At 39.2% G+C, this 116135-nt stretch overlaps 7 protein-coding genes across 8 annotated transcripts in view; 4 read left to right on the top strand and 3 right to left on the bottom strand.

Annotated features, from left to right (window-relative positions):
- The window catches only part of LOC140952499 (peroxisomal membrane protein PEX13-like), an 8514-nt gene extending 87 nt beyond the window's left edge, over positions 1 to 8427 (top strand). Inside the window, exons 1-5 of the mRNA XM_073401922.1 lie at positions 1 to 256; positions 1193 to 1249; positions 3497 to 4066; positions 4751 to 4938; positions 6186 to 8427. The exon at positions 1 to 256 is cut by the window's left edge and continues 87 nt beyond it. Coding sequence (XP_073258023.1) covers positions 13 to 256; positions 1193 to 1249; positions 3497 to 4066; positions 4751 to 4938; positions 6186 to 6455 — 1329 coding nt within the window. The 5' untranslated portion in view covers positions 1 to 12 and the 3' untranslated portion in view covers positions 6456 to 8427. The remainder of the gene's footprint in view (positions 257 to 1192; positions 1250 to 3496; positions 4067 to 4750; positions 4939 to 6185) is intronic.
- A 628-nt stretch (positions 8428 to 9055) lies between these two features.
- Positions 9056 to 17397, bottom strand: LOC140952501 (eukaryotic translation initiation factor 2 subunit 1-like). Its single transcript, XM_073401925.1, has 7 exons — positions 17092 to 17397; positions 15625 to 15704; positions 13915 to 14063; positions 11234 to 11438; positions 10594 to 10737; positions 9750 to 9874; positions 9056 to 9624 (listed from the first exon to the last, which is right to left on the bottom strand). Exons 1-7 carry the CDS (start codon positions 17327 to 17329, stop codon positions 9615 to 9617), a joined length of 951 nt encoding a protein of 316 aa, XP_073258026.1. The 5' UTR covers positions 17330 to 17397; the 3' UTR covers positions 9056 to 9614.
- Positions 17398 to 23447: 6050 nt separating this feature from the next.
- On the top strand, positions 23448 to 25222 carry LOC140951841 (melanopsin-like). The gene has a single exon (XM_073401198.1). It carries the CDS (start codon positions 23993 to 23995, stop codon positions 25085 to 25087), a length of 1095 nt encoding a protein of 364 aa, XP_073257299.1. The 5' UTR covers positions 23448 to 23992; the 3' UTR covers positions 25088 to 25222.
- A 452-nt stretch (positions 25223 to 25674) lies between these two features.
- Positions 25675 to 32124, bottom strand: LOC140951842 (uncharacterized). The gene is made up of 4 exons (XM_073401199.1): positions 31869 to 32124; positions 30225 to 30416; positions 28750 to 28990; positions 25675 to 26005 (listed from the first exon to the last, which is right to left on the bottom strand). Exons 1-4 carry the CDS (start codon positions 32025 to 32027, stop codon positions 25797 to 25799), a joined length of 801 nt encoding a protein of 266 aa, XP_073257300.1. The 5' UTR covers positions 32028 to 32124; the 3' UTR covers positions 25675 to 25796.
- Positions 32125 to 35229: 3105 nt separating this feature from the next.
- Positions 35230 to 85920, top strand: LOC140951575 (uncharacterized). 2 transcript variants are annotated; one of them, XM_073400855.1, is made up of 4 exons: positions 35230 to 35383; positions 37518 to 37803; positions 38637 to 38746; positions 85910 to 85920. In XM_073400855.1, exons 1-3 carry the CDS (start codon positions 35308 to 35310, stop codon positions 38722 to 38724), a joined length of 450 nt encoding a protein of 149 aa, XP_073256956.1. In that variant the 5' UTR covers positions 35230 to 35307; the 3' UTR covers positions 38725 to 38746; positions 85910 to 85920. The 2 variants fall into 2 exon arrangements, with proteins under 2 accessions (XP_073256956.1, XP_073256955.1); XM_073400854.1 differs by lacking the exon at positions 85910 to 85920 and having other exon boundaries at positions 38637 to 39748.
- Positions 41409 to 72297, bottom strand: LOC140951844 (jouberin-like). Its single transcript, XM_073401203.1, has 35 exons — positions 71935 to 72297; positions 70091 to 70155; positions 69238 to 69265; positions 68950 to 69043; positions 68286 to 68343; positions 68106 to 68193; positions 67139 to 67280; positions 66479 to 66617; positions 65477 to 65540; positions 64819 to 64996; positions 64384 to 64482; positions 63277 to 63379; positions 62623 to 62718; positions 61997 to 62095; positions 61213 to 61338; positions 60569 to 60633; positions 60226 to 60277; positions 58393 to 58478; positions 56513 to 56567; positions 55380 to 55495; positions 54442 to 54610; positions 53892 to 53952; positions 52896 to 52997; positions 51187 to 51239; positions 50169 to 50397; positions 49430 to 49570; positions 48654 to 48832; positions 47345 to 47632; positions 46649 to 46799; positions 45523 to 45587; positions 44923 to 45018; positions 44305 to 44467; positions 43942 to 44030; positions 43518 to 43606; positions 41409 to 42772 (listed from the first exon to the last, which is right to left on the bottom strand). The coding sequence occupies exons 1-35, from the start codon at positions 71942 to 71944 to the stop codon at positions 42673 to 42675; spliced, it is 3738 nt and encodes a 1245-aa protein (XP_073257304.1). The 5' UTR covers positions 71945 to 72297; the 3' UTR covers positions 41409 to 42672.
- On the top strand, positions 72401 to 91761 carry LOC140953330 (uncharacterized). The gene is made up of 9 exons (XM_073402822.1): positions 72401 to 72624; positions 74623 to 74770; positions 76097 to 76426; positions 77628 to 77987; positions 78513 to 78536; positions 84519 to 84703; positions 86483 to 86630; positions 90451 to 90786; positions 91336 to 91761. Exons 1-9 carry the CDS (start codon positions 72505 to 72507, stop codon positions 91695 to 91697), a joined length of 2013 nt encoding a protein of 670 aa, XP_073258923.1. The 5' UTR covers positions 72401 to 72504; the 3' UTR covers positions 91698 to 91761.
- The last annotated feature ends 24374 nt before the right edge of the window (positions 91762 to 116135 follow it).

Below are 116135 nucleotides of genomic sequence, written 5' to 3'. Positions count from 1 at the left end.
AGCGATTAGGGAATGTCTGCTCCTCGGAAACCATGGGAAGGAGCAGTAGTAAACACAAGGTCTAGTGTAGTGCCGTTTGATTTTCCATCTCGCCTTCCATTAGGAGCTGGACCCCCTAGATTGAATGCACTTCGCGATCGTGACTTGGGGAAAATGACGAGTTCAACTTCGGAGTCAAGAAAACCTCCACCGTTGCCTCCAAGACCTCAAACACAGAGATCAAATGGGGGATTAATGTATGGAGGGTCAAGATACGGTAAATATCTTCCACTTCAATGCAAACAATAATATCAAGAAGTTTCCATTACAATAGTTGCACAATAGTTGTACTTTGACATCTTAATCTTTGAGAAGCACACTTTAACTCCTAATATATAGTGGCCAATGAAGAATATTGTCAAAATACCAAGTACCTTTTTTTAAAAAAAATCATATTAAACCATAATCAGAAATATAAGGTGCTACACGTCCATGTGAATGCTGACATCATAGTATTTTTGTATAGGTAACAGCATGATTTGTAGCGATATTTGGCATAAATACCACGAGTGATATTTCAAAATTGTTATACGTAATTTAATTCGAGACGATTTTGAAATATCACAAGTGGTATTGATGCCAAATATCACATACAAATCATGCTATTATTTGTTTATACCACTACCCGCAAAAGGTTTTGTAATTTTCACATGTAGGTATTTCAAATTAAGCTGAAATACCACTGCTCTAAGCCAATCAAATTGCAGAAGTTTCTCCTGTAGTAGTATAATCAGTCAAACACCACTTTTTTCAACACCCGCTTAATATGGACACCTCATTATTACAGACAGTTTAGTTTGTCCTTGGGGAAAGAAAGCTGTTACATTTTCGCTTAATTCAACCCGCTTAATATGCTAATTTGGACACTTTCTATGGCCCCCTCAGTGTGCATATTAGTGAACTTACGCAACAGGGCGGGAGGGGAAGGAAGACAGCAAACCTTTTGTGACAAGTGGACAATAATTTTGTTTGTAACAACTTTTTCGCCAAACTTCACCTTGTTTTGCCGTCCTCTTCTTTCTGCTATCCTGTTGCGTAAACTCACTAATAATGGGGTATGACAGTATTAAAATGAATGTATCTTTTGGAAACAATTATTGACATTTTAATTTTAGAAAAGTAACTTATGTTAAATAAAAATTTGGAATTCCAGGTTATGGAAGTGGTATGTATGGAGGCTATAGCGGGATGTATGGTGGTGGATTTGGGGGTGAGTATAACTACCCGGTAGTATTGTTGGTAGTTCATCATAACCAGCTCTTGTTAACCAAGTAAATTGAAAGACATTTTACCCTTTAACCGGCAAAGTTCCTGACAGGAATTTTATTTCTGGGATAAATATGCTCGTATTTTGACTTCAACTTCTGTGTTTCAATTCCTAACCCCCATAACCTATGTAGCAAAATGTTCAGCACAAAACAGCCCATCAAGTGAACTAGCCTGTAAATAGACATGTTTTAATCCAACTCCTTTTGTGATTTTTTTCAATTTCAAACTTGAAGGTGACTACTGGAGAAAAATTGCTGCTTTCTTCATAGCAACTAGCCATTACAATGCAATAAACAGTCTCAATACCACTGCTAACCATACTGCTTCAGATTCCCAGCTTTTGTTTGCTTGTAATCCTTTTTTGGCCACAAAGAAAGTCTCATTTCTACAGTGGATTGAAAAAGATGAAACATTCAAGGGAATTTGTCTTGACAAAATTGAGTTACACATAGTTGAAATAGCCAAAACTACTATCTAAAATCATAGTAAGAGTTATTAGCAAAAATACCAGTCAACGGATGACAACTGAATAAGCTGGTTCCAAATATCATGGAGATGGGAACATTTTTATGTATGCAAATTACAGACAAATTATTTAAATTCTTAAACAATTCATTTGGATCAAAAGCTGTTTTTTAAGCTGATCTGAGGAAGTTTATTATTATGATGATTATCTTTATTACAATGAATTAGTAAAGCAAGTAATTACAAAACTAATGCTGTTATTGACTAATTAATAATGATTTACTGATTATTAATCCTGCTTGTTGAAAAATTTTTTTGGCTTAGTCAATAAAAGAGACTCTAAGGCTAGCATGTGCCAGCAGCAAAGCAACTTTCTTTGCATTTTCATTGGGGTGTAAATGTAAGATGATTGCATCTCACAGTACCCTGGGTTCCAGAGGATATATTTTTTTATCAATACTGATGGTTCACGGCGAATCCACGCCAATGAGGTGCAAAGTGCCGAGAAAAAAAAATAACTCCAGGTCACAGGAGTGATGAGTCTCATTTCCTTGCCATTTTTGGGATAATGTATCTCATCAAACCGGTTTGGAGCTGATGTGCATGTTTGTTCTCATTGACGCTGACAGCTGAGATTTGATCTTACGTGACTCTGAGTCTGATCTGCAATGCATGAAAAAAGAATTGCACAAAAGCTTATTTAGAAAGGAAAGTGCTATTAAAAATTGTCACAAATTGTTTTCCAAAAAAATACACTTCACGTTTTAAGTATATAAACAGGACAGGGGTCAGCTGAGAAGTACCCACTCTGTATGTTTTTAGAAGTGAACAGGATAAAAAGAATTTCTGGTCGGCGACTCTTGTATTACTGTACCAGGTCAAACTAAATATCGCCAGGCAAAACGGCCATGCCAAATAAAACATCATTCTGCTGCTTTTTTTAGCCAATAAACCGCACCGCAAACTATCAGGAATTAGGACAAAAGAAAAACCTTTTGCACCCAGGGTACTATCCGTGGAAATGCAGAACTGAGCCTAGCAATACAAAACATAGCCGGAAATCCAGGAAATCATCACATTCATTCAGAGTACGTCCTTTGGTAGGAAAAATTTAAACAACGCTTCTTCCACGAGGAATGTTGATTCAGTTGTTGGATGTTCTGTTAATTTATTTCGAATTTTAGCCAAGGATTGCTTAGCCACACTTTGAAAAGGAAACGTGAAAGCCGAGGTCTCTGAATAACAACCCGGGATTATATTGTTTGTTATGAACATTGCAATTGCGACTGGTTTTTAATCTCATGCAGTGAAGTTTTTCGATGCAGCCAATCAAGGTCACTGTTACAGTGTTAATTCCCTGCGGACATGGGGGTAACCAGTCGATGACCCAGTTCAGATTCTGAACAGATTTCTCGCATGGAAATGAGGTTGCTTGCTTGTGTGACCAGAGGTCCAACTTGGGAGCCTTATCAAACTGAAAGCACAGTTTATTTCTTATTAGGTATCTTGAGAATGGACCTCTGAAGCCAGGGTAATCTCACAGTAACATAACTAATAAACATTGATATTATTATACCTTATAAATAGTGCAGTACTGTAATAAGAAAAGATAATCCATACATTATCTATTTCTTTGAGCAGCTGTTTAACTTTGAGAACCATGTACAATAATAATAATATAAAAAAATTGAATAAACTTTGTTTTATTGCCTTTCCACTCCAGGCTATGGAATGTATGGAGGAGGCTATGGAAGTTATGGTAGTTATGGCAGTTATGGAATGGGTATTAATCGATTTGGAAGCTCATTGAGCCAATCAGGCTCAAGCTCATTTGTGGGACGTGCAGAGGAGAGCAGCAGGGCAGCATTTCAGTCCATAGAGTCAATAGTTCAGGCTTTTGGCTCGGTAGCCATGATGCTAGAATCAACTCACTTTGCCATGCATAATACATTTCTTGCTGTTTTGAGCATGGCAGACCATTTTAGTAGACTCCGCACTCATTTGGTTAGTGTACTTGGAGCGTTTACCTTATTTAAAGCCATTCGTTACATCTTTAGAAAGATCCGTACCTTATTAGGTTTTACGCAAAATCATGGATTGGAAGAAGAGTTGTGGGATAAAGCAAAAACAGCAGTTGTTCCATCCAGTGGTCAAGGTGGCAGTGATTCTAAAAAGGCATTATCATGGCCCATTTTGTTATTTTTTGGGGTTGTTCTTGGTACTCCTCTCATCATATGGAAGCTTTTACAGTCACTTATGAATGATGAATCTAACACAAAAGATTGGAAAACAGGTAATTATAAGCCTTTTATGGTATTATTAATTAATAACAAAATCTTTGTGAAATATCACTGCAATATTGAAACATCATGTGTTAGGTACACTTCAGATACGGCTGGATACAATGATATGTTGCCCCAATATACAATTGCGAACAAAGTTTCCAGGCAGCTGAGGCACAGCCTACAACCCCAGACAAAAGAAGTTTGGAAGGTTATACAACTCAATGTAGTTTATTTCAATTATGTTCAAAAAAATGGTCACCCCCCCCCCCCCCCCCCCCACTAATTCAATGGGATATAACAGAACAGTTTTGCACACAAACACTTATGTCTTTGTTCAACATTGGGTGGGGTAAGAAGGAAAGAAGAGGTAAAATGTAACATAAATGAACTCAAGTAAATGGTGAAAGAGTTCTTAACAAAATGTCATCTACTTTTTGAGGAATATCTGCAAAACAAATTCTGTTTATATAAATTTATGAAACCATGCTGAGAAACAGGAAAATGTTTCAAATAACTCCATGAGGAAGAAAGATGGTTAAGAAGGATAATAAAAACCTGTTGGATATGGTTTTTACAGATATGCAGACCTTGGACTGAGGCTGCTATCCTCAATCCATAATTCTTTACATCAGTTAATATTTTTAAATTCCTGATTGTCAAAATTAATTTTACCTGTTGTTACCATTCTGCAGGGGAAGGAGATCATGTGATTGCAAGAGCAGAGTATGACTTTGATGGTGAAGGAGAAGATGAATTATCTTTCCGTACTGGCAACATTCTGCGACTTGCTCCCAAGGGCAAACAGCCGCGTATCAGAGGATGGCTTCTTGGTACAGTTGATGGCGCCACTGAAGGCATTGTTCCTGCCAATTATGTCAAGGTTGTCTAAGCCTTTGCATTTTATCATAAATTATCTAAATTCTCTCTCTAGACCTTGTGTAACTTAAAAGTGTTTGTGAAATATCACAGGAATTTTTCTAAGGTCTTAACCTATTCCTTTGAATATGTGTTGATTTATGATTTTTTTCACAGCTTTTTGTACATAAAAAACCACATTCATTTCCAACTTTTAGTTTTCATGACAATTTAATTTATTGTATTTTGAGAAAGAAAAAGGAAAGGGATTTTTCTAAGGTCTTAACCTATTCCTTTGAATATGTGTTGATTTATGATTTTTTTCACAGCTTTTTGCACATAAAAAAACACATTCATTTCCAATTTTTATTTTTCATGACACTTTAATTTATTGTATTTTGAGAAAGAAAAAGGAAAGGAATACAGAAAAAGTTAAAACTGTGGAAAATTTCATGTATCATTACCTGTTCCCTAAGGACGACTTCTGTAAGACAGACACAACCTTGGTATGGACTCTACAGAGTCCATAGGACAAGATTAACTATAGCACAGGTAGCCCAAGCTCAAAATATGAACATCAGCATTGTTGTATAACTTTCAAAAAGTATAAGAATTTGTATAATGAGGAAAATGATTGTTTCTGTAACAATTAATTGAAAATCGGGTTAATCAACTTACCAAATGAAAGAAACAAAAACTTATAGTGAAGTTAGGTGATTTACATGTATATTTAAATCCCTTCATTCGTAGGTTACAGAAACAATCCTTTTTTCCTGACACACACCAATCACATCCCTCAAAACCAAGAAAGGAAATTTTTGAACTAAATGTCGGTGTAGCATGGTTTCATGACTTCATATGGAAACAAAAACTTTTAGAGGAGTGTTGTGTACACAAATGACCTGTCAAAATCAAATCAACTTGCTTGCAGTTTTTTCGATTTGGAAAGGTTATTTGCATATGATGAACACGTTTATTGGCCAATCAGAGATGGTTTTTTCAGATTCTTCCAGAGGTTAGTGATCCTTGGTGCTGTACCAAAAGGATCGCAGCCTCTTGGAACAAGATTGGATACACACCCATATATTTCAAAGGTTATGCAACAGTGCCCATGCTCTACATATTTTGAGCTAAGGCAACCTGTAACTATAGTGTCTGTCTTAGAGTTGATTGTTATTATAGGTATTTCTTTTGCCTTAGTATGACTGGGTTTTCTTTTGTTTCTAGAAGATGCTTATTTACACGCTTACTTTGGGCTTCTTGTTCTGGCAGATTTTAGGTCTTCGTCGTGGTAAAAAGAAACCAAAAGATAGCAAACAGGAAAGCAGAGAAGAACCATCATCAACATCAAAAAAAGACCAAACTAGGAGTTCTGAACCTAATATGGATCAGGAATTTGACACTATAACAGAGAAAACAGATAGAAACAGTTTGATACCTTCGCAGAACTTACTCACTGACGAGTCTTCAACTGAGAGAACTCTTGTAGATGATGATCTTTTAGATACTGACTTTTCAAGTTTTAATGAAGGACAAACCTAATCAACAGCTGAGTCAGATGCTGATAAAGAGTTGTTGTGTGTGGTATATGGAAGTCTCTGTGAAGCTTCAAAACATTGTGGAACAAATAATTAAGAATGAAACTATAGGGTGAAATTAATTTAACCGAAATTTTTGTTTTGAACTACAAAACATACCCTTAATACGGACACCGAAGAGGCCATAGAAAGACAGTGTCCATATTAATGGGTTGTCTGTATTAATTGGGTTATCATGTGGCACAAAATTTTTGCGTGTTCTTATTTTTGCAATTTTTCCAGCGATCCGCTAAAATAGGTTCCCACAAATAAAAATTACCGCAAACATGTTTCCCGCAAAAATTTACTCCAGAGTATAAATTATATTCTCTAACTTAAATTCATTACACAAAATTACAGTACTAAGAAATCGTGTCTGTTCAATTACAACTTTTCTCTTTCGTTCAGAAACGAAACGGTATACACTGAAATACTGGCTTTGCATAGGGTACACACACCGTAGTATATTGTTTGAAAATATGTATTTCTTAATCCTATTGCACGCACTTAACAAAAACAAAAATATTATCAAGGCAGGGCACTGGGTACTTTCTGAAAATCATAAAAGTTAATTCCCAGCAAGAAAAACCAATCTGTCCTAATCGCAAAAATTAGTTCGCACAAAGCACAAAAATTGCCCATCCACAAAAATAAACTCCCGCAAAAAAATTTGTGCCACAAAGTAAATTAAGAGAAAATGTGAGGCTTACTTTCCCCAGGGGCATGGACAACTGTCTGTAATAGTGAGGTGTCCATATTAAGCAGGTGTCATTAAAGCATTAGCCTGCCAGCAAGCTCTCCATTTGGGGGAGTTGTGAGAAGTCATGTGATAACTTGTCTTTGGTGGATGGTTCCCTGCTGGAAATTTGTCATCGCACAAATGTAAAGCTTGAAAGCACCTGTAAATGCTACACGAACCTTTCTTTACAGATACTGCAGACAGGGTTCCACTGAAAACAGTTCATCTGCTCTCAATGATGCCATCTTTATAAAACTTCTTCCTCTATAATATGAACACCTCTAAAACACAAACTCTTAATGGCTCTGTCTTCTTGGTGCCCATATTATGGAGGATTGACTGTGTTGAATACAGAGGGTATACTTTTTACTTTTCCTTTGATCATGTTAAGGATGGAGTTCTCACTCCATGTAAGGTAATCTGGATTCGGGAATTCAGAAAGTTTTGCTTTTGGAGTCTGCAATCTGGAAAAGTTTTGCCTGCGGAATCTGGCAACATGGCCTTTGGAATCCATAATTCAACTCAAGGAACCCTGAAACCCACAAACAATGGAATCTGGAATTCAAGTTCCACTGACAGGGAATCCAGAATCCTGCACCTGGAATTTGGAATTCAGCATGGAATTCAGAATCCAATCCTGTATTTGATTACCTTACATACATGCAGGGTGACAGTCCTGTTAACTCCTCCTAGTTCCTGGATATCCTTTGTACCAGTGTCTCTTAATTCCTTTGTTCAGGTGAAACACTTTTGAGAGATTTGAGGGACCTTAGCTTTTAAATGATCAAAAGTTCTGGAAGAACCGTGATAGAAACTCTTTTTAAATCTCCTTGGTGTTAGTGATTTCCCAACTTTTTTTTTCCACAAGAAGTGAATCAGGGCTGTCATTAAGAGGCAGGGGCAAGGGATTTCCTTTGACTACTAAGAGCGTGGCCCCCAGCTACTTTCATAGGAAAATAGAAGAAAAATAGAACCAAAAGAAATCCCTAGCTGGTTTGATTCCCAGCTAACTTGAAATCTTAGTGACAGCCCTGATGTATTATACATGATTAGTGAATAATATCATCGAATTCAAAGGTGCAAATAGTTAATCACTACAACGAAAATTAAAGCTGCTAGTACTTAGATTTCAGCAGCTATATATTTTGAATAGTGTTTATGGAAAATACGAATAAAAAATGCTTACATGTAAATTTCACACAGGTGTATCATGATCTTAAAAAAATGATAAACTTGCCCGAGATTAATAAACTTACCCAAAGAAAGAGACTTATAATGAAGTTTCATATGTACAAGTACATACATAATTTTATCTGTACTAGCGCAGTATTTCTGTGCTATACCTTTAAGAGTTAAGAAAAGAGAGATGATTTTTTAGTGATCACTATTCAGAAAGAAAAGAGGGGAAAGGGAGTTCAAAATTCACAAAAAGGTTATGGATTTTGCATAATTTTTTTGAGGGGGAAATCAGGTTGTCTGGGGGAAGGCTTTTGTTCCCTTTTGAATATTTTTGCCTTAATAAATTTTATCTGCTTGGCTATTAAAACCAACTTCAATATTTCACTTCTCCACAAAAGCAGAAGCACAGTTCCTCATTCACTGGGGAGCTCCCTTGCAAGCTGATAGACCTGGGGGAAGAGGGCAGTCAACAATGTCTTACGGTCAAGATTTGTCCAGTGCCATGTAAGGGTAGCCTGAATTGATGTTATTGATTAGTAACACCTGAATCAAATTTTCAAGCTTGCAAATGATTGCGTTTGGGGGAAAAACCAGTTTATGTTTTATGTGCTACTGTAAACAATGTAAAAATGCAAAGGAAGGTTAGATAAAGTTTTTCTTTTTTGCTTTTTAATAGCATTATTTCTTTAATCTGAAATATTAACAATTTTTGAAAAGATGGAGATCAGGGATCGGTTGGATATTAAATGCCTTTAAGGTCTTAATTCAGCATTCAAGGTTTAGCTCTACTTCTTGTTGACAAATAGAAACTTTTCAGTCTTTTTTGTGTAACTGCAACAAGAAACCGCAGGCAGATGAGTATGCCTCTCCAGACACATACATTCTACCTTTAGTTAGCACGTTGCAGTAAGCACTATTTCAATCATAATTTTTGTATGTTTGGCAATAAACTGGCGAAAATTTGAGCACAGAGAGATCTAAAATGCGAGTACACTATACAAGTCTGTCTACTTGCAGATGGTTATACGATACTCCACATCATACAATATGTCACACACTGTTCTACAACAATTTTGCCACATTGCAGAAACTTCTGTGATACGTAAGGAACACAAACATTTTCCCCAGTTTTTCAAGTATTTTTTTAATTTGAAGGTCAAATGCTTCTGTTTTGGAATCTCTTGGATACTTTATAGTATGTGTCATTTATGCAACATTTCAAAACAAATGATGGCTGAATTACAAAGGTGGTAGATGCATAGCTCAATACACCACACTATTATAAGAAGTCAGCCAATTACACACTGTATGGAGTTTTGTGGGAGAGGAGGGATGCATTAAATTTCTTCTGATATTTCCTCTTCATCAGGGTTGTCATCATCACCATCTACTTCAGCATTTTCCCTTTCAAGTCTTTCCATTTGTTTGGCAAGCTCAACTTCATCACTTTCTGTCACCACTTTAGGCTAAAACAGGAAAAAAAATGTTAAATTCATTACTACGGCAAAAGAAATAATTATGCCTAGTTTAATCATAAACTCATAACTGAAATCAAACATAACATAAAGACCCCAGTTGACAATCCTGCAGCTCACTCTTTATGAGGCATTAGCATATTAGCCATGTAGCTCAACTTACTATTACTAGGGTTGTCATGCCTAGCTCATAGCCAGAGAAGAAATCCGTGGTTGCATATTTTGCCTTCAGAGCTCTAAATACTGGGTTGTACTGCCTCCCCGATTGCACAAATGTCAAGCTGATGCAACTTGTGCATTTTGAAACTCAAGCAGGATTGCCATTGGTATGCTTCAGGACATCTACACACAGTAAGTCAAGTCAGCTGGTTTCAAAATACAGCAACACCCTAAAGTAAGTTGACAGTATTAACTCGATCGACCTGAAAACACGATTCTCATGTCTCAAAATCATTTGAGTTTCCACTAGATGCAAAATCAAGTCTTGATTCTCAAGTCTCAAAACTCAAGTTTTGTGTTTCGAGTTACAAGAAAGTAGCATTTTTTAATATTCATCACTTGAAGGGATATTGAGCACAAAGATACTCATGCCTCTACAGTAAAAAAGAGCCAAACTCTCTCATACACGTAACTCAGTAGCAGCTTGCCTTTCCACTACTTCCGGGCCAGTTGGTTTTGACTCAAAGATGCTATTGGGAGGAATTACTTACTGCGACTTTTTCATTGAAGTCTCCACCATATTTCTTGATGGTAGTTTTGATGGCTTCCACTGCTAAAGTCAAACCTTTGAGGCCATCATCTCTATCCAAGGTGGTCGTGGTTATTACATACAATGGAGCTGCTATCAAATTTATCTGAAGAGGAAAGGAAAATGATTTGGTACAATAAAATTTTAGCCTGCAGTGTGAATATACACTTATAAAACCTTTAGGTTTTGCGAGTTTAACTTTTTACTTTGGGCTTATGGCAAATCCCTCATTTGGCCTTTAAAAAATTTAACTAAAATTCCAACAAACTAAACTTAATTTTAAGTCAAGTCTACTTACTAGCTTGAAATTGACGCAAAATGACACAATTGTGAAGAATAACTACTTCACTGCTTTCACAACAAAAAAGGTATAAATTTGATACTTCAAGTTAAAAGTTCCGAGTTTCACTACTTGCACACAACAAGGAAGTAGATTTAAATTATTAATAAAAATCTGAAAAATGTGGAGGTGTGTGAAAGAAAACCGTGAATCAAGATAAAAAGAGGTGACACAACTATAGTCTTCAACAGAAACCAATTTGACATACTGTGAAAATACAATGAGGATACTATGAATTATTATAATATTGGTCATAACAAACCTTAATAGGAACATCTTCTGAGGAGCATTTCAGTCCCTCAAGTAAGGAATTCTTCACAGCATCGATACCATCATAAGCATAACATGACACTTCCACATCAGCACGGACCTTGACAGCTTGAGGAGTAAGCCTTCTCTTGATATTAGTTAACAGAGTTGATTTAGTTTTCTCATCCAGATCCAGCTCATCTAGCACTGTTGGATCGCTGAACAAAGAAAAGTCATGTATATTTATGTTTAAAACACGGCACAATTTACATGTAACTCAATACAGTTTATTCAAGGCATTATGTTTACATCAAAGGAGATTTTTCTGCAAAATATTTCTGGATTTATCACACTTAGGGTATTCCAATTTCCAGGCATTTATGTTACAGGTCAAAACTAAAATTCAGGTTAAAATCTTTTAGCCTAGGTTAATTCACTATTTCCTTTGTCTCCTAGCCCTAATTCATGAAAAGGAAGTAAAGAATAGGTTTAAAAATTTTAACCTCAATATAATTTTGACCTGTAACATTTACACACATCAATAAATCTGATAACACTGATTTGGAAACAAAGTATTATTTTACTTTAGATTCTAGATTCAAAACCTCTAGACATGCAACCAAATTAGGACATTTTAATGCCAGATTCATGCATCTGCAGGCATGCTGAGTTAATGGCAAAATGAATCCAAAAAAATCTCATCTACCATAAATGCAGCCTTAGTGCAGTGGAGCCCTACCTAGTAACCACTCCATTACTGTGAACAATGACCCTTTTTTTCTGGGCCCCGGACAAAAGTCAAAAAATGATTTTATTTATATTTGGCGTGCCAATAAATGGGTTGCAAGGAGGAGGAATAGATGATGAGTTTTATCTGACCACCTTCAAGGAATATGGAAATCAGATGAAACATTCTTGATTGTTTTGTTATGGTAATACCAAAAACTTAAGCTTATATAAGCCCTGGCCTTATGCAACATGTATTAGGGTTTTAGAAGCACTTATAAATAGGAGAACAGGGGGTAGGGGGTGAGGGCTTAAGCTTCAACATTTCCAAAAAATGAATTCATTTCAACACAAACTAGAGGAGGGCTTATACTTTGGTGTATTTTTGTTTGTTTACAGGTAGATGGGCCAATACTGCGGGGAGGGGATAGCCTCCAAAGCAGACATTCATAGGGTCGGCCACGCATTCCTGCCGTACTAATGGTAATGTCAGCTGAAATGAAGAGCCACTTCCATTGTTTGGCTGTTCGCTTTTGTTTGAAGAAACCAATCAGCATTGACTGATTGTGATGCATGAAGCCAACCACATGTTGTGAAGGAAGGGAAATCGACACATGTGGTTCGCCTCTGGAGTAATTTTCGCGACAGCAAAAATAACCAAATCAAAATATCCATCATATTCCATGTCCTCATTCAACTCTTAAGAATTAAGGTTATCAATTCAGAGCGATTTTTGATTCAGTGCTATCAACATTTCAAAAAGGCCTAATCAAAACCGCAATTTCATCTGCAAGGCGCGAGGTCTGCACATGTTTTCCACCGCTCAGTACAAACTGAACCAAGCCGATAGTTGCCCGCTAAAGAAAAAGATACAGCAAAGAACAAATAACCGTACATTTTATAAGTACAAAAAGTCTAAAACAGACTTTCTTGTTAGATAATATTTAAAACCAGTTAAAATCCCATACCGGCTTAGAAATGTGGCCTTTACCCCTTGCAGGTTTTACTTCAAACATTTCCTTGCTTGTACACCCCTTGCATTTTCTTCACTGATATGGCGAAGGGACAAGAATACCAAGATTTGCCAGCTTATTGACCTGGTCTTTCATACTATTTACAAGTGGCAAAACCACAACCACAACATGGCCAGAAGCTTCAATAACTTAGTCGAAACCAAATTAATGAACAGGTGACCTTGCACATCCAGTTAAAAGATTTAAAAACACATCAATCTTCTTCTGCAAAAATTGGACCATGGCTTTTGTTTGATACGGTTTTAACGCCCTAATACCAAACGTTTCAGACATCAACACCACACCTAACCTTTTTGGTCCACTATCTAGTCCCGGGTAAACAAGAGTTTACCCAAAGTTGGAAAACAGCCTTTGATTGGTCCATATCTAAGAACGGAAGTGGCTCTTCATTTCAGCAGATGTTAGTGGGGCAGAAACGAGTGACGAACCCCTAACAAAGTCTGCATGGGAGGTTAGGGAAGGGAGGGAAGCTTACAATTATTGAAGTTTACAGTATACAAGCATTACAATACAACTGTCACAGACTTCAAGAGAGTGTCTGTTAACCTTACAACTTTAAATTGGAATGTGGGGGAGGGGGCAATGGAAATGCCTGCATGTATCTAAAATGGAATTCTTGCAAGTTGTGAAAATAAAAGCACCTACATGTTTTATGCTTGGGAACTTAAACAAATTGGGTAAGGCCTATAAGTGATCTAACTTCTTGACAGTAAGCAAAATTTTGAACAGAACTAATTTTGAACAGTTTTAATCAGGGGGGAGTGCCTTCTCTTAGTAAACACTAAAACAATCTAATTTATTGTAAGATGTTTTCTACTGACTCAAAAACCAGAAGATTTTATTTTGGGGTCACAGTCCAAGTAAATTTATGATATACATTTACAGTAAAATAATGTAGTTATTTTCAAAATTCTTATTTAATTAAGATACTTACCCCACAGCTAATTTGAAAACCTCATAAGAACTTCCTGGAGACTTGTACTTTTCATCAAAATACCACGCACTTTTCTCATACAGTTCCTCCAGCTGTTTATCTGTTTCATATCCCAAAATCTCTGCACAGTGTCTCAAAATACTGTAAACCTGAACAAAACACATAACTGTCTTTTTTTACATAACAAGAATCAAATGAGATGCAGGTACCATAACATGGCTGTCACCAAGGTCTGTGGGGTAAGGATTTCCCTCTACCACTATAAGTATGACCCTAGCTACTTTCATAGGAAACAAAAGAAAATAGAACCAAAAGAACTCCCTTAGCCTGTGAAAACAGCTGACATTTGGCGACACTACCACTGGTTTTCCTGCCAAATGACGTCTGAGAAACGAGTGCAGAAATTCCATACTGATGATGCATCACTACCCAGATCTGGGTATAGACCAGTATGGAATTTTTGCGCTCGTTTCTCAGACGTCATTTGGCGAGGAAAACCAGTGGTAGTGTCGCCAAATGTCGGCTGTTTTCTCAGGCTAGAACTTCCTATAATTCAATTCTCTGTCTGGTACTTGTCTTACACACTCATAACTTGAGATCTTTATAGTACAGCCCTGTTATGAAGACTGCTTATAAGACACAAATAGGACATATCCAAGTATAATATCCCTCGCTTGCTTCCTTTTCAAAAATATGGGTAAGTGCAAAGTTTTAGATAAAAAATAAGTAAAAGTTTTTATTATCAAAAGGATGAAATAACCAGGTAAAGAGTTTCGCTGGAATGGATTGTTTTTGAGTGTTCAAGGTTGGTCTCTGTTCCAATTAGCAGAATCTCATAAATATTGCACTCAAAGAAGATAAGATCTAAAATAATATTATTGTTCCAGAAGATTAGTTGGCTCTCGTTAACATCTTTTTTTTCATGATGTTAAAAAAAACTTTTTTTGAGTCATGAAACCTTGGTTTTTTTTTTCAACTTAGAAAATAGCCTATGCTATCTGTCAAATATTTGAACAAAAAAAGTTAATGTACAGTGTTGTTTTTAAATCTAAAAATAAATTCAGATTAAGATACATGTGGTTTCAGCCTAGTGTTAGCTATTCAGCAATTTTCCTTTGGTTCCGACTCTATTTAATCACAATCATGAATAATTCTTTATTAGGGCTAGAAGACAAAAGGAAGAATCAAACTAAGATGGTTTAAGCCATTTAAAAATTAATTTCAGTAAAAGTTTCAATGTATGTATAATTCAATTCAGGGTCCGTAGACTTTTTCTGCCAAAAAATTCAAGGACTTTTCAAGGACTTTCAAGGACCACATTTTTAAATTTCAAGCACCTTGTTTACTTTTAACACAGGTTCCAAATAAACTATAAAAATATTCTGATAATAATGGGCCTTTTTTCTTAATGACAACCATTTTTATAAAAATTTGTTTGTGAGTACTTAACAAAGAATTACCTTCCGTAACAAACAAGACAAAAATAGTGAAGATGCTTCTTATCAAATGTTCTGCTATTAAAATTCAAGGACTTTCAAGGACCAAAATGAACAAAAGAGAATTTTAAGGACTTTCAAGGACTTGAAAAAGGACCCTTATAATTCAAGGGTTTTCAAGGATTTTCAAGACGCGTACAAACCCTGTTCACGTATTTATAAAAATAGATGAAATACAAATAATACAAGTAAATACATCAGTTGTATCACATACTGTTTTGGCTTTTGTAAACTTTTCCTCACATTTCTTGATTTCTTCGGGGGAAACTCTTCTCTTTGACAAGTCAATGTATCCTGCAAAGTAGTCCAGTCATAACCTAAAATTTTTCTCCACTTTAAATGTTCCAGGATCTTCTAATACTAGGTTGCCAAAAGTTGCCATTCTGACCACAAGCCAAATTTTTTCTCAGCAGTTCCAAGTTTCAAACTTTGGTGGTGCTTGTAAATAGCTAACTGGTTTGTTTCCTGCCAGATGGAATTCTTAACACCGTTATGTCGATTTTTAATTACCATATTTCTTCGAACAAGCACCCACGCTCTAATAAGCACCCTCTCCTAAATAAGCACCCATCTGCTAGGCTATAATATCAACCAAACACTCCCCTTGAATAAGCCCCCCCCCCCCCCTGTCCTCCCCATACTTTTCTTAAAATAATATTAGGGATAACAGAGAAATATGAATATCTGCATATTATTGACAAGGACTCAAGGATGATGAGATAAACAATGCATACTGATACATTTCTGTGTTAAGTGTTCAATGGGACTATGGTATGCTTGATTATGAATACTGTTATAACAAACATAAGACTGTTAAGATTTGGCAAAAACATTGTTACACTTCGTGCAAAGAAAAACTTAATAAATGCCCCACTTGATTACGAGTCCTCCTTCCAAAAAGCGCCCATCCTTTTAGTTGTCATTTTAAATAAGTGCCCAGGCGCTCACTCAAGCAAATACACTATTTGCTTCTTTCAAAATTTGCTCAGCCTCTCTGCTGTGAATGTTGAAGGTCAAATCAGTTCTCAGGTTAAACCAGTAATTAACCGACCAGGCTTAATTTAGTACAGTCCTAAAACTAGTAATCAGTAATGATATTTAGCAATTATTAAATGAGGCAGAGACAAGGTAGTCTTCCACCAAGGACATCTTTTTTGCTAGTTCTACCAAAACAATGCAATCTCATCCCCAAGGCTTCTCAGTTGCCATGCCTTTTTATGAAGGTCGTCCCACAACATTGACACAATTATCTGGAAAATTTGGTATCCAACCTAGCCTTCCAAATTGGGTCAATGCTGCCTGGTTATGAGGAATTAGGCAGGGGTTTGAGTCAGTCAGATAGGGAGAAATATTTCGAATGAATAATAATGATAATATTTAATATAAGCTTAGTACAATAAGTCTTATACTTTTTCTTACCGTCGCCTTATTCTGAAGTTTTTAAATGAAGGTCACCACTCTAACACAGTTAATGTGTTTCTCTTTCATTAAAAAGTGTATTATTGTTGTCTCCACCAGTTTTAGCGTCAATTAAAACTCTTTTTAATGTGAGCTTACAATAATATTTGTAGGCTAAGCTTAAAGACGTGCACCTGACTATTAGTGCTTACTATTATCTATAAGTGGAAATCAAGATGGCGAGAGCGTCGGCATAATTCTGACAATTATTTAAGCGACAAACCTTTGTCCTTGTCGACACGAATGACTACCACACATTCGTTTCTACCGACTCTGATAAGTTTGTTGATTGAACGAATTCGCCTCCTCGACAACTCACTCAAAAGAATCATCCCTTCGATGTTGTTGTATTCGAGCAAATTGACATAAGCTCCCATCTCCGCGATGCTTCGAACATTGACCATCACTACATCGTCAATCTCTGGGTACTTATGTTTGTAAAATCTACAGCTGAAAGGCATTTTGGTAAAGAAATAAAGTGAGAAAGGTAAAAAATTTTTGGATCACTGTTCCACATGGGCAACAAACTGATGCAATAGCGAAACCGCTGACCATTTAGATAGTTGCGGTACCGGCACAGGTAACCCAAGCTCGAAAACGATTCTCTTCGTAGCTTAGTTGTATTTTTTTTTTCCTTTTCTGTGTGGTTCCGGAGCCGATTTATGGCCATTTTGTGGGTTTGTTGTAACCGGCGCAAAGAGAACAAACCGATTCCAATAAAAGTTAAATGGCCATAATTCGAATCGGGAATAAGACGAAACAAGAACGCTCTTACAGTAACTTGATAGACCTTGTTACGGTTTTCGACGCCATCTTGACGAGTAGGCAAACGTGTGAGAAATTGCAGTGTTTGTAAGAGAATCTAATGTCGAATAATTTCCGTGAAACGGCTGTTCCGAAAAAAAATATCAATTGTAAACTAAAGCTACAAAGCAAAGGATTGTCCTAAAAAATTTTGGAGGCGTACCTGTGCTTAAATTTCTCCAGAGGCTTGCTTTAGATTTTCCATATGTTTGTCTGTAATTTTCCCCGGACTTTCCTACAGACAAATGTATAGCAAATTTAAAAAGTGGTTCTAGGTCTTCTAGTGCAAGTAACGCTCTCAATTTTTTCCAGTAAAATCCTTAGGAGTGAAGCTTTAGTTTACAAATCATAATTTTTTCAGAACAGCTGTTCTACGGCTCTTGACGGAAATTATTCGAAATTAGATTCTCACTGACAAACGCTGTAATTTCTCGCGCGTTTGCCCACTCGTCAAGCTGGCGTCGAAAACCGTGACAAGGTCTATTCTCAGACGTCCGAGGTCTTTCGCGGTCCCTTCGCTTCCCGGGGAGGGAAGTAAGGGACCGCGAACGACCGCAGACGTCTAAGAATCAGGCTAGCTCTTACAGCGGCGTTCAGTCTCGCTTGCTTGGAGATTAGATCGAGAGGTTAGGAGGCGATTAATTCTACACGAAACAGGATTTACTCGCTAAAGGTTTTTTACTTCCTGCTTTATCGACGTCGAGTATTCTTATTTACTTTTTATTTGTTATTTTGAATTGATGTAGTACGCGTGTTAGCGACGACCGGAAATACATCTGCGGTCGAAGGCTATACGCGTGTATAAATACACAAAAAATCAAGGGCCTCGATTCCAGAGAAAGTGCATCATTGCCAGAGACCAGACCAGAGACCAAAAAAGTGATTTAGATGGCACGTCATTTCAATCATCGCCGAAAATAAACCCCATGCTCCTCACAACATCATTTGCGTACAATGAAAATTTACAACACCCGACCATGGCAGTTTTACTAAAAAATGTCTTCTTTTTTTTTTACCACTCAGTAGTGTTCACTTTTTCTAAAGTGATCAACCCTTTTAAGCGATAGAATTCGTGGATCGACATGTTTCGGAAAAGCTCTAAATTTAATCTTTCTCAGTTTCTTCGCAAAACAGGCAAGTACTTCATGGCTGAATGCCATATACACGAAGGCATTGTGGGCTTGTCGTGTATATGGCATTCAGCCATGAAGTACGCGCCGCAAAACATGCGTGGCTTCGGTCACGCAACGATTCTTATTCCCAGTTTCCACGATCTCCGCTAGGAACGCCTGGCACAATGATCCCCCTTTTGTGTCATAAATACGAAGAAAAACGGGTCACAGATTATGAGTCTCGCTGCTTACGCAAGCGAGACTAATAAACAAAACTGACTGATTTTCGAAGCCATTTAAAAACCCTAGGGGGGAGGGTACTCCTCATAATGGCCTATACGGGGAGGCTCCGCCCGAAAGTAGTTATTTTTTGAGGCTTCAGGAGCATGAAAGGGTAAGGATTTCACTAGTCGAAATATATGAAAGGGCAGGGAATCTGTCATTTCGGTCTGTAACAGATGACTTAAAAGGGATTTTGTGGCTGTGAAAAGGTCATGATCACGTTCTGATTTTATGATTTTTCATTATTCGAAAGAAAGTGCCTTTACAGCAGTTAAAAGGGATGAAAAGCCCTAAACTAGGTATGTGAAAGGGGTAGCATTCGTCAGTAGAAGGTATCCGAAAGGGGTACCTTCAAAAGTGGTATATGAAAGGGTAAGGGTTGGATCTCGGAGCGGAGCCTCCCACTGTAAAACTTTGTTGAGCACCCCCCGGGAACACAAGTAAACCGCCGTAAATCCAAATAACACTCTAATTGCGGTTGAGACTATTGATTGAATATTTTTTTGGTTAAAAAAAAAATCGCTTGGTATAGCTCTGGCCCTGAGGAAGGCTAAGTTCTGAAATATTGGCTCATAATAAATCAGCCCTTTGCCGTACTGCCAGCCCTGCATTCATTTTTGTTTCATTTTACACATCAAGTGACGCCTGGCTACAGTATCTCTTTAAGCAAAAGGAACCAGTAAGTTTTATTTTCCAGTTGCGTGGACCTCTGTTTTCAAACAGTTTTTCCTAAAAGCCATAATGTAGTCTTAAAATCAGGCAATTTAGTTAAACATGGTTGCTAACATTATTTCATTCTCACTGGCTACGTTAACTAGTAACAGCATTATCTTTCGCGATCTCAAGCCTTTCTTTTTCAATTCTTATTTAATCATTTTCAATATATAGGTTATATGTTCAGTGCTGGCGCGACTTTGCTTTGTGCGTTGACAATCTCCCATAAAAAAGTAAATTTCAGTAATCAACTTTTCAATGAAAACAAACATTAAAACTAACGGAAAACAATTTAGATTTTCCTTGCTGTTTACAACTTTTTGTCTCCAGTTTTTAATTTTTATTTAATGTATTATTAAAATCTTAACAAAAGAAGTTTAATACTGCCTTGTAAGTTTTTAATTTGCAAGAGATATGATGACGATTTTGGCCTTGTTTGGACAACGTAGAAATAACTCTTGAAAGCCCTTTTATCTAATCCAAACAGATTCGGCCTGACTTCTTTTAATGTTATCTTGAATTCACTCAGTCCTCGACAAAATTTTCCTTTAATTAAAATCCCGGCCTTGATGTTTTTTTTGTTACTACCATTATTGCATCGGAATAAAACAGGTGTTTCAAAGTTCTGTATTTCCTTGATAAGAAAACCGAATTCTCCAAACGTCCGCTGTTACACTGTAAGAGAGAACGGCAAACTTCTCAGTGCTTCTCAACCGTGAACCTACCTGTAGTAATCACGTGAAGCTTTATAAGTGTAAAATTGTAGAATGAGAATTAACAAAAGTAAATGACTGCAGCGAAAACTCTGTTTCCTTTCTTCTTCCTATTCAGTTGGCGCTTCGTGACTCCGTTTGTGGGAGGGTGCTGTGAATGTCATTCGAATCAGCAAATCCATGGCCACGAGAGAGTTTGCAGCGAAAAGAGCCGTAAAATTCCTGGAAGGAATTAGAGGCTATCTGATCCAAAGAAACAGTTCGTCACTCCCAGTTCTGCTTTGTATAGCCATTAACTGATTTGGAGATTCCCTTCTTTTCGATATAGAACTTGGAATGTGGCCCTTCGTCTAGGGAGAATTAACGAATTTATAAATTGATTGTTTTTTAATGGACAACTGTGATAGGTCTCCACTGATCCCTTTTTTCAAACGCAGAAACTTTTCAACAGTTTTTAGAAAACGACATATTAATATCGAACCCTTGTCACGCCTTGTAATATCCGCGTTTTTAACACTCTAACGCAGTCGACTATTATCACTATTGCTCTAGACTTGCTGTACTGGCGGTAGAAGGTAGGTAATGCGTATCTTTTCCGGTTCAATCAAATAATCCTTTTTAGACTCAGTCAAAACTTATCATCTAAATTCTTAAAACTCGTTTCAAGTTCTTTCATAAAAAGTGCCGCGCGAAATTTAGCTAAATTTGATTCTTGTTCTTTTTTCTTGTTTGCGGAATCTTTGTTTAGCAGACACTGTGACGTGACGAAAGTTTAGAGCTAGATGAAAATCAAAAGAATGCGTTTGTGTCGAAGGAAATCTGTTAAGACCGCCACGGTATAGCTAACCGGCTCCGCAGTCGATAGAGCGCTGGATAAGGAAGGTCAAGGGTTTGACCCCTGGGCTTGGGCCGACGTTTATCAGGTGTTAGTTTGACTTCCTCCTGGCTCAAAACTGAGCAATGAATTTACTGCCTTTGCAAACAGCTTGACCGTGCTTCGAGTGTTTCGGATGTCTTCATTTATCTCGTTTCTTTGACGTCACAGCACAAAAACGTGAATTTTCCCAGGGGGAATTATGACTTTGTGAAGTACGTAAATTTACGAAGAAAACTCTTTCTAAACTTACATGCGGTCCCTTGGTTTTTAACTTTTTACTTTTGACAGAGTAAGCGGCGGGGTTAGATCGAATAATCTCATAATTATTCCTGAAAATAATATAGTCTTACTCGTAAAATTACTCCTAAAGAATAAGTTATGCCTAATTCGTATAAACGAACTCTGATTGACTGGAGAATAAATTTCGTTCAGTGTTGAAAATATTTTCCTAGTTCGACAAATTTACTTGTGCAAGACTAAACAATGCCATTTTTCCTCTGAAATTCACTAAGGTCTTGTAGCTCTCCAGGCAAAACAAGATTCGCAGCTAGAACAATGTATAAATTAATTGTTATCTCGTCACCAGATCCTTTGGATCTTATGGCTGCGCTCGTCCGTAGTTATGCGCAATAGAGAAGAGCTCCTGGGGTCCAGAATGCACTGCTCATCCCTGCTTATCTGATTTGCACACAGTAGAAGCCGGGGTCGGGGGTAGGTATTCCGGATTTCAAGTTGCGGGGATTATCAAAGGATATTTTGGGGTTTGAAATTTTTGATTCCGGGCTTTTTCAGGGTAAGAAAATTTGGCAAGTGCTTTTTTTGGTTGACCTGATTTATAGCAATCTGAAATTCGTTGCAGTGCCCGCAGATCCCGGGCTCAGAGCTCTGCGAATAAAAACCAACCAAGGTTGTTGAGGCTCGGAAATTCGGCATGCGTGCATGGGATTCTTGGGGGGTTAATTTATTGTCCAGGAATGGGTTGTGTTGGAAGCCCCAGGGCTTTTCTGGGGGTTTTGATTTTCACCCCCATTCGATAATCCCCGTCACTTGAAATCCAGGGTACCCCCTGGGAAACGAAGCAGTTGTCGTTTGCCTTGAGTTGGATAGGAAAACAATTCTTTTCTGCAAAATTAACCCACATGTTTTCACAGCTTTAAGGGACTGTGCAATATTTACCTGGAGTTAGGGGGGGGGGGGGTGGGAAATGGGTGAAATATGCCCCAAAACTAAGTCATATCCCCCCTCTCATTAAGCAAAAATTAATTTCAACCCCCTCTCACATAATGATAATATTAAGGCTAGCCCCCCTGAAAAAAGTCTCCTCCCACTGATTCCCTCATACCTAGTTTACTATTCAGGACTTTCTGTCTGATTGAGCATTTTTTTGAAGCTTAATTTAATCATACCGTGTCTTTAAATGATTAAATTTGTATTGCTATTAAAATTTCAACAGTTGGGTTTTTCATTCTGCTAAATTATGATGCCATGTGTGCTAACATTGGCATCTTTCTTTTTCATTGAATAATATTGTAGTGCTACTTTTGCAACTTTTAATTAAAGTTTCCTGTTTTATTAAATCCTAGTGCAATAAACTAGCACTGTTTTAACATATATGACAGAGGCATTCCTCTCCTACTGCATGACAGATAGGAAAACAACAGTTCGTAGATCAGAACTCCTTAGAGTGACAAATTTGTCAGTTTTATTCCAATGTTAGTATTTATATTTGAACTTTAATAACTCTTCCACTACTTTTCCAGTTTGCAAAAAGGAATGAAAAAGTAATGTTCCCCCTGTATGTATTAAATTTTACATCCAACCCCCCCTCTCTCTTGTTGTCATTTTCTCCTAAGCCCCCCTAATTTTCCAACCCCTCCCCCTCCAGGTAATTATTGCACAGTCTCTAATTTGAGGCTTGCAATCTACTAGCAAGAAATGTTAAGGCCGAAACCATCAAAGAAAAGATGTTTACATACCAACTTGTTTCAATATAATTTTATTTGATAACAGCAAAGTCTGAAACAAGCATTTGATCCGAAAACGCGTAAAGTTCAATCAAACAGTTAAAGAAGGGAAAGATCGTAGTGAAAAATAGGTGCCTTCAGCAAGAGACGACCAGTTTCCGATGGTTTAAAAAAGTTAGTAATGGTGGATATTTCTACGTGCCAATAACAAATTTATGGCCGAAAATGCACCGAATTTTTTCGGGCTTTCTTTTCGTAACTAGTTAACTACCATGATATTCTTTGCATTTATTACTTCATTCTGCGGTTCCAATATATGAAACAGAGGATATTACACGGCCGCTTGGAGATACAAAATTTCTCTTCGAGTGTTGAAAAATATTTCACTCGTTCGCAGCGCTCACTTGTGAAATTTTTTTCAACACTAGAAGATAAATTTCGTATCTCCAAGCGGCCATGTAGTGTTCTATTTATTATATAAACACCAATGAACAACCAAACCATTTCACTTTAATAGTTTTTTAGTGTGAAAGGCGCGATTTATTATGAAGCCATAGCAACGGTGTTATTTTCACATGTGAAGATATCAAGTTTTCGCGCGAAAGCTCGCCTAGTATTTCATTGGTGTTTATATAATTCATATATATTTCATTATCATATGCATTTCATGAGAATTATCTTTACCATTTTGACATCTCTCTTTTCTTCTTTTCTGTCATTCAGAATGGAATCGAACTTTGAACCTGATTCTCGAAATAGTAGTTTTAGTGACAAAGATCCTCTTGGAAGAACGCCACTGCAAGTTGGAATCGAAGTAACTATCGCAGTTTTGATATGTCTCGCTTGTATTGCTGGGAATGTAACAGTTGTGATCGCCATTCACAAAACTCCACGCCTTAAAACAGTCACCAACATGCTGGTCGAGAACCTCGCATGGACCGACATCTCCATGGCAACACTGCATCTGCCATTTTGGATTATGAGCATGAGCAGTGGTCGCTGGCTATTAAGTCACGTGGCTTGTAAGATTGTTGGGTTCTCCGAGCTGGTGTTTGGTGTAGCCTCGCTTCAAACGATGGCGGGAATCGCGTTAAACCGCTATTTCAGCATTGTCCGAAGAAACGTATTCATGAAGTATTTCTCGGATCGTAAAGCAACCCTTAAAATAATCATTGTTTCGTGGGTATTGCCTGTTGTTGTATGTAGCCCCCCTCTATATGGCTGGGGAACTATAGAGTTCAGCGACAAATTCACCGATTGCACAATGGGATGGAGTATCCCAGATATTTCCTATATCTCCTTTTTACTGTCAGTTTCGATTGTTATACCAATGATGGTTATTATTTGCTGTTACTTTGCGACTTTTCGGTTTGTGAAAAGAAGCTCTCGTCAGATTCAAAACCACTTACAGGAAGAAAGTCACAGACGACTGAAGAACAATGCGCCGTCAATCAAAAAAGAAACGAAAGTTATCAAGGTTTTTGTTGCCGTTGTTTTTGTGTACGTTTCCTGCTGGACACCAGTTTGCATTGTAGGTATTTGTGAGATAATAGAGTATTCAGCGCCACGTTGGGTTTATATTGTCGTGTATTACATGATGTTTTCTAGTAGTTTTTGTAATCCTTTAATCTATGGGTTGTTTAACCCGCAGTTTAGAAACGCGTTTAAGAAATTGTATAACAAAGATGCGTCTGGGAATGATAGTGGAGAGCTGCCCTTACAAAGGAGAACTGCCTTCTCACAGGAACAATAGCGTGTTAACATGAAAATATTAACTGCAGTTGTGAAAGCATTTTAAGAAATTATGAATTGAGAGAGAAGCCTGGGATTCAAGGCTTCAGGTTTTGTTCCTAGTTGCTAGTTGCATGTATTGTAAACACTCAGACCCATTTTGCGTACTGTAATAACTCTGAGAGCCTTAATTTAAAGTTCATTTTATTATTCCTTATAGATGATCTCAGTTTTGATCAAATTAAAACCATCTCAAACTGTTGTTTTGCTCTTTGTTCGATCTGGTTTCGGGGAGATTTTCTCGTCCCATCTACTTGTTCTTGGCACATTTCGCCGCCCTCCGCATTCGTCACTCTTGCACTGTCAGCGGTAAAAAGCTTTGATCGGAGAAATACCATCGACTTTTTTATTTTTAATTTTCACCCCATGTAAGGCAATCCGGTCTCCGGAATCCGGGAAATTTTTGCTTGTGAAATCCGGAATCTGGTAAATTTTGCCTTTGTGGAATCCGGAATTCCGGGTTTTGGAATCTGGACTACAGCTCAAGGAATCCGGAATCCCATTAAGGATTGGAATCCAGAATCCAAGTTACACTAAAAAAGACTGGAATACAGTGCCTGGAATCCGGATATCCACGGCGTGGAATTCCCTTCCATGGGGTGATGGATTCCCTTACATGCATGGGGAGATAATTAACTGCACTGAGCTGTTTAAAGAGAAGCTGCTATTGTTTAAGCATTATACATGACAAGTTGTTTAATCTTAGCTTTAGCCTCTTTATATTCTTCCTTCTTGAAGTATCGCTCAAGGAAAGGATCATCAAACGAATAATAATTATCCACAACTCTAAGAACTGTTAGCAGCGTTCTCATGTAAGAATCTGGCTTGGCTCCCTCAAGTGCAATTTTTCTTATCTCTCGCGATAACTCTCTCTTGGGTGCTGAAAAAAATACAAGAAAAGTGTTTTATAGCGTGAAGAACGGCTGGGAGTTACAGTGAAGGTAGAGATTTATGTTCAAGGTGATAACAAGGCGATGATAAGGATATCAATGGAGCCCTGAAACCCGCCATTTCTCCCGACCCGCCTGACCGCTCTTGGGTCTCCGAGGCTTGTGTGGCAACTTACGGAAACGTAATGAGGGAAATGTATTTCTCCAGTCGACCGACCTCTGTCTCGGCTGTCGAATGGACACAACTTGTCCAGTCGAACGAGTTGTTATTAAAAAAAAGTATTTTTTCACGCACTCGTGTCATGTCGACATTGAAAATGACTGATAAAAACTACGGCAAGAATTAACTCCACGGTCAAAATCCTATTGTTTGACAAAGATCGCTCGTGATGGCAACAAAAGTCATTTATCTCGCTTATTAGCAAGAATCAGAATAACTTCGATTAGAGCAATCGACACGAGCAGGTCGAGTAAGATTAATGACAGCTGAATTACTTCAACACTATCTTATTCTCGAACATCCTTTTGCCTGTATTTTGACTCTTAATTATTTGCACAAGACTCTAGAACGCCAATCTGCACCAAGCGCAAGAAATGGTTTTTCGCCCGAATACATAAAAATTGGCAAACCGCAAAATTAAACACAGCGAGCGCGCGAACCTGGGAGATCAATCTTCAAATTTGCGAGTAGTCACATGAATTATGGGTGGGTAGTACAGTAGAACGAAATGATGTCTAATAGGGTGGGCACGTAACTCCTACACTCCCGACCAATGACTTGTAGAATTCCAATCAAATTTCACCTTATTGTTGAATTCTACTTCGCCATTGGTCATTCGGATTCACGTGAGCACGCGTAAGAACAACAGCCAGTTAATTTCAATTGGCACAGCCCTCATTTTAGCTCTTTCCAACGCTTGTCAGTCCATACCACTTCTTATTATATTTTGTTATTACCATAATCTAGATTTTCCTTATTTCTTCGATTCCTTCTTTATTTTACCCCTCCCAAGTTTCACAGGTGATATCCTAACCTGCAAGCAGTGGTTTCTCCAGGGCTGGACGCTACGCTATGAGGGGAGATCTAGAAGCCGCTGTGAGCGACCGTTTACTTTTCCATCGAGCATGCGCGTCCACTTGACGCCTTCCTCAAGACGTCAAATGACTACACCTTCTCTTGTTTCGCAGGAAACATATCAGGCAATTTAAGATCCAACTACGCGAAGGCAACCGACCGGAGGGAAAGCTCTGAGATGCCCCCTCTATAACTTCAAAAACGCTCACGCTACGGCCACCAAAACCACACAGAATTATTTTCTCATCATTACCAACTTCTGGGCATGACTTGATTGACATAATGACGTAATCTGACGTCATTATGACATCGTATTGCTGAATTGATTGGCAGAATCCAAATTTCTCTCAAACAAGATATAAAGCGAAAACTGACTTAAATCCTACGGTTTTTGATAAATTCAAGAAGTTTGCTAACACAAAGATAATCTTTAACAATAGCAGGGATGTGATGATGATGTCATTTATTACTAAATAAAGAACTGCAAAGATTTGCCATCTTGAATCCGCCATATTGAATTAGTTGAATGTATCCCATTTTACTTAAAACCCGTATTAAATCAAGGTATTCTTAATGGGAAACTTGATCTGAGTGTAAAAAGAACCGTGGGAATATGAAATATGAAATTCCGAGAGATATGAACATGGCTAAAAATTAAACTCGGCATATTAAACTCATGTTTTTTCTCAAACTAGCCACTAAACAAAAAGCCTGGATTTCGTTAACAAATATAATAACTTGGATTTTTTAAAAAAATGCTAAATTAATTGTTATAGAATAGTGCAATAATTAAAAATAGAAATAAAACCTATTTTTTAGAAAAAATGCAAATTTTGAAAAACATGTCTGTCAAAACTCGGTTGCCATGGTAACGTCAATGTTGACGTACACGCCACGACGACTTTAAAATGTTCCAAAATAAATTTTAGTCGCTAAGTCAGGTGGTCATAGCTTGAGCGGTCTTGAAGTTATTCTACTCTTTGGCGAGGAAGGTCCTTCTCTAATAAGCAAAACAAAAACTTTCCACATGCATCACCCTTTTTGTACATTTCTTTGTCGTTTTTGCTCGACTACGAGGTAAAAATGCGTAATTTTGCGTTTTATGGAGAACGTAAACAAGCAAAATAACGCAAATTCACGGCAGGCTTGCGCTGAGTTAACAGTCATAAGCGTAAGCAAATGCACGAGAGGCTTGACTTGTTTAATACACAGCTATTTCGAGAAAGGTTGTCGCAAAAAGTGCACGCGACGATCCCGAAAGGTATGGTGGGTGGTTTTGTGTTCACTCAAGTTCTTCGAGGAAATTTGAAAGAATGGCCCGAGAGGCCATGGACGTATGTTTGCTAGTGCTAAAGGAAACAGCAAAAGTAGGTTCGACAGCTACAGTGTCGGGAACAGTGTATTGATCATATCCCATATTACCTTTCTCGATTTTCGGGTTCCCCTTTTTTCCGAAAACCTTTCTCGAAATAGCTGTATTCGTCCAAGGCGCTGGAGGGCAGCTCGATCAAAGAAACAAACGGTCGCCAGCAGTGGTTTCTCTCCAGCCCTTCATAGAGAAGTAGTGGTGTCTCAGCCACGACTACATCTTTTTGTTCCTAATATTAACTCACACAGGGCGTTCTCAAGGCATGTAAAATTCAGGTTCCCTTTCGTTACCTGCATTTTTCAATGGATAATCTGTGTACATTCCGGCCAGTTTTCGCTCCTTTCCCAGAATTCCATCATGCACTAGGCTGTCAAGGCAAACGGAAGCTACGTTATTCTCACAATTCCAAGTAGTGATGCAATCTCGGATCCAGTCCACCAGCTTTCGTTTGTAGCCCTCTTTATGCTTTGCTGCAATTTTAGCAAACAGTGCTCTGTCGAGGAATGTTCCGGTAGGTGCTGCGTCAATAACCTACGTTTTTAAACAATAGTTTTGTCCATCACTTAGATCATATAACGCTGACAATTTTAAAGATCTTTTAAGCTTAAGTGAACAAGAGAACTTTAAAATCTAGAACATGAAACTGAAATTAAGTTTATCTTACAACAGTAGCTCCTAACCGATGGACAAAACCCGTGGTTATCGGAAATCGAAACTCGAAAATCGTGGTTCTGTAAATCGAAACCTTTACGGTACCCAAAGTGAACAACACAAGCTATGGACGTTATTCTCTCAGTCTTATCAATGGAAGTAAACTGAAATGGAATTCCCTTCCTAACAATTAAATATTAGAATAATCCCAGAGTTAAGCAAATTCAAATTGGCCAATTTTGATGTTAAATTTGATAATATATCTGCTGCACCTTTTGCAGTTTATCTTATCAAATTTTATTTAAATTATTGAAGTTATATATTATCTACGTTTTCATTTTTTTATAGTTTAATATATGAATAAATAAATAATTTGCATTTCAGCTATTTATCTTCGAAGATATACTGGTAAGAATTTTATTAGTATATTCAATTTGAATAAAGTAATATAAATAAATAAATTATAAATAAAGAATTGTTGTATTGAAGAGAGTGTTGTATAATTGTTGTGAAATAAAACAAAACTGAAATGCAGGGTTAGCACTAAGGCAAAGGGCTGATTTATTATGGGCCAATATTTCGGCTAACAAAATTGGCCTTCCTCAGGTCCAGAACTATACCGAGAGAAAATATCTTTTAACGACCAACAAAATTAGCCTTCCTCAGGGCCAGAACTATACCGAGATATTTTCTCTCGGTATAGTTCTGGCCCTGAGGAAGGCTAATTTTGTTAGGCAAAATTTTGACCTGTAATAAATCAGCCCTTTGCCGTAGTGCCATCCCTGCATTTCAGTTTTGTTTTATTTCACACTTTAAGTGACGTCTAGCTACAGCATCTCTTTGATTAGAGATCCGGCAAGAGGAACCAGTCAGTTATATTTACGCATTGCGTGGACCTTTGCATTCAAACAGTTTTTCCTATTATTTTGTATTGGCTCTTCATATGAAATTCTACACTGAATTCATAAGCCGAGATCAGGCTCTATAAAACTTGCTCTTAAAATCGGATCTTAGGGATCCAAAAAGGCAAACTGAGTGAATGCAACAGAAATGGCATTTCAAGAAAAAGAAAGACAAAAAAAAAAGACAAGAGTATATACTCTATCCAGCTAACCTTAACCCAGATGTCAGTATATTTTACGAATAGAAATTTCTTCTCTTCAAACTCTATCTTTATTTTTCCCATGGCGATTAAATCCAGGAGAACAGCACATACGGACCCGCCTATTTTATTCTTTGATCCCTGGCGTCCATTGACATCACCTGTTGAGCTGTTCTGCCACAAGAGGACATACGCCTCTGATAGCTGTAAGGAAAACAGTCTGTGTCAGCGAAGAATAAAACCTCTAGATCTCAACTTATGATCAAGAATCATGAGAATATCTGTGTTACTTGAGAAATAATGTAATATGAGAAATAATTTGAACACACTCGTAAACTGCCATTAAAACTGTAACCTGTACAAACATAATTATCAGGGTTGATTTTCACACACTAATAAAAATAGCGGTGCTCTGCATCCAAGAAATATTTCCAGAAATATTGGTAGTGACTTGTAATCACGTGACCGTTTTTCCGACGGCCCGCCCGTCCGTCCGCACCACAGGCATACCATCAAAGTAAAATAACTCACTCAACGGTGTGGCAACCCAAATGCAACTCGAGATTCTTTTGGGGAAAATTGTATGGCCAGCCGCGTTTAATGAAGCAGAGACAATTTGAAAGCGGAAATTGTTTCTAAATCCGTGTGGGTTGTATGAAGTATTAAGCTAGATTAATTGTCAAGTCCACAATTCTGCCAATTTTGGAACATAGAGAAGAGAAAGACAGAGAAAACTACACTTAAACGAGAACAGCAACACAAGCAACGAAATTTTTAGTGAGCACAACGACATTTTCTCCATAAAACGTGTAACTAGCAAGTTTCACATTGCAACAACAACGGCGAAGAAATGTACAAAAAAACTGAATTGGTGTTTTTCGCTAATTAGACCTTTTGATTTTTTTGCCTTTCTCTTTACCGTCGCCTTCTAGCGTTACACGATTCTATTTTTTGTTTGAGTAAATTATAAGAATATTAACGAGAGCTTCGCTTTCAGCCCTGGCTAAATCTATATTTTAACCATGATAACAACGTATTAGAGATTCTTGACAGTAGGACGGAACTGCATACTCATAATAACTGTGCTAATAAAAAGAATGGCGAGAAGACACGGGGAAAATGAGGACACAATAAATATTTTAGGGAGCTAGGAACAAGGGTTCATTAAGTAAAAATTTCAGTACGAAATATCTTTTGACGAAATAATATTTTTGAACAGAAGGTTGTGTGACCAGCCAGAGGACCCATCAGATATTGGATATGACTCATCCTCTGATAAGTCCACCTCGACTTAGTGAAGGCCTTATTTTATAGATTTGCTCACTGGTCGAGCTCAGAATAGTTTTAGCTAGACGACTGCTCGAGGCGCGAGTGAAGGCCCAGGCCAGGGTAAACTCAAACAAGATGCAAAACGTATAGAGAACGTCTGAGGCTAAAAATACCAACAAATTCAGAAGTTGATTTTTAACACTGAAAGACTAATAAACATAACAGACGAAAAGGAGAGATTGAAAGGTCACCTTAGTTTACTATTGGGAAATTGAAATACGTGCATTTGGCATTGGATCAGAATAGGATATGATTCATCCATTTTTACAGCTCCAATTCTCACTGAGATTTTTCTCGTTTTTTGGAGGGACTATCTGGAAGCTTTACCTTAAGTGATCTTTGCAGAATAGCTTTCCGGTCGAAGTGAGGAGAAGCAATAATTCCACATATTGTGTACTTCATGTTATCAACGATTGTATCTTCATCAGTAGAGTCATTTGCAACGACACTGACCGCCGCTGCGTTAGCACCGGCACATTGTGCCATGTCTGAAGGCTTGGAGATGAAGTTTTGATTAAAACATTTTCGATCGCGAAGGTCTTTTATGTTTTCCTAGCTTGTTACACAATTACCTCATAAGCTATTTTAAAAAACGTCGACGACAAAGGGGTTTACTATTTCTCTTTTGTGAAATGCCATATCACGACGTCAGAGATCACTCAGTGGGTAGGCCTGGATCAGTTATCAGAGTGCTCTGCAGTATTTTTCATTCTTAAATGTTATCCAAATAGAGATAATGAAGACTAAAGCGACTCATTAAATGCGTCTTTAGTTTTGAGTGATACGGCTTTTGCACGGATTCTGCTCCTACCCTGTTGCCAAAATTATCGTTCACATCAGTGCCGTCAGATAATCACAAGATCACGAGACACTTTGAGGGCCGGGAAAGTGACCATCCGTCAGTCAACGTGGGCTCAAATATTGGCATTCAGTCTCTGATCCATGTATCGAGACAAAATATTCAAAATATGCAGTATCATTGTCGTGTTGCTTTCTGTGTAAACCTCAGCCTCGCTCCCAGTTTGGTTTTGACGTCACCCGTCAAGCGTGTCGACTCAATCGCATCTTAATTTCACGATGACATTTAATTACAATCACCAGATATCTATCTCGTTCTTGTTTTCTGATTGAAAATTTTCAATTCCGCTGAGCTTCGAAAAACAATTAACCTATTTAACTGGCAAAAGAAAAAAAACTTAAAGGATTGTAGTAAAATGACGTCATCATGCAAGTGTCTTATTTGTCTGGGAACGAGGCTGGTCATTCGCTACCTCGTCTGTATATTGCAACATTCTCTATCGAATGATAAAACCTAGTTTTTCGGAGACACAAGCAAAGCGTAAGAACGAGCATTATGATTGGTTTATCCTTCTGCTTGTGCTGCCGACAGTCTCGATTTGACTTAAATCGTAGGCGAAGGAGTCATAGTTGGAGTCAGAAGAAAATGGAAATGTTCTAGTTCGTCCGTCTCCGATTCCGTCGAACTTATGCGGTATATGTCTCTTGTGAAAACCAACCCTCACCGGCACTGCATGTGAAGTTTACTCCTGCAAACCTTAACCCTGAACAGGCTAACCGAAATGTTGTACAACGACTGAACTTGCGGATTAGCCTAACAGGCGCTTCATAAGCCAAGCGAGGCAAACGCGGCATTTTGCGCGCGCTCGTCTCGCGCTTCGCGCAAAATGGCTTGGCTCATAAAGCACCTGTTATGCAGGTAACTCGCGGATATGCTGTTGTGATTATCAGTTAAGGAGTATTTTTTTCGAGGTCGAATTTTGGACCACAGATAATCTTCGTCTCAAGCCTGCCTGTCTGCTCTTTGTCCTTCTTCCCAATATTTGAATCTCTGCCTCACAGCTGTTCTTTGTGTCGTCACGCAACGCTCTTCCCCAGCCGTTTGTGGGGAGGAACGTTGCTTTACGACACAAAGAACGGCTCTGGAGCAGACCATTAGAACCGGTGGCTATTTTAGATCACAGAGTAAAACACGAAAGAGGTAAAAAAAAACTAGTAAACTATAAAATGATTAAGGGATAAAAGATTATATTATTTAGGATGAGGAAGGTAACTACATGCGTGCAACCTCGTCCCCAGGCCCCAGGGAAAAGAGCCCTGGGGACGAAGTGACATGCATTGCCTGACTGGATGACACACGAAAACTGATTGAAAAGTAAAGCCTAGATGTTTCGAGATGAAAAATGTTGGGATAGCTCCTTTAAAAACGAAACAAAAAAAACTTAAATTGATCCATCAGTCACAATAGATAAAAACTTTTTCCTAATGTCTACCAACCTTGTCCGCCAACCTTGTTCGCTTTGAGCCAGCAAGCGAGTCAGCGACCCAGTTTCTACTTTCACAAAGTGACTAGACAACTTTTTTGGGCATATTTTTTTTATTATTTTTTTAAAATTAGGAATTAAGGGTTAGATTATTAACAGAAGCTTTTGCAGGCTGCTAGGCAATCTTCGTCTGCTTTAAAATTCAACCGAAGATTGCAAGTATGCTTTACAGTATACAGTTTTTATATCTATTTTGTAGGCCAAGTCAGGAACTGCTGGCCAAATTCAGTCTTTCTACTTCCTTTTAATGTGTTTAACGGAAGAAAATTCGTGCCACCACAACTGAAAGCTTTGGCTTTCACGCCACGACAATAATAGAGTCTGAACTGACGGAAGAACTTCAAACTTCTTATGTACAAATTCCTCGCTCTAAGCTACGTTGCAGCCAAGGTCCTGCAAGGTCATTATCGCAGAAGTCAATCGTGAGACTATAACTATAATGAAAGGTGTTTTCCAGTAAACGTAGTTTTCTTACTTCCGTTATGACGTATCTATTCAAAAGCAAAACAGGAAGTGTCTTGGCAAGTGTCTAAAGTAAGCCTAAGGCCAGGTTTGGACTCCGAACTTTTCATGAGCCGAACCTATAGATCGAATTAAGGCTGACCCAAATTATTTAGAACGGCTGAATTGACTCAGACGCCGATCTTAATTCCAGCTGAACTAAGATCGAAAGGCGAAAAATGCTAATTTCGGTCAAACTGGGTACAAAATACGTTATAATTACAATTTATACATTGGCTTCGGTACATGAAAAGTTCGGCGTCTAAATCAAAGCCGTTCGAAAGTCTCTCCAAAGGCGAAATTCCCGGCCGTGCTAGGCGAAAACAACGGCTGAGTCGTTCCAAATTGAAACAAGCGTTCCTAATTGATTCAGACGCCGAACTTTTCATGTACTTAATTCAATGTATATTAGGTTCGGCTCATGAAAAGTTCGGCGTCTGAAACGGGCCTAACAGGAACGTCACAATAACTGGCAGTTCCCTTAAACGTACTGTCTAATGTTTTTGTTGGTGACTATTTCTCTCGTGATTATAATCACGAAAATGTGACATAAAAAAGTGTATCTGAATAACCACCACTAAGCTAATATTAACAATCAAACGGAAAGATTCGCCAAAAGTGAATAAGATTTATTTTGTATATGTTTTTTCAAAATTTGAAAGTGAATCAGTACCAAACTAGGCCAATAAAGCCCGTGAAAATCAGGGCACGAAAATGCAACGAAGGATGTCAGGGCGTGCCAAAATCACCGGATGAAGGCATTTATGACGTCCTCTGAATCACTGAAGTTGAAACCAAATGGTGGATTGGCAAATAGTCTCACGTAATTTAGTTTCAGCTTCGTGACAGTTGGCAGTTGTCAGCATTATATAAACTGGTCTCTTCAAAAGAGTTTTGCTCCCGAAAGAAGTCGCTTGGCAGGCATGAAGGCGCCTCTCATTTGCAGTCTATTTGTTGTGAGTTTTCTCAGCGCAAGTGTGTCCAATTCTTCTAGGCAAGGTTAGTATTACAATGTATGAGAACCGAAAATACATAACTGACTGCCCTAACAGTTAAGAAAAAGGAACAATAATGTTTATTAGGCTTTCAGCGCAGCTGGATCGGAATAATGGCTACAGGCAAAAAGTCCTCAGAGAGCCGGGAGGCAAAATATTCGTTTCTCCAAATAGATGCGGAAACTAAACTAAACGTAATTCAGGTTTGGAACCATTTATTGCTTAACAGAAAATTTAGTTATGAACTTGAAAACTGAATCTTTCCATGCAGATTCAGACTATCGTTTTTGTTAAGAAAGCCTTAAAAACTAGTACGTGCTCCGCCATTTGTTGAAGGCTGAAACCTTTGACGAATGTTTTTGACAGTGTGTTTGAAGCAATGTGAAAGGTAAAGTTGAGCTGTATGATATGGTTATTGCCTTCTCCTAATAGAAAATGAAGTCTAAATTAGCGTCGGAAGATTTTGAGACCAGTGGGTTTTCTCTACGATAAGTAAAACTAAGAAGAAAATGCCGTTGAAAAGGTTGAAACCAAATGCTGAAATGAAATATCGGTAAATCTCTCATTCTGTTCAGTAAAAAATAAAAAAAGTAAATATTCAGAGGAACTCCTGGAGGGAAACTTAACTTTGATGAAAGAACTATCTTGATGAGGTAAATTCAAAAGGTATTTTTTTTCTTAGCATAACCGACTGAAAAGTATGCTCTTTGAAATGGTCATTCCACCTGTAGGCCTACAGATATAAAGTTCCTCAACGTGTGTTACAGCAAGGAGCTCAAAAGTGTGGCACTTTTGATTTGTTTACGTTCTTTCGTACAGATTTAATCCAATCAAAAGCCAGCTGTCCTCTTCCTGGAAACTGTCCTCCACTTCTGATTGGTTATTGTTTGCATGAAAGAATGTGAGTTTATAAAGGAAGTCAAACTTTTGGGCTCCTTGCTCGGTAAGGCTTGGACTTTCTAATGCAGAGGACCCCCAGCGGAGCCTTAAGAAATGATGCTTGCAGATCGTAAGAATAGGTTTGTTTCAGTCGTGAAACTGAGAGGAATTAACATTCGCCGTGTTTGATCGAATAAAAGTGTTATACACAGTCACGTCATTTCCTGCTCCTGATGACATCACAAAACGTGTTTCTTCAAATGGGGCACATTTGCAAATTAAAAATTCGAAACTTTTCGATGTCAAAGTGGCCTTAATACCGTTCTCAACACGGTCTCGCTTTTTAACGCAGAATTCATTCTATCCCTTATCAGTTTTTTGTGTATTTGTTAAGTAAAGTGACCTGTTTTACTCAATTGACGGTTTCCGATAACACATGGACATGACTAAAAGGCGGCTTTCTAAAGCCCTTACTAGTAGCCATATATGATAAGGCGAATACAGTACAGTTTGACTAAGTATTCCTCATTTTCAGTGAAACATTTTGATCGTTATAAGGCAAAGGTGAGTCACATGACTGAGACGTACAATAGAAAAGCTCATAAACATATACAACATATAAACATGAAAAAGGAACTTACTTTCCAAGTTTCACAAAGATGAGAGGAATGTTTCTCCTTGAATTCAAACCCACTGAATTCGTGGTTGAGTCAAGCCTTCGGCACATGAGTCAAAAAAATGGCCTTTTATGCGTTCAGAAATGTTTAAAAAACTTTATATATCTCGCCGTAAAATTTCCTCATTTTCTCGCAAAATTATCTCCATATATATGTCATGTTATTTTGGACTAAGGGACGGCTTAGGCGACTCAAATGGGCTCTATGTTGCGCCGCAAGCGGATGATTGTGTTTGACGCGGCATGATTCTCCATTATGTATAGCCTGCGCTTGCGTAGCAAGCGTTTGTTTGTCAAGAAAGTTCGGACGAGAGCAAAAAGGAGAAATGAAGAGGGAAGGGGAGGGGGAGACACTCGGCGCCCACGCAATAACTCGATTGGAAACGCTTGTTAGGCAGGCCACATTATCATAAGGGAACGGATCTGGCATCCAATGTAATTTCCAGGATGCCTAACACAGCTAACACAGTTTTTAATTCCGGGTTTACATGGATAATGGCAAAGTGCCAGAAAAGCTTAAAGTATGCGGCCTCCCGAAGAGTTCCAAATATCACAAACTTTAATATATGACTTTCCTTTTCAGGTTCCTCGCATCAGTCCTTAGAGTGTCACACTTGTTATTCCGATAAGTCCTGGGGTGACTGTCATCGCAATGCAAAGGTCCACAAGTGCCCGTCATTTCTGAACACCTGCATGAAAGTACACCGCACAACAAGGTACCCTGGAGGAAAAGCGGTCCATCAATTCGCCAAGTCGTGTTTTGCTAGAGATGTGTGTAAAATGTCTTTCTGTGAACAACGAGCCACAAATGAATCCCACGTGACCTGCCAAGACCTAAGCTGCTGCTCCACTCCTCTCTGTAATTATGGGTAAGTTGAATTCAATCGTCTTTTAATTCTTACCGTACCCACGTAAATGTTACGCGCCTAAGTAAAATAGAAGCAATGTGTGAAGTACGAAATTTTCCCTGTCGTGAACTTGAACTTGTTACAGGCATTGCCTCATCTATCTTTGTCAATGAATTAAGTTTAAATCTAAAATTTCCGTTGTAAAAAAAGTTTTGGGAGATACTTTGCACCAAAAAAATCTTTAAAAGTTTTGTTGTCATTACCTAAGATTTAAAAGATAAAACTCGGCTACTGCAAAGATCCTTTCAGGGGAACGTTTTGTTAGGTGGAAATTAAAGCACTGAAAAAAGCGTATAACGGATAGTTGTATAGTACTACAATGGAAGCTCTGGTAAGCAGACGCTCGGGACGGGTCATTAGAGTTAGTACGGGAGTTGCCTAATTACAAATAAACATTGAAAATGAAACAAACAAACAAACAAACACTGAGCTGATATAAATCATTGTGATGAGCAGCGATATGAAGTTGATATATAGTATATATCGACTGGGAAAAACAGTGGACCACTGAAGTATTCATTTGTTCAAAAGTAATCAACGCTTTCAAGCGATAGAATTCGTGGACCGACCTGTTCTCGTCTCGTCCCATAACTAATTCTTTATTTTAACGTAACATCGTGGTTTGCAATCGCGCTGGCTGAGATAAGAACTAGACGGATTTTAAGAGAAAAGGCGGACTGTAAGCAGTCTAAGTTTGTATGGGAGTTAAAACGTGGTTAAAGTTTGTGAAGGTGGCAGTAAGCAGAGCGTCCACTGTATAAATTATGTAATTTTTTGGTTTCATATCCTTTCAGAAATCCCGCCAAGGTGCGTCATTCGAAGTCTGTCGGAATCCTGAAATTGCTAAAAATGAAAGAAGTAATAAAACATGAATCAAAATGAGTTTGAACTGTTCAGCAACTAATAAAGATATCGAAAGATATATTCGCTGTAGCTACTATCAATGTTGAAAACATAACTTTTTACAAGACTCGATGAGTCAGATATGGTTAGAGACCATACCTCTTGTCCAATAAATTTATGTAGACTTTATTCATTTAACCCAAAGGATAAGACACAGTAAAACCTGCAATTAAGAACCTTCATTTTTCTTAAGTTAGCCTTAATAGGCGATGTAGGGTCTTGAGTAGGTTCTTATTTTCTGGAAAAAACACAGAAGCTTAGAGTAGTTAGTGGTATATTCAGCTTATTCCTTACATAAAATCTGTATTCCACATTACATTGCAGTTGGAGTGATAAGAAACCTTTGTCTCCAAAGAGTGTTCTGAATGTTGTCTTATCTTATGTGCCTAAGTGTACAGAATTTTTTTTATACAGATTTTAGAAAATAAGAACCTGTTTTAAATTTTAGGCTAAACAGGTTCTTGTTTAGAGGAGGCCTAACTGATAAATTTGAGCCCAACAGGTTCTTAAAATGTTAGACGCGGGTTTTTACTGTACCTTAAATTGTCAATTAGTAGTCAAATCTTCTCTTGGTATTTTGATGACCAATGTTCACACGGTCATCATATTACGCAAACTTGTCAAAGAGTTTTGCACATAGAAAATCAGCTCAAAAGTCAGTGATAAGGCCTACTTTGGAACCTTACTGATTTGCCATAAATTAAGGCGACTTATTAATGTCATTTTAGGCCACTTTAGGCGATTGCCGAGGGAAAAAACTAGTTTCCCCGTTGCGCTCTATCTAAACACCTGGAACTGGCCAGCGATTTTAGGAAAATTTTCTCAAAATGTTATGCGATTTAAGGTGACGTAAGGTCCCAGAGTAGGCCTATGAATACGATGGTTACTTAAGTATGTTAGACTATTTTTCTTCAGTAAATAAATGCATTTTTCTCTACCCTCTGCAAGGATCAGATTGCCACGACAATAAAAATAAAGATGATGTTGTCCTGTTGCCTTTTAATATGAGCTTTATCAACCAGGCTGGCTCACTTTGGAAAACCTTGCCTTATGTTCACCTCCTTTTCACAGACTGGAGTTTGTTTTATCAGAACGCGAGCGCTCGCTTGGTTATGAAGATCTTGGTCACCGCCGGGATGAAAATGTTTCTGCGAGCGGTTCCTTTCTAGAATCAGTTCTCAGAGATCTAGAGCCTGCAGATTAATCTCGTAACCAGATCTCTTGTTGACGAAGCGACGTCGACAAGAGATCTGGGTACGAAATTAAGCGCAACTATGGCTGATAAGGGCGTGATGTGGCAGTTGTTGCTATATGTTCGTGTGTTCTAACACCTGTAACAAGAGATCTTGCTTGAAATAGTCTCCCTCATTCTGTTAAGCATGCTACTAGTGCTCAACAGTTTTAAAAGACCAGGCTAAGTTGCTATCAGTTGCCATCATCACACCTGTAGAACACTCTTATTGTGTTAACTCAAAAAAAAAAAAAAACAAACAAACAAACAAAAAACTGGCATTGTTTTTCCCGCCCTCTGTTACGCCATTTTAACATGAGAAATTCATAATCGTTACCTGGATCCTTCAACAGTCATTCCCTTTGTTTCCTTTGCTATGATGCTACTAGTTACATGCATTCGAAAGGTGACCTAGGCTTTCTGGAACGGATTTCTCCCACCTATGTTTCCGCTGACAGTATGCTTGGTCGTAACTGTTTACTTCAGTCTATATCGTGGACTACTTTGAATGTAAAAAGGCGATGTTAATGCCACATATTGAGCAAATACCGTTTCAATCGCGAAAGCCAATATTGACCCTGTTAATTGATTTCTTTTGCCCCGGTCAACATTCACTGAATTCGGTTTGTGATGTAAATAACTTCCGCGTTTCAGACAAAAACTGTTTTTGTGGCCTTTTCACTTTGAAGCCAGTTAAATTTTTGTGAGCCCTATATTCTACGTCTACTTAAACCTCAGGTTTCCGAACACTCTATTAGAGATGCTGAACCCTTGGGAAACCTCACACAAATGTGAATATGCCCAAAAGAGACAATAGCGATGACGACAAGAGAAGGAAAATAACCTGAGAAAACAGCTGCCCTTTTGCAACGCCACCAATGGTTTCCCCACCAAATAACGTCTGAGAAAAGAGCGCCAGAAATTCCATGCTGATGACGTGTCAGTGCTTCTGGTTGGTTGTGCCATGTGGAAAATTTGCTTCAGCCTGTCAGAAGGGCCTAGATCTGGTAAGTGACGCGTCAACAGTATGGGATTCCTTCAGTCGTTGCTCAGACGTCATTTTGCATGGAAACCAGCGATGGCGTCACGAAATGTGGACTGTTTTCTCAGGGTATAGCGTAAACAAAGAACCGGGGTGCTACATGTTTCCGTTCACCCCCTCATGAGCTTAACGCCATTTGGCCAAAGACAACCGCATTAGTATCTTAACTATATAGGTGCAAATATCAACTCTCAGATTCGTTTTTTGAACACGACACGCTCCTACAATGTATATGGGATTGTGAACGGAAAGGATGACACTTTTACCTTGCAGCGACCAAGACCTTATTTTTCGATATTCAGAGATGGGAAATCATTGTGAATAAATAAAAAGTATATAAATACAAATTAAGAAAAGGACAGCTTAAAACTAGACATTGAATTCTCTCCCTGAAAGAACTTGAAGTAGTGTATTTTTTATTTCATTTTCTTTTACAAAAATGTCTTGCACTGAGCAGAAAATTCGTTTTACAAGTTTTACAAGAGAATGCTTAAAATTTTAGAGAAGAGCACCGATCCGATTTTATTATAAAATAGCATACAATTTTAACACGTAAATATAATTCCAAAATATTTGTATTCTGGTGATAGCGTTTACCCCAACTCTACACAGCTAACACTTCAGTTTACTTCATTGAATTTTTTGAACGGAGGACTGATATGTTACTAACTTTTAGGGAGTTGTTAAATTTCTAACCATTCACGCAGGCTTCTATGAAGTTCTCCTTATTAGCGCTACTTATCTCTCATTTTCTGAACTGTTAATTGAAATTTCGATGGGTCATTTACACGAAACGGTTACTTGGCAGGGACACCCAACGATGGTTTCCTCCTAAATGCATTGAAAACACTTTTTAGGCTATCCAGAGTACTTTTAGATCTGTAGAAATACATTTTAATCGTCGCTATAAAATTTATATCTGTTCGGCCATCCTAGGGGAACTTGAGTCTTTTCGAAATTACCAGGGCTTCAGTATTATTTTCCCGAAAATTTTAGATGCAATTTAAAGTCTTTTGAAAGTGAGAACTTTTCTGATTCCTCATTCCATCGCATTTTCGAATCCGAAAATGCTGGGTTTCCTTTTTCTGTGAAAAATAACTTAATCTGGGGTGTGAACTGCGAAAACTTAAACCTCAGAAAATCATAGGGAATTTTTAAAATAAGTTTCGAAAATTGCACATGAATGGAACGGTCATGTAGAAATTCTTAGCCTTCCTCAAAGTATAGAAAGTTTTAGGTAATTTATGCTTCTCCGAACAGATATTTTACAGAAAACTGTGTTGGGTGCCCCTGACTTGGTATAAAAACAGCTTACAGGAAAGCGAACAGAAACGCTGTGGGACCTCGACAAAGTAAGATACTGCCGAGCCTCCACTAACAGGCCACCTCTCCACAACGGCCACTTTTTTGGCGGACAGTTCATACACTGACTCTTGTTTAAATCTCTCCACAACCGCCACTTTCTACTGTCCTCAAGGCGGCCATTATGGAGAGATTCAACCGTATTAGCTTTTTGAATGATTTCATATCGGCTTTATGTTTGCCCCACTCTGTTGTAAGCCATCCAGGAAGGTGTTTTTGTTCCATGTGATCGTTTCGTGCAGAGGGCCAATTTGGGAACAAAGACGATTAGAAATTTATGGGCAAGTAAATGCTATCTCTTTTTGGCTCTCCTAGGCGACGCCTTTTTCACAGGGGTTTCTTCAGATCTTTGTTGTTTTTCTCTTTCCCGATGTCTTCGTCTGTGGCGCGCCCTACAACAAGGAGAAAGTAGTGAGAACAAATAAGACTTTTGTCAACTACAGTTCGAATACATTCTTTGCGAACAATCGCTTGATGATGCAGTAGTACAGACATTAAAGGACCATGTACTTATTATAATAGTCCCGTGTCCCGACGTTTTTGTGAGGAATAGGAAAGCCGTTTCCAGAGAGGACCAATTTCATTATACAACCTCATAAAAAGAACAAACACAAAGAGCAAATTTCATGCTTTTTACCTCGCGTGGTTAACATCACTGAATTTTTTCCCGCACGGGAAACATTTGAATTTGCCAAAGCCACGTGATTTCTTATCAGCCAATGATAGTTGGAGACATATGTCCGTAAGGGAGACATGCGTCATTCACCCCAACTAAAAATGTTTTTGTCCCTTAACAAAATTTTGTCCTAGCAGATTGCTAAACATTACAAATTGGTGTCAAGTCAAAAACTAAAAACCACTTGATGTTTCACTGCCATTACTTTCAGCAAACCTAATTAAGAAGTGTTTGTAAGCAAAATGATTTAAAACCATGCTGAACCAGACAGGTTTTAAGCATGTTCAATCGTTGGTGTGAACGGGCGCTTCTAACATGCTACCAGGAACATAGAAGTGACCAATAATTCATCCTTTAAATTGTTCCACGCAACTTCACATTATTACAAATGGAATGATATAATCATGACAAAATTTCCAAACAGATTTTGTATCGTTCAGTTCGAACGTTGTAATGCTTACGTTGAGTTAAGTTTACTTTCCGCGTCACTGCTGTCCTCAGGTCCTGATACGATCTTTAAATCACCAGACTTGCTAATTACCGCCGTCATCTGCGAAGAGAAAAGATATAAAGTAAAAATTAAACAATATACAGTGGAACCTCGATCTTAAGAGCCTTTATATAAAGACGTTCTCGGTACAACGAAGGAGTTTCTTTACATTCGTTACATGGAGGTTCCACTGTCAGTTAATTTTCCACTCCTTCCCCCACCAATCATTATAATACACCAATCCGAGTTCCAAAAACTCTCACTTTCAAAACGAGGCTAAGTGCAAAACCTTTCTTGTGAGAAAAATTTCATAAATCATTTCGCATTTAGCCTCGCTTTAAAACAGAGGCTTAGAGCAACTCGGAAATGACCTATTGCCTGTGATTCTTCCTGACCTGAGTGTTGGCTTTTGGTTCCCGTTTTGTATCGCTCATGGTATTCGGTACAGTTGTTTCCTTTAAATCACTTTCAGACTCTAAATCTTCTGCAAAAGACAGGAATACAACGTCAGAAATAAACAGCAATATACATTATACATGACGCCACATCGATTGCTTGGTTACTCTCAACTGGAATTGAACGTTATTTTCCCCCGCTTAAAAGCGGATCGTCCGTTTCTAACCAAGAAACCGGTTCCAGGAAAAGAAAGGCTACGTCTTTTCCCACATTTGACAACGTTTTCCTTTTTGGGTCAGTTTTGATTGGTTCCTTGTATTTTCTGTGAGTGGCCAAATGGCAGCAACAAATGCACGACTCACCTTGTTCCATCACATAATTTGATGGAAAATAACCCTGTCTCCCGTCAGCCAATTCGCCCATCCACCAGTTTTCATTATCGATGTAAAGCACGCTGATGACGTCACCAGGTTGAATGGTGAGCTCGTCCGCTCTGTTGGCGTCATATGGATACATAGCTATAACCTGTTATATGGAAAAGGTAAAGAACAAATACACCTTGTTTACCCGGTGTATAGCTGTCATTCCAAAACTCCTTACTAGCTTCCCAAGACATAAACAGCTTTTTAAACATATCGAAGAATGTAAAAGGCTTTGAAATATGTTGATTGGAGTTGTAAAACATCTGGCCGTACAGTTCAGCTGATACAATGCGGTTGAAGGTTAGGGACTACACTGATCCAAGACAATCTGCATGATGACGTCTTTTCACTACGTGTTCAGCGTTAAATATTTCAGAATACTAAGAAGCGGCAAGGTAAAGCCCCGCTGTGGCTACTGGCCATAATTATTTTAGTCTATCGAAGAGTGTTCTCTTCATCTTTGCATCATAACCTTAAGAGACAGTTTAAAAATCACTCTTTGTAACACTCAGCGGAAAACTAGTGAAGATCAATTTTGCTACAGCTGTAGTTCTGAACCTTTTTCCTGGGTTGTGGAGTTTGCTGCAGGAGATGACTCGCCGGAGAATCCGTGAATGTGAATTTCGGTTTAGCAGCGTTAAGCTGCGAGACACTCTGCAAAACAAACAACATCAACCATTTAGTCAAACCTCATCGAGTAGTAAGGGTACACTTGTTACGCAAGTTGCAAACACGTTGTCCGATTCTAGCGGAGCTCTCGCTTGGCGATAGAAAGCGCAGCCCCATCGTACCAAAGCTAATGACACGCGTTTAAACTTTTGTTGCTCAACAAACGACGAGCGACTGGTGTTTTTGTTTAACAAGTTGCACCCTAAATAAAAGAAGATCATCGCAATTATAGACGCAACTTTTTCAGTTACGAAAAGAATGCCTGAAAAAATCAGAATTGTAAGGGATTCTAACCTTTCACCTCTGCGATATACCTTTGACTGTTCAGTGCTATATAATTAAGCCATCAAGCAAACTGGGAGCAGGTCTTTGAGTTGGTTCGTTATAAACTCTTGAAAGGATGACGATGAAATAATGAATTTTTGAAAATCATATGTAAGAACTAATATTGAACGGAACAGCAGCAAAACAACAAAACAAGAAACAAACCAAGGGTCCAGGAGTTTCGCCCACGTTAAGACTCAACGAAGGTCTCTTCATCCACGACATTCCAACTAGGAAAAAAAAAGGAAAAAGTTACATGCAGCTGAAGTTTTCAATTCCTCAGAAGGCAGTCAGGCACACATAAGAGGCCACAGAAAAAGAAACTTGCACATTTTTAAAATAAAATGCTAGCAAATAAGGCGTAAGTGACATTAACTTTGCACTGAGTAAAGATAAGATACAAGTTTTCTCCTGTCACACGCTTATGCCGGTAAGCTGTCTCAGTAGGGATTTATAGGATCAAAGACTGGGCCGCTCACCAGCTACAATCGTTGAAATACCCCATTGCCCTGTTCAATGTTGGGATTTGATTTCACTTTTTAATGACTTAAACAACATGGAAAAGGGATGGGGACACCCTATGAACAAAACCACCTCGAGGAGAAGAAAAGGGGGCTCCTCCTAAATTGCGTTAAGCCTTTGAAGTCACCGTAGCCTGGACGTTTGGACTAGTCAATCAGTCAGTTTTAAGACCTACTACTCCATACACTTTTCGAGATTCTATAAATAAACTGACTATTACACAGCCAGGCATAAACTACCTTCGTGGTAGTGTTCGCTATAGTGGTGCAGCTCTTTGGAAAAGTCTTCCTCAAACTTTAAGGCAAGCAGAATCTTTGACTAATTTACGGCACGACATTAATAAAAAACAGGTTTTTAATATAGTTAAACAATTTCAATGTTGTAATTATGAATAGCAAAAATGTAGTTTAGAGTTTTAACTTTAAACAAATTTTTGTACCGGACGGAATTTTACCCCCTAAAAATGAATATTGCCTTTCATTACTTTTGGGTCGTACTTATTAGGGCCATTTATACGACGAAAAATAAGACGCGTCTTACATAAGACGCGAACTTTCTGTATAAACGGCACATTTCGTCTAAAATAAGACGCGGCTTAGCTAAGACGCGTCTTATTAGATAAGACATGCTCGTATAAATAGTATAGTTCGCGTCTTATTTTTCCTCGTATAAATGGCCCTATTGTCTCTCAAAACTGAGCAATTCTTTCATGCTCTTTGAAACAAGTTCATCATGACTAAAGACATTCAAATCATAATCAGCCTCTTACCAGGTGTTTGGTAAGGCAGCGGTCCATTTAAGTCTGGCTGCTGCGGACTGCCATATCTTCTGTTCTGAGAAAACAACTTTAACGACTCAAAACGACCAGACGCCCCCAGGTGCTGCTGCGCATGAGGAGACAGAGGAGGATCATAGGCAAGCTAAAATTCACAAGAAAAAAAAAGCAACTCAACTTCGACAGCTAAGTTGGTATCGCTCTAAACCGTAAAAGCACATTGGAATCACAGTAGAAATCCCAGGGCTGTCATTTGTAGTCAGCAGCCGGCTTAATATACCGCCACGCAGTAAAATCAACCGGCTACTCTAAGTTTGAAACATAACAAATATAGGAAACATAACAAATATAGGAGGATTTGGGAGATCAATGACCCACACTTTCCTTGAGAAAACAGCAACTCAAAATCTTAATGACAGCCCTGAAAATCAAAGATAATAGTTTTGTTTTGTTTACAATTACTCTACTACTTGGTCTTTTAAGTAAGAGTGCGTGTCTTTGGCTGTTGATAACCAGGATGAAAATGGATCGCAGCTTAAAAAAAACTAGGCATCAAAGGCTCCTCTTCGCTGTTAAGGGTGAGTCTGTTTTGTACTGAGAGAGAGAATGCTCGTCTCTTTCGACTTGTTTACTAATCAAACAATTTTCTCTTTAAGTTCTACACCGAATCGACCCTCTTCCGCGACTAACCTGTGCTGGCGTGGGGCCATGTGCTGTTGCCCCGTACGGGGTATACCCTGCCGGAGAGAAGTCTGAACCCCAGGTTGAAAGGCTCACGTTAGTGCCCATGCACTGACGGAATGTTCTGCCGGTGCTTTCTGGAAACTGGAAAGTAACGCTACCAGGCCTCTTTGAGGTCTGTGTGGAACCTGGGTATGCAGCACTATCGGGTCTCCCTGGGGTCTGGAACATCCGGCTATCGGCCCCTGGGGTTCTCATCATTGCCGTATCCATGTAGTTTGGTGATGATGGTGTTTCCTAGAGATACATTGTTAAACGGCATATGAAAGTACGAATAACAAGACATATGCAAATATGACGGAAGCAAAACATTGTCAAAAGCCTGTATTATTGTAAAATAACGAAGAAAGCCGTCTGGATGTTTCTCGACGAGTTAGGAAAGAGTCGGTTTCAAAAGAAAATGTGATGCTGCATCGATGGAAACAGTCAAACGTCCCTCTGACGAAGAGCTAGTGCTCGAAAAGTAAGATTTGAATCTTTCTACGGTGATGAGTTGACTTTAAGAACTCAATTGATGTGAGCCAATGTTTTTATTACAGGACTTAAAAGCTACAGGGACAGAAAGGGCCGCAACTAATAGCATTTCTCAAGCTTCTGAATGGACTACCGTCCCTGATGAAAATAAAGAAAGGTCTCTCTCTCTTAAACATAACATGTGCATGTCCATTTATTTATACAACCCCGCCATATTGACACCCGTATATAACGAACAGTTTCGTTTGTCCAAACGAAAAGCTCATTTCTTTTCTGTAAATTTAACCTGCTTAATACGGACACGGGTTAATACGGTCAATGAAGACTTTTCTGTGTCCCGAGTCACAGACTCTCGTACATCGCCAACCTTGCTTCACGAACACGGAGTATCTGCGCAATTTCATGATATTTGTCATTTTTGTACCCTGTTCAACTAATGACCGATTTCTTAGCGTTAATAGGATTTCATTACTCAAAAACAGTAGTAAAATAGCATGACATGTCTGATTTTGATTAGTCCGGTGTTTGCATTCACACTGTGGTTCTTTAATAACGTGTTCTACCTCCTATCACACCCACAAGTTTCACTGCCGTAGCTTTTCGCTTCAGTCACTGCTCCTTTGTGTCTTTCTTTCGATAAAAAATGTGTCCGTGACGTCGTTTTCTAAGAACCCACTTAATACGGACACCCGGATAAAACGGAGCACTATGATATGTCCCCTAAGTGTCTGTATCAACAGGGTTCCACTGTATATATAAGTAAAAACGGAACCTTCAAACTTACCAACACTGAGTCGAGTTTCTGCTTGACTTTGCGCATGCGTAGAACGTCACCGGCCACGTCAGCCATTTGCACGTGTCTGGTGACGTCATCTGGAGTAGCTGTGCTCTGCTGTGACGTAGTAGCTTGTTTAGATGGCGTCGCTGGAGGAGTCATGAATTTTTTAGCTTCTTCTTTAGCAGCTGGAAAAGGAATTTAATAAACTTAGGCGTTATCAAGAATGATTAAGGTGAAGAGAAATTTACATGATCCTGAAGAGGGTTTGCTCCTGACGGGTTTGCAGAAAACAATAACTACAAAACCAACAACAAAAACAACAACAACAGATAAAACACGCTATACTGCACAATATTACATTACCCCTTTTTTAATAGCCGCGCTCGGACTTGCTTATTAAGGTCATATTACCCAATCGCATATTACAATGAAACTGCTTCCAAAGTCGCTGAGCGGGCAAAACTGGAAAATCTATGACGTCAGAGGACAACAGGCACGTTACGACTGCCTTTGGTTGTAAATTTACTAATAGTAATGTCCTTGTTAAGCAATGGGAGAACCCGTAGAAAACGTTTTTTGATCCCCGAACATCTTAATAATTAGTGTGAATGTTTGCCATTACTACCTTTTCGAGGTAAAGTCCTTCGTTACCCACCCCCCCTCCATACCCCGTAGTTTCCCCTCTGTCTCTCCTTCTTATTCATCGGCCTTCCCACTCCACCCCCTGTTCTCAGCTGTTCTCAGTCACCTCACGCAAGCGACAACCAAAATACAATATTTACCTTTAGGATCGTAATGATAAACAAGAACAGGGTGTGAATCCCCAAAGGAACAAAAAGCTATGATGTGATCCAACGGGTGAAACTGTACATCGGAAACCGCGTGATGATATCCGAGTGAGGTATACACAGAAACTAGATCACCTGAAATAGCACGCAAAGTCACAATAGATCATTTTTGATATATTGAAATTCATACTTGGCTCCGAGGCTTGGGGGAATAAAACAAAAGAAAAATGCATTATTCATTGCTGAGCCTCAGAATGATTTCTTTGACCATACACTAAGAATATTGACTTAAGTGGAACCTCTAATGACGGCCACCTCTCCACAACTGCCACTTCCTTTTGTCCCAGCGGACTGTTTATACATTGACTCTTGTTTAAAACCTCTCTACAACGGCCAACTCATTGCAACGGTCTCTTTCTTCTGTCCCCTAAGTGGCCTTTGTGCAGACGTTCAACTGTACTTTGGTTTTACGAAACCCTCAAATAAAACCACTAAATTTTATTTGAATGGTAGATGCGGTACGTGTTTGCAAGTGGGGTTTTCATTTTTCGAATTAAAAAGCTTGGCGACGCACTCCTACAGACTTAGCCTCGACAAAAAGTATTTGTTAAAATATCCAATAGTCAGAGTGATAAACAAGTCATCTCGCTAAAGGCTAACCCTGTTAAAAAAGCGTCTTCAATTCTTTTATTCAGCGGTCTTAGCGAACACGAAACTGGACTATTCCACTGACCTGTTTCCGTATTCCACACGTATGCATAACCATCCTCAGAGCCCGCGATAACAAAGCAGCCGCATGCGGTGAGAGTGCTGCGGATGTGTTCTTTGAAGTTGGAAGCACCAAGATACCGTTGCATGACAGTGTAGCTTCTCAAGTCCAGCATGCACAGCACGCTGTTACGTACGTGAACCAACAGTTTACGTCCATTGGGATGAAGGGTGAGAGAGTTGATCACATTACCCTGTCGAGTGAAAGTCAAGTAAGTGGCTACATAAGGTAAGAGAACTTTCCACAGTTTTTTTTTCAACTTTTGACGTGGACAAGTTAGGGAAAATCCGTCGATACCACTGGAAAAAGAGCCTCAAAATTAGTAAAATTGCAAAGTTCGAAAGTGATTTGTTGAAAACTAACGACGAAATAGCTACTCAAAAACGCGAAATTTTAAACACTTTTTTTTGTAGTGGTGGTGGTGGTGGTGCCCCCCACCATTCAAACGTCTATAAATGTTCGCAACTTTCCGGAGCTATATCTCCGCTCGCTTAAGACGTATCACTTTCAAATTTGGCAATTTTACTAATTTTAGGACGCTCTTTCAACTGGTGTCGACGGATTTTCCATTTTGTTCATGGTAAAAGTTGAAACTAAACAAAACAAAAAAAAATCGTGGAAGGGTCTGTTGGACAACAGTTTCGGCGGCGTACAATGAATGAAGCATAACCATAGGCCTATAAATCATAAAGACAGGAATCAGTTATCAATCCTTTAAGAAGGGTTACTCAAAAGGCTGGAAGGCTAGTTACTCCCTCTGTACACTACACCTGGAAGTGACCGAGAGGCCGTTTTCGGATTCAAAATTCTAAACGCTATCAAAGCTTTGCGCAACTACATTCAAGGAATATTTCCTGTCGCGAAAAAAAACTGTTAATTTGTTCGGTACACGTTTTCTGGTAGCAAAGGTCAATTATAAATAAGAATTATCTTCTTTGGATTTATGTCATAGGTGAAAAAAAAAGATTGAAACGGAACACACCTGAAGCTCATCAATGGCTACTTTCTTAAACAACGTCCAATCATATACATAACCTGGAAAAACATCAAATAATGAACAGTTTACTACGGAAAGGGTAGCAGAAGTATTCCTCTTCACGGACGTCCTTAGTAAGCAACTACACTTCTAATAGCATTGTATACTATTACTGTAAATTGACACTGATTGTTCAAAGTTTACGGTACCATCCCAGCTAACTAGAGAGGTTTTTTAACCAACTGTTGCACAAGTAAATGAATCGACGTAACTGTTTATGCCCAATTTTTAAAGACAACAACACCAATAGAAAACGAACGAAAGAGAATTCTGAGTACCCTGACGATGTCAAGACATTCATGACATTCGGTGCTCCATAAATCATAGGGAGAGTGGGAAGAGGCTTTCGGCGCAGTGATTTCTGGGATGGTTAGGGTGGAATGGTTTAGGTCTAGGTCAAACGTCGAAATTTTCATGAGACGAACCAAACTCTAATTTGGGTCGACCGAAATTTAGTTCAGATGGTCTGCTGGGTCAGACGTCGAACTTAGGACGCGTCGAACCAATCAAATGAATCAGATCGGTAAAGATTTTCTCCCGAACGATTTTATATACATAATCAAACAAATTTTGCATGTGAAGATCGGCGTTTGTGCCGGAGACGATCTTCGGACGTTCTATCCGTCAGAAGCAGACGGACAGAACGTGTTCGACGATCCAAACTCACTCAGGCGAACTTAACTGAGCCAGACGTCGAACTTGTCATGAACTTAACTAAGTTTGGTTCGTCTCATGAAAAGTTCGACGATTGGCCCAGGCCTTAGCGACGAATGGTCGATGATATCCATCTATAATCAGAGTCATATATTTGCCACCCGTCGTACCGAAAGCTTTTACGACTACTCATGCTCCCCTTTATCAGAGATACAAATAATTTTTTTTTCTGGGAAGGACATATGACTGCCTCAAGTCACCACTTTGGTCGGTTAAAAAAAATGTTATCGGAATCTAACAAGGATGCATTACACATTTTTAACGAGACTTGACCATCATAGGCGCCGAGTGCCATAACGACAACTCACAGTCCTGCGCTCAAAGAAGGTTTCATTCATGTACAAAATGATGGTGTTAGTCATTTACTTTGTCCGAGCATCAAGACAGCTACAGTTTAAATTTCGTCGCCCACTGTCCGATGAGCGACTGTTATTTGTAGCTCTGGTTTATGGGGTGGCTAGAGCGGTTTTCATTTGAGTGTCGAAAAGTAATTGGTTTTGCACTTTCTACACGATGCGATTGGCTTAAAAGATTCGCGCCACCTTTTCATCCAATCAGAAGTAAAACCAAAGCCAATTGTGACGCGCTCGCATGCATTTTCCCGCGCTTTGCGTCAGCCACATGTAATTACTTCGAGTTTTGATTGGTTCAATGTATTGTCTGTGTCCTATGTGATTGGCCAGAGTAATTACTTTGGTTTTGGTTTTACGACACTCAAACGAAAACCACTCTAATTGGTTTGCGCCATCTCAAGGACGGCTGTTGCATGAAAAGGAAATAAGGACGTAAAAGGGATATCGTCGGCCAGTAAAGCACTCAACACGACCGAGCTCTTTTTTGTGCAGAAGCAGCATGAATGAATGGTTTATAGCGCAAAATAGGCCCTTGCGAAGACAAGGAGCCAGTTTAAGGGATGAAAAAAGGTGTTTTTTAAATTTTACCTCCAGTGCCTCTCCTTTTCCTCTTGGTATCCATCTGAGGATGAATGAATGAATTCCAAATAATCACAAGGCCGTTACTGTCCGCTGTGAACATCTTAGCACCTTCAAAGCAAGGCAAAGTATACGTATTTATGCATTAATGTTGAAAAATGTACGCAATGGCGAAAATGGCGAATCTGGCGAAAAATCGCCATGGGTTTGGCAAATATTCAAATTGGTTGTCAAAAGTGCTTATGACGATTATGACGAAAATAGCTAGTGAAAACCAGCCAGCTATGGCGAAAATGGCGAATCTGGCAAAAATTCGCCCGAGGGTTAGAGTAGGGATGATACTGGTGAATCAGCCCAAAATATGGCTGAACAGTAACTCTAAACGAAGATGCGTATAAACTTCAGCGAACCGATAGAAATAGCTGACAAAATGCTTGGGACAATTCTTGACTATAGTGACAACCAATAATCCTAAAATGTGACATCACCACACGTTGATTCATGTCGTAGGGAATGACGAATAAGACGGACTGACCAACTAGCTTAAAATAAAATCAATTTTTAAGTTGTATTACAGTCTTAGTAGTATAGGTAGCACCTAATTATCCGTTCTTTAGAGGAACCTCATTACTTTGTGGTAATATACATTAACGCCGATGAAGTCATAGCCTTTGTCTTTATGCCATGAATTAAATGCGAGGGGAATTTCAAATCAAAATCGGTGACTTTAAGTCTCAGGTGAGTTAGCGCTTATTCCTTCGACAACATGAATCAACCAATGAATACTTTTAAAGTTTGTAGTCAACCAATTAAAAAGTAAGACAGTCATCGACCTAAGAATAAGTAGAAAACCTGTAAAACTGGTTAGACCCCCTAAAAATAGCACATTATTTTACGTTCATGAGATTCCCCCGTATTTTATTTATAAGGTCAAGACAAAAGACAAAGTTAATGACAGTTGTCAGCAAAAAACAGATAATTCGGTGCGCCCTATACAACTCTTACCTTCTTCATCAAAACAGACGCTGTTGATGAAGCCACTGTGTCCTTCAATCTCTCTCAGAAGCTGCAAGGAATGGCATATTACTTTCAGGAAAGATAAAGGCTTCACTCTATTACAACGGCACTAAATTACAACCCCTTTGGGACCAGGCCTTCTCTAACAAGCATTTCTCATATTGGAAGCTGAATCCTAATCTCGTTATCAGATCTCTTGTGAACTGCGAACGAGATGATTTCAATCCCATTATGATTAAGACAAGAACACTTAAATACTACACTAATCAAGAGAAAATCAAGATTTGGCAGGGCCTTGCATGAAAACGTCCTTCAGCTTCCTGTCAGTGACCCATTCATGAACAATCTGTCGCGTCACTGTTGATGGTAATGTAGGAGCTGCTTGTAAGGTGTTTCCTCAGTGGTGGCAGAAAATAACAAGACATCATTGCTTATCATTATTTCCCATTGTTTCACGGTTAAGGTATCGCGGTTAAGGTACATGACTGCTGTTGATGGCTTTAAGAGTTATCACCAAGTTATCACTGCCGAAGCGTACCTTGCCATTCAGGCCTTCACTCAGTTTAGTCCAGACCCTCAAATAGTGGTCATAGCCCCCAGTTACTATGATATGAGGGGAGCCTGGATGATATTGCGCAGCGTACACAAAACAGGGGTGGGGGAAAAGCTTGATGGATGACGTCATCATCGTCTTCATGTCCCAGGATCTGTGGATTAATTTAAAACAATAAGGAAAACTAGACGTGATGCACACAATGTTTTACAAGGTTTCTTCAGCTATGCTTCCGTGACCAAGGTAACTGCTAACTCTCCAGTATGAGATCTCATCTCCAGCGTAACATACCTCGATGAAACGAAGAACCAGAGAACTAAGAAAAAATTTTTGAGCGACGCACTTCAACCGGAAGTGAGTACGTTTCCATTTTATGCCTTGATGCTACCAAACCTGCTCTGGCAAGTGGTTTTACTCTGATATAGACGATCTGCTAGAAAATTTGTTCAAACTCATGGCCTAAGAGTGCAAAATTTCCACTTCCGGTTGACTTGAGTTGCTCAAAAGCGTCGCTGCTTTAACTCCCTAAAATGTGGTCGCTATAACGGAAGGTTAAACCGCTAAACATCTGGAGTCTTGTTCTATACATTTTACTGTAACTCATTCGTTATACCGTGGTCTTCGCTTTAAAGGGCTCCGTTCGGAGAAACTATCCGAATATGGAATTGGTGATGCATCAGCCAAATTAAGCAATAAACAGGGGCTGCTGAGAACCGCACAGTAGATTTGATCGCCTGCCGCCCTATTTTCCCCTTGGAAATAATGGCGAACGCGCGCGAATGAATGTAAACAACTACAAAGCGTTAAATGATCAGAACTGAAACAAACAAATCAATGACACGAATAAGTTCTCTTCACCAACCTACACGCGGCAGTGATCTCTCTCTTAGTGTTGAAAGGAGAATGGTAAGAAGGATCCATACCTAACTGTTCCATCAGATGAAGCTGACAAGAGTTCTTCATCATCGGGAGACCAGCACAAGTCATAAATGATGCTGAAATGTCCTGGGAGATAGGCACGAGTCTCGTACGAAGGAACCTGCAAAGTGTGAACAAAGAAAGAATGCCAGTATTACAACATAACGTAAATGATCTAATAGACGCCCGGGGTGTTTATGTCAATTTTGGAGCTTTTAATAGAAAGGCGTTTATTGTCATTAATTTTTTGACAACAGCTACAAAACTAATATGCTTTCAGTTAAAATATCAAGGAATTTTATCTAAAGAGCAACACCCAGTCTATCAATTTCAAATCTCAGCTTCGATGTTGACATTAAACAAGATGCAATGCGCAAACCCTTGTTAAACAACCAAGGAACTCGACAAATTGAATGACTTTCCTCCTTTTGCTGATTCTTAGTATTTTGGAGTAACTTTCATGGGGGCATCTATTAGACAGGGGGCGGACGGAGAGACATCGTAAAGGGGGCGTTTATTATACAAGAGGCGTATATTTTAGAGGGGGAGGGGGGGGGGGGGGGGGCGTCAAGTAGATTATTTACGGTCCTTGAATGTTCCCCAAAACTGATTGTACTTTAGGAGAGGGGGCCTTCTCTTTTTGGAGTTGGCCAAAAACATGTTTTGTTGTCGTATACCACAACTCAGGGTGAGAATATTTCTGCCTATGATTTTATTTGGAGGTTATGACGGCGATATCGTTGCAAAGTTACATAAACAAACAAACAAACAAAAAACCCCCAGAAAGACACCGGAGATTTCAATCACTGGTTTCCGTGTTTCTGATTGACCATGAACTACTTCTGGTCGAGCAAATTCTGTAGCCGTGTTTCATACATACATACTTTATGATACTTCATCCCTTGACAGAGCTTTTGAGAGATACATTTTCAGAGACACGTACAGGGAAATATAAAAAAATTAATGACAAAAATGTAGCTTAATTTTTCATTAGAACATAAAAACCTACTGTGCGAATGTGCTCAATTTATCAGAATTGATGCGTTATAGACTTTTATGTCTCTCTCTTTGACATGTTTATCTGACATTTCCACACGAATATTACACCGTGTCAACCACTGAAAACGAAGTAGCCTACCTCATAAACAAGAATAGGGAAACTATCCAAATCCGCACAACCACAAGCTAGGTATCTAAAAAAGCAAGAGAAATCGTTTACGGACGTGTATCACTAAATTAGGTCCTTCACACGAACTCTTCCTCTGCATTCCCATTGATTCCTTGTTGCAAGTGTTCATAGGCATTTTCCGATTGTATTTAACCCCCTGTAGTGCAACTTCTGCTTCGTTGTAAAGGGAGATGAGTTCCTAAATAACCTCCTCCTCTCCCAGTAGTGTAGCCTCCAACGCAGGCGTTTTTAGGGGAGCTCGTATTTCGTCCCTCCCCACAAACGGCTGCTCAACCGAGGACAACATTCCTTTCCCACGGTTAGCCAATCACGTTGTACTTTCCAAATTCTGGAAAGTTTACCTTGACCGCAGGGTAACCCGATAATTACGCGATCTGCATGAAACGTTGAGAAACCTTCATGACCTCTAATAAATGTCAGTTTGACTTTAGAATTCTCCGTGCACTGCATAACCTTGGCGAAGTAAAGAAAAGAAGGAAAACGGTAACTGTAGGGTCACGTTTTTTCACTATCATGAGCTTATGAGTCATGTTTAGCCTGTTAACACTTCATTTAAAAACCGTTGATTGGTCACTTACCACGCGAATATAACAATGGGAAAGGAATGTTGTTCTGGGTTGAGCAGGCGTTTGTGGGGAGGGAAGAAATACGAGCTCCCCTAAAAACGCCTGAGTGGGAGGCTACCAGTAGTGCAGCTCTGAATGTAATGCTTATTTTGACATCCGAATAAATTGCTGAAGCATTTAGCGTCGTTTGGTTAGAAAGTAACTACCTTCACGACCATAAAGGTGGTGGGACTCTCTCTCTCAAAATCACTTAGGGCTGGGCCAAACGTCGAACTTTTCATGAGACGAACCAAACTTAGTGAGTTAAGTTAATGATAAGTTTGACGTGAGTTTGGATCGTCCAACACGTTCTATCCGCCTCCTTCAGAAGGATAGAACGTCTGAAGATCGAGTCCAGGACAAACGTCGATCTTCACATGCGACGAACTAAACTAATAAATTAAAAATTTGTATGATAATGTATATTTTTAGCCTTGTTCTATAGAGAAAATTTATTAAATTGCTTTGTGGTACGATTCAGTTTATTGGTACGACGTGTCCTAAGTTCGACGCAGGTCCCAACAGACGATCTTAACTTAACTTAGGTCGACCCAAACTCGAGTTTGGTTCGTCTTTTGAAAAGTTTGACGTTTGGCCTGGGCCCAGGAGTATCATTATTCTTTCACGTCTCACGGAAGATGTTAAGAAGGCATTTATAAGCATTATCTACCGTAAAGTAGATGTGGTCCATCTTGGCAATTAAATGAAAATCAAAACTGAAAACCGTAATTCTCTCTTCGCTCGTTTCTCCTTTCTCGCGCGTGTATTCATGAAGTCTGAGTCACAAAAAAAAGAACAACCCGGATGATCGGGAAGAGAAAAAAACCGAGACTAAGCTGCATTTCAACATATTTTACTTAGAACACCATATTATCCTTCTCACTAGCCTACGTAGCAAGCGTTTCCGCACGAGTTCGTCGAGGGAGCTGAGCTGCAACTTTCGTGCAATAACTCGATCGGAAAGGCTTGCTACGCAGGCTACCCTCTTACAGTCATTTATTTCTCCATAAATACTTCAGCATGCTATGGAAACAAAATTGCCTAGTCCCTTTACGGAGTCTTCCCAGCCCTTCTCGGTCAAATCATTTCGGTGACGTATCCGAGACAAACAGCCAAAAACTCGCTTGGTCAACGTCACCCGAAACGCAAAGGCCGCGCAGAAAAATGAGGCTTAGAAGCTAGGCAAGAAATATAACACTCTCTCGGTTCCGCCTGTGATTATACCTGCCATTGTGAGAGAACTTCAGAATGAAGCAGCCTCTTTTGCCTGATAAAAGGGACGCCTTTTGCTTGTTTGGAATGCGATTAACCTGTAAAAGATGAGTAATGAGGAGGTCAGTAGTTCTCCAGATATGGTCTGTGATTGAAGAACGAAACAAAAGATGAATCAACACAAACAATACCCCTTCCCCTAAAAACAAAAAAAGCGATTGCTTATTTAGGCCATGGAAACAGAGGTCTGGAAGAACCTCTGTACTTCACGCAATGAGAGAGAAAACAAGGTTCAGGAAGAATATATCAAGTAATTGTACAAAAACATCTCTGGTAATAAAAAGACAATCATCAAAGCAGTTTTGAATGGAATATCAAACGCGATTGCTTTGGGTTCAGTAGCCTATGCTACGTGATTGGCTGTCTTTTTTGTTAATTTTTCCCAAGTGAAACGTTCTGAGCAACGCACAATCAATTAACTTGGTTATGAGGTTCTACACGCGCTGCAGAGAGGGGTTTTGCCGCGCTCAAAGCTAAATGGTTCATTCAGGCTTGTCAGCGCTTACTAACGTCTGTGATTAGCTTTTATTCTGGTTATGTGTCTACACTATACTAGATAACTATTGCGCCCGCAAAAAAACAGGACTCTTTGCCGGTCTTCGTGTTGACCGACCAAAGAAATTTTAGCTCGGTCATGTCCCTCTTCTGACCGTTCCAATTGTTAAAAATAACACGACAGCAACTTGAATTTACTAGCTTAACGAGCAACAACATAAGTGAAAAAGGTTGCTCGTGCTCTTGAAATGTAATGGTCTGAAAAAGCATTATTTTTTCTGGTCACTTATTTACGTGTCCAGTCAAAACGACCGGCAAACCGAACGTTTGTACAGACAAATGGTCAACATCTTGACCGGCCGTTATTTTAAGCCTCTTTTCTTTTTATAAGAATCAATTTGCGAATTATTTTAAGAATAAACCCAAGGCTGAGATTTTGAAAGGGATATTATTTTGTCCGTTGAAAATCTGTAACTACAATACTTGTGTACAATCATCCGTTTTAAACTTAACCGTATAAAATTATTCCTTTCTCTGAACGGCAAAACTAGCAAACAAATTGGAAAAACCTGCACCAGCTTTAACCAAATGTTCAATGCTAATGATTGTTCGATGAACGGTACATGTAATACATCTGTACCGTAAATACAGCACAAAAGAAATGAAGAATAATACAAGAATATTTTCAGCCTAGAAACGGTAGAGGGCTTGTTGAGGGCCTGTGAAGCTCGCTTGGCTTTTTAACGAGAGGACCAAGACTCTGTTCGTTCTCTTTAAGATGGAAGTTTATTCTTCAACAGCTACTGACAACAACTCTCCTACTCAACTAATTCTACTAGGTTACACAGCGAATTAAATGACCAAATTTTAGACTTATTTTGAGTTAGTTGACCGGAAGAGTTTCTATTAAATACCTTATCGCCTATACCTCAACGGATTTGCTATAGTAAGATAAGCCTACACAGCCGCAACCGACAAGGACCAAAGAACCAGTTAAATGCTAACAGTGAAACTACCCAGAAGGACAAAACATACAAAACAGGAACCTGACTGTGGGTAAAACTCAAGGTCAGCTGTACTTCCCAAACAAGCCCACTTCAAACATTGAATCTTTAAGTTTCTAAGTCTATAAAAGACTATAAACTGTTTATCACGAAGCTAGCAAAATCTTAAAAATAGCAAAACTGAAAAACAAAACTAAAGGTAACTACCTCATAACAGAATAATAAGAATCTTCCGCCTGGGCCCGAAAGGCAACATTCTTATATAAAAAGAAAGCAGGTAGATTACCTGACCGGGAAGTCTGCTCCAGTTCGTAGGCTCCTTGTTGCTTTTTCCATCTCTAGAGAAGTTTAGAAGGAGGTATTTGAGAATAAAACACAACATAACAACATCGTTGCAGAAACCTCAGTAAAGCTGGATTATACTTAATGTAGTTCTCACAAATAAGCGCACAGAAATCCTCAAAAAGGAAAAAAAAAAAAAAGAAAAAAAGAAACGAAATGAAAAAGAGCATAAAGCAAAACAACTTAGCAAACGCATGTTTCCCCAAAAAGTTTGACAGTAACAGGGCAAGATTCTCTAACAAAACAAAACAGGTTTTGTATGAAGTTTATACGTCGCAGAAAACCACCTCATTCCGTGAGCTCGCCGTTCGGCATCTAAAGAGAACTCTTCAAAAGTAACTTTGCCTTTTTCCTGCAAAGAAGAGGAACGAAAAATAGGCAGGCTATCAGGCACAACATGAATATAGACAAAGGCGGAGGACAAGACTGACACTACTAGTAATACCAAGTAAAAAACTGAGGACCTTTTCATTAACGGCTTTATGACTGCGACGATTGTGATTAGTAAGAATACTTGAACCTGTCTATAAAGTGAGTGAATCAGTTGGGACACTTGTGAATTTCATATTTACTGAATCACTAGCTACGTTGATTTCTTAACTAAATGTAACCTTTCACTGTCCTTAATACACGCCGGTTGTTTTCAACACTCTTTTTCACGATACAAAGAAGATTTTTCCGAAACAGTTGTCTTTTAAAAGGATCTGTTTCTAGGTTCAAGGGATAAACGCCGCTCAGGAACTCGCGTGCTTACGAAAGGCGAGGCGTTCTTGTTGACTTGTATCCCCTGTCCCTTTTTCAAGAACGAAAGGTCTAGACTGATTAGTGTGCGTAGCATTTTGGTCTAGAATAGCTCTTACTTTGGGGCAGGAAACTGATTCCAATGAGACTAGTAAACAACGCTGTGTTATAAAATAAGCTAGAAACAGACCTGTTGGATGGCGAACATGGATCTGAGACTAGGGTCAATGGTCTTTGGAGGTTGAACTCCTTTTAGCGTCACATAGAGGGTAGAAGGATATGGTACACGCCTGGCTTGCTTCCACCATTGATACACCTATGTGCAAGCAAACAACACGCTACAGTAAACATAGAGTTTTTACTTGAAATCAAGTTTTAAAATATTAAAGTTTCTTTAGGAAAGCGAATAAAATAAACCAATATGTTTACACAAATACTGGCCAACGTACCAAGCGTTTCCGCGCGAGTTTGTCAATGAAGATGGAAAAGGAGCGAAAAAGAAGGATCCGCAGAATTCGCGCAATAACGCGATCAGAGACGCTTGTTACGCAGGCCACAGGCTGATACAACTCTCTTTGACTCGTAATAATTTGTACGTTATCTATTGACGTCACTAAGATGGCAAATGAGTATCTACTTTAAACCCAGTTGCGACAGGCACAGCACCATACAATGCTAGCCTTGTGATAGATTAAAAAATTCTTCCGCCATTTTATCAGCCAATCGAAATTAAAATCATGTCACTCTTGACTTGGCTCGTACATGTGTATGTGTTTTCCCGCGCTTTGCCGCGGGTTGCATAGGTTCACTTGAGTTCTTTGTTACGATCGGCAGCATCGGTTTTGATTGGTTCAATTGTTGCTTTTGACGTCGAGCTTCGACACTTAAGGAAAACCTTGCGAAACTATCTCAGCCAATCAGAATTAAAAACTTGCCACACATGACTTGTTTGTGTAACTGGTCATGCTACTTACTTCTACCGTGTTATTTGATCTGAACGAAGCCTTGGGAGGCTGAAAAAGCTGAAGACGAACTTTCTTCTCTGTGTTGGGTGCGCCATTTCCACCGATTACCTTAAACAGACATTTAAAATTACTTTATCAATAATCAACACACAGCCGACCCTCTCAGAAGCGACCGCCTCAAATGCAAAGATTTAGCGGTCGCTTACGCGAATCGAACCACAGGGGTCCCTCGATAAAAGAGATCCTAACAAATCTACATTTTACAAGAGAATTCTTCGAACACTCTGTGTAGTGGGTCATCAAGCCATGCCTGAAGTGGTCGCTTACAGGGGGGATAAAAATAATAGCAAATTGTTCAATCATCATTCAAATTCAGTGATTTCACTGTGAAACTTTTGGTATTTTTGATAGGTGGACGCTTATAGGGAGGTGATAGCCTACGAGCGGTGGCCGCGCATGAAGGTTTGATTGTACTCAGTTAAATTGGCTTTAAGAATTCAGATTAAATAAGGAGGTATAGTGAGAGAAAGAAATTTTTCACGCGATATTTTGATCGTTGATGCAGGCCCTAAGCACCTTAAGCCGCTCAAGTCACCAACGGTTTGCCGGGCTATACCTGGGACCATGAGACTTACTTTGAGAAAGGCCCACGCCACCTGATACCAGCCTTTATCCACTGTTGAGGGACCTTTTCTTCTATTGGCAGCTGTCATGCTCAGAAAGTCAACCACCTTCAGAAAATGACAAATTAAACAAGTTTAACAGCCAGCTACTTTATTTAAGGCTAATTTACTTTACAAGAGTGCCTTCTTTAAAAAAATACCCCAGGACATGTTTCCTATCTGACCTGCAAATTTTTACTGAAGCATATCTTACCCCCTCCTAAGCCACGACGAAATACTTCTTATGAACTTTTTTCTTGCAGTTATTTATTCGTCCGCGAAACTGTGAAATTTCTCTCAGGCAATTAGGAGTCCCACGCCCTATTTCATGAATTTAAAACTATGATCTTTAGCTTCGACAATGGCAAAGGAATCAAGTAAGTGTCTCAAATGTAGGTCTATAATGAGTAAAATATAATTTTGCGTGTACAATATTATTTGTATGTCCTAGTGATAGTGATCACATTAAAGCTGCTGTTAGCTTTGGTGCGTTCTATTGATCATACAAGTTTCTACCGTGATTTTTGGACCAAAAACCAACTGGGCGCAAACGAAGGAAGGGTTCCATTCTTCTGAGAAGCACACCAAAGTGATAAGAGGCACAATTAAAGCTTAAAGAATTTTTACCTCAAAAAACATGATGACCTTGGGGTCTGTTTCTTCACGACTAAGAAAGTACGAGAAAATCTCATTGAACAAAAGAACTTCTTCCCATGATGGCATCAAAGATCTGAACGAAATCGCAACATACATGTACATCAGTATACAGAAAATGCCGCTGGAAAGGCTCATTGATCAGAGCATTTGCAAATTTATTTGTAACTTAATTTCGTTAGAAAAAAGTTGTCCATCAAGTTGTATACATCGAAAAAGGGACAGGTCAACTCACGGGGCTTATGCAAGAATTTCGCTCTTTACTTATTCTGAGAAAACAGTCGAGGGGCAAGCGTAGAAATTCCATACTGATGACGCGTCACTACCCAGATCTGGGTAGTGCTTCTCATTGGTTCATGCAAATTTTCAACCAATCTGAAGCACTATCTAGATCAAGGTAGTGACTAGCCTGGGAAAACAGCCGACATTTCGCGACGCCACCACTGGTGTTCCCACGAAATGAAGTCTGAGAAACGAGCCCAGAAATTCCATACTGATGACGCATCAAAACCCGGATCTGAGGAGTGCTTCTGATTGGTCGCACAGTGTACCGCGTGAAAAATTTGCTTCAGCCAATCAGAAGCACTACTCAGAACTGGTTAGTGACGCCTCAACACTATAGAATTTCTGTTCTCGATCCTAAGACGTCATTTCGCGGGAAACCGACTGAGTGGTGGCAACGCGAAATGGGGGTGTTTTCTCAGGCTACTCTTTATTTTACTATTCTGGGCCCAGTTGTTCGAAGACCGATAGGCGCTACCCCGGAGTTAAATTTTAAACCGGGTTTCTTTTTCCCTTGTTCAAACGCATTTTCTCGAATAATTTGTAATTTTGTGGAGCATCCAATGAACAAATTGCGGATAAAAATTAGTAAACTGAATTTGCTTTTAAAGCTTTTATACCTGAACTTGAAATTTCGCACTAACCCTGGGTTATCTTAATCCAGCTTTGAACAACCCGGCCTTGGAGAACTTTATTTCTGGGTGCGAAATTAACCTTATCTTTAGCATTACCGATTCATGAGTCAGGATAACCCTACAAGTGGAATGCTAGAAAAATGATAATAATTACATTACTTACTTGTATTTCTTGAAATCATAAGGTTGAGTCATTAGAGGCATGATGTAATCAACAGGAGTTTCGATTTCATTTTCATAGTAAGATGTCACGCTACGAGCACTATAATGAACAGAACAACAAAGAATATTCAGTACATTAACAATCAAAATGTGGACATGCACTTAAGAACACAGTGTGCACTTAGGTGAGGTCACATGCCCAGCTGATAGGGAGCTTTAGCAAAGAAAAATACAACTTTGCACATGGATCACGCTTTTTGCACATTTCTTTGCCCTCACTGCACGACTGGGTTTTGCCCATTGAGCATGTGAGCTTGAAAGGTTATTGAAGGGAAGGGAATCTACTTGTCCTGATGGTTTACTGGACTTATTCAATCCTTGGGTTACTAGAGGATTTGCAGAGGGTCAATTTCAATCATATAACTCGCTTATTTACCTGTCGGATTTCTTCACATACTGCCCCGTGTCCATATCCACCAGGTGAACTCTCACCATCGGATGCGATATACAAAGATCTGGCTTAAGGTAGTCAGCACGATGCACAGTAACAGAGAGAATATAACCATCATCTGTTCTTTTCTTTACAACCTCTATTGGTCTGTCTGCATCAGGATCTAAGTGGAGAGTATGGATCATTAGTAGAATTGAATACAATGTATGTCAATACTCAATAGACCCTTGCACGGTTTTTTAAGCGAAAATCCGTCATAACGTCTGTAAAGAACGCCTTAAATTTAGTAACGTGACCAAGTTTGAATTAAGTGATTTGTTGAAAACTAATGAAGGTAGAGCTCCGCTAAGTCGCAGAATTTTAGAGACGTTTGTATGGTTCGTGCCCCCACCATAGAAACGTCCACAATATTTTGCGACTTCGAGGGGCGATATCTTCGCTTTCTTTGGACATAAATTGGACATAAATTTGGTACATTTAAGTTACCTTATATTTCAAAGCCCTCTTTCCAGAAGTGTCGATAGATATTCGTTTACTACTCTTTATCAAAAGTTAAAAAAAAGACAAAAAAAAACTGTGGAAGAGCCTATTTGAAATTTTTATTTAAGCTGAACTGAAGCAAGGTGTGACAAAAAAACTGTACCATGAAGTCTCCTTCTTGCTTTTCCACCCTTTTTCTTGGATGTAGTTGAAGATGGTTGAACAGGCTGAAAGAACAATACACAAAGCAAGGCATCAAAACTCTGCTGGTTACATTCTGAAGTAAGAGGGCAGTAGGATAAGAAGGGTTAAATTGTGATAGATTCACGGCAAAGGGTGGAAAGAAAAGAGAACGCAAAATAAAGTTGGTATCAAGAGGATAGAATAAGTAGGTGAAATGAAGATGACAAGGATAGAAGAACATGGGTGAAAAGTGAGACCTAGGGAGATGAGCAGGAAATAAAATTGGAAGGCTTAAGCGAGGAGAAGGTCAGCAGATGAGAGAGAGCAAAAGACGAAGAATGAAATAGGGTGATTGAAACACCAAGACCAAGCTGGTTACTTATAGGAAGTCCAAAGGTGGAAGGTATGCCTACAAAAGTACTGGGTCAAGTCACCTTAATAGATTGCAGACTTGGGAGATGGGAAGGGTAAACTTCCCTGCGGACAGAGGCCTCTTCTCCCTGGTATTAGTTCTTAAGGGCTTAGGCTTATAGGAACATTATGAAATTTAGAGTCTCAGAATTGGCATTTCTGGGGTTTTTTAAAAGGTATCTTCTACCACGGATGCTATGTTGTTTCGTCACAATACTCGCAACACTGGGAACAATGCCATCGAAATGTCACAGGCATTCCAGGACATTGCACGCTTTGAACGTTTCACAAATCTAAACGTGTTTAAATATGCGTTCAATGTTATTCAAAACCGGAACATGGATGCTTCACAATTTTATTCGATGGTGCTAATTTTTTGTCAGCAGTTATGGTAGAAGGAGATGAAAGTAGCTGGCTACCAGCCCTTATTGACAGCCCTGGACGGGAGTAAAAGGGACCTGCTGAATACCAGGGAAGAGAGGCCTCTGCTAGCAGGGAAAGGGTAAACAGGTGTAGAGACCAAACTGACAGATCTGTAGAGGAGACAAAAAAGAGGCTTGCATGTACTTACTCCATCACCTTCCATGGCTGCATCATCTTGAAATCCAAGATTCTCTCTTGCACTGTCCCCAACAACTTTTGGCTCTGGAGTTTTAGGTTTTTTCCTTCTCCTAGGCTTTTCCTGTGATCCACCTGGAGTTTCTTGCTCACTTGGAAAAAATAAAACTGGTGCTGATGATGTAAAATTAAATTGTGGGGCTGACTTTTCATGTACCAAGCATCAGAGTATACTTGTGAATTACATTATTTTATATAATGTACATATAAGTATATAGTTATTAATCATAAATTATATTCTACCACCCCTCTGTAGCACTGCTTACTTAGGTTAGAAGAATTTTCACAACATCAAATAAGTTGCTTTTCACTAAACTATAAGAGAATATTATTATAATTTAAATTATGTTCAAACAAACTTCACACCATTCTAATGGTGCAATGCACAATAAATATACCGTGTACTAATAATGCTAGAGTAATATGTCAACTCTTAGCCCTGCTCTGATCAAACAAAGTGTGAAACTGATGGTGCCAGCTGTAAAAAATAAGATTTTAGTTGCCTGAGGTCTAGATGAGTACAATTTGTCATGGGCCTATACCACTGGTGCTACTAGTCAGAACAGCACTGCTCAGGTCTTTGACTAATTACATGTTTGTTGTATTGTTTTACCTGGTTAAGGTTCTGGTCTTTTTGTGCTTGGATCTTTTAGGAGTTGCCTGCTCATTGTCAAGACCAGCTGGATCAGCTGAGGAACCTTCCAAAAGCTCTCTGTAAGATTTCTTGTTTTCTTTTCCCTCTTGTGCAGGATCATCTTTAAGTTAAAGTAAAGAGACCATTGATTAGCATCAATATCTTAGCTTCTGTGAGTACTTTCATGAACAAGCTGAGAATCTAGACTCTACATGTATTCCCAGTAGAAAATAAAAATTATGGTAGTCAGCCTTAAATCCCATACCAGAGCTGACTGTAAGAATACAGCCCGAATGGGCTCTGAGTCAATAGCTCATGAGGCTGAATTGACTCAGAGGCCATGAGGGTGAGAGGAATAATTGTTTTAGTAAAATCCAACTAGTTGGTCAAAAATATTGAGACAAAACAACTTTAGCTAGCAAAATTAAATGCGATTCAGCCGCCATCGTTTTGGTTTTCAAAGCCGGGACTTTTAGCTAGGAATCTATTGTTGTTGTTGTTTGTGGTTACTAGTGGGTTATAACATATAGCCTAGTAGCAGCTCAACCAATCAGAACGCAGCATTGATAATAGACCACTAGTTGGATTTCACTAAAAGGAAATAGCCTGCAGAACAGGCACCATTTTTTGTGTTTTTTGGGTGAGCAAAACACAAACTAGGTTGAGCACAAGCCGGCTGTTGTGCCATTGTCTTGCACCCTTGCTCGCTTTGAGCTTGCCTTCTCTTGCTTAAAAAAGGCGAAAAAATAATGCCGGTTATGCAGGCTAATGAGGAATTGGCTGACATGTAGATGATGAATATTGGTACGATATGGGAGCAGGATGGTGCAGAAGATGGTATACCAGGTTCAAACTATTAAATTCCATTACTTTAAAAATGTAATATCAGTAGCCCTGTCTCTTGATGTATTAGAAATCTTCACCTGAGATAAGTGCATGTACTCACCTCCTTTGTATAAGTTTGCTTGAAGAAGATTTTCTTCTGATTGTGATGTGGGCTTAGCTATTGGACTTCCAGACTTAATGGTTTCAAGCTAAAAAAAAAAAAAACACAATCCATATAATCAATTTGGTGTGCCCTGAATAAGGTCACATTCCAACTGTTACTCAAATTAAAGATGCTTACCACTGCATCACTTGTGTGGGTCCTCTTCTTTTTCTTTTTCCTTCTGGCTTCTTGCAAACTGCAAAATTGACATTTTGCAAAGTCAGTGTTCTCCCAAAATTTTAGCTCAGAAGGTAAGGGACCATTCATGGCCAGTGAGGCAAAAAATATGCTCAAGAGAAGCACTTTCCTGAGGAGCAGGGGGGTAGTAGAGGGAGGTGCATAGCCCCTCCCTAGAAGGAGCTAAGTCCTTTGAAACGTAATTTACGCAAATCGGCCGTTGTTATCTTTAGACACCAATTTAAAACGTCTGATACCAATAATTTTACTCTAGTTTTTTTTTTGTGTGTACTTTTAGTACTTTTCCATATATTCATTCATTTCCTCGATCGGACCGGATCACAACCTGCGTATTTTTTTAAACTACTTATTTGACTTTTCCAAATTTCACCTTTTTTACTAAACGTGTAAGTGTTGTAGCCAAAGGTTTATAAATTCTACCCATTCAATCTAGTAATAGCACCTACATTATATACACGGTGTGTATTACCATAGAGCATTTCTACTGAAATTGAGACTCAAATTATTACTGTATTTTGTACATCTGCACATTTTCATCCTAATAACTTTGTTATTGTTATTGGATTAAGAATATATGATTATTATAGAAGGTGTTCAATTGCACCTGTTATCAGCAACAGCATCCTGAAGAAATGACTCAAACCTGGCTTGAGTCTGTTGACGTGCCTTTAACACTCTAGAGCTCTCTGCTGATAACACTATAGAAAAGTAAAACATTTATCACTAATTCTTTTATAAACCAAAGTTAAATGTAAACTTTCTTTCAGATACAGTTATCAGGTTCAAGTTGTAAATTGGTCATAATTTATCTAAATCTTTACAAGGGGATTTAAATTGCACCGCAAAGAACACATTAGTAACTCATTCCAAATAACTAAGGGTTATGACTTACACTGATCAGTTGATCCTGATACTTCGACCTAAAATGAACAAGTTTGATTACAATTACTAACAGGTAATTCAGAAAGATCCCTAACTGGTGAATACAATTATTTCATTGTGGCTACAATGCTGAAGTCTTTTATTTGGCTCACAAAAAATTAATATGAGCAAGTTAACAGGTTTTATCCCTTACAATGGGGTATCAAAAATTAAAGGAATGAACATAAAACACTGCTTTTTTTTTAAGTGTCAAATGTATTTAGCACAAAATAGTAGAAAGGGCACTGTGACACACTCCTTGCTGTACATAAGACTGCAATTTCTATTTGCTCATGTGATCTAATTTCAAATTGGCTGGACAAGCCTGTATGGTTCTTCGGTTTCCTTCTAGTCCTTCCCCTTGTGTCTGTATCTTTATTACAGGGATTGCAGTAAAAACAGATTAAATTGAATTAAAACTAAATTAAAACAAGTCTGGGCCGAGCACTAGTGCAGCCCATGAGATCAAACCTGTGACCTCCCACTCAACAGACTGTGCCTCTAATGACTAGCTTGCACATTTTGTGAGTCCAAGTTGTAATCAAAGGCCTGGAGAATTAGGGCCTTGATTATTGCCAGCCTTACAATCATTCATTTTTGCAATGAGGGATGTTTATAGAAAGCCTGTGACAAAAGCATATTTCTGTTTGTTGTCAACCGTGGTGGCCATAGAAAAGTAACAACTAGAAATTAGTCTACCATATGGCTATCTCATACATAACATTTCTAAAAAATAATAATTTATGATTGGTCTACTCTCACGACAACACTGTACATGTATGACCAACTTTCCTTGTGGCATAATTGATTCTCTAACAACAAACCTGGGACTCTAAGTTAGATTTTGCCCTCCTGTGTTTCTTCTTCTTACCAGACCCTGGTGTATCATCTAATATGAAAAAAAGAAAATGTGGAGCTACTAATGAGAATGATATGGTATTCATTGGATCATGCAATCAGAGTGGGCATTAATTACAGACATCCGTACAGACGACTTATTGACTGACTCAAGCAAAACTAACTGTGAGAGAATGACTGCACAATTAACAATTTGACAAACAATAAATAACTTTTAAACTCTGACAATGGATTGATCGAAACGCACAAATGACATTTAGAGTCTTCGTAGCCAATAACATCACTATTAGGGAGTTTAAGATACGGCGACTACGGACTATAACTACGGTTAAACATGCTACTACGCACGATCAAAACCACGTGACTGTTCATTTTTCCCATGTAGTCCTGCAGCTACGGTGAGTTGTTGAGCTGTTTCGCGCAGTCAGGACTACGGAGAACATTTTGGTCACATTTTGCTGTCTTGGTAATTCAAGAATCTCGTCTTTTCCTAAAAAAGTTTTCAATTCACCTGCTTTAAGTGAGAGGGAAGCAAAATATGTAAGTTGTGTCTAATTTCTGCTCAGATTTACACTTTTAATCCACTGTTGTGACTACATTTTTATCTAGCTAAAGCTTAGAATTCAGATTGATGGCTGAGGAAAAGAGAAATCATGCAGGTAATTTACTTTCTCTTTGCACTTGAAAAGTTTCACTGTTTGTTCGAACTGATTAGTGTGTCTTTCTACTTGTGTAACTTTTGTTTATGCGAGTTTTTGTAATGCTTTGGCTGAATGAAAATGATGTAAACATCTTCGAGACAATCGAAACTCGGCATTTCAATACTTCATACTACATCAGATCAGTAGTCGGAGAAGTCCATCTTCTAAATCTAATAAATGAGCTATTACTATTTCTGTCTATTTCTTTAATATTTGACATAAGTATTCATGGGCGAAAAAAATAAAACCTGTGTAACTAAAATTTTGTTCACCAATTTCACCCGACGTAATTGCTTCCTTCAAGTATGGAAGAATTTGTTCATTGTTCTTAAGATGAGATCTCATGCAAAATTGACTTGCATTTCTGTGAACTGTGATGAAAACAAGAAAATCTTTGCGAGTTGTTTCCCTCTCCGCCTCTTCTCTCGTAGTCTACTGTCTGTAATGCAATCTTAATGTCTATATTTGCACGACTCAACCCAGTGCTACAAACAAAGGACAACACTCGTCCAGCTGTAGTTCGTAGTCTGAAGTCTCCGTAACTTAAACTCCCTATTAACTCACAGATGACCAACCAAATGGCCACTTAATTGACCAATCAGGTCAATAACCAGAGTTAAAAATCATCCACTGACATGACACCACTCACTTTGACTCTGAAGAAGTCTACCGCATGGGTTGTCAAAACGTCAGTCATTATCATGATCAACAACAGTCCTATTCGACCTATTCAGGACTACATTCACCCGGACAATCATGCTCATGTAACTTCGTTATGAGACATCCATATGTCGACTTGAGTTCAACTTTTATGGCAGCCCATATGTTTAACAGATTAGATGCACGTGTATGTTAGAATAACGTTGTTGAAAGAGAACACTAATTTAGCTTAAAAGATAAGCTTAGTTCCGGATCAACAGTTCCAAAAATACGTAGAACCTCGATAACTCGAACTCGGATAACTCGAATTCCCCGCTATAAAATCGAACTAAATTTCTTTTCCCTTGATCAAAATTTCACTGAAATTTACCCCGATAACTCGAATTCCCCGCTAACTCGAACTGTTTTTCGTTTCCCTAGAGTTCAAGTTACCAAAAACTACTACTTACCTGTCGCCATGCGGAAACTCAGCTGATTCTCAGATGGAATGACAGTGGCTCTTCTTTTGCCTCGCCTTTAAGTTTTCAAAGTCTTGCACATTTTGACGCCAGAAGATGTACCAATATCAATACAAGACGTATTGGCTAGCTACCATCAAAAATCATTGGTTGACGCTTCCATCAAAATTCATCAAAAAATGAAAAGAAAAAGACCAACAACCGTTTTTAGTCTACACGTGGTGAGGGCAACTTAATTCCGTTTAAAGATAAGAACACAGTATAGTTATTTTCCCATATCAAAAACTGCAATAAGAGAAGTAAAGGTGCAAACTCAAGCGTAGGTTTTGGGCGCCATTTTGTCTTCAAATTATATTTTCCGTTGAGCAGGACACTACACTTAGTTTTACATGACGCAAAATATTTTTACTTGTAACTGCTGTACATCAAAACTGCTGGCTTTTTTGCCACCGGCAAAAAGAATCACAAGACCGCAACAAGACAACTCACAAGACATCCACGAGGCTATATTGTAGGAGAGGGCTATATAAGATCGAGATAAGCACTCTGTTTTGCTTGAAGATGGAACCCTGTATAATTGTGCATGGTGGTTCAAGAACGATACTGGGCGACGAAAAAAAGGAAAAACACAGAAAAGGTGTTCAGCTGGCGGCTAGAAAAGGCCATGAAGTTCTTTTGAAGGTAGGCTTTAATGTATTAGCTTTGGTTGTATTAAAAATTAAAGACTAAACTAGAGCAATTGATAAGCACATATCGAGCCCGGCTGGATCCTTGACCTTGACTTCCCTGGCCTTGACTTAGTTGAGATAGTCGTGTCACTGAGCCGGCGTGATTGGTAATGATAGGCCACAAATGGTCCTTTTTCGTCAACAATGCAGGTAGTCTAAGGATTTGGGGAGGTGGGAATCACTACCAAATGCTTATACTTTACGTTTCGCTAAGCCAGGATCGCTGAAATATAAGTTCAGCTATCGCAGCGCTCATTTAATATACGAAAACTCCTCTTCAATTATCGTATAATCGCAGACGATCGCTGAGAAATGTACAAATGTACAGGTAGTCGTCAGTACATAGGATCGCTAGTGGCAATTAGTGAAGAATACATGTAAGTCCTTTAACACAAGACCATGAAAAAGAAAACAGTATTCATTGCAGTTAATGATTCAGGTTAGCCATTTTTATTACGCCAAGAAAATTTTGAAAAACAACGTTTGAAAAAGGAAGTGCGACATTCTTACGTAATATTGCGGCTCCTGGCACTATGACAAGCAATATGGAAAAACCACACACCATAAAATGCTTTGTTATGAAGCAGCCTGGTCATGAAGGAAAACACTTTCATTTTTCTAGAATTTCCAATAGACCCTATCATGGTTTTTGATGGCTGAGCTGGTGGGCAAGACAATACATTGATTGTAAGAGACCTTTTGCCAAATGTTTTTTGTAAAACATCAATCCTGAAAAAAGAAAAGAAAGAAAAAAAAAAGAAATCTTTGAATTTTAAAATTTAAATCTAAAACCTAAGACATAATATTAATGAAATTTGAAGTACCAGAATTTTGCCTGTCTTTTCACAATTCTTATGAAATTTGACATTTTTTCTCCGGTTCCCTTAAGAAATTGTCTTTGGTGTTATTACAGATAGCTATAGCCCTTGAAAAATGTTATAAAAGAATGCGATATAAAAAATTAAAATAATGTACATTTCTGGGGGATTTTTATCAAAGCTGCTTTACAAGATATTAGGTTTTTTTAGCACCACCTAGTCATGCCAAAATAACTTATCTTGCTGATCTGTCAATCTAAATTATGGAAAACACGTCACAGCGAGATCAAAATTGGCCTAAAATCAGTCCAATATTAAAGTGTTCGGTATATTGGTTCTGCAGGGGTACGTATTTATTCCACCGTTGATCACTGGTTAAACTGTGAGAGGTGCTGGCTATCCAATGTTAAACACTGTAGTCTGTATACATGTGATGTGTAAATGCTGAAGTTTGTGTTGAATATTACATGCAGAATTTCATAAATGAAATGGTTGTTAGCAGAAAGGTCCCCATGTCTGCATGAGGAAAAAAAAGCAATACTGATATTCTGTTTTTTGTACATGTATGTAGTTAGTGTTTCCATTTCACTTCATTCAAGTTGTAAACACAGAAGTGGAAGTAAAAATTAGTGTAGAAATGAGCAGCCAGCCATGTATTATTTCAGATTGAAGGACTCAATAAAAGTTTAAGCCACACAGTGAAACCTCACTCATATTTTATTATACATAAACCATGAAATTAAAAACTGAAGTTTCTCATCACCCCCAGCTATGTTCCATGAGAGAGTTTTGTCTGTTCAGTTGCTAGTGTCCTTGGGGAAAAAAGAAATAGTATGACAAAATGCACTTTTTTTAATTTGAGTGTCATATCTATTTAGCATATGCTATATGCTATACTTTTGAGGACACTAATTTTATGGCATCAACCGAGCCACAGGAAGCTCTAGCCATTTGCAGGGCAAAGGCACTACCTTCATTTCTCAGTTAGAACGCTGAATATTGGTCCTGAGTATTGGTCCAGCCCCTGGAAGCAAGCCCACAACCTGGCCGCTCTGCAGTCAAGGACTTTAGTCCAACTGAGCTAATTCTGCTGCAGTTATAAGTTGATTATATTTGAAATATTTTTTCTGCAGAGTGGTAGTGCCCTTGATGCAGTAGAGGCAGCTGTGAGGTACATGGAGGATAGCCCAATTTTTAATGCTGGACATGGCTCTGCTCTTACAGAGGAGAACACTGCTGAGCTTGATGGTTTCATTATGGATGGACACAATTTAGCTACTGGTAAGATAACATGTGGCTATTGTTAAATAATGTACATTTTACCACTGATTTCCGATACCTCACCAATACTTGACCAATGATTCGCCAATACATTGCCGACACACTACCAATGCTATCTCGACCGACTGTTGGTCATTGCGCGATCGACAGGAAAACACCACTCAACCGAGATATCGGTTGATATTTGGCCAATACTCTACCAACTTTTGACCGACATCTTGGTCGAGAGTCGAGCGAGTATCAGCTGACACACCTGTACTCATTACACCTGTACTTGACTGTACTCATTACCTTGATATTAAGCTAATCTGACAGTGTGTAGATCTTTACTTCTTGCTTTGTGCAATTAATTTATTGCAGATTCTTGAACCCTTTCTTCCCTCCCTAGCTTGGGAAGTATTGGCAGTCAAGTGAATCTTTCCATTTACCTTCTAGTTATTAAGTGTGACAGTGTCTGTTTGTTGCTGCTTGCAGGGGTAGTTCCCACTTCCAAAGATTGCCTGTAGGGAAGCTTCTTTGCTTTTTGTTGCTTTGTATCACTTGCGTCTTCCCGCGCCTTGTTTGTATTGCTTGCTTGTCTGTTATCTGCAATTTAGAATTTACATGTACAGCCAAATGTAAATCCCATTTAATAGGATATTATCAGTTGAAGAGCAAACCTCAATCTTCTTACAATCCTAAGCCATGAGTCAGAGCACTTTGCTATCCCCATACAGTAGCAAGGTATGTGATGTCTAGAATGTCCCAAAAGGAGGGATGTTAGAGCTGCCATCAAGTCTAACAGTTCTTGATTGTGGCTCTTAGCAGAGGTGGTTCCCATTTCCAGAGATGGCCAGGGAGGAGATGCAGGCTCTTTGCTTTTAAATTGTTTTGTCTCACATGCATGCATCATTTTGTGCTTTGTCTGTATTGCTTGCTTGCAGTTTGGCATTTACTTAAATCTGCATTTGACAGGATATCAGTCTGATGAGAGCAAAAGTCAGACTACTTTCAAAATATAGTATGTAAACCATGAGACTCTGCTATTCCCAGGGCAAGGCAATGTCTGGAATACATTGAGGAAAATTAGAACTTTCCTAAAAGAAAAGATGTTGCCAGGAATTCTGGGGAGTGAGCCCCAAATTTATTAATTTATTATTAAAATTGTTTGTAAATTTATTATTACTTTCTCTTTCAAAACAGTGGTAACATCATTAATTTTCTTTCCCATTGGGCAGCTTCCAATAAGACATACTAGCCTTGCAGCATGTGTATAGTAGGTAATGGTATCAAACAGCGCTGAACATGTTATACCCAGCCCCAACCTGTGTCTTTCTATTCTTTAAGGTGCAGTTGCTTGTGTCAAGGCCATTGCAAATCCAGTGTCTCTAGCACGAAAGGTCATGGAAGACACTCCGCACTGTATTTTGGCTGGTGAAGGTGCTCTGAAGTTTGCCAAAAAAAGTGGATTTCCCGTTCTTGAAAACCCTCTGGAACTTGCCACAGCTGAATCCCATGAGCGCTCTAAAGAAGCAAGCTACTACTTAGGAAAAGCTGGAAAGTGGGTTAATGCTGATGCTCCAGATGTGAATGGAACCATCACTGGTCAGGGATTTGACACGGTTGGAGCTGTAGCTGTGGATTCAAAAGGAAGACTTGCAAGTGCTACTTCTACAGGTGAAAATCCTGCAGTCAACTCTCTTACAAATTCCTCGACGTCTACACTATGTAACATAGACTCCTCTCTCCTCCTAAAATCTTTAATCTTTAATCACAGTTCGTAACCATACATAACTGATACAAATGAACTAATACTAACATATACAATCGAACAAAAATACAAAAATGGTTAACAGGACGGTAGTAGGGGGAAACCAAATTCCCATGCTAAGACATACCCTCCGAAAAAGAAAAAAGAAAAAAATAATAATTAATTAATATATAAACATATATTAAAAGACTATAAATTAGAATGATCCAATTAGACTATAAATTATAAACCTAGATGCCTAATAATAATGCATAAACTTATAGTAAAGACACTATGCCTAGTATTTTAAGGTAAATTATGAGCGAAGGTACTTAATCAGTGAAACTTTAAAAGACTGAAGGCTAGGAGATGACATTACTTCAGAAGGCAAAGAGTTCCAATCATTAATATATCTATGAAAAAATGAACATTTAAAACTGGAAAGAGGCTGGTATTGTTGCTGAGTCATATTTAGTGACTCTCTTCGGTCTTCTGATGGATCTGCTAAATCTTGAAGGGCATGTGTGTAGGCACCAAGATATTTTGTTTTGTTGAGAGATCCACTGCAACACCAGCCCTTACCTCAAGGACTGGAACTGCCACTACTCTTCAAAAAATATTTCTCAACTATCAGTCAGCATTTTTTGTACATTGTGCATCTTTCTTGGGGTGAAAGTCTTTTGACAATGTAGTGGGCCATTTGTGTTAATCACTCCGAGAAGTAGTTTACACTTGGCAGTTCATATACACCTGAAGGTCAAAGGCCAACCTATATCTGAAGAAAGCTATAAAGCCTTGTCATAGAGTTGAACAAGAAATACAGTTATGTACAGAGAATCAAATTCAGCTAGAAGTCAGCATGGGTAGTTAAACTGGAGTCTTATGGGCAGATGTAAAGGGGTAGCAGTCCACCTTTTTCTCTGAAATTGTTAAAACTTTAAAGATTTTTGAGGAAAATTTGTCTTCTTTTAGAGTCATCAAAAGAGATGGCCAGTCTCTCAGCCCCCTATTTCCGGATTTTTTAGATCTTTCCTTGACTACTTGCATTGCAAGTTTGGTGCAATGATCATGACTTCTTGTTGCCCCCTCCTCCTCCTCCTAATTAATTATTTATGAATTATGTTTTAGGCGGATTACCCAGGAAGATGCTAGGAAGGGTTGGCGACACCCCCTGTTGTGGCTGTGGTGGGTATGCCAATGCATCAGCTGCTGCGTCAACCACAGGACATGGGGAATCAATCTTGAAAATGGTGCTTGCTTGGGATGTAGTCAGAAATATAGAAGATGGCCTGAACCCCATGCAGGCTTGTGGGAAATCTATAAATAAAATGGTTTCCGCTATCGATGGTGTTGGTGGTGTAATAGCTCTTAACAGTGATGGAGAAGTTGGAAGAGCTTTTTCCTCAAAGCAGTTGGCTTGGGCTTCAATCAGAGGTCAGGTCCTTAAATTTGGTTTGGATCGTGGTGAAGTTCAGGAGGTTACTCTATGATATTACATGTATTTGTGCATCGAATATGATTCCTTTTATCTAATTTTTACGACAAGAATCTTTACTTATTCCTCTAAGAATGATCAACAATACCTTTGTATTCACTTTTATACTCCTTGAATCCAACTAAGCTCATCTACTCTACTCTGACTGGATGGATAGACTGACTATAGTCACACTCTTTCATGCATGATTGGTAATCCGAGGACAAAATTTTACAAATTGTCAAGGTTTTATTTAGAAATTCTAAGCAAAACAACTCCTCCTGAATTGAATTATTTAAAGGTCTCTCCTTTGAAGTCCTAAAAATAACTTTAGAATTTCTTTTGTAAGCGCTTTGCTGATGTTTTTAGGGAGCTTAGAAACGACGACAACGACGGCCGCGAAAACGTCACTAAAAATGTAATTTGTGTCCTTTCAAACTTTTAATCGCGTTTATTTGGACCCTCTTACGGTAATTTGTCAAATGTTGGTAACTTTTCCTTGAGTTGAATTCTTAAGTACTTGATCCATGTTCAAAAAGGTAAAGGAACTGAGATTTGTCGTGGTATGTCCACGCCCTCCTTAAAACGTCGCATTAGGAAGTTTCACGTCGTAGTCGTGCAGAGGACGTCAAAGAAATGTATTAAAAACGTGCAGAGCTGCTGTTTGGCTCATAAAACTATTTGTTGTTTTAAGTTGTCGTCGCGGTTGCTAAAGCTAATCCCTAATATTCTCTATTACTTTATTCCGCTGAATGTCAGAGAGCATTTATTGTATTTTTGGATGTATAGTTAACTTTTTCGAGTCCCAAATGTAAGTATCAATTGAGGAGGAGTCAGTATTCAGCTTTGATGTTCAGTTCCATTCTCCTTGATCAGTCTTCTTTGCTATCATTTTGTCCTGATTTTCAATCACCTTTCTTGGTTTGTAACAACGTGACATGGCAGCAGTGTTTATTGACAAAACAACAGAGCGTTTTCACTTACAGGGCCAGCATCTATGCTAATTTATTGGAACACAAGAAAAGAGTTGGGTCATGTACACACCATACCGTATCCGTCGTGCGCGCGTGAAAATCATTCCACGCGAGAAAAGGCGACACGCGTCCGTATACCTTTTCGTTGCGCCGCGAAAAGCTATCCAGTGTAGTGTGAACACTAGACTGCGAGCGGTCTCTCTTTCTCTTCAGATTTAGTTAGAGCAGTGCACGCGCGCGGGAGCGGCGAAGCCGCAAGACGCGCGAAACGAGGGCTTCACAGCGGTCAAACGAGTGAAATTTGCAAAAGTTAAGCGAAATACTTCAAAGTTAAGGTTGCTACTTTCACTATCGAAAGTTTAGGGTATTACCAACATCCTGTTTGTTTACTAAACTTTTTAAAAGTTTACTAAAAAAGTTCTAAGTGATTGGAAACCGATGCTGACGTTATTATCGGCGCCATTTTCAAACATGATTCTCTTTTAGCGCGAAGCGTTTTCAGCGAAAAAAGCTCAAAATTTTGAGAAAAATGGAAAGATAGTTATGTTAACTAACTGATTTATACATCTTTACCCATTTTTCTCTAACTGGTAAATGAAATCCCAGCAATAAAAAACAAAAATAACGATTTAGACGTTCGGCCGCGGTGGTAACGAGGGCCATCTCCCGTCTCGCGCCATCAGTCACGCGCGTGGCCATTTGCGTGTCTCGCGTTCTGCTCGACGGACTACAGAAAAGAGAGAGACTGCTCGTAGTCTATATGAACACCGTATCCGATATGTGACTCTTTAGAGATCGGCTGAGCCGTCATAGAACAGAAGTGTGAACAGAAGCCCTAACCGGTATGGTTTTCGTGGCGGCCCAAAAGTTACCCGATATAGTGTGAACATAGCCTTAAACTTCCAGCTGGGCCGAGTTGTTCAAAGCTGGGTTAAGATAACCCAGGGTTAGTGCGAGATTTGAATTAAGATTTGAAAGCTTAAAAAGCAATTCAGTTTTAATTCTTTTTGTCCACAAGTTGATGATTGGAAGCTCTAAAAATAAGAGAGAAAATTATCCGAGAAAATGCTTTTGAACACAAGAAAGAGAAACCAGGGTTAAATTTAACCCCGGGTTAAGCGCTAACCGGCCTTCGAACAACTGGGCCCTGAGGATTTTCTTAACATGACCTTAGTTAACATGGTCACGGTTTCGTCGTTTTGGAACACCAATAGGGAGATTAAGCAAGGACGACGGCGACGTTAACGAGAAAGGCAAAAAAGCAGAAGGTTTAGATTGGCAAAACAACAACTTTGCACGTACATCACTCTTTTTTGTACATTTCTTTGCCGTCACTGCACGACTACGACGTGAAAATGTCTTATTTTCCCGTTTAATGGAGGACGTGAACACAACGACTTTCTTTTTCTTTCTTAGAATTCAACTCCAGAAAAAATTGCCAGCATTTGACGAATTGAACGAGATGGAATAAGCGCGATAAAGTTTGAAGCAACGCGAAATCCCATTTTAAGGGCCTGTTTACATGGAGGTGGGGGACCCTAGATACGTGAGGTAACATTCGGCGGGTCATCCCACCTTTCATGTAAACGTGATCAAGTTAAAATGAGAGATTATATGGACAGGAGGATTACCTCACCTACCTGGGGTCTAGCCTGCGTAGCTGGCGGTATTGTGTAGTAGTCGAGTGAGATTTGGCGGCGGAGCCGTTGTAATATAGTCGAGTGAGATTCGACGGCGGAGCCGTCACGAGCGGCGAAGCCGCGAGAAATACTTCAACCGCCTCGTCCCTACTCCTTTTTTTTGGAACACGGCTCCGCCGCCAAAACTTTAATCTCGCACCCACACAATACCGCCAGCTACGCAGGCTACCTGGGGTCCCCCACCTCCATGTAAACAGGCCCTAAGTGACGTTTTCGTAGTCGTCGCTGTCGTTGTTGCTTAAGCTCCCTCGAGTGAAAACGCTTTTTACAGTGTGTTTTTTGACAGAAGGGTTAATTTCCCAACGAAGAGAAAGGCTTTTCAGTTTTGTTGTGGTCAACCAAGTTGAGCGCCGTGTCATTGGCTACAAACCAGCAGTAGGCATGCTGATAATTTCAGGTGCTAGGTTTTAAAAGAATCAAGCAGAAAGCTACAAAAAAAAAGAAACAAAAATTGTTGCAAAGGGAGAGGGTTAATATACAATTAAATTATTTATTTCATTATATACAAAACATTTCGAAAATATAGTAATTTTTATGTTATATGCAAGTTTATAAAATATATTACATAAAAAAAAACTCGCGGTGTTTAGTGATAGTAAAGTGTTCTCAAGCACGTCTGTCCCTGTCTTAATTCTGAATGCATACAGACGCACAGCTAATTGCAGCTAGCTCTAAATTTATGTTTCACTCTTACAGATATGGTCCCGGTTCCAGACAGGCTGATTAGCGCTAATCCAAGATCAAAATTCTGTTTCGTTTTTTGTATTTTACCTTCCTATGTATTGCTTAGAGTAAGATTTTGTGTTATCATTACGACTGTATCTCGGAGTAAAGGCTCAAACGTATTTTGTAAGCTCGAGTCGCATGTTCCTAGATAATAGAAAGACAAGAAATTTAGTTGTCGAAAAAGCAGAAAATTTTTTACGTGCGTTGTTATTCTACAAAAATATATCCCACACTACCAACAGCTATGAACTTTTTAAAGTTGAGTGCCAAATAACGACGATGGAAGCAGATTTCCTTTCGAAAGGAACAAAATCACACTCGTTTTGATTTCCTGTTGAGCTTAACATTTTTCAAACATCGGAGCATGCGCATTGGGTGTGACACAACTCCCTGAAGCCTCCAAGTTTTGGACTGTTCACAGTCCCCTATTTTTCCGTAAGACCGTCGAGATCGAGCGCTTTGCGTTAGGAGCGGCCAGGATATTAGAGAGTTAAAAGCTTGTCAGATTCAAGTTGAGAATTTCTCAAAATAGAAAATGAGCAGTTTTTTGCTCAAAACAATTCTTATGGATAAAAAATTGCGTGAAACTGGGTAGAAATAATGATCGGTAAACGACAAGTAAATGAGTTATTTGCTCGCGTGATACAAATTCGCGTCTGCTGTTTAACGTAAAGGACGATACACCATAGGTGGTCCAAGCGTAATATGAGAGTTTGTATGGGAAAAAAGAGTTTGAAACTTTGATGAATTAAATGAAGTAAAAGCGTTAATAATTATTACACTGTCAGGTCAGATGAGGTAAAAGTACTCAAATCGCGCCGAAACTTCGTAAAAATGAGAAAGACAACGACTCCAGGTAACAATATTTACACTTTATTGATAACTTTTATCGCTTTTACTTCTTCATCTAAGTTTCAAACTCTTTTTTTCCCACACAAACTCTCATATTACGCTTGGGCCACCTGTGATACACATGAGGGGTTTTTCTCCCGGAGCATGCTCTAGGCTCATTTTGCACGTGTCAGTACACACGAGGGACAGCTGGAGGGAGCGTTTTCAAGTTCGCTCAATTTGCCCCGAGAACTTGCTCCTAAATATTTAACCGGTTAAATATTGTGGAGCATTTTGCGGGGTGGAAATTCTGCTCCCGAGGATGAATTATACCCATGAAATCGTTAATACACAAGGAGGAGCTTTGCTCCCGGAGGGTGCCCCTGGAGCATGCTCCAGAAGCAGAATCCCTCGTGTGTATCGGCCCTCGTGTGTATCTACAAATTTCAAATGTACCAAGGGGGCGGGCGTCGGGGTTTATAGCGGTAGCGGGGATAGCCTGCGAAGCGCAGACGCATTTCCGGTCGTCGCTTCTCTCCCTCCGAAAAATAGCGTCTGCGAACCCGAGCGACAAAACGATTTCCGTGACGTAAAACCTTTTGTTTTGATGTAGGCCAATCAGATCAAAGGATAGAATACAGCTCGAGTGACTCCTCGCGACCTCGCGCGCTGAAGTGTCTTGGATTTTGGAGAGAATTACCAAATACGCTTTGGAACGTGAATTTCACGACCATAACAAGGTTTCCTGCGACGTTGAATGCTGACTTCTTTATGAAGCAACTGCTTCTTAAGCTATGTATGTGATGTGGGCCTTTGGTTTCGCTTTATAAAATACGGTAGTACGTGACATAAACAAAACCTGGACAAAATAATCGCTACAGCGAAAGGAAAGCAACATAGCTTAATGACATCGCGCTCAGACTTATTTATTTCAATTTAACCAGCGCTGACAAAAGGTGGTGAATCAATTACACAGACACATCCTTGACTGATTCAGAAATCTCTAACAATCGCTCGTGAATAATTCTAGTATCGCCACAACACAATGATCTGAAATATTATAAACCTGGGCCAGACCCAGCGTGAAATAAATAGTTACAGTAGTAAATAGATCATAGTCAAAATGACATTTCAGCTACGACGCTTCTACTCATCTCACAAAAAACTATGGAAATGAGAACCTTGAAAAGAACATGTATTTAAAGAAATATACCGGAGCAAATATAAAATGCTTTCGATCTGATCAAAGTTCTATCTGAACCAAGAAGCAACCACGCATGGGAAATCAATTACCACATGTCCTACCTTTCAAAGATAAAGGATATCTACTAAAAAATATCTAAAACGGCACACGACAAACTATCGAAGAGTTCTCCAAGGCATACTTTCCTGCCAGGAACCAGAAAGGAACAGAAGCAACAAACGGCATGATGCGTCTACTGTCATTAGGACAGTTATCGTTTCGAATATGATCAAAACAACTACGTCTGATAAATCATTGACTCCGTAGGCAAATAGATGAAAAATGCCCTCTAATCTTTTCTTCGATATGAATCCTCTTGATACTTATTTCGTCAATCAGTCCCACAATCCTGGCAAATTAACTTTCGTAAAAGCGTCGTTCTGAGAAAAAAGGACGGCTATACACAAGCCACGTCGTCCTTTCAATTTCGACTTGAAAACATATCCATCGCGCACGATCCTGCGAGAAGTCTCGCGAGTTAGTTCCTTGATTTTAAGAGCTAAACCGCGATTGGCTAAAAATGTTTTACGTCACGGAAATCGTTTTGTCGCTCGGGTTCGCAGACGCTATTTTTCGGAGGGAGAGAAGCGACGACCGGAAATGCGTCTGCGCTTCGCAGGCTACACTCATCCAAGATGGCCACACAACTAGCTGGTTGTAGGTTTTTCGACTTGCTGATTGCGAGCGAGTGGCTTTTTTTGCGCAGAATACTTTAACAAAGCATCTAGTTTGCCAGGAGCCCAGAGTTTGCCTATAAAGCGACTAGTTTGCGAGCTTGATATAAGCTCTAGCAATATATATTGTTGGGGACAGAAATTTTTAAAATTGACAGGTCAGTTACTTTTCTTTATGGGGTGGAAAGGAATTTATGAAAAAACGCTGGGACGAGGCTATAGATCGCGGGAAGCCTGGGATGAAATCATGTAACGCCTGGGCGATTTCGTGCCTCATACACGGTACTAGTCTTGTCTGGCAAGATTGGCTAAAAACCAATGATCCGCTACAAAATTGGACAATTTGAAAGGCAAATGGGTATTTTTAGGGTAAATGTTTTAACATGTGAGATATAAGAGGACAAAGGTATCAGCGGCATATGTTCATGCGGGGCTGAGATACAATATCGGCATTACATCATGGAGGCTCGACCATGTATCATTGTTCATGGAGGCGCATGGGCCATACCAGACATCTTAAAAGAAGCATCGGTAAATGGAGTCAAGAGAGCTGCCCAGAAAGGCTACGATTGCTTAAAACAGGTAAAAAAAATAGCCTTCTTTTAATGTCGATTGGATTTGGGGGGTTATTACTTATATTTTCAAGTAAGGGAGCATTACCTGGGGGTCATTTTAACGATAGTCTCTCCTTTGGAGAGACTATGTTTTGACCAGCTTCATGAAAATTGAAAGAAGGTCAATGCAGCAACGAATGTGAATTTCTATAAGGGCTCCTTGTTAATGCAGAAAATTATTTAGGTGCAACCCTCAAAGTTAAAATTTTTGTTCAGTGGCCATTTGGCGATCAGCTCTTTGGGTTTAGTCGCCAGGGGAAATTTTTAGGCGCCAAATTATATTAATAAATTAATATATCAAAATTGTCATCAACAAAAGCAGTTAGCAAGTTTAACTTAAAATGCAGCACTGTCTATAAATTACTCGTTTATTGTGCAAGGCATTAGTTACTGATAGTCTGAGAATAAGGTTTGCAGATTTATCTCCTTGAATCAATACTGAAACGGAATTGTAAAGACAATTACCATTTCCAGTTGTCTTTGGGACCTTCAATCCTCCTGTATAATCCCCAGTTGGTATATGAGAGCAGAACTTAACTCATCCTCTGTTAATGTGTTCAAAATTTCCCAGTCACAACTTGATAGGCGACCTATTTTTTTTTTCTGATATTTGTTTCGCATTTCTTTTGCGACTTTTGTTGATGATGAACTTGTTTCCCCAACTATCAAATATTTTTGGAGATTTAAAAGGTCGTTTTTAATATCGCTAGACATCGCGAAAGCCTGAAAAAGGCAGGAGAGTATAGGAAGATCAACAAGTTTTGTAAATCAAATCATTGCTTTATAGAGATACGTGGAAATTTCGCAATGAGTTGTACTGGGAAAAAATGTTTTTCCCAATCAATTGAAAGGAACCCAAACAAAAATGCCGCTTACAAAATAAAAATTTTCTTTTCCCTTTATCATCGCTACAGGTGTTTAAAAAAACCATTTTTTGCAACCAGTTTTGCGATGTTTAGTTTCGCTTACATTTATCGCTTTTGTTTACAAAACCGCGATTCAACTCGCAGCACGGTTCACATGTTACGGTTATGACATAATGTTCTGTGTTGAATTTGCCCCAATTTAGCTTTCCCTCTTCATGTTATTAGATTGTTTCAGTATTGATTCAAAAATATTTATAATATGTAGTCCAGTTAAAAAACCACGGAACTTGGCTTGACAAGCATTCCTAAGATATCGAAGAAATCGTCACTGTCGACAAGCAAGGTGCTTCGAGTGCGTGCCATTTGTCACGTGTCAAAAGTTAAAATGTCATGAGCAAGGCAACAGACTGAAGGCGATTTGGCGAACGAATGCAAGTCAAGTTTCATTGATGTTCATTTTCAAAACGCTTAGCTCTGAGATTTTTTTAAGTTTTCAATTTAGCATGTTTTTCAACGGAAAAGTAAAAAAGTAATAGAATTCAAATCAGCTATATGAAGAACATTTAATGTTCTTCATATTTCAGTAGAAGTGATTGCCATTTCTGTTTCTATATGCCAACACGAACTATTCTGCACGGTCGCCAGCTTGGCGACTATTCTCGAAATCAAGTCGCCAGTTCCAAAATTTTAGGTGCCATGGTGACTAAAATGGTCGCAACTTGGAGGGTTGAGGTGCGTTTCTGTTGGTGTCCATGTATGCAAAATATGTTTTATTGTATCTTTATAAAGTATATATTGATGGCTCACTGGCTGGGTTCATCCTTGAGGGAATGTAAAATCAAAGACTTGATTATTTTTCAATAACTCTTCGCTTTTCCCAGGGTGGGACTGCAGTTGATGCAGTCGAAGGAGCTGTTCGCATCCTAGAAGATGACCCAACTTTTGATGCTGGTCATGGCTCAGTTCTTACAGAAGATTTGACAGTTGAAGTTGATGCAATGATCATGGATGGATACTCCCTGGAATCAGGTACAAGTGCACTCGTTTGCTGGCTAAATTGGGCGTGTCACAGTCCTCAACATTTGAACTGGAAACAGAGACCTTAACTGCAATAAGTCATTATCAGGTTTGCTAATTGACTGAATTACTGCCTTGAAAATTACTGACTTGCCAAAATTCTGCCTTGTTAGTCACCTTACTGACTGAACAACCCGATGCTATAGATTTTCATGATTCTATGGAAAGAATGCAGCTATTATAGGTGCAAGGAAAGGGTATTTTTTGGCTCGTGCATAGCATCATTATCATGCTTTTAAGACAGCTACAGTAGAGCGCGGTTAACACAGACACCAAGGGGACGTGCCATTATAGTGTTTATATTATTATGTAGGTGGGCTGTAAGAGAAAATGTCACAAACCATGGAGCAATGACTGAAAGTAAAAAAGCCAATGAAATGAAACCTGTGTAACATAGAGCAGAGGGTCAAACACTGGAAGATAGAGGGACTGATCAAAATCCTGAAAAATCAAACATCAAGTAATTTTGGTTTTTTTTGGTAATTAAATAATTGTATTAACCTATAGAAATTTCATTTTTTAAACAGGATTCAATGTTTAAAATTGGCACACAATGAAAATAGACAGTGTGCAGATACCAAGGTGTGTTCCTTTTGTGAATCCAAAAATGGATATTTGATCTTAAAATGGATTTTTGATCCTTTCGGCAAATCAAAATCCCAATTTTATATCTGGTGAATCCTTTTTCAAAAAGGCTCAGTTAGATTTGAAAGCCAAAGAATCCAAATCCAGATTAATGGATTAGTGATCTACATTGTGCCATTCACAATGGATTCAAAATTAGTCAGGTGACCCTGGGCCCTGCAATATTTCCAGTTGAAGTCAGATAACCGTTGAGTTTCCCCATTGTTCCTATTTGCCATAAGACATCTGAAAACACTGGAAGATTGTTCCAGGTACAGTAAATCATCCATTTACCTACCATTTGCAGGGCCATTTTTCTTTAACAGGGTTTGTACAGGTCATGGAGAACCTGGAAAGTCATGGAATCAAAGAATTTCATTTTCCAGCGTAGTTACTAAAACAAGGAATGACCTACAATGACCTACAATGACCTACAATGATCTACAATGGCCTACAATGATCTACAATGATCTACAAAGACCTACAATGATCTACAATGACCTACAATGAGCTACAATGACCTACAATGAGCTACTGTGACCGAACGTGTAATCCCTGTAATGAGCTAAAATGAAGATTTTAGAAAAAGACAAAAAAAAAAATCAGGGGACATGTGTGCGTAAACGTAACGCATTTAGTCTACTGCATGAGCCCATTTAACGATGACAACATCTCTAATTATTACGCTTGGAGATAAATTTACAGTGTAATAATACATGTATGATGATACTGTGACTTTTGTCCAAACCATCCCTTGCAACCTTTCGCATTGGTTTTATTTTGTCTTGTCTCTTTTTCAAACAAATTGAACAAACACAGTCACCCCAACAGTCGATCCAAGGGGATCTTCAAGGGACGTAAGGGAAGAGATGAACAAAGGAGGCCTTCAAATTCTGACCCTGTTTAAAAGAAAAATTGTCATTTTTTTTTTTCAAATACCCTGGCCTGTATAAGACATCATAAGACCCTTTAAATGGCTTTCGGTCCAACAGGATGCTCTGTTTGTAACGCTAAGTAGTAAAATCCATATCCTGCTCAGCGGCCCATACTAAGGGAGTGACTGCATGACTTCCGTCAATACAGGGTATAATAGTGCTATACCGCTAAAAACGCGATTGCAATAATCTATTTTCAACTTTCTCAAGTTACCTGAGATCAGGTACAATTTTTGTTTTGCCTTTTCAAAATGTGCTTGGCAATTTAATACTATAAGCCTAGTGTCACGTCCAAGCGTGACACAAGACAAACATCATTGTCTGTCATTTTGTAGCCTGTGCCAGGCTCTCAGATAGTACAGTGGGAATGTATTAAAACGAGCAAAGCGAAAATAAGACGCTCGCTCTGTCTCTCCCCAGCCCTCGCGCGTTTTTCGCATTTCTTATTACTGAACGACTTTCCACCACCATCTCGGAGCCTGGAACAGGCTAGTCATTTTGTAGCTCATTGTAGGGCTTATTTTAACTCATTTTAGCTCGTAGTAGCTCATTGTAGCTCGTAGTAGCTCATCGTAGATCATTGAAGATCATTGTACATCATTGTAGGTCATTGTAGGTCACTGTAGGTTATTCCTTGTTTTAGTAATTACGACACACGTCCCCTGATCTTTTTTTTTTTTTATCTTTTTCTAAAATCTTCATTTTAGCTCATTACAGGGATTACACGTTCGGTCATAGTAGCTCATTGTAGGTCATTGTAGATCATTGTAGATCATTGTAGGTCATTGTAGGTCATTGTAGATCATTGTAGGTCATTGTAGGTCATTCCTTGTTTTAGTAACTACGCATTTTCCAGGCCTGGGAGGTCATGGAATTTAATTGTCGGTCCTTGAAAGTCATGGAAAATGAAAGTTCTCTTTAGTAGACTAGTTACTGCAAAGCAAGGACAACTTAAGATCAAGAGGAGAAATTAAACAGTGCGAACGGCATGCATTTTGGTGAACACCAGAGTTTGTGTCTGTTGAACTGTTTAAGGAAAACAAAATATGCTAAAACAAGGAAAGTTTTGAAAATTTTTGAAAGTGAAAGCTAAACCTAAGGTTATGGAAAACTTGGAAGGGTCATGCATGGAAATAGTCGTAGAAAGTCCTGGAATTTGAGGAGCTCAAAAGAGTATAAACACTGTTTAAAGATTGCGTAACGAAACTGAACCTACAACCTTTCCATAATTTTAAACTTTATCTAGCTTCTTTCTCGTTTTGGTTATGTTCCACTCCATTGTTGCTAATTCTATAAGGCTTCATTGCATAATTGGTCAAACAGTAGAGAACACGTCATTTCTTGAGAGGTTTCATATGGAATACGTTTGCAAAAGGTTGCCAAGGTTACAGATCCAAGTTCGGATTTCGCATTCCTTTCGGTCACAAAATAGTGCAAATCTAGGATCAAAAATCTATAGTTGGATTTGCCGAAAGGAACACACCCCTAGTGTCCGTAAAGTGAGGTGACAATATATGAGAGTTTGTCACTAGGGTCACAGAAACGTGTCTGTTGTCCATATTAACCAGTGTCCATATTAAGGAGGTTCATCCTACAGAAAAAGATATCAGTTTTTCGTTCGAGACAAATGAAATTGTCCATTATATATTGGTGTCTGTGTCAAGCAGGTGTGTGTAGAGAAGGGTTCCAAAGTAGCATTCTTTTAGGATTTCTTTGCAGGTAGCCTCTGCCTCTCATTTTAACCATGGCAGTGTGTCCTCTTGATTGCCTCAAAAGGGACTGCTAGCACTCTACATTCTCTACCTGTGTGCCTATGTTTTGAAGAGTGACCGAGTCCAGTCACCTACCTTGGCAGTAAAGGAGGCTAATATCAAGTGGCAGTCTTATTCAATGGAATTGATTTAAAGTTAATAATTTTTTGTGACAGCCCATAATCATTCCTTCCTTTTTGCGATGCATTGATACCTGTATTTCGTTGAGACTCCAGTATCCCCCTAACACTTACTGTATTGTTGAGGGGAAAATTTGTTCCTGGTAGGTCCTTGCTCGCTGGCTAGGTCCAATCATAATGGATTAACTACTTACATTACTTCACTTCATAAGAGTCGTGCACCACTTGGCATAAGGTGAACAGGATGTTTCATCAGTGTGGAAATGGAGGAAGTAGCACATTAATGAAGTAAATACTGACTTATCTTTGGTATTGTTTCTAGGTGCAGTGGCGTCAGTAATAGGAATAGCTAATCCAGTATCCTTAGCACGTCATATAATGGAAGACACACCCCATTCTTTTCTTGTTGCAAATGGTGCTGTCAATTATGCCAACAAAATAGGATTCCCAGTTTTAAATGACCCTCTTGAGCTTATAAGTGAGGAATCACGACTACAGTTGGAGGGTCACAAGGATTTTAACAATGCTGTCATAAGAACTTTTAACACAGAGGTGAAGCATGTTAATGCGAGCCTTAATGACCTTAATCCTGGGCATGACACAGTTGGTGCTGTTGCTTTGGACTCTTCAGGGAGATTGGCTTGTGCAACATCTACAGGTTAGGATACCACATTTATATTTTTACTCCTTATAAAGACTAACTAAAAATTCCAATCACATTTGGCAAAAAAAAATTGTAATATACGCAAAAGTTCTGTGAAAGAGGATTCATTTGAGTGGTTGCACGACAGAATTTCGTCCACAGATTTAAAGGCTGAGTAAACGCCATAATGTCTTCAAGGAATGTGTTAAACGAGCTGTGCATGAACTTTAGCCAAATTTAGCCCTGATGAAATGCACTACCTACATGTAGCTCTGACTAGTCCTCCTGATTGCATTGGTCATGCCACAAGGGACATTTGTTTCAACCAATCAGAGCATTACCCAGATCTGAGTAGGTGCATTTCATCGGTATGGAATTTCTGCAGTTGCTCCTCAGACGTCATTTCGTGGGGACACCAGTGGTGGTGTTGCAAAATGTCAGCTGTTTTCTCAGGCTTGTAGGATGCTCTAACTTACGAAAGAATTCACGCTGAACAGGCTGTCGTAAGATTTCTTCAAAGTTGCCTTTCTCGTCAAACTGATTTCACCCTAACTTCATTTTTAGGTGGTATTTCATTGAAGATGGCTGGCCGCGTTGGTGACAGTCCTCTGGTTGGCTGCGGGGGGTATGCAAACAAGGAAGGGGCAGTGTCATCCACTGGTCATGGTGAATCAATCATAAAGGTGATGCTTGCAAGGGAGGTGGTCTACAACATAGAAGGAGGGCATCCCCCTGGACATGCCTGTGTGAAAGCTCTTCAAAGCATGCTTGACAGAGTAGGTGGTCAGGGGGGAGTGATTGCAATCGATAAGCATGGACAGATTGGGAAGGGTTTTACTACAAAACGAATGGCATGGGCATCTGTTAATGATGATATTCTTAAGTTTGGTATCGAGCCGAACGAAGAAATTCTGGATAAGACTTAATGTTTTATTTTCCTTGTGCAGCCTTGTCCTTAGTGCTTGCTTCTTGTGGCCAAAACTCAACTTCCAGGGGGGAACTTCGTATCCTTTTGCTGGTTCCTTTCCTTTTCTTTGTTCCTCATTAAATTATCCAGCTTTAATATAAAACGTTTCGTTCACGAATGATTGATACATATAGTACTGTTTAGTCTTTTTCTCTGTTTTGTCTAAATAGCATAAAGAGAGCTTTAGAACGTTGCAAAAGTTTCTTTTAAGAGGTCTATGCCCTTTCCACTGAGTTACTTAACAGCAACATAGCGTTGTTGCGGGGGAGTTCAACGCCTTATTCGAGGGGGCACGCGTCTTTCGTGTCATTTTACTCCGATCGATGATCCCAGGCGCTATACTTGAAACCTGTTTACACTCCCAGAGTCAGGTCTTCTCTTTTCACTTATTATTTAATTAAGCTCATTAATGGGAATATTAATTGCGTATTAAACTAATTAAGGTACTCGGCTCAGAGTCTGTAACTGAACTGGTACTGTGTCTAATATTAACAGTTCTAATATTATAAATATTTAGCCCTGAAATGTATCTATAAGGGCCTTTATAACAGAGAGCTTTAGATTTGAAAACGAGTACGAGTACGGGATTTAACTTTAAATTTTTTCACGTACTCTCGAAAAGTAACCTGGAAAGCTTCATTGTACTTTTTTTCACCTGAAAAATTAGTGAGTTTATCTTTATTGGAGAAGGTTTAGGCCTTTCCCGATAGCAAAATGATAAAACGTCTAACATTTGATAACTTGTTCCCGCCACTACAACATTCTCGCTAAAACCTGTTGTAGAATGACGACGGCTATCACGTTTTCCCACCCAAATTACTGACTACTTACTATTGAGAAATTCTCGTACTCGTAGTTGTCCTCGGGCTGCAAGACTTCCTGTGCCGCTATAATGGAATCTCATCAGCTAAACTGGCTAGCTTGGTTAATTTTCAAGTAAAAACAAAGCTGATTTTCTAGTGTTGCTTCAGTTTGAGCAAGCTGCTGTTTTGGGTAAGGGAGCTAGCCCTACAAACCAGGCTAGCCCGGCTTATGTGATCAGTCCCTTACTTTTGATTTGGTAGATTGTCTTTAATCTTTAATCTTTAATAAGTATACTCTTAAAACAGTGTAACTATCCTAGGAGTTTAAAAACAAAAATTCTGAATACTGAAATAAGTAAATAAAATACACCCAGTACAATGGCCTTATGAAGTGAATAATTTTAAAATACAATATAACAACGTATCCTACATGCTAGAGATAGAAAGAGTGGACTCCCGGAGTGGACTGCGGTCATATTTGGTTTGTTTTCTTTTTTGACGAAATCAATATTAATTTACTAAACTAGGAAGGTTTGAGAAGTGTTTAAACATAACAATTTTCAGTTGAACCATCAAGCGGAAGCGAGTGTGTTCTCTTCTAGGACTTTGCGTCGTAGTTCATTCACATTTGTTCGTCCTAAGTATGAGCCAAGCAGGAGCCATGCGCGCAAAAAACGGGGGCAACACATTCCTAGTCACAACAAATAAGATATGGGACAACTAACCAGTGGACGTGAGAAGTTGAAGCTTTCAAGAATTCTTACAAAATACTATAATAACTGGTAGATTATTTTACAGGCTTAGATCTTCAAATTTTCACTGATGTTTAAAATCGTGGGAGAGAGGTAAATCACGGCCCATCGCGTTCTCGTCACCTTGGGCATGAAAGCATTGCAAACCACGGGTACAGAGATAACTTCCTCTTAATATTTGACACTAATATGTACCATTGGTATTATTTCAAAGCAAAAATATCCTTTATTCATCCGTTTAAGGTATTTCGATACAGTTTCTCAGAGACCAAACCAATGTTTTTCAATCGTCTTAAAAGTGATTTTATCCTTGTCCGACCGCCACAACATATTCATTTCGATGTGCGCATTATCAACGTTTTACATTCAAAATATGCAATAAAAGTCTTACTAAAATGTACTAGCTGTGGAGGTATGTATGGCGATCATTAATTTGGAAAATTACGCTAAGCGTAACGTTAAAACAGTGAATATTGTAGCGCCGATTTTGGTCGGTTCGTAGGCAAGGTTCGTCTTGAAATTTCAAGGTGTAGCAGTGAATCAATCTCAATCAAGTTTCAGACATTAATATATACATCATGGAGATTGTGTGATGAGGTTAAAAAAGAATTCTGCCGAGCAGTTTTAGAGATATAAAGAAAAGCGCTAAAAGTCAAAATTCAGAATAAAGTTCCACTTAGATAGGTGGTGAGAAAACAGGTTAGTTTTCAGGATCGCAAGAAAGAAAATACACCAAAATTTCCAGTCCATGCCTCGAATAATGATATTAAGCAGCCTTCTGACGCTACTTAAGATATATTTGAGTTATTTAGAACTCTTTTATTAAACAATTTATCACGGCTATTGAAACTAAAAGGTTTGAAATATATTTACGTTTTATTTGAATTTAAACATACAGAATTTGTTACCTCTCACGGCGGTTATTTGTTAGACACCACACTTTAAGTTCCCGGTGTCGGATTTTCAGTAGCAGGTCTAGATCGCGCGAAACTCAGACTACATCGGTTTCGAAGTTTTTTGTTTATTGTTGTCATAGTGATATCGCCGGATTTTACTAAAAAACTGCATTTTGGCAAACTGGTGAAAATTTTGTGGCGATGAGAGAAGGATAAAATCACTTTGACGGCGATTGAAAAACATCTGTATGGTCTCCGAGAAACTGTATAGAAACACCTTAAAGGCAGGTGATAGTCAATGTCGTGAATAACTGAGCTGTCAGTTCAATTTTAAACATGTCACAAAACATTAAGAAAGTAAATACTGTCGCGCGACTATTTACTCTTGTTTCACTGCAGATTAAGTAAAATCACCACAGATGTAAAAAATATACAGTGTTATAATAAAAAAAGAAAAAAACTTTAAAGGAAATGTAAAGTAATCCGAAGATGAACAAAGTCTCGAAGTTTTAACGTTGTAACTTACATTTTCGCGATTATAATTCCTCATTAGGCTTGATTAAACCCTCATTCTTTGTTCATTGAAAATAAATTTATGAATGCACTACTTCAGAATTGTTTGCTTAGGAGAGCGGACATAAAACCACACTAAAATTTGCATATTTAGATGTAATCGCAAGGGAAAATGCCCACATCGGAGGAGTTATTTCATTTAAACTGTCTTTGGCTAATAAAAAAATGACTCCTTGGCGTGAAGGAAGACCAGAAAATTTAAGTTAATGCAGATCAGAAACAAACATATTAATACTCTCGAGACAGCGCGAAAAGAGCAACCCAGAGCAGTGCACCGAAATGCAAGTCAATTAACAAGTCAATTAACACGTTTCTGGATGACTTTTTCGTGTTTAGAGATTTACCTTAAAAATTTCCGCCGATTGTTAAGGAACTTCATGCAGTTGAGAAGTTCCTAATTTGAACGTTTTACGTTTTACCGTAAAGAGATTTACACACAGAAGTAAGGCTTCGATAAGACTCTGAGAATTGAATGAGATTCAGGGCAGCTGTGGTCGACAGAGGAATATCGGTATGTGAATGTTCTACTGAAATGATAGAGACCTCAACGGCCACTGTTGATGAATTACCTGTAAACAATGCTTAGTCGAGTATAACTTTGATAAAGGGTAGAGTTTCTTTTTTAAAATGTTTAGGAACTCAGATTGCGGAAGTGTGAAGAGTTGAAAATTTTACGATAAGAACATTCAGAAAGTAAGTTACTTAATTCTTACTAAGCGAAACCAATAGATTGCTAGTTTAGAAAAGTGCCTGAAATCCCCATCGCCTGTGACTTTCCGAAACAACAAATTTTCCGGTACTCTATTTTTTTAAATTGTTTTTTGAATTAGACAAAAACTGTGAGTTAAAATGTGTGAAACTGACAATTACTTAAACTTGGTTATTTGAAATTTCAAATTTATGTGATTGATACCATGCGATAGAGACCAAAGCTGTTGATTCCGTAACTGTTATCTGATACTAATATATAAAATATCTTGAGAAAATAACTTGAATCAAACCTATTACGTGATGAAATCAGTTCAATCATATGGTAGAATCCTATTCAAACTTCTCAAACCCCATGGCGGTTTCTCGGAACTCTCTTCTGATCCGATAATTTAAATTGAAGGTTACTCTCCCTGCCACTTTATCAATTGTACCCCAAACTCGAACCGATAATTCAAAATTGTCTTTGTCCTTAGAGGTTCGGAATATCGTGTGATTATTCAGGGGCCCTCAACGACTGTTTTCTGCCAAATATCTGTTCGGAGAAGCAAATATTGCCTAGAATTTTCCATTACTTGAGGACGGCTAAAAATTTCTAGTTGACCGTTCCATTACAAATTTCGAGGCTGATCTAATAACTTCCCTAAGATTTTCTGAAGTTTAATTTTTCACATTTCACTCCCCAGGTTAGGCTATTTTTCGTAGAAAAAAGAAAATTTCGGAATCAAAAATGTGATGGAAAGAGGAAGCAGAAAAATTCTGTCCTTCGTAATACCTTAAATTAAATCTAAAAATTTCGGGAAAATAATACTGAATCCCTCGTAATTTCGAAACGACTCACTTTGCCCAAGGATTAGCCTGAATTTCATTCGATTACTTGGAGTCGTTATTACTCCCGAGAGGAGAAAACGACTCGAAGCAATCGGATGAAATTCAGGCTACCCTAGGATGACCAAACAGATATAAATTTTATAGTGGCTCTTAAAATGCACCTCTAGGGATCTAAAAGTACTCTGGATAGCTTAAAAAGTGCTTTCAATGTATTAAGGAGGAAACCGTCGTTAAGTGCCCCTGATTACTTGGGTCTGTGTGAAATTTCACTGTCGCCTGTTTTAGGAACCCTTAAATATTCAGTAATTTGAAAAATGCAAAATTAGAATCGGTAAAATCATCACATTATGTAAGAGTTATAAGCAGCCTTATAGTTTGGGTTAAATTCGTTGAGTTGTTGGGTTTATGAAGAAGTCCAGTCTATCCTAGCTAGCGTATCAGGTGTTTTGGGGTGGAAAAAGAGAAGGACGAGGCGAAAATGGGAGAGAGGAACCTCTTATAGCCTTCTATGTAAAACGCGATATTAACAAACCGACTTTTAAGTTTAATTTTCAAATTTCTTCTCAACCAGTTACTGGATAAAAATGATCAAGGATGCTAAAAAAATTACATAAGAGTTTTGTGTTTCATGCATCCTGTACAGCGATAGCGCTAGCGTTGTCTGCTGTGCGAGAACGTGAATTTTCCTGATTGCTAATTGCAGCCAAATGTTTTTTTTATTGTTCTCATTAATTTCATACATAACCATCGGACTCAAAATATTGCCGGGGGTTGTTTCTGTTCGGAATCCTTTTTTAACAAGCTAAGCATGCAATGGGACAAATTTTGCTGGTCAGAACGAAAGAACCGGTATTTATCAGTGAACAGTGGAACCGTAATTTTAACATGGGACATTTTGGAGTTAAATATTGACACTAGTTCCTTGACATATCGACAGTAAGGGAGCATGAAAAGTCCATTCTTCTTTTTGATACTCAGAAAAAATGTCATAAAAGATACATAATATAAGGAAAATGACACCTGTCATTTAAAAAGGCGTATCATTGTTCTGTCATTCGCAGCCATTGGCAGTTCTACTTTATTTTCGTTTCTCTTGAATTGTCAATGTCTTAACATTTTTTTTGTATCTTACACAGAGTCGCTCAGCCGCACACTGATCGTGACACAAGAATGGGGAGCGGCAGCCTTGCGGAAGTGATAGTTGTTCTTCTCGCAGTCTCTTGCGCTCTAGCCTGGAACGCTGAGTCCTTTCAAGAAAACCTGTCTTCTGGTGATGAACACTTTCCAGCTCCAAATGGCGATAAGGTGGCTAATGCAGCTGATGCGCGTGTTTCTGATTGTTCGCCAAAGAAACCCTTCAGAGACTCCATCGAGGGTTCGCAAGATGTTTTCTCTTAATCTTTGTTTATCTTCGTTTGTGCCTACGTTTCATGGCTCTATTGTGTTTACCTCTTTTCACTTAAATCATGATGACTGCTTTTTAATTTCCTTAATCAACTTCTTTCTCTCTTTCTTACATTGATTCAAAATATTTTTTTTTATATTACCTTCTTGGATTATCACAGATTCAACGCAAGCCAAAGATGACGCATCATCCCTTAAAACAGGATATCTAAGGTGTGGTGCCTCACGCTACAGACCGCTGACCCAAGGGTGCTGTGCATGCAAATATGTTTACCCCAAAGGGATCAAGAAGTGCTGTTATGGTCGTGTTATACCCAAACGGTCTTGGTGTATAGGTGTACTCACTTGTGGCTGGCATAGATACAACCCACTCACCCATGGTTGCTGCTCTGGTAGAAGATATTACAAAAGGAGCCAAAAGTGCTGTCATGGTCTCGTCATTCCAAGAGCTTCAACTTGTGTGCGACCACTAAAATGTGGAAAATATAACTACTATCCTTTGACCAATGGTTGTTGTGGAGGCAAAAAAACGTTCTATAGAAAGAGCCAAAAGTGCTGTCATGGCCGAATCATCGCCAGAAAATCCTTCTGCGTTCGACCACTGAGATGTGGGCGATATAGCTACAACCCATTAACATATGGATGCTGTTTTGGTAGAAGCATATACTTGAGAAAGAGTCAAAAGTGCTGTCATGGTCGCACCATCCCTAAGACCGCCTACTGCGTTCGCTTGGTTAGCTGCGGCACATCATGGTACAATCCAATGAATTATGGATGTTGCGCTGGCAAACACAGATACTGCAAAGGAACCCACAAGTGCTGTTATGGCCGAATAATTACCAAAAGAGCTACATGCATCCCTAATCTAAAATGCGGCAGGAATACCTACAATCCATTGATCTATGGATGCTGCGCTGGCAGGACAAGATACTATAGAGGAAACCGCAAGTGCTGTTATGGGCGCGTTATCCGCAAAAGATCCAGGTGCATTCGTTATCCTAAATGTGGGCGATATAGATACAATCCAGCCACCTATGGATGCTGCGCTGGCAAGACAAGATACTATAGAGGGAACCGCAAGTGCTGTTATGGGCGCGTTATCCACAAAAGATCCAGGTGCATTCGTTATCCTAAATGTGGGCGATATAGCTACAATCCAGCCACCTATGGATGCTGCGCTGGCAAGACAAGATACTATAGAGGGAACCGCAAGTGCTGTTATGGGCGCGTTATCCACAAAAGATCCAGGTGCATCCGTCAACCTAAATGTGGGCGATATAGCTACAATCCAGCCACCTATGGATGCTGCGCTGGCAAGACAAGATACTATAGAGGGAACCGCAAGTGCTGTTATGGGCGCGTTATCCACAAAAGATCCAGGTGCATCCGTCATCCTAAATGTGGGCGATATAGCTACAATCCAGTCACCTATGGATGCTGCGCTGGCAAGACAAGATACTATAGAGGGAACCGCAAGTGTTGTTATGGGCGCGTTATCCACAAAAGATCCAGGTGCATCCGTCATCCTAAATGTGGGCGATATAGCTACAATCCAGTCACCTATGGATGCTGCGCTGGCAAGACAAGATACTATAGAGGGAACCGCAAGTGCTGTTATGGGCGCGTTATCCACAAAAGATCCAGGTGCATCCGTCATCCTAAATGTGGGCGATATAGCTACAATCCAGCCACCTATGGATGCTGCGCTGGTAAGACAAGATACTATAGAGGGAACCGCAAGTGCTGTTATGGCCGCGTTATCCGCAAAAGATCCAAGTGCATCCGTCATCCTAAATGTGGGCGATATAGCTACAATCCAGCCACCTATGGATGCTGCGCTGGCAAGACAAGATACTATAGAGGGAACCGCAAGTGCTGTTATGGGCGCGTTATCCGCAAAAGATCCAAGTGCATCCTTCATCCTAAATGTGGGCGATATAGCTACAATCCAGCCACCTATGGATGCTGCGCTGGCAAGACAAGATACTATAGAGGGAACCGCAAGTGCTGTTATGGGCGCGTTATCTACAAAAGATCCAGGTGCATCCGTCAACCTAAATGTGGGCGATATAGCTACAATCCAGCCACCTATGGATGCTGCGCTGGCAAGACAAGATACTATAGAGGGAACCGCAAGTGCTGTTATGGGCGCGTTATCCACAAAAGATCCAAGTGCATCCGTCATCCTAAATGTGGGCGATATAGCTACAATCCAGTCACCTATGGATGCTGCGCTGGCAAGACAAGATACTATAGAGGGAACCGCAAGTGCTGTTATGGGCGCGTTATCCACAAAAGATCCAGGTGCATCCGTCATCCTAAATGTGGGCGATATAGCTACAATCCAGCCGCCTATGGATGCTGCGCTGGCAAGACAAGATACTATAGAGGGAACCGCAAGTGCTGTTATGGGCGCGTTATCCACAAAAGATCCAGGTGCATCCATCATCCTAAATGTGGGCGATATAGCTACAATCCAGTCACCTATGGATGCTGCGCTGGCAAGACAAGATACTATAGAGGGAACCGCAAGTGCTGTTATGGGCGCGTTATCCACAAAAGATCCAGGTGCATCCGTCATCCTAAATGTGGGCGATATAGCTACAATCCAGCCGCCTATGGATGCTGCGCTGGCAAGACAAGATACTATAGAGGGAACCGCAAGTGCTGTTATGGGCGCGTTATCCACAAAAGATCCAGGTGCATCCATCATCCTAAATGTGGGCGATATAGCTACAATCCAGTCACCTATGGATGCTGCGCTGGCAAGACAAGATACTATAGAGGGAACCGCAAGTGCTGTTATGGGCGCGTTATCCACAAAAGATCCAGGTGCATCCGTCAACCTAAATGTGGGCGATATAGCTACAATCCAGCCACCTATGGATGCTGCGCTGGCAAGACAAGATACTATAGAGGGAACCGCAAGTGCTGTTATGGGCGCGTTATCCACAAAAGATCCAGGTGCATCCGTCAACCTAAATGTGGGCGATATAGCTACAATCCAGCCACCTATGGATGCTGCGCTGGCAAGACAAGATACTATAGAGGGAACCGCAAGTGCTGTTATGGGCGCGTTATCCACAAAAGATCCAGGTGCATCCGTCAACCTAAATGTGGGCGATATAGCTACAATCCAGCCACCTATGGATGCTGCGCTGGCAAGACAAGATACTATAGAGGGAACCGCAAGTGCTGTTATGGGCGCGTTATCCACAAAAGATCCAGGTGCATCCGTCAACCTAAATGTGGGAGATATAGCTACAATCCAGTCACCTATGGATGCTGCGCTGGCAAGACAAGATACTATAGAGGGAACCGCAAGTGCTGTTATGGGCGCGTTATCCGCAAAAGATCCAAGTGCATCCGTCAACCTAAATGTGGGCGATATAGCTACAATCCAGTCACCTATGGATGCTGCGCTGGTAAGACAAGATACTATAGAGGGAACCGCAAGTGCTGTTATGGGCGCATTATCCACAAAAGATCCAGGTGCATCCGTCAACCTAAATGTGGGCGATATAGCTACAATCCAGCCACCTATGGATGCTGCGCTGGCAAGACAAGATACTATAGAGGGAACCGCAAGTGCTGTTATGGGCGCGTTATCCGCAAAAGATCCAAGTGCATCCGTCATCCTAAATGTGGGCGATATAGCTACAATCCAGTCACCTATGGATGCTGCGCTGGCAAGACAAGATACTATAGAGGGAACCGCAAGTGCTGTTATGGGCGCGTTATCCACAAAAGATCCAGGTGCATCCGTCATCCTAAATGTGGGCGATATAGCTACAATCCAGTCACCTATGGATGCTGCGCTGGCAAGACAAGATACTATAGAGGGAACCGCAAGTGCTGTTATGGGCGCGTTATCCACAAAAGATCCAGGTGCATCCGTCATCCTAAATGTGGGCGATATAGCTACAATCCAGTCACCTATGGATGCTGCGCTGGCAAGACAAGATACTATAGAGGGAACCGCAAGTGCTGTTATGGGCGCGTTATCCACAAAAGATCCAGGTGCATCCGTCATCCTAAATGTGGGCGATATAGCTACAATCCAGTCACCTATGGATGCTGCGCGGGCAAGACAAGATACTATAGAGGGAACCGCAAGTGCTGTTATGGGCGCGTTATCCACAAAAGATCCAGGTGCATCCGTTATCTTAAATGTGGGCGATATAGCTACAATCTAGCCACGTATGGATGCTGCGCTGGTAAGACAAGATACTATAGAGGGAACCGCAAGTGCTGTCATGGACGCGTTATCCGCAAAAGATCCAGGTGCATCCGTTATCGGAGGTGTGGGCGATTTAGCTACAATCCAGCCACCTATGGGTGCTGCGCTGGTAAGACAAGATACTATAGAGGGAACCGCAAGTGCTGTCATGGGCGTGTTATCCACAAAAGATCCAGGTGCATTCGTTATCGAAGGTGTGGGCGATATAGCTACAATCCAGCCACGTATGGATGCTGCGCTGGCAAGACGAGGTACTATAGAGGGAACCGCAAGTGTTGTTATGGGCGCGTAATCGGCAAAAGATCCAAGTGCATCCGTTATCGGAGGTGTGGGCGATATAGCTACAACCCAGCTGCCTATGGGTGCTGCGCTGGCAAGACAAGATACTATAGAGCGAACCGCAAGTGCTGTTATGGGCGCGTTATCCGCAAAAGATCCAGATGCATCCGTTATCGGAGGTGTGGGCGATATAGCTACAATCCAGTCACCTATGGATGCTGCGCTGGTAAGACAAGATACTATAGAGGGAACCGCAAGTGCTGTTATGGGCGCGTTATCCACAAAAGATCCAGGTGCATCCGTTATCGAAGGTGTGGGCGATATAGCTACAATCCAGCCACCTATGGATGCTGCGCTGGCAAGACGAGGTACTATAGAGGGAACCGCAAGTGCTGTTATGGGCGCGTAATCGGCAAAAGATCCAAGTGCATCCGTTATCGGAGGTGTGGGCGATATAGCTACAACCCAGCTGCCTATGGGTGCTGCGCTGGCAAGACAAGATACTATAGAGCGAACCGCAAGTGCTGTTATGGGCGCGTTATCCGCAAAAGATCCAGATGCATCCGTTATCGGAGGTGTGGGCGATATAGCTACAATCCAGTCACCTATGGATGCTGCGCTGGTAAGACAAGATACTATAGAGGGAACCGCAAGTGCTGTTATGGGCGCGTTATCCACAAAAGATCCAGGTGCATCCGTTATCGAAGGTGTGGGCGATATAGCTACAATCCAGCCACCTATGGATGCTGCGCTGGCAAGACGAGGTACTATAGAGGGAACCGCAAGTGCTGTTATGGGCGCGTAATCGGCAAAAGATCCAAGTGTATCCGTTATCGGAGGTGTGGGCGATATAGCTACAACCCAGCTGCCTATGGGTGCTGTGCTGGCAGGAAGAAGTACTACAAAAGGTACCGCAAGTGCTGTTATGGGCGGGTCATCCGGAAGTGGTCCACTTGTCGACGCGGATAACAATATAGTTATTGCCTTGCTCTGACAAAAGTAGCTGCCGATATCTTAAAAAAATATAGTTTTAAGGAGCTGTGTAACGAAATTCAGCCAAATTAGGAAATTACAAAATGCCGTTGAATTAAGAGAAAGATAAAAATAACCGCTTAAAACTTTAAAGGAAGGTTAAAATAACATAACGCAGGCAACAGATGCCACGGATCGGCAAAAGTGAAGAAGATTGAAACGGATCGAAATTAGGGTTTTTGAAAACTGAGCCTTACATTTTTTTAAAGTTGATCCCTGCTGGTTGCAACTTCAGAAATAATGCTCAGGAGACATATTTGTTGTCTTGGATCTCTGATTTTGTCATTTACCTGTAATTTCTTTGCTTACTTTAAGTTCCATAGCGATTGAGGGCGAGTAATTGGCAAAGTTAAAGAAAATGAACTGGACTACCGTGACACAGCTCCTTTAATACCGTTATTAAGTTAAGGTCTCTTTCGTTATGATATCAGTGTATGAGATGTAGTAGACTTTTTTGGTTAATTTTTCGAGAGCTTTTTTTTTGCAGTGTTTTGTAGTCATGTTTGTTTGCTGAATAAGTTTTGGTCGTTTTGTGTCAGACCAGTAAAATACATTTTTTATGCGGTGTTATGAAATGAAATCTTCTCGTTAGGGGAATTGTATAAGCAGCCTTGAGTATGAAAAGAGGCAATAAATTTGACGGCAGCTTGACTTTGTTGTCGAGTTTCTTGTTAGAAGTATACATAGGCAAGTGGAAATAGTAGTGGTTAAGGTTCCTAGGCGTTGCTGGATTGAGCCTCTATCATGGATCGCGATACGGTTGTTTCTTCAGTATCGCTCAGTATCATTCCGTTCTTTCGTGTTGGTACTTAGACCTTCTCATATTTCCGTTTTTAAGTTTTCACCGATAACTTAACACTCTGTAATGCAATTTATGCCATAACAAGTTATTACCACGGTTGGGTTCAAATATGTGTTATTTCTCCAAGTACTGGAAAGTACGGTTGTTCTATTTCCAAAACTACTAAAAATTTTTCCAGGATAGGTGAAAAAATTGGTCTCTTGAAAATTTAAGAAAGATAAGAAAAATTTCCTGTGAACAGACGGAATGCCAAGGTTGTGATGCTTCAATTCAAGGCGATGTCACTGAAAGAGCTGACAACTAGTTCTGAAAAGGTCAATACTCCCCTTGAGAAATCGTTTGAGTTGGGTTCGCTATTGGTAGTGATCATTCATATTTTCGGTTAAACGCCGATAAATTGCCCAAGGAGAAGAAAACGTTAAACCCCGTTTCGAGGTAAACTTCCCTGAAGACGGCTGACCATGAGATATAGGAAACATAGTTTGGACATCCTTATCTAGTTTAAGCACTAGTAAAGCTATTGGTCCTGACATGATTCCTAACAGGGTCCTTAACTAATTTGCACCCGAAATGGCCCGAGTTATCATGGATATTTACAATCGATCGTTAGTGGAAGGATATGTGCTTGAGCTACTTAAAAGCTCCATCGTAAACCCTTTACCTAAGTCTCCCCTCCTCAAGAAATTATGTAAATCCCATTTGAGATCGATCGCCCTGACATGTACTGAGAAGCAGGCTTATTACTAAAATAGCAGAAAACATTGGCCCCTGTCAGTACGGTAGGGAAGGTCATTCTACGGCTGATGTCCTAATCTACCACTTACAGTCTATTCATGAAGCTACAGGCACGGGGGAATGTGCTGCGAAGATATTTTTTGCCAACCTCTCCAAGGGGTTTGATCTCATTGATCATAACATCTTCTTGAAAGAACTATTAAGCTTTAATGTTGATCCCGCGCTGGTTAACTTGACAAAGGCATTATTGACCGATAGAAGGCAGGCTGTAAGAACCTGGAATTTTTTTTCTGATTTGAAATTCCTCAAATGTGGCATCCCCCAGGGGACAAAACTTGGTGTCATCCTGTTTACGGTAATGACTATCAACCTACTGAAGGATTGGAAATTGAGAATTTAATTTATTGATAACACCACAGCTCTCGAAATTTTGCCTAGGAACGGTTGCAGCCTATTTCTCTATTTGCTAACGACTTTCACAATTTTTCTAATGACCACAATATGAGTTTAAACCCTAAAAAGTGCAAAGAAATGTTAGTTAATTTTATGCATAATCATAACGTTGTATTGTCACCCATAATTCTTGGCAATGACGTTGTGGATCGCGAAACATAAACTCCTCGAAGTGTATATCGGTAACGATCTAAGGTAGAACTATCAGATCGATTATATTTTTAAGAAGGCCTCAAAGCGACTATTCTCATTGCAAATATCAAGGAAAGGAGGAGTACCTACAGTAAATCTACCTAACCACTATAAGACCTATTTTAGAATATGGTGCTCAGGTGTGGCAGGACATGGCCTGTCTTCCTTACATATCCATCTCTTACCTATGCGGACGCCCTTAGTTCGGCCCACACTACAAAGCCTCGCAATGTGGAGGATTCTGTTATCTATGAAATACAGATACACACAGCCGTTCCACAATATTAGCCACCCAAATCACTTTTTGCTACCTAGTAGCAGAGATCACACTCATGACTACAACCTCAGGACAAGGACGACCAGTAGTACCAAAGCATGTGACAACAGTAAAATGTGCTGTACGAAGCGTTGTGGCTCACTTTTTTTATTACCTTCAATCAATCTTACAGTGTGTAAATGCTAAAGTAGTAGTAATTATAATGTATAGCATTATTAAATAATGTATTAAATTTTTGAAGCTTGTATTTTTTTCCTGTAGTTCAGCATTTTTAACTGACTGCAATGGTGATTAAGAAACAATTTATTATTATTATTATTATTATTATTATTATTATTATTATTATTTATCTCCTTAATTTGGTTTGACTCAGAACTCAATCTGCCTTCGTAAAGTTTTGGTAAACTCAGTGTTCTCTTCGCCCTCGCCTTAGGATGTGAAGAGAACCGTTTCGTTAACTAAGACTATCAATTGAGTTCTGAAGCAAAACGAAGCCTATTTCCAGACTTTTCTGCAAGACATTTGCGGGAGATTTGACCAGGCAAAATTTTACCTTTATTTAGTCAAAACCCATGTTTCCTATAGCCCATGGACTGACATGATAAGTAAAACCTGAGGTAGGAATTCTTGACCACTGATGTAAAGGAAACTTCGGTGTGTTCGAAGGTGTTTTCAGTCTATTCACTCTATTTAACGCAAAAATATTTACAGCGACGCTCGAAATGCTGTTGTGTTTTCAGAATTGCTGTCAACAGCAAGTCCAATTTCGCGTTGGATTTGGCTCCAAGATGAACTCAGCACATTGACTATTTTCCAATTCCCCATAATACACTCTGTCTGCCCCCCAAATTTTGCATAACTTATTGTCTTAAAATGCTCTTGGGAAAATGCAATACTCCCAGGAGCATTTAAAAACAATGGTTTATGCAAAATTTGGGGGGCAAACGGAGTGTATTATAGGGAATTGGAAAATAGAGAATGGACAACACGCGATTTCTACTATTTGGTACATTTCACTTTCTCGTGATTGGTTGACCTGCTTTCGGTTCTTAATTATTTATGGCTGCAGTCACATCTACGACGTAACTAAAGTTTAACACCTAACTGTAGATAGTGCTTTCGGTCGGCATTGCGGTCACACCATGCAGTTAACAACAGTTAGTTCTTAAGTTAGCCTATGTAAATTTTTTGTTTGTTGTTTTTAATTTCGCCCTCGCTTCACGCTTGGTTTTTATTTTGCATATTTATATATGCTCATCTCGCACGTGCGAAAAGACGTAACCTGAGATCAGGCCCAATTTACGTAAACTTAAGACTAACCCACCAACCCTGTTTAGGTATAACTATAGTTAGTCTGTATTGTTTTGGATCACCGAGGCGTAATTTTTCTAATTATAGTTAGAGCGAACAGAGAAGCGGTCACATTACCGAAATAGCTAACTATAGTTATCCCCGTCTCAACTATAGTTAGTAGCCCAGATGTGACCGCAGCCATTAACTCATAGGGCATACTTCGGGTAGATAGGGTACTGTTATGGGTAATTCTTTTGTTCTTGTTGACGTATCCATGGAAATTTCCCCGCAAGGAAACTTTACTCTAAATTTTGACTTTTAGCGCTTTTCTGAATATCTCTAGAACAGCTCGATAGAATTCTTTATAAACCTCACGTAGCCTTCATAACAATATCTAAGACGTTCATGAAGACTGATTTACTTTAACACCTTGAAATTTCAAGACGAACCTAGACTACCAAACGGCCAAAGATCCGCATTACAACATTCACTGTTTTGACGTTATGCTAATTCTTCCAAATCAATGCCCACCATACATACCTCCGTGGCTAGTACATTTCAATGTGAATATTGTCAATGTTTTACATTCAAAATATGGAACAAAAATTCATACTAAAATGCACTAGCCATACAGGTGCGTATGATGGGCATTAATTTGAAATTCAATGAGCATAACGTCTGAACAGTGATTGTTGTAACGCGGACTTTTGGCCGGTTCGTAGGCTTCTCTTGAAAGTTCAATCTATTGCGGTGAATCAATCTTAATGAAAGTTTCAGACATTGTTATATACATCATGAAGATCATGTGATGAGTTTTAAAAAGAATTCTGTCAAGCCGTTTTAGAGATAATAGAGAAAAGCGCTGAAAGTCAAAATATAGAATAAAGTTGCACTTAGACAGGTGGTGAGAAACAGGTTAGTTTTCAGGATCGCAAGAAAGAAAATACGCCAAACTTCCCTAGCATCAAAAATGATATTAATCAGCCTTTTGACACTTCTTAAGATTAATGTGAGAGATTTAGAACTTTTTTTATTTAACATGTTATCACGGCTATTGAAACTATAAGTTTTGAAATATATTTTCGTTTTATTTGAATTCAAACAAACATAATTTTTTATTTCTCACGGAGGTTATTTGCTAAACACCACAATTAAAGTTCCTGGTGTCGGATTTTAAGTAGCGGGTCTAGATCGTGCAAAATTCGGATTTTATCGATTTCAAAGTTTTTTGTTTATTGTTGTCATAGTGATACCGATTTTACTAAAAATTATATTTCGACAAACTTCAATTCATAGTCAATCACTGGTGAGAGTTTTGTGGCGATCGGACAAGGATAATCATTTTTAAGGTGACTGAAAAACATCGGTATGGTCTCCCAAAAACTGTATCGAAATACCTTAAGATATGAAAAACAAAAACAACAACAATAAAGAAAAACGTCATTGTGGCTGTTACAAGGAGCCCTGTGCGTCAGAGGGTACTGGGATACTCACTGCTATTGCCATCAAATATCCTGAGTGATTGAATCGAAAAACACATCACGTCCTGCCCAAAATTAGGCTTTTCGTTCGAAATAGCATGATTAAATCATTCTATTTAAAAGCCCCCATTTCCTTCTTTCACAACGTTTGTTTCTACTGCACCACCGAAAAATAAACTTTGAATGAGTTGTTGTTAATTTACCCTAATGTTTTGAATTATTCAATTATTATGATTGGGTTGCGGTTTCGTGTTGCTGATTATTCATGAAGTCATTTCTTTCTTTTTTTGGTGGTTTCCTTATTATATGTGACTCTCTTTTTTACCGAAAAATTAAAAACACCACCAAACCGAAAAAACAAAATAAAAAACAATTGTGCAATTTTTTTTGCCAGCTGGCAGTGCGTGTAAGGCTATGTTCACAGTTGTACCGGATAGCTTTTGGACCAGCACGACCAGATAACGCTTCTGTTTACACATTAGAACGGTGATTTCGGCGCGATTGCTGTAAAGGAGCGAAGTTACGCCGCGCCGATCCTTAAAGTAGAGAGTCACTCATCAGACAGGTGTTCATAATATACAGGACAGCTTCAAAATATGCTTTGCATTGTTCGTTAGCACAAGCAACCTTCACAGTGTCTAGTATGTCCGCTATGCGAACATGGACTAAACCAGTGAAGCCATGACTCATGAGTTCCACCTCACCCACCTTCTTGCACACCTTCTGAGAACAGTAACAACCACTCACTTAATTACTTATTAAGAAACTTGTTTGATCTCTTTATAAATTTACTGGCATGAGTTGCAAAATATAAATCATTTCTTGTGCTTATTACTTTATTCATTAATTTTTGGCTCAGTAAATCGAAATTGCTAGATGATGGAAAACAAAATTATTTTCGACTACTGCGGTCTTTTATGAGCTTATAGAGATGACCTCAGGGGAAACAAAAATTACTTCGAGTTATCGAGGATTCGAGTTACCGAGGGTAAAATTACAGTAAATGTATGAAGCAAATCCAGGGGAAATCCATTTTGGTTCGAGTTAGCGAGGGTTTGAGTTATCGGGAGTCAACTATAGACGCATTAAATTCTGCAAGCGGAATACTGCAATGCTGATCGTACTACGTGAAAATTAACTCTGCAAGACATCAACACGACACCGAAAGAACTCAAAACAGAGCGGGATTGTAGCCGTAGACAGCTGTTTCGCCCTCTTTGGGGCTCGTCAGTATGGCGTAACATCCACAGAAAGTTCTGATGAAAAATATCCGCGCACTCTGATTGAAGCCCTAACCTAGAACTCTCAACACCCACAGAATCACGCCATGCCACGTGTGAAGATTAAATATTCAAGTACATGATTTTGAGCGTGCCACTACTGAGTTGAGTGTTATTTTACATATTCCGTTGAAGGATAAAAGATGAAATAATACTGCACAAAAAAATATTTTAAGGGAGCAATTGTCATGTGGCTAGCTGGTCCTTAATTAAACCTGCTCGCTGTCCATCTTGGATGAAACTTGTGCCAAGGTCAACAGTAGTAAAGACGTTTTATATCGTAAGGAGTGACCGATATGGTTGAAAATGTTTGGAGAAAGATAGATTGATCTCTTTTAGTGCTGTTAGTGATCACTAATTAAAAGTGAAAACTAGTTTCTATTAAACATTACAACATGACATTCGTGGGACGTGTTGATGGAATAGTGATAAATTCTGCTCACTACTCTGCAATCGTGATGGTTTTATTTGTTAAAGGGCGGGAACATGTGGTAACAGCGTCAAACTCTTCGTATTGCACCGATATTGCAGCATTTTTTGGTCCAAAACTCATCTAGCATGTACCAGAGGAGGCGGGGAATAAATAAGGCTTTGTCCTCGCATGAGTAGGTGCCTGTCAACTTTTGTACCGAGTATATATCAAGTGTACTGAGACTTACGTGTTGTTTTCATGGTATTTTCTGCAGGAGTGTATTTGAGATAACAATGAAAATGAAAAAGAAAAAAAATTACAACCAGCCATGCATTTACCTTCTTTTTCCGGGTGGGGAGTGAAAATATAGATCCTGTCAGACTGATTAAATATTGCCTTTAGGGGTTTATTTTTAAATATTTCTAAAATGTACGTCCGGCCAACCGAACCGTGCAATTATAAAAAGCACAGTATTCGAGTGCTATCATCGCAAAAACCGTTATTAATAATTAGTCAATATTTAAAAGTACATGTCGTCACGCCACGACGTGACGTCACGTCGCGCCATAAGTACACTCACCTCTGTTCTCGTACTAGATTTTTTTTTTGGAGTGGCATAAGACCATATGCGTAATTTGTTTATGAGGATAGCTTAAACCGAAAACGATTGGAACCCCTTTCAGAAATGCCACCTTTAGTTATTTATAACTAACCGCAAAAAAAAGAGAGAAAGAAAGAAAAACTATTGAAAACTTAAAACAATACGATAAATTAGGGTTTTCGATTGCGCACTCAATGTATTTGTCTTTTCAGTTTTCAAGCGATATTGTAGTAGAGATAAGTCTCAGGAAACCAACTAAGAAATCCGCATTCCGTTGCACTTCTGAGGTGACACGTACAAAAACTGTTAGTAACAGACAACATGACTTAGGCATTTTTGCGTATTCATTCAGCCTGTTGAAACTAGAAAAAAAATTTTCGAAAAGGTCATCTATGGTTTCTGAAGTACAATAATATCTTTGATTTTCCTGTAGCAATTTCGCTGATTATCAAATTTCCTTGTAGCACTCTCTTTTATGTGCGTCTCTGAAATCGACCCGAAGTTTTCGTTTACTCAGAGTATCAGCCTTAATTTTTTCAAATTTTTAAAAGATGGTCTGAATGGTTAAAAGGTCCCTCACCATTTTTTTTTATCATTTATATATTCTGTTTTGAATTTGGTGAAGAAAACTCAGCGGTGTGGGTGTCGATGACAATGGCTTAGGTCAGATCAGACTCATAGCTACGAGCTTCAATTTATAAAGGAATGATATTGGTATTACCATAACAGTTCAGACTACTAACTAATGATGATGATGATAGTAATATTTCGCGTTTGAGTAAAGATCTGTTTGTTCACATGTAGTGTTTAGATTAGGTAGTCCTGATCTTTTCATCCCAGGTGTTCGAGTCAATCTTTCAGCCTCATATTTAAGTTCTAAAAACCACACAAGACTGGCGACTACACACGAGATTTAATTATCCAAAAATGCGCGAGAACTGCAGGTTTTCAAGTGCCCTGAATGGCCGTTTCAAAGCCTTTGACGTTCGTGAGACTGCATGTTCCTAAAAGAAAACCCATATAACCCTCGTTGAAGTGAAAGATGGCTTTGCCATCACTTCCACGCCACACCACGTTGTCCTGGCCTATTATTTTCGGTAAATCGAAATAATAAATTATCAAATAAAATAAAATTGTAATTTAATTTAATGCATTTTCTTTGCATACAAGTCATTATAATCAGACATGAAGAGAGCAGTGGGGAAGGACCGATTAGGGAAGAAGAACTCTGCGAGCTAGCGGGTCCACCCAATTTGATAAAAACTTACAGTGTAAAAAGAAAAAAGAGAAAACCAAGACAGAAATTGTCGGAAAAAGTAACAAATATAAACCGCTTAATTATGATAAGGGACTACACTATGATTTTATGCCGAGGTGACATGTGTGCGATCCCTGCCGAATCAAGTAGAAGAGTATGTTTTCCTGCGGTTTAATGTCTTACAGAAGGAATAGATCAGGTTTAGCATTTCATCTTGGCCAAATACTGAAATCCGCGTTAAGTGGGATATAAGACCTGGAAAAATACTAAATGTTGGTGATGTAGTTCTGTAGCTATTACCCCCGAAACAAGAAACCCTGTTAAGTATATATTGTTCGAGTGACACATAATAAAATTAGTCATTTTTCCTGTGATTTCAATTTTCCACAATCTTTAATAAGGGATAAAAAATTTCTCTCTCCGTCTCTCTCTGTTTTTATGTCTAACATATTACTGCATTTTCCGCTCATCCCTACATCCGTTACTTCTTTGATTTATCAATCATTTTATTTTAAGCTCCTTACTCCCTCCAACTTCCTTCCTTCCTTCTTTCGCTAGTTCATCTGCCATTCTGTGTGTTTCCACATGACGATTTTTTGCAATCCCTACAGAAGTCATCTGACTGATGTCTAATAAATAGATAAATAAACAAGTATAAATGGATAAAATATCGCCAAATGCCAAAACTGATAATAATCTGTGGTCATTGTTTAAACTACCTTTCGGCGAAAAGGCTCGCGATCGTCCCTATGACCTCTGCCCTAGCCTGTTCCAGGCTCCGAGATGGTGGTGAAAAGTCGTTCAGTAATAAGAAATGCGAAAAACGCGCGGGCGCTGGGGAGAGACAGGGCGGCGGAGCCTGTGCGCATTTTTTTAACGGCCTGTTCCGGTATATCAGCTCCTGATATACCCTCTGATTGGTCAATTGTGACAGTTAACATCATCACCTAGTAGCGTGGTCATCAGTTTGTCATCACCAAGATGGCTAACGCGAATTGCGCGTGTGATCTTCTCGAATCCGCGTTGTCTTGTGTTTTAGACGAGTGTCTGCGACTTGGCTCGCGGTAAAGATGTTTTCGGTATTATACCCACCGGTTTCGGCAAAAGTTTAACTTTCAGCTATTCCCACGCTTGGCTAAAGCTGCTCTAACCCTAGAAAACTCTACGATAAGAGTCGTTTCGCCGCTAATACATATAATGCGAGACCAACTGGAACAACTGAAAAAGCTTGGATTTCCGGCCGCAGCTATTTGGCATCGGTGAAGAGGGAGAGGAGGACGAGAAGAAAGCGAGAGAAGGAAAGTGCGAAATTGTTTTCGGTAATCTGGAGTCCTGGTTGATTACAGACTGGCAATAACAAAACAGTCCAAAGACCGTTTAAGCCTATTCCACTATTACCAAGGGAGAAACTACGCGCTCCAGTCAAAAGACTCACACTATTTTCAGAGAAACACTATCAAGCTGGCGTTTACTAAGTCACAATGCAATTCTCCTTATTTGATGTAGCTTAAGTTTAAGCTGCACTTCATTCTTATAATTCTGGATCTGTAAATCACTATCCGTGATAATTTAACATTCTGCAAAGAAAACTAACGAGCTGGGCCCAGCGTGATACAAAATTGCAGAAAAATATTACATTAATTCACGTACTAAAGAAAATCACTTAGTTAGTCAGATCCAGAAGGCACTTTGGAGAAAATTAAAACCCTTATTGAGCCGCAATAAAAAGCTTTACGCTTCAAATTAGAGGTCAAAGAAAATGCTCTCTCATCAGAGGGCAAATCCTGCCGACCAGAAACAAACGCCACAGTAAATCGATATGTGTGCCATGACCTTTCAGTGTGAAACAAGCGGCTTAAGTCACATTTGTTCAGTGACAATGTAGAACCTTCCACAGCATAACCTACCCAACAGAGGAAAAAACTTACTGCCCCCTTTTATTGCTATAAACTAGAGCCAAAAAAACGGATGCTCTCACAGGATAACGAATTCGAAGACATAAATTTCCACACATCGCACAAGGAGTTCGAGTCGCGTGTAATTCTCATGCGAGAAACTTGAGAATGATTGTAACTAAGTGAAGTGTTAACAGTTTTGACAGCCGAATCCAGACGTGACAAAAATGGGCGGAAGAGGGTCGTTAAAGAAATGCTAACAGGCTCTCTCTCCCATTTTTCCCGCTGCCATGGCCCCCTTTCCCAAGTCGTGCCCGTCTTATTTTCGCTTTGCTCGTTTTAATACGTTCCCACTATACTATCTGAGAGACGTTCCCACTATACTATCTGAGATATCTGAGAGACATTCCCACTATACTATCTGAGAGCCTGGCACAGGCTACCTCTGCCCTCGCTAGTGAAACAGAATCATCATTTTATAGTACAATTTTATTAATAGTTTGTCACTGGCAAGTGCCCACATGGTACATTGAGTCAGTGACACAACGGTTCTCAATTTTACAGTTTTAAAGCTGTGTCACCGGCGAAATTCATCGAATTTCAAGCAGTGGGAACTGCTGCCAAATAGCTCCAAATTTTAAAAGAAGGACGGTATAACGCAGCAAATCCAAAAAAAAATCACGGATGGACAAACTTGAAGAATGTTAAAACTGACCGCAAATTGTGGGTTTTGAAAACTTGTTAGCCTAAAAGTTTTTTCAAAGTTTATTTTGCTTGTCGGTAACGTTTGATATAAAGCTTTGGAGACATTTGTTTGACATGAAGCCGTGATTTTGTTATTATTTGCCTGTAATTTCGTCGCCAATGTTAAGTTCCGTGGCGAATAAGGGTGCTTTTATTTCGATTGATATGCGTCAGCGACCATTCGGTAGCGAGCAATTTTCTTCTTGACTTAAACCTCAATCCCATTTGAACAAATAATTAAATGACTTTGCTATAATTAGAATTAAGATCTTGCGCTGCCTGTCTAGTACATCGACGGTGGCGGAAGTAGCTACGTTTAAAGAACATATTAAACAACCATGGATATAACATAACTTAACATTTTTCAGTGCAGTTCTCGCATGTGATTATCTAGCAGTGATCCACTTGCGCTCCCCTTATTTGACAAAGCATAAATAACAGACAATTAAATATTAAAGAGACGTAAATTGTAAGTAAAAAAATTGAAAGTGATTTTCCGGAGAGGACGTTCAAATTGAAACCTTGGGGCTTATTACATGAGCTCACTTCCCTAACCTAAGAAATATAAATATAAATATAGTGAATAAATATGCGGCGAAATCATACGGAAATATAATTAGGATAAAAAGCAAGCAAAACAAAACAGACAAAACAGCAGCAAAAAACAAGTATTATTTACAAGTGGTGAATCAGCGAAGAAGAGACGTGGTAGCAGCACCTTGTATATTGTTACTTAATGTACTGAACATTTTAGGTCTCTGAAGTGTTATGCGAAAAAGTCTTATATTTGTTTGTGCAGGAAATAAGTTGAAAGTATTTGAATTTCTGGTATTATAGGAATGAACGTGATTGGTCATGAAAAACATTTCTTTGAATACATTAGGAAGCAGGCTTTTTTTTTTTTATAAGAATACATAAACTTTCAGAGGCGGCGGAGCGTTTTGAAACGTGGGGGAGGGGGGGGGGGGGGGCTGATCTTCCACTCAGCCATACGCATTCCTCTAATCAAGTTTTTCAAAATACACTTTGCGTTGTTCGTTAGCACAAGCAACCTTCACAGTGTCTAGTATGTCCGTTTTCCAACCTGAAAAAAGTAAACTTCAGAGAATTTCAGTATTTGCAAACTTTTGAATATATGATCAGTGTGAGCATCAAATGGCTTCTCGGAAACAATTCAAATAATTTTTTTTCTGAAGTATGACTACGATTCAAGTTAGTGGGATGAGTCATACTGAAGCACAATACACAAGATAAGGATAAACTAAGCTGTAATAAAGGGTACGTAAAGAAGACGCGAAAGCAAAAGCTTGATTTATATATTACTCCAACTGATTTAACGTTTTATATGATGGCAGGAAGACATATTTGTTTGACACAAAGATGTGATTTTGTCTTTCAAAAGTAATTTCCCAAGTTCCATCATGAATAAGGATTTATAACAGGTGTTATAAACAAA

The sequence above is a fragment of the Porites lutea genome, chromosome 11, assembly GCF_958299795.1.
Source record: "Porites lutea chromosome 11, jaPorLute2.1, whole genome shotgun sequence".
Lineage (NCBI taxonomy): Eukaryota > Metazoa > Cnidaria > Anthozoa > Scleractinia > Poritidae > Porites > Porites lutea.
Note: the sequence above shows the minus strand (reverse complement) of the source record. Positions and strands in the feature narration are given on the sequence as shown.

Bases quoted from the DNA above. Each gene is read 5' to 3' on its own strand.
- LOC140952501 (XM_073401925.1), bottom strand. From the start codon at position 17,329: ATGCCTTTCAGCTGTAGATTTTACAAACATAAGTACCCAGAGATTGAC. The intron at 11,439-13,914 runs GTAAGTATCTTA...TTCTTTGTTCAG, and splicing joins GTTTTCAAATTAGCTGTGGG to CGATCCAACAGTGCTAGATG. The intron at 10,738-11,233 runs GTTTGTTATGAC...TTTCCTCTTCAG, and splicing joins CAGAAGATGTTCCTATTAAG to ATAAATTTGATAGCAGCTCC.
- LOC140953330 (XM_073402822.1), top strand. From the start codon at position 72,505: ATGGAACCCTGTATAATTGTGCATGGTGGTTCAAGAACGATACTGGGC. The intron at 76,427-77,627 runs GTGAAAATCCTG...ATTATGTTTTAG, and splicing joins TGCAAGTGCTACTTCTACAG to GCGGATTACCCAGGAAGATG. The intron at 77,988-78,512 runs GATATTACATGT...ATGTTCAAAAAG, and splicing joins AGTTCAGGAGGTTACTCTAT to GTAAAGGAACTGAGATTTGT.
- LOC140951844 (XM_073401203.1), bottom strand. The intron at 60,634-61,212 runs GTCTGTTTCTAG...TCTTCTTTGCAG, and splicing joins CCATGTTCGCCATCCAACAG to GAAAAAGGCAAAGTTACTTT. The intron at 56,568-58,392 runs GTATAATCACAG...TTGCTTTTTTAG, and splicing joins AAGTTCTCTCACAATGGCAG to ATACCTAGCTTGTGGTTGTG.
- LOC140951842 (XM_073401199.1), bottom strand. From the start codon at position 32,027: ATGGCACAATGTGCCGGTGCTAACGCAGCGGCGGTCAGTGTCGTTGCA. The intron at 30,417-31,868 runs GTAAAGCTTCCA...TTTTCCTTACAG, and splicing joins TTCTGCAAAGATCACTTAAG to CTATCAGAGGCGTATGTCCT. The intron at 26,006-28,749 runs GTAACGAAAGGG...TATTTTTTTCAG, and splicing joins TTATCCATTGAAAAATGCAG to CACCCAAGAGAGAGTTATCG.
- LOC140951575 (XM_073400855.1), top strand. From the start codon at position 35,308: ATGAAGGCGCCTCTCATTTGCAGTCTATTTGTTGTGAGTTTTCTCAGC. The intron at 35,384-37,517 runs GTTAGTATTACA...TTTCCTTTTCAG, and splicing joins GTCCAATTCTTCTAGGCAAG to GTTCCTCGCATCAGTCCTTA. The intron at 37,804-38,636 runs GTAAGTTGAATT...ATATCCTTTCAG, and splicing joins ACTCCTCTCTGTAATTATGG to AAATCCCGCCAAGGTGCGTC.
- LOC140951841 (XM_073401198.1), top strand. From the start codon at position 23,993: ATGCATTTCATGAGAATTATCTTTACCATTTTGACATCTCTCTTTTCT.